Source organism: Primulina eburnea, chromosome 10 (genome assembly GCF_022965805.1).
Source record: "Primulina eburnea isolate SZY01 chromosome 10, ASM2296580v1, whole genome shotgun sequence".
Lineage (NCBI taxonomy): Eukaryota > Viridiplantae > Streptophyta > Magnoliopsida > Lamiales > Gesneriaceae > Primulina > Primulina eburnea.
In genome coordinates, this window is record NC_133110.1 from 29,233,788 (window position 1) to 29,377,966 (window position 144,179).

General features: G+C 39.1%; 1 protein-coding gene across 2 annotated transcripts; it reads right to left on the reverse strand.

The window, feature by feature from the left end:
* Positions 1–16,042: 16,042 nt before the first annotated feature.
* Positions 16,043–50,470, reverse strand: LOC140803886 (uncharacterized). Of its 2 annotated transcripts, none has more exons than XR_012111972.1 (5): positions 49,860–50,470; positions 49,377–49,770; positions 49,218–49,287; positions 16,311–16,417; positions 16,043–16,202 (listed from the first exon to the last, which is right to left on the reverse strand). XR_012111972.1 is itself a non-coding variant. In XM_073159732.1 (5 exons), exons 2-5 carry the CDS (start codon positions 49,688–49,690, stop codon positions 16,196–16,198), a joined length of 312 nt encoding a protein of 103 aa, XP_073015833.1. In that variant the 5' UTR covers positions 49,691–49,770; positions 49,860–50,470; the 3' UTR covers positions 16,043–16,195. The 2 variants fall into 2 exon arrangements, 1 of the variants encoding a protein (XP_073015833.1); XM_073159732.1 differs by having other exon boundaries at positions 49,563–49,770.
* Positions 50,471–144,179: the final 93,709 nt, after the last annotated feature.

The window sequence follows — 144,179 nt, forward strand, 5'->3', positions numbered from 1 at the left end:
GAGAAATCTTTGATAAATCTTCTGTAGTATCCGGCTAAGCCCATGAAACTGCGTATTTCTGGTACAGAAGTCGGTCTCGACCAACTGATCACCGCTTCCACTTTACTCGGATCAACAGAAATACCATCTCCAGATATGATATGCCCCAAGAATACAACTCGATTCAACCAAAACTCACACTTGGAAAATTTAGCATACAGTCGCTCGTTTCTCAACGTCTGTAAAACAATTCTGAGATGCTCTGCATGCTCATTTCTGTTCTTCGAATACACCAAAATATCATCGATGAAGACAATAACAAATTCATCCAAATATTTCTGAAACACTTGGTTCATCAAGCCCATAAATACCGCAGGAGCATTTGTTAAACCAAAAGGCATGACAATAAATTCATAATGTCCATACCTGGTTCGAAATGCTGTCTTTGGTATGTCTATATCTCGAACTCTGAGTTGATGATACCCAGATCGCAAATCAATCTTCGAGTAGACGGAGGATCCCTGCAACTGATCAAATAAATCATCAATCCTAGGCAAAGGATACTTATTTTTGATCGTTGCCTTATTCAGTTGCCGGTAGTCTATACACAATCGCATCGAACCATCTTTCTTCCGCACAAACAGCACCGGAGCGCCCCAAGGAGATACACTAGGTCTGATATATCCCTTGGCCAGAAGATCTTCTAACTGTGCTTTCAGTTCTTTTAGTTCGATGGGTGCCATCCTATACGGAGCTCTCGAAATAGGGACGGTACCTGGTGTAAGATCAATACTAAAGTCTACCTCACGAACCGGAGGTAAACCTGGGATCTCATCTGGAAAAATATCAGCAAATTCCCGCACTACTGGTATATCTGCCAACGCCGGGCTCGACTTCTGCATATCTACAGCATAAATAAAGAAACCATCTGCTCCTTTTTGCAATAATCTGTTCATAGTAAGAGCCGAAATCAAGGGAATCCGAGATCTGGAACCCTTCCCGTAGAATTTCCACTCGTCTGTCATCTCGGGTCTGAATCTGACAATCTTGTGGAAACAATCCACGGTGGCTCTGTACTTTGTTAACATGTCAATTCCAACAATACAATCAAAATCAGCCAGACCCAACACTATACACTCTAGGTCAATTTCATGCCCCTCAAACTGTAGAATGCAATGTCTAACCGTCGTTACCGATATTAAACCACTTCCTAACGGAGAAGTAATAGACACGACATCTAGTAACGACTCAACAGGCAGAGAATGCAATAATGCAAATCGTTCTGATATGAATGTATGCGATGGGATTTGTTCTCACCGGTTTTCCGGCTGTTGTTATGTCTGTATGTGTGCATAACAACAGGTGGGGCAGGATTTGGGTCACGACAGAGATGAGCGATGGACATAGCGTGGTGATCACGGGCCTAGCAGATGGACTAGTAGAGTTACTTTTATCTTGTACTGTATTTCACTACTAGTTACAGAGGATGGATTAAAACAAGAAATGTTGTATCCTATGTTTGTATATTATGTTTGCATGTTGTAAAATAAATAAAGAACTGATGTTGTTTAGTTACATTTGAGTTAATGTAAAAAGCAAAAATTTGACCCACTTTTATATTATTGATCCATTTAATCCCAAGATAAAGAATTAGAGCCCGGGTCCCAACCGCAAAGGAAACAGTTACCTGCATTATGCTTGTTTAGTTACATTTGATTTAATGTCAAAAGCGAAAAATTGACCCACATTTTAAAATAACGATCCATTTAATCCCAAGAAAAAGAATTAGAGCCCGGGTCCCCACAACAGCTGGAGTCCAACTACCATCCAACAAGTCCAACTGCATACAATGATAGAGTTGTGTTCAGTCAACTGGACGCTGATCTTAGTAGCCTACAAAGGGAAATAAGATTTTGGGAAGAAGATCAGGAACTAGTTATTCATGAAAAACCCTTCAAATCAAATACTAAAAAAGATTTATCCTTCTCTCCACAAAAAGAACCATCTCCACAACGTTCAACTGAAAAGCCAGTTCATGAAATACCTAAATCCTCTCAGACAGAACATCAGTTATACTCTGAAGAAGAACTATCCTTGGCAAACATCGATGAAATCATTCAAGATGTTGCCTTAGAAGCTCAGTATGACTCAGTTGCTCATTCAGCTGAACAACCACAGCAAGATATTAAGATATCGTCTGAAGCACCAACTGAATCACTCGTTGATGAAACATTTATATCTGCTCAAACAGAAGACCAAACTGAAGTACCAACCCAAAAATCAGAAAAAGAAATAACTGCAGCAGAAAAAGCTCAAACTGATGCACCTGTTCAGTCAGAAAGTTCTGCTGAACAAGTTGTTCAAACTGACGAACAAGCAAAACCAGCAGACCAAGCAACTGCTGAACATGAAGAAAGTCAGTTTCTCACTCACTCAAAAGAGCAAGAACAAAGTTCAGTTATTCCTCCACATGCAGCATCTATGCATAAACAACCCATCTCCATCATTCAGCCAGACAGACAATTATTTGATCAAAATCAACCATCATCATCTCAAATTAAAGAAACCATTCCAGCTCAGTCTATGGTTGGAACAATGGCAACCAATCAAGCATTAGTTCTTTTTGGACAATCATCGAAGCATTCAGAAACGCCCAGCCAGCAATCTACAATTCAATCCACAGAAATGGATATTGTTCTTGAAGAAATTCAGAACATACAGTACAGTATGCAGCAGATGCTAGCTGAAATCAAGAAAATTCAACTCGAACAGCTGTCGCATACTGTCAAATTGGATTCTTCGATTGAATTTGACTCAGCAAAACTAAACAATCTTCAAGCCAACATGGACTCTCTTAGCAGGACTGTACAAGAAATGAAGAATGGGCCAGTTAGCTCATTCTGTACAACTCAGAATGTAATCAGTCAGAGAGTTGAGCGACTGGAAACCTCTGTTTCTAATCGAATAGCATCACTTCAAACTTCCTTCACAACTGTCGCCTCACGCCTCTCAGCAGATGTAAAACTTCTATCCATTGACGTCCGAAAGCTGTCAGACAAAATGGAGGTATTTGACAAAAAGAGGGAAGGACAAAGCAGCTGAAGAAGATTTAATCAGAATATTTATATGATTGGATTTTATATTATCTACAAGGAATCCAGATATTATATTCTCAGATTTTATATTATCTACAAGGAATCCAGATATTATATTCTCAGATGTTATGTTATCTACAAGGAACACAGTTATTTTATAATTCAGTTGCGTAATCTACAAAGAGCTCAGTTATTTGATCTTAAATCACTTGGTTTTCTCAAACACCATAAAGGGGGAAATTGTTGGAAACTAGATTCTGGAGTTTGACAAAACATAAATCAATTGATTAACAAAATATGAATCAACTGATGCGCACAAGCAAATTCGGCAATTGAAGCAAGTTGATACAATGATATAAGGCAAACTGATCAACTGATCAGTTTCTCAACTGAAGACGTCTCGGGAAAGAACAAAGGAGACATAACAGATTACAAGAACTTCGCACTTCAATCATTACAGCATAGAACAATGTATTTCGGCTATTGCAATTAAGACGCCGTATCACAATCAATGAAGAGAACATTGCCCAAGGAATGATGAAGTGGCAATCAACGGATACTAGAATTCAAATACATATCAAAGTTACCGTTGAAAATGAAGTATAAATATAACTGAAGAACAACAGATAAAGTAGAGACGATAAGCTTGCTGTTACTCTGTCAAAATCTCAGCTCACTCTCATTTGAATTATTCGTAGCAATCAAGGCTACAATCTGAGCTTATTAGCACTATCTAAAAGCTGTTAGAATCAATTGTGATAATATCAGTTACATACTGAAAATATTGTGTAGAACTAAGAGTTTCAGTTTTGGCAGTTGTAAGTCCAAACTGAAGTGGGTCTGTACAAGTGTTGTACTTGATCAAAGTCTTTTAGTGAATATCATATCCTTGTGATAGAAGTGGTGACGTAGGAGTAATTAAATTCTCCGAACATCCAGAAACAACTCTTGCATATTTCTTTCAGTTTCGTATTCTATCTTTCAATCAGTTACTTTCCGCAACTATTCTAGTTTAACTGATTGTTATTGACCAACAAGATTCCGAGATTCAGTTTTTCACCAAACTGAACTCAAATATTGTTAAAGAACATTTTTAAGTGTGAGTGTTTATTCAACCCCCACCCCTTTCTAAACACTCTTATTACGAGAACCGATCCTATCAGAGCCAAAACATGCCTACAACACATAAGAGACTCCACACTCAGCCGCCTCTAGACTGAGCAAAGGATTCTTGACTTGATCCTTTATATCCGAGCATGTTGCATTTCGCATGCATCATATTGGTTTGTATCCTCGCACATTCTCGTACTAGGCGATAGTCGTTCAAGTCCTTGTTTTCATCTTGGGCACCTCATTCTACGTGACATGTCTTAGATTGGACGGTTTGGACGGCCAAGACAGTGGCTAGAGCAGTTGGGTTTTGGTGATGATCCATTGGAGATTTTATTTGGTTTATCATATTTCTCGTGAAGGATTATGATTTCGTTATGGTTATATTAACATTTAAGTCTGATATTATTGTTATGTTTTTTTTCGGGTTGTAAGATAATTAAATAATTTAGCTGTTTAATTGTTGTTATTAAGTTTATTTATGCATGCTTATTAGTCTGTTTAATACCAGCTCGGGTGAGGACGCTACACGTCTTTAGGGAATGGACCATGCTACCACTTGGTCTCACCTCTGTGTTTGGCAACAACGAAAGTAGGGAATATCTAAACTTTTAAAGAATGGACCAAATAGGTAAGTTCTGAAATGGAAGAATAGTAGTGTTCTAACGAAGCTTATTAGTTTAACATATAAATTACAAAAAGCTATTGATCTTAAAAAAAATTAAATCATACCAAAGAAGTATTACTATGAGATGGTAATGCTCCATCTTTGATTCAATCTCACCAGCTAGTGGTAACACCTGAAAAATCAGTCCACGTAAACCACATGTATGCAAATTATTTGAATTGCATATTTATTTTATTTTATTTAATTGATATTGTAATATCCCAACCTTTTATCCTTCTAATGTCAACAATGTTTTTCTATGGTTTGGTATTATGGATATATGGTTAATTTATTATTGATCATGGTTATTGTTATTGTTTATGAGTATAGTTGATGGAAAGGTTGATATTTCATGTTATAGCATCAATATGGTTATTGTATTGTATTTATGGTTATTTATTGTATGATTTTGGTATGGTTAAGTTGATGGTTGTGTATTTGAGGAGTTGTTATTGTTGTGAAGGTATAATTTTAGGAGTTGGATTGATGGTTTGGATGGTTTGAGCCAAATAGGTAATTGGGGTGCAGAAACGGTATGAAAATTTTGGTATTTGTTACGGTTTTTAGCATAATGAATGGGATATTGATCCAAATGGCATGAAGCCAATTGCATTAGAAAGATAAGATATAAGGCTATAACTTTCTTATTTTGAGTTTTGTTTAAATCATTAGGGAAGACGAGCCAAAAGTGGCCCGAAGTGTGTCGTGTTTTTCTTTGTTCCTGCACTGACACATGTTGGGAGAATGGGCATACACTTTTACTCACACCTCCAAATGACCTGAAATTTGGAGTGGTGCAAGAAAACACATAGGGCTACAACTTTCATGTTTACCACTTTGGCTAATTCGGAAGATAAAGTGCAGTTTTGGCCCCTGGCAGTGGGTACACGGACCCCTACACGGGGTCCAGGTCCGGCCATGCAAAATGAGTTATTTCCTGAGTGTACACGGACCTATACACGGAGGGGGGCACGGGGTCCGTGTCTATGGCATAGAAAACACGTTTTTGGAGGTATTGGAGGCTTATAAACATGGTTCTAGACTATTCTACTCATTTCTTCTTTTCTCCTTTCTCCTCCATCGTTTCTTATCTCTTTTCCTTCTAGTTTTCTCTCCTTCAATTTCCTACTTCTAGTGCCAAGCTCATAGTTGATTTCTTAGCTTCTTCCACTAAGATTTCAAGCTACAAGGTAAGATTTCTATTATTGGAGTTGGAAGGGTTAGAGATGTTGAGGTTTATATTAAAGGGTTAAGTTGAATTGATTGATTCTTTGGATTGATGGTAATGATTTATGATTCTTATTGTTATTCTTGTTGTAGGAATCATTCAAGATCACCTTAGCCATCTTTTGGTTGTTGGGTTGTAAGTAGAAGCTTTTCCTTCTAATGCTCACATGATATATATGTATATAAGCCATGTTTATTGATGTCTAGCTCCTTCCATTGTTAGATTATTGATGTATGTATTGTTATTTGTTCATTGAGCCAAGAATATCATTGAATTCATTGATAAGGAGCTAGTACTTTATTGTTGCTTACCAAGTGTTTGTTAAAATCTCCCAATGAAGTTTCCTATGATTAAAGCCAAGGAATGATAGTAATTCATGCATGTCATTGGCCAATCACATGATTATGAGTATCTCTCACAGTTTTGATATATTTATATATCAAAGAGATACTATCCACAGGTCACAGGTCATAGACTATCATTTCCTTTCCTTTAATTCATGTTATGAAATACCATCTATATTGCTTTGTAATCTATTGTTCATTAAAGATGGTATTATTCATTGTTCATTGCCATTGATTCATTGTTCATTGTCATTGATTCTTTGTTCATTGCCATTGCCATAGCCATGTTTCAAGCCAAGCCATGTATATGTATTTGTTATGTACAGCTGTGACACCCTGACCCGTTACAATTTAAAATACAGCGGAATTTAAAATTTTCTTGCAAATGGAAGGAGTTTCAAAATACATTTCCAAATATCATCAAAAGTATTAACATGATCAACTAAATGATACATCAAAATACAAAACATCATTTTAATGATCATGTACAAAACATTTCTTGCAAAACAAACTACTTCCTTCCAATCTTCGTATGCATATGACTCCCATCCACAGTCAACGTCCTGGTCCATCACTCTTATCTGCATCACATGAAAATAACTGAAATGAGTATAAAACTCAGCAAGTGGAACTCTTACATAACAATGAACATATCATAATCTGTAAAACATAGCTTTGAAATCATTAAATACCATCAACTCTGAAACATGAATATCATAGCAATAGCAATAACAATGAGATGGTATTTCTCTTTTCTCTGGTTGGATTGATATCAATAGTAACTCTGTCTGTGGTGCTCGTATCCCAATCGATATAAACCGATAACTCTGAGGGATATAAGCCTATGGTCGTTGATCAACTAATTGCATGCAATCTCTGACTATGTATCTATCAATCTAATAAAACATTTAAACTCTTTCTCTTTGGCATTTAAACAACACTTTAGAAACTATACTCTTTGTATTCCCTTTGAACAATTCAGACATCAAATGCCTCCAATATATATGACAATTGAATCAATACATACTATGGATCAAATGGAAGGGAATATCACAATAAAACCTTTGAAACACAATACATATATATACATGTGAGCACAAGGGATGAAATTCCACTTACAAACCACGATAACACCTTGAATCTAACTCTTGGTACACCACCTACAACAATAATCCATAAATAACACCAACATCAACTCAATATCCAAGAATCCAAGTCAAATAATCCATAAAACCAACAAATACATAAAACCCATAACATCTCTTCTCCAAAACCAAGAGATAACACAACCAAAAGCTTACCTTAGCTTCCTAGCACCAAGGAGAACTTCGATCTCTACTCGAAAATCGAACTAGATCCAAGAATCAAATGTAGGAAATGAAAGAAAATGGAGGAAACCCTTGTTCTAAGAGAGAAAAACGAGATTGAGAGGAAAGGGAAAGGTGAAAATGAAGTCAACTTATCCAAAAAGCTACTAAATATCTCGCCCATACCTCAATAATGCATGACCGCGGGTGCGCTCCAACAAGCACCGCGGGTGCGCTAAGCTCTCGGCAATCCACCAAAAATCCAAACTCAATGACCGCGGGTGCGGTCCTGCAATTACCGCGGGTGCGGTGAATCCACGGTAAAACCCACAAATTCCAACAATTACGACCGCGGGTTCGGTCCTTACACTGAGTGCGGGTGCGGTATGGCTTCGGCCAAGAAACACACCAAAGCAACTACAATCGATCCGAAATGCTGAAACGAATAACCAACAACAACTACACCTCAAGACAATAATAACCAACAATACTATGGTCCATAAACACAGCTCTAAACATCTAATCAAATAACCCAAATAAACATACAAAACTTAAACCGTACCGTACACCGGGCTCGGCTATTACAATCTCCCCTCCTTAAGGGAATTTCGTCCTCGAAATTGACGTCACTGCACGAACAACTCAGGATACTTCTCTCTCATCTCATCCTTTGGTTCCCACGTAGCCTCTTCGATCAAATGGTTCCTCCAAAGGACTGTAACGATGCCGATCTCTTTGTTTCTCAAAACTCTAACTTTGCGATCCAAAATCTGGACCGGAATCTCTTGGTAGGTCAAATTCGACGTCAAGTCCAATGGCTCGTGGCGAAGAACATGGGAAGGATTCGCAATATACTTCCTGAGCATCGATACATGAAAAACATTATGGACTCTGTAAAGATCTGGCGGTAGGGCTAATCTTTAGGCTCGATCACCAACTCTGTCCAAGATCTCAAAGGGACCAATAAACCTCTGACTCAACTTACCCTTCTTGCCAAACCGCATCACACCCTTGAGAGGTGCAATCTTCAAGAACACATGGTCGCCAACCTCAAACTGCAACGGTCTGCGACGAACATCCGCATAGCTCTTCTGTCTCGACTGCGCAGTCTTCATCCTCTCACGGATAACCGCAACAACATCGGCTGTCTGTTGGACCAACTCTGGTCCCAACATCTTCCTCTCACCAACCTCATCCCAATACAAGGGAGATCTACACTTCCTGCCATAAAGTGCCTCATACGGTGCCATCCCAATCGTCGCTTGGTAGCTATTGTTGTACGTGAACTCAACAAGGGGCAATTTAGAATCCCAGCTACCAGAATAATCAATAGTGCAAGCTCTGAGCATATCCTCAAGAATCTGAATGACTCTCTCTGACTGACCGTCGCTCTGAGGGTGATAAGCTGTACTGAATGCTAACCGTGAGCCCATAGCTCTGTGCAAACTCTTCCAAAACTCTGAGGTAAATCTAGGGTCACGATCAGACACAATCGACACAGGGACACCGTGAAGTCTAACTATCTCTGCTATGTAATCCTCGGCATACTGATTCATGGAATACGTCGTCTTGACTGGAAGAAAGTGCGCTGACTTGGTCAATCGATCAACGATAACCCAAATGGAATTAAAACCCTTCTGCGTCCTAGGAAGACCAGTCACGAAATCCATCGTAATATGCTCCCACTTCCACTGAGGAATCAGCAAAGATAGAAATGTCCCAGCAGGTCTCTGGTGCTCAATCTTCACCTGCTGACAAGTTAGGCACTGAGAAATGAACAAAGCAATATCTTTCTTCATACCTGGCCACCAATAAAGTCGACGAAGATCCTGATACATTTTGGTGCTGCCTGGATGTATCTAATATGGCGCGGTATGAGCCTCTGTCAAGACGTCTCGCCGAATAACATTGCCAACAGGAACGCAAATACGGCCTCTGAAAGTCACCAAACCCTCACCATTCATCGCAAACTCTGAGTTACCTCTCTCCTCTGCTCTAGCTCTCAACTCTGTCAACTGAACATCAACAGTCTGCTCTCTACGGATCCTGTCCGTCAATGTAGCCCGAATGACCAACGCTGAAAAGCGAGCAATGGTCTCCGGAACTACCAAATAAATCTCCTCTCTCTGCAAGTCCATCAACAAAGGTCTCTGAATCAAAGAACTCAAAGAAGAACTCGACTTACGGCTCAAAGCATCAGCCACAACATTCGCTTTCCCTGGGTGGTAACTGATAGTCACATCATAGTCTTTGACAAGCTCTAACCACCTCCTCTGCCGCATGTTGAGCTCTTTCTAGGAAAACAGATACTTCAAACTCTTGTGGTCTGTGAAGATCTCACACTTTTCGCCATACAAATAATGTCTCCAAATCTTCAAGGCAAAAACCACAGCTGCTAGCTTTAAATCATGCGTCGGATAATTCTACTCATAATCTTTCAACTGGCGAGAAGCATAGGCAATAACCTTACCTCGCTGCATCAGCACTGCACCAAGGCCTTTCTTCGACGCATCGGTATAGACAACAAAATCCTCAGAACCACTGGGCAACGAAAGAACAGGAGCTGTCATCAATCTATCCTTCAACTCTTGAAATGCACTCTGGCAATCAATGGACCACTCAAACTTCACAGTCTTCCTCGTCAAATTGGTCAATGGCAAGGCAATCTTGGAGAAATCTGAAATGAAACAACGATAATAACCCGCCAAACCAAGGAAACTGCGTACCTCTGAAACAGTAGTAGGAATAGGCCATTTCTGAACTGCCTCTATCTTCACTGGATCAACAGCAATACTATCCTTTGAAACCACATGGCCTAGAAAAGAAATTCGATCCAACCAAAATTCACACTTCTTCAACTTAGCATACAGCCTCTTCTCCCTCAACAAACGAAGAACAACTCTGAGATGCTCTGCATGAAGCTCTCTGGTCTTGGAACAGATCAAGATGTCGTCGATGAAGACAATGACAAAGCTATCCAAATAAGGCTTGAACACACGGTTCATCAGGTCCATGAAAAATGAAGGAGCATTGGTCAGACCAAAAGACATCACAAGAAACTCATAGTGACCATACCTGGTCCGGAACGCTGTCTTAGGGATATCGGACTCCCTAACCTTCAACTGATAGTAGCCAGACCGAAGATCAATATTCGAAAATACAGTGGCACCATGAAGTTGGTCAAACAAATCATCTATCCGTGGCAACGGATACTTGTTCTTGATCGTCACTTTGTTGAGCTCCCTATAGTCGATACACAGCCGCAAAGACCCATCTTTCTTCTTGACAAACAGAACCGGAGCTCCCCAAGTCGAAGAACTCGGACGAATAAAACCCTTGTCCAAAAGATCCTGCAACTGTGTCTTCAACTCCTTCATCTCGGTAGGGGCCATTCGGTACGGAGCCTTAGAAATAGGAACCGTACCTGGAGCTAGATGTAATGCCCAAGAAGTATAGAATTGATAAACCAAGATTATTAATCGTTATTAACGTGAGACTCGGAAGATATGAAAACGCATGACATGCAATGAGGGAAGAAAAGACATGAGAAAATAGGGTTTGCAAGACCGCACCCGCGCCCAGAACAGGAGTGCACCCGCGGTCATGCAATTGTGGATTTTTGCAAGAAAGGCCGAAGCATCACCGCACCCGCGGTGCAACCAAGACCGCACCCGCGGTGCATGGACAGAAAGTTGGCAAATTTTATTCGAGGCGACACCGCACCCGCGGTAAGAACAAGACCGCACTCGCGGTGGTGGTACCGCACCCGCGGTCTAAGATGTACCGCACCCGCGGTAGATGTCCAGTAGGTACGAGTTTTGCTACTGGAGTTGGAGCGCACCCGCGGTGCTAGCCAGAGCGCACCCGCGGTAATGATAACACCGCACCCGCGGTCTAAGCTTTTGGGAAAAGGAAGGATAGACATTGCATGAGCGCACCCGCGCTCCTTGCACTACCGCACCTGCGGTCATGCGTGTAACAAGAAGAATGAGGCCACGTTTTGCATGGCCTGCAAGCTATATATATAGATGGATTCGTGTCTTCCTCTCACTTTTCAAGCAAAAATCGACAGATGAGGGAGAAAGTTTATTTCTTGAGTTTAGAATTTGGTTTACGAAGAATCCGTGTCAGAACTCGAATCCGAAAGCGGTATTGAACTCCTTTCGACTAAAGCTATACAAGGACGTAAGTTTTGTTGCGTTTTCAGATGTTTTGAATTTATGATGTTTTCAGAACTGTATATGATTCAGATATGGTGTTTCTACTACCGTAGACATTGTATAATCGAAGACAGATTTAAGAATAAGTTGGTTATACAGTTGTTATGAATTTTAGAAGATATTGACTGAGAATTCACACTAAATGGTAGTATTATTAATTGAAGAATGAATAGATGATTATTCTTGTATGTTTGGATAGATTATTCAGTAGATATGTGAAGTCAGATCGAAGAAAGAATACAGTATGTCTGTGTGTTGTATTTCAGCATCCCTGAAGATGTATTTGTTAGGTATTCATATGCTGGAACAGATTGATCAGATTATGTACTGAGTTGAGTATTGATCAGAAAAGATTTTGTTTGGAGTTACACATTGATACAGTGTATTTGTATTGTCATTTCAAATCGGATATGGACAGACTGGACTTCGAGACTTCGTCTTCCTCAGACGGGGACGACAAAGGTATAATTCATGTGATATTCGGGAAGAAACAACTCAATTGAGATCACTACTTGAGTTGCCCAATAAATCACATACTATATTCTTGTTTATGTTTTATATGATTATGCTTTGTTTACTGATTGTATTCACGCATTTAAGATAGGACAGTTTGGAGATCAGCCAGACTGCTAGACGTTCGGTGATATCACAGCTTAGGAGAAGATCACCTCTCCTATTGTAGATGTGGATACAGATCAGACCGAAGTCTAGGAATAAGACGTACAATCACCCCGAGTGGTAGGGTAGGTGATAGATCGTCTTATTCACACCGGGATCCCTAGAGTTATAGATCGAGTCAAGTCTAGACATGATTTGATTAGGACTTCATGCTTATATGGATGTGGCTCCTAGATCATGGGACCCATCGTTATTGCTTTCAGTTGTGCTAGCATGTTTTTATGATTTAGATCGTTTATATGCATGTTTATCTGATTTGAGTTACATGCTTATTTGATTTATTTCATAGATTATGAAATATATTGGTTTATACAGGATCGCATGTTTTATGAATTAGTTTGTTTATATACATGCTTACCATGTTTTATACTGGGATTTATTCTCACCGGAGTTATCCGGCTGGTGTCTTGTTTGTATGTGTGCATGACATCAAGGGAGGCAGGATCGGGGTCACGAAGATGATGAGACAAGACGAGTTTAGCGTGGTGATTCCGGACTTACAGTAGATTGGATTTTACTACTAGAATTTTAGTAGTGAACCTTAGATTAGAATGTTGTACATTATTGTATTTTTAATACTGAATTGTATTTTATATACAGACATGTATAGTATTTAGATTTCATTACCTTCCGCAGTTATATAATTTAAAATGAAAAATTTTAGACCCTGTTTATCAGAACAGATAATTAAATCCCAACGATGATTAAGAACTTGATTAGCGTCCGGGTTCCCACAACAGGTGGTATCAGAGCGAGAGATCCTTTAGATTAAGATAGTCAGAACTGATAGATCCTTTAGACTGAGTTAGACTGAGATAGAAGAGAATGAGCGGGGTAGATTGAATTTTCTTCCTTGCATGTGATTGCTAGCATGAGATTTACGTCAATGTTGATTTGCATGATGTGTGCTAGCATGATTTATTGCTTTTCCTATTACATGTTGTCTGTATCTGAGTTGATTGCAGCATGTAATTGTTAAGCCTGAATCAGAACCGAGTCTGGATCAGAGGTATATGATCAGAGGAGGGCTGAGACAGATTGTATAGATTATGTACTAATCTGTTTGATTATCAGATATACCGCCTCGAAGAATTTCAGAAAAGGGCAGTACTTCTTCTGAACAGATGGATGCATTCGAAACCCAGCTAGAAGAAAAGATGAAAGAATTTCAGTTATTGCAGCCGCCGATTCTGAGAAAAGATTAAAGAATTTCAGTTATTGCAGCCGCCGATTCTGAGTGGTACCGAGACATCCGAAGATTGTCAGAATTGGTTTGATGATATAGAGATTTTGTTTGATTTACTTGATTGTACGGATGAACAGAGAGTTAAAATGGTACCTTATCAGTTACGAGAAGCCGCCAGGAATTGGTGGATTACCAGTAGAAGAATGTGGGAACAAAGAGGTACAGTGATTTCGTGGGAAATATTCAGAACTGAATTTTATCGACGATTTTTCTCAGTCTCGTACCGAGAGGACAAGAAAGCAGAGTTTGAGAATTTAAGCCAAGGTCAATTGAATATTGATGAATATATTGCCAAATTCTCTACTCTACTGCATTTTGCTCCTCAGATAGCTGGAAATGATGAAGCTATAGTGAATCAGTTCATCAGAGGGTTGAATTCGGAGGTAGTTGCATTTATGAATCTGCAGCGACCTTACCATTTTGCGGATATCTTGAGTAGAGCGAAGAGAGCTGAGGCAAGTCTGATTAGACAATTGACACGGCTGTGTGTGAAGCAACCCCAGACACAGCAATCCCCTCTTCGATATGAGCGTGGCAGTACGAGTGGGAAACAAGATTTGCTGAAAACTCGTAAGAAGCCATTCAAGAAGTTGGGAAGTGGTTCCTCCAGTTCAAGTGGTTCCAGCACAAGCCATACTGATGTCTATTGTAGGACTTGCGGAGGGAGACATTCTTCAGAGCAATGTCAAGGAGTGCTTGGTAGATGCAATATTTGTAAACAGCTGGGGCATTTTGCTAAAGTTTGTCCCCAGAGATGGTCTCGAAGATCTTAGGGAACATCGTTTATTTGAGAAACAGACCCAGAATCCACAACAGGTACTATTCTTTATAATTCGATTGCATATGTATTGATATATACTACTGCATTCCCTACGATTATCTTAGACTGAATTGCATTGATATATGATGTATCTGTGGGGTTTGTTTGTACTGTGGTATTGATTCTTATTTGTTGGGAAAGAAAGAGTGATATCAGAAATTTCTACAGTAAGATAAGAATAAGATTGAGTTAGATTATAATGTACTTGTGTCTTCTGACAGTTTTAAACCGTTGTTATTTAATAACAACAACGACAACAGTTTCACGACGTTTAAAGACCGTTGTCTTTTAGCACAATTGACAATAATTTTGCAACGGTTTTAACCCGCTGTCATAATATATCAACGACCACAGTTTTGCCAATTTTGGGACCGTTGTTTTTTTATAATAACGACAATAGTTTTGCAACGCCTAAAAACGTAGTGTTTTGTTGAATCTACAAAAATTAAAACCGTTGTCTTTAAATTTTCTTCACTAGAATTAAAAACTGTTGTCTTTAATAATTTTTTTCATTAGGTAAAAACCATTGTATTAATTATTTTTAATTTACAATATATATAATAATAATTAAACCAAAAGTAACAATCGAAAATAAAATATTTACCACGTTAAATATTTGGCTATGTTATGTTCAAAATCCATCATCCAAAATATGCCAACGATAAACAAAAATGTTACAAATTTGAATTTAGTACTGCAATTGACCTTGATACATGTTCGTCATCAACGTGGCAATGTGGCAGTAGAGTCGCATAATATCAAAATTTTCCTAACATAAAATAGGGATATACTGCAATCTTTTGTCATCATCGATCTCGATCTCCTCAAACCTCATCAATATTTCTGCATCAAATTCTTCTCATGCCATTTCATCCCTGGCATATAATCCACACATAGAAAGCTCATTAAAACCCCATGTAAGAGATGAGATTGCAAGCAAAGACATGCACTGGAAACACAGCTAACACAAATGGTGCATAGAGACGATAATACATTGTTTTCCCATAATAAATATATCTCATACAATGGAATTTGAAAGCTTAGTGAATTTTGACATTGTATACAATATATCGAATTAGTTAATGATATCAATTTTGTTGCCTAGCTTTGATAGTATCCAAACAATATTGACATTATTAAGAGTACACAAACAACATTTATATACGCAAAATAAAGTCATTACTAGTATATATTGAAGAAAATAGAAATTTCGACATGACCTCCCAATAAATAGGATATCCCAAAAATTTCCAAACAACACAAACAACATTTATATACTCGAAATACTTTGCATATCAAATATACAGTTCAAGACTTTGCATACATATTCGTCAACCTACCTGGAATTGTTACCAAATACACAGTTCAAGACTTTGCATACCTATTCATAACACAAAGCACTTCATCAATACTTTGCATAACTATTCGTAAATATAATCTTGTATGCATTCCGCCCACTTGGATTGCATTTCATCAATTTCTTCCTTAGAGTACTCGGTTTTCATGAACTGTGAACAAACACAATGATAATATTAGTAAAAAAACTTTTAATAAAGACATTTAAAAATGAGAAATACACAATTATTTGTGAATATTAAGAATATGTCGAATATTACAATTGAAGATATTGAGTTCTTCTCACTGGTAGCATTTTTTCAATCATTTCTCTCATAAATTTCATAACATAAAAACCACATTGTTTCGAATCTGGTTTTCGTGGACCCTATGTTAAAAAAAACTGTTAGTGATTGATACACAAATTGAAATAAACGTTAATTAATGACAAGTACACATGCATATCTTTTGTGACACCTCGACCCAATTTAATTAAAATACAATGGAATTTAAAATTTTCAATTGAAGGATGGAAGGATTACAATTTCATAACATAAAATCATTTACAAAATATTTGCAACCAAAATAAATACATGATCATTCAAATGATATAACAACAAAAATAACATATCATTCTTATGATCATGTCCCAAAATGTCGACAAAATAACATCTTCTTCCTTCCTTCCAACTCTATATGCATATGACCCCGGTCCACAATCACTGTCCTGGTCCGTCGCTCTTAGCTGCATCACATGAAATAACTGAAATGAGTATAAAACTCAGCAAGTGGAACTCTTACATAGCAATGAACATATCATACTCTGGAAATCATAGTTTTAAAAACATAAATACCATCAACTCTGAAATAAATATCATAGCCATAGCATAGCAATAGGACGATATTTCTCTTTACACTGGTTGGATTGATACCAATAGTAACTCTGTGTAATAGCCGAGCCCGGTGTACGGTACGGTTTAAGCTTTATTGTGTTAATTGGGTTATGTGATTAGATGATTATAGTTGTGTTTTGGGCTATAGTATTATTGGTTATTATTTATTTGAGGTGTTAGTTGGTGTTGATTGTTCGTTTCAGCGTTTCGAATCGATTTTTAGTTGTTTTGTTACTGTTCATTGCCGTGAGTAGAGTGCACCCGCGCTCTTAGATGAGTGCCCCCGCGGTGTACTATTCATGATTTTGGTTTTGGAGGGCCGTGGCATCACCGCACCCGCGGCAGTGCAAGGACCGCACCCGCGGTGAGACCGCACCCGCGGTATTTGTAGCACCGCACCCGCGGTGTTCGTGCATGGGATTTATTTTGGTTGCCGTGAGCTTAGCGCACCCGCGGTGCTTGTGTGACCGCACCCGCGGTGTAAGTATGGGCGAGATATTTAGCTACTTTTTGGGAGTTGTTGGCCATACCTTATCCATTTCTTTCCCTTCCATTCGAGATTTCCCTCCATTGGCAAGGGTTTTCATCCATTTCTTTAGCTTCCTACCTTTGATTCTTGGAGTTATTTGGATTTCCGACTTGAGATCATCGTTCTCCGTGGTATAAGGAAGCTTAGGTAAGTTTTTGGTGCGATTCTAATGAGGTTTCGAGTTAAGGGTTATTTTGGATTTGATGTTTTGATGGTTCTATGGATTATTTAGCATGGACTCTTGGATTTAGTCTTGATATTGGTGTTATTTATGGATTATTGTTGTAGGTGGTGTTCCAAGAGTATAGTTGGAGGTGTTCTATTGGTTTGTAAGTGGAATTTCATCCTTTTTGCTCACATGATATTATATGTATTGTGTTTTAAAGGTTTCAAAGTGTTATTCCCTTCCATTGATCCATTGTTATGTATTGATTTCATTGATTATTTATTGGAGGCATTGATGTCTCACTATTGTTAAAAAGGGAATACAAGAGATATTATGAGATTGCGAAACGACGGCCTTAAATGCTATTGAGAATTCAAATGTTTTATTGGATTGATTAATCATAGCCAGAGCATTGCATGCAATTAGATGATCATCGACCATAGGCTTTTATCCCCTCACAGTTATCGATTTATATCGATGGGATATTGGCAACCACAGACAGAGATACTATTGATATCAATCCAACCAGAGAAAAGAGAATACCATCGTATTGCTATCTATTGCCATTGCTATTGCTACAGTTATTGCTACGTTATTCATGTTTCAGAGTCGATGGTATTTATGATTTAAAAGCCATGTTTTACAGAGTATACTATGTATCATTGCTATGTAAGAGTTCCACTTGCTGAGATTTATTCTCATTTCAGTTATTTCATGTGATGCAGATAAGAGCGACGGACCGGGACGTTGACTGTGGATGGGGGTCATATGCATACGAAGATTGGAAGGATGATTATTTTGTACCATTTTGTAACATGATCACACTAATGATATTTTGTATTTTGTTATGTCATTGGAATGATCATGTTGTTATTTTGTAAACACTTTTATAAAATGTATTTTGAAACTCCTTCCATGTTTGAAAGAAAATTTTAAATTCCGCTGTATTTTAATTGTATCGGGTCAGGGTGTCACATTTAGTGGTATCAGAGCGGTGTTCTTCGGACCAATGCATATGACTTCGTCTACTTTCAACTGTCCGGGTATGTTTTCTTGCATCTATCCATTGTTATATATATTGATTGGTGTCTTGTGAGCAATTGTAGAGTATGCCTCCTAAGCGTAAGGCGGCAGAGGGTGAGGATAGTTCTTCCTCGAGAGTTGTCGACGAGTTCGGCAAGTTGCTTAAGGAGCAGGCTAAGGTGCATAGCGATCAGATTCAGCAGTTGCTCAGATTGCAAGGAGCAGGACAGGGTCGAGGCCAAGTGAGAGGTCAAGTTGCTCAGGCTGTTGGCACTGATGCCGTCTTTTCTTCTTTTAAGAGAATGGATCCACCGGAATTCGCAGGTAGCACCGATCCTCTAGTTGCTGTCGAGTGGGTCAAGGCGCTTGAAGCTATCTTCGATCATCTCCAGTATGAGGACAAAGACAGGATTAGCTGTGCAGTGTTCATGTTGGTTAAGGCTGCCCGCATTTGGTGGAATGCTACGAAAGTTGGAGTTGATGTTGCGACACTGAAGTGGTCAGAGTTCACTGACTTGTTCTACGACAAGTATTTCCCCGACGCACTTCGAGCGAGGAAGGTTACGGAGTTCTTGGAACTTAGACAGGGGAGCTTGGATGTTGGCCAGTATATTCTGAAGTTTGAGGAGGGTTGCCTATTTGCTCCGTATATTGCTTCGAACGACAAGGACAAGGGCGCTCATTTCATTCGAGGTCTTAGAGCAGAGATTCGTCGTGATATCAACATGTCCAAAGCTGTTACTTTCAAGGAGATTGTGTCCAAAGCATTGTTGGCCGAGCAAGACGAGAAGGACATCGCCAGGGAGAGGCAGGAGAGACACCAGGCCATTGCTCAGAGAGGCCAGGGTTCGAATCAGAGGGGCAGGGATCGTTTCAAGGGCAAGGGCAAGATGGAGCCGAGTTCTAGACCACCGCCAGTTTCATTTGATCCCGAGAAGCCACTGTGTCCAAAGTGTGGTAAGCATCATCGAGGAGAGTGCAGATTGGGCACTCATACTTGTTTTCGTTGTGGCGCGGCGGGTCACGTTGCTAGGAATTGCCCGAGGGGAGATAGCCAAGGGAAGGTGCAGGGTCGTATCTTTGCGATGACCAAGGAAGGTATTAATCGTGATTCTTCATTGATCTCTAGTACTATTTTGATTTCAGGCAGAGTAGCTACTACTTTGATTGATACTGGTGCTACTCATTCTTTTATGTCTGAATTATTTTTGAGATCTTTGGGTATAGTTCCTTCTGTTCTTCCCCTCCAGCTTAATGTTGTTTTACCTTCGGGGGATGTCTTGTGCCCGACATCAATTGTCTTTGCGTGCCCTGTTCGTATTGAGGAGCGAGTTGTATTCGCTGATTTGATTGTTATCCCTATGGTTGCCTTCGATGTTATTCTTGGCATGGATTGGCTTTCGACTTACCGTGCAGTTATCGATTGTGTTGCTAAGAAGGTGACTTTTGCAGATGATGGCCAGGGAGGAGCGCTCGCTAGCACAGGTACTTCGCTGGTCCTTCCTTTTATTTCTTGCTTTGAGGCTGAGAGATTGTTGTGTAGAGGTTGCGATGGGTTTCTTGCTTCTATTGTGGATGTTGATAGATTGATTAAGTTGAATGTAGATGATATTGATGTGGTGAGGGAGTTTGCTGATGTGTTTGAGGATGATGTTCCGGGTTTGCCGCCGGATAGAGATGTTGAGTTTGTGATTGATTTAGCTCCAGGTACGGTTCCTATTTCTAAGGCTCCGTACCGAATGGCCCCTACCGAGATGAAGGAGTTGAAGACTCAGTTGCAGGATCTTTTAGACAAGGGCTTTATTCGTCCGAGTTCTTCGCCTTGGGGAGCTCCGGTTCTATTTGTCAAGAAGAAGGATGGTTCTTTGCGACTGTGTATCGACTACAGGGAGCTTAACAAAGTAACTGTCAAGAACAAGTATCCGTTGCCTCGGATAGATGATTTGTTTGATCAGCTCCATGGTGCTACTATGTTCTCGAAGATTGATCTTCGGTCTGGCTACTATCAGTTGAAGGTTAGGGAGTCTGATATCCCTAAGACAGCTTTCCGGACCAGGTACGGTCACTATGAGTTTCTTGTCATGTCTTTTGGGTTGACCAATGCCCCTTCAGTCTTCATGGATCTGATGAACCGTGTGTTCAAGCCTTATCTGGATAGTTTCGTTATTGTTTTCATCGACGATATCCTGATCTATTCCAAATCCAGAGAGCTTCATGCAGAGCATCTCAGAGTGGTGCTTCAGTTGTTGCGAGAGAAGAGGTTGTTTGCCAAGTTGAAGAAGTGTGAGTTTTGGCTAGATCAGATTTCTTTTCTAGGCCATGTGGTTTCGAGAGATGGCATTGCTGTTGATCCGTTGAAGATAGAGGCGATTCGGAGTTGGCCTATTCCTACCACTGTTTCTGAGGTACGCAGTTTCCTCGGTTTGGCGGGTTACTATCGTCGTTTCATTTCAGGTTTCTCCAAGATTGCCCTGCCATTGTCCAATCTGACGAGGAAGACTGTGAAGTTCGAGTGGTCTATCGATTGCCAGAGTGCATTTTCAAGAGTTGAAGGACAGATTGACGACAGCTCCTGTTCTTTCTTTGCCCAGTGGTTCAGAGGATTTTGTGGTCTATACCGATGCGTTGAAGAGAGGCCTTGGTGCAGTGTTGATGCAGCGAGGTAAGGTTATTGCCTATGCGTCTCGCCAGTTGAAGGATTATGAGAAGAATTATCCGACGCACGATTTGGAGCTTGCAGCTGTGGTTTTCGCCCTTAAGATTTGGAGACATTATCTGTATGGCGAAAAGTGTGAGATCTTCACAGACCACAAGAGTTTGAAGTATCTGTTCTCGCAGAAAGAGCTCAATATGCGACAGAGGAGGTGGTTAGAGCTTGTCAAGGATTACGATGTGACGATCAGTTATCACCCAGGGAAGGCGAATGTTGTGGCTGATGCTTTGAGCCGCAAGTCGAGTGCTTCATTGAGTTCTTTGATTCAGAGACCATTGTTGATGGATTTGCAGAGAGAGGAGATTGATCTGGTGATTCCAGGGACCATTGCTCGCTTTTCAGCGTTGGTCATTCGATCTACATTGACGGACAGGATCCGTAGAGAGCAGTCGACTGATGTTCAGTTGGCAGAGTTGAGAGCTAGAGCCGAGGCTAGAGGGAATTCAGAGTTTAGTCTGAATGGTGATGATTTGGTAACTTTCAGAGGCCGCATTTGTGTTCCTTCTGGCGACGATATTCGTAGAGATGTCTTGACAGAGGCTCATACCTCACCTTATTCGATTCATCCAGGCAGTACGAAGATGTATCAGGATCTTCGACGACTCTACTGGTGGCCAGGTATGAAGAGAGATATTGCTTTGTTCATTTCTCAGTGCCTTACTTGTCAGCAGGTAAAGATTGAGCACCAGAGACCTGCTGGGACATTGCTTTCTTTGCCGATTCCTCAGTGGAAGTGGGAGCATATCACTATGGATTTCGTGACTGGTTTACCCAGGACGCAGAAGGGTTTCAATTCCATTTGGGTTATTGTTGATAGATTGACCAAGTCAGCGCACTTTCTCCCAGTCAAGACGACGTATTCGATGTCTCAGTATGCCGAGGATTACATTGCAGAGATTGTTAGACTTCATGGTGTGCCCGTGTCGATTGTGTCTGATCGTGACCCCAGATTTACCTCAGAGTTCTGGAAGAGTTTGCACAGAGCTATGGGTTCTCGATTAGCTTTCAGTACAGCTTATCATCCTCAGAGCGACGGTCAGTCAGAGAGAGTCATTCAGATTCTGGAGGATATGCTCAGAGCTTGTACTATTGACTATTCTGGTAGCTGGGATTCCAAGTTGCCTCTTGTGGAGTTCACGTACAACAATAGCTACCAGGCGACGATTGGCATGGCACCGTATGAGGCACTTTATGGCAGGAAGTGCAGATCCCCTTTGTTTTGGGATGAGGTTGGAGAGAGGAAGATGTTGGGTCCCGAGTTGGTCCAACAGACTGCCGATGTTGTTGCAGTTATCAGAGAGAGGATGAAGACTGCTCAGTCCAGACAGAAGAGCTATGCAGACGTTCGTCGTAGACCTTTGCAGTTCGAGGTTGGCGATCATGTTTTTCTGAAGATAGCACCTCTCAAGGGTGTGATGCGATTTGGCAAGAAGGGCAAGTTGAGCCCTAGATTCATTGGTCCATTCGAGATATTGGACAGAGTGGGTGACCGAGCCTACAGATTAGCCCTACCGCCCGATCTTGACAGAGTCCATAATGTGTTTCACGTATCGATGCTCAGGAAGTATATTGCAGATCCTTCCCATGTTCTTCGCCATGAGCCATTGGACTTGACGCCGAGTCTGACTTACCATGAGATTCCGATTCAGATTCTGGATCGCACAGTTAGAGTTCTGAGGAACAAAGAGATCGGCATCGTTAAAGTCCTTTGGAGGAACCATTTGATTGAGGAGGCTACGTGGGAACCAGAGACTGAGATGAGAGAGAGGTATCCTGAGTTGTTCGTGCCGTGACGTCAATTTCGAGGACGAAATTCCTCTAAGGAGGGGAGATTGTAATAGCCGAGCCCGGTGTACGGTACGGTTTAAGCTTTATTGTGTTAATTGGGTTATGTGATTAGATGATTATAGTTGTGTTTTGGGCTATAGTATTATTGGTTATTATTTATTTGAGGTGTTAGTTGGTGTTGATTGTTCGTTTCAGCGTTTCGAATCGATTTTTAGTTGTTTTGTTACTGTTCATTGCCGTGAGTAGAGTGCACCCGCGCTCTTAGATGAGTGCCCCCGCGGTGTACTATTCATGATTTTGGTTTTGGAGGGCCGTGGCATCACCGCACCCGCGGCAGTGCAAGGACCGCACCCGCGGTGAGACCGCACCCGCGGTATTTGTAGCACCGCACCCGCGGTGTTCGTGCATGGGATTTATTTTGGTTGCCGTGAGCTTAGCGCACCCGCGGTGCTTGTGTGACCGCACCCGCGGTGTAAGTATGGGCGAGATATTTAGCTACTTTTTGGGAGTTGTTGGCCATACCTTATCCATTTCTTTCCCTTCCATTCGAGATTTCCCTCCATTGGCAAGGGTTTTCATCCATTTCTTTAGCTTCCTACCTTTGATTCTTGGAGTTATTTGGATTTCCGACTTGAGATCATCGTTCTCCGTGGTATAAGGAAGCTTAGGTAAGTTTTTGGTGCGATTCTAATGAGGTTTCGAGTTAAGGGTTATTTTGGATTTGATGTTTTGATGGTTCTATGGATTATTTAGCATGGACTCTTGGATTTAGTCTTGATATTGGTGTTATTTATGGATTATTGTTGTAGGTGGTGTACCAAGAGTATAGTTGGAGGTGTTCTATTGGTTTGTAAGTGGAATTTCATCCTTTTTGCTCACATGATATTATATGTATTGTGTTTTAAAGGTTTCAAAGTGTTATTCCCTTCCATTGATCCATTGTTATGTATTGATTTCATTGATTATTTATTGGAGGCATTGATGTCTCACTATTGTTAAAAAGGGAATACAAGAGATATTATGAGATTGCGAAACGACGGCCTTAAATGCTATTGAGAATTCAAATGTTTTATTGGATTGATTAATCATAGCCAGAGCATTGCATGCAATTAGATGATCATCGACCATAGGCTTTTATCCCCTCACAGTTATCGATTTATATCGATGGGATATTGGCAACCACAGACAGAGATACTATTGATATCAATCCAACCAGAGAAAAGAGAATACCATCGTATTGCTATCTATTGCCATTGCTATTGCTACAGTTATTGCTACGTTATTCATGTTTCAGAGTCGATGGTATTTATGATTTAAAAGCCATGTTTTACAGAGTATACTATGTATCATTGCTATGTAAGAGTTCCACTTGCTGAGATTTATTCTCATTTCAGTTATTTCATGTGATGCAGATAAGAGCGACGGACCGGGACGTTGACTGTGGATGGGGGTCATATGCATACGAAGATTGGAAGGATGATTATTTTGTACCATTTTGTAACATGATCACACTAATGATATTTTGTATTTTGTTATGTCATTGGAATGATCATGTTGTTATTTTGTAAACACTTTTATAAAATGTATTTTGAAACTCCTTCCATGTTTGAAAGAAAATTTTAAATTCCGCTGTATTTTAATTGTATCGGGTCAGGGTGTCACACTCTGTCTGTGGTTGCTCGTATCCCATCGATATAAATCGGGATATAAGCCTATGGTCGTTGATCAACTAATTGCATGCAATCTCAGACTATGTATCTATCAATCCAATAAAACATTTGAAACTCTCTCTATGGCATTTAAACAAACACTTTGCAATCACTTACTCTTTTGTATTCCCTTTTCAATATTGAGACATCAATTGACTCAACAATATACCACAAAGGTATCAATACATAATAATGAATCAAATGAAGGGAATAACGCATTAAAACCTTCGAAACACAATACATATAATATCATGTGAGCACCAGAGATGAAATTCCACTTACAACCCACTAGAACACCTTGAATCTAACTCCTTGGTTGAAATCCTACAACAATAATCCATAAATAACACCATCATCAACTCAATAATCAAGAACCCATGCCAATTAATCCATAAATCAAACAAATACAACAAACCCATATCTTCTCTCCTCCAAAACCAAGAAATAACAACACCAAAAGCTTACCTTAGCTTCCTAGCACCAAGAAAAACTTCGATCTCAACTCAAATCACCAACTAGAAGCTTGAATCGAAGATAGGAAGTGAAAGAAAATGAAGAAACCCTAATCTCTAGAGAGAAAAGTCGAAATGAAAGAGGAAAGAATGAGTAAAGTGAAGTCAACTACCCACTTAAAATCTCGAACAGTAACCCGAAATGCGCGACCGCGGGTGCGTTACTCTTGTACCGCGGGTGCGGTAAGCTCACGGCAACTCCACAAAATTCTGGAAAACGACGACCGCGGGTGCGGTCCTGCAATCACCGCGGGTGCGGTGTCGCTACGGGAAAAACACCAAAATCCAAGAATTACGACCGCGGGTGCGGTCCTTACCATGAGCGCGGGTGCGGTCTGGTCACGGCCAAGACAAAATCTAAGGCAACTAAAATCGAACCAAAATACTGAAAAGACGCAACTACCATCAACTAACAATATCAACCACACCTCAAGACAATAATAACCAATAATACTATGGCCCATAATCACAACTCTTAACATCACAACTAAACTTAAACTTAATCAATAAATCCATAACATACGAAAACTTAAACCGTACCGTTCACCAGGCTCGGCTATTACAATCTCCCCTCCTTAGAGGAATTTCGCCCTCGAAATTGACGTCACTGCACGAACAACTCAGGATACTTATCTCTCATCTCATCCTCCGGTTCCCACGTAGCCTCTTTGATCAAATGATTCCTCCAAAGGACTTTAACGATGCCGATCTCTTTATTCCTCAATACTCTGACTTTGCGGTCCTGAATCTGAACCGGAATCTCTTGGTACGTCAAATTCGGCGTCAAGTCCAATGGCTCGTGGTGAAGAACATGGGAAGGATTCGCAATATACTTCCTGAGCATCGATACTAAAAAAAAAATTGTTAACTCTGTCAAGATCTGGCGGTAAGGCTAATCTGTAAGCTCGATCACCAACTCTATCCAAGATCTCAAAGGGGCCAATAAATCTCGGACTCAACTTGCTCTTCTTGCCAAACCATATCACACCCTTGAGAGGTGCTATCTTCAGAAACACGTGATCGCCAACCTCAAACTGTAAAGGCCTACGACGAACATCTGCATAGCTCTTCTGTCTCGACTGCGCTGTCTTCATCCTCTCTCGAATAACAGCAACAACATCAGCTGTCTGTTGGACCAACTCTGGTCCCAACATCTTCCTCTCACCAACCTCGTCCCAATACAAGGGAGATCTGCACTTCCTGCCATAAAGTGCTTCGTACGGTGCCATCCCAATCGTCGCTTGGTAACTATTATTGTATGTGAACTCAACAAGAGGCAATTTAGAATCCCAGCTACCAGAATAATCAATAGTGCAAGCTCTGAGCATATCCTCTAGAATCTGAATAACTCTCTATGATTGACCGTCGCTCTGAGGGTTATAAGCTGTACTGAAGGCTAACCGTGAACCCATAGCTCTGTGCAAACTCTTCCAAAATTCTGAGGTAAATCTAGGGTCACGATCAGACACAATCGACACAGGGACACCGTGAAGTCTAACAATCTCCGCTACGTAATCCTCGGCATACTGGTTCATAGAATACGTCGTCTTGACTGGGAGAAAATGCGCTGACTTGGTCAATCGATCGACAATAACCCAAATAGAGTTAAAACCTTTCTGCGTCCTAGGAAGACCAGTCACGAAATCCATCGTAATATGCTCCCACTTCCACTGAGGAATCGGCAAAGATAGCAATGTCCCAGCAGGTCTCTGGTGCTCGATCTTCACCTGCTGACAAGTTAAGCACTGAGAAATAAACAAGGCAATATCTTTCTTCATACCTGGCCACCAATAGAGTCTTCGAAGAACCTGATACATCTTGGTACTACCTGGGTGTATCGAATATGGCGCAGTATGAGCCTCTGTCAAGACGTCTCGCCGAATATCATCACCAGCGGGAACACAAATACGGCCTCTGAAAATCACCAAACCGTCTCCATTCAATCCAAACTCTGAGTTACCTCTCTCCTCTGCTATAGCTCTCAACTCTGTCAACTTAACATCAACAGTCTGCTCTCTACGGATCCTGTCCGTCAATGTAGCCCGAATGACCAACGCTGAAAAGCGAGCAATGGTTCCCGGAACTACCAAAAAAATCTCCTCTCGCTGCAAGTCCAACAACAACGACTTCTGAATCATCGAACTCAAGGAAGAACTCGACTTACGGCTCAAAGCGTCTTCTACAACATTCGCTTTCCCTGGGTGGTAACTGATAGTCACATCATAGTCTTTGACAAGCTCTAACCACCTCCTCTGCCGCATATTGAGCTCTTTCTGGGAAAACAGATACTTCAAACTCTTGTGGTCTGTGAAAATCTCACACTTTTCGCCATATAAGTAGTGTCTCCATATCTTCAAGGCGAAAACCACAGCTGCTAGCTCCAAATCGTGCTCCGGATAATTCTTCTCATAGTCTTTCAACTAGCGAGAAGCATAGGCTATGACCTTACCTCGCTGCATCAGAACTGCACCAAGACCCTTCTTCGACGCATCGGTAAACACAACAAAATCCTTTGAACCACTGGGCAATGAAAGAACAGGAGCTGTCGTCAACTTATCCTTCAAATCTTGGAATGAACTTTGGCAATCAATGGACCACTCGAACTTCACCGTCTTCCTCGTCAGATTGGTTAATGGCAGGGCAATCTTGGAGAAATCTGAAATGAAACGACGATAATAACCCGCCAAACCAAGAAAACTGCGTACCTCTGAAACAGTAGTAGGAATAGGCCACCTCTGAATCGCCTCGATCTTCACTGGATCAACAGCTATGCCATCCTTCGAAACAACATGGCCTAAGAAATAAATCTGATCCAACCAAAATTCACACTTCTTCAACTTGGCAAACAACCTCTTCTCTCTCAACAACTGAAGAACCAATCTAAGATGCTCTGCATGAAGCTCTCTGGTCTTGGAATAAATCAAGATGTCGTCAATGAAAACAATGATGAAGCTATCCAAATGGGGCTTGAACACACGGTTCATCAGGTCCATAAAGACTGAAGGAGCATTGGTCAGACCAAAAGACATCACAAGAAACTCATAATGACCGTACCTGGTCCGGAACGCTGTCTTAGGGATATCAGACTCCATAACCTTCAACTGATAGTAGCCAGACCGAAGATCAATCTTCGAAAATACAGTGGCACCCTAAAGTTGGTCAAATAGATCGTCAATCCATGGCAACGGATATTTGTTCTTGATAGTCACTTTGTTGAGCTCCCTATAGTCGATACACAGCCGTAAAGACCCATCTTTCTTCTTGAAAAACAAAACCGGAGCTCCCCAAGGCGAAGAACTCGGTCGAATAAAACCCTTGTCCAAAAGATCCTGAAACTGCATCTTCAACTCCTTCATCTCGATAGGGGCCATCCTGTACGGAGCCCTAGAAATAGGAACCGTACCTGGAGCTAGATCAATCACAAACTCAACATCCCTGTCCGGCGGCAAACCCGGCACATCATCCTCAAACACATCAGCAAACTCTCTCACCACATCAATATCATCAATATTCAACTTAATCATTCTATCCACATCCACAATAGAAGCCAGAAATACATCACAACCTCTACACATCAACTTCTCAGCCTCAAGACAAGATATAAAAGGAAGGACCGGCGAAGTACCTGCACTGGCGAGCATACCTTCCTTATTGCCATCATCTGCAAAAGTCACCGTCTTAGCAACGCAATCAATCACTTCACGATAAGTCGAAAGCCAATCCATGCCAAGAATAACATCAAAAGCAACCATAGGGATAACAATCAAATCAGCAAAAACAACTCGCTCCTCAATACGAACAGGGCACGCGTACACAATCGACGTCCGGCACAACACATCCCCCGAAGGCAAAACAACATTGAACTGGAGGGGAAGAACAGAAGGAACTATACCCATCGATCTCAAAAACAATTCAGACATAAAAGAATGAGTAGCACCTGTATCAATCAAATTCGTAGCTACTCTGCCTGAAATTAAAATAGCGCTAGAGATCACAGATGAATCATGGTTTATACCTTCCTTGGTCATCGTAAAAATGCGACCCTGCACCTTATCCTTGCTCGCTCCCCTTGGACAATCTTTAGCAATATGGCCAGCCGTGCCACAACGGTAACAAGTATGAGTGCCAAATCTGCACTCTCCTCGGTGATGTCTGCTGCACTTAGGACACAGCGGCTTCTCGGGATCAACTGGAACTGACGATGGTCTAGGACTCGATTCCACTTTGTCCTTCCCTTTGAAACGATCCTTGCCTCTCGGATTCGAGCCCTGGCCTCTCTGAACAATAACTTGATGCCTCTCCTGCCTCTCTCTGGCGATATCCTTCTCGTCTTGTTCAGCCAACAACGCCTTTGACACAATCTCTTTGAAAGTCACAGCCTTGGACATGTTGATATCTCTCCTGATCTCTGCACGAAGGCCTCGAATGAAATGAGCGCCTTTGTCCTTGTCGTTTGAAGCAATATACGGAGCAAATAGACAACCCTCCTCGAACTTGAGAATGTACTCATCAACGTTCATGCCTCCCTGTCGAAGCTCCAAGAACTCAGTCACCTTCCTAGCTCGAAGTGCGTCTGGGAAATACTTGTCATAGAAATTATCGGTGAACTCTGACCACTTCAAAGCCGGTAGATCAACACCAACCTTGGTCGCATTCCACCAGATACGTGCAGCCTTTACCAACAAGAATACTGCACAGCTGATCCTGTCTTTATCCTCATACTGGAGATGGTCGAAGATTGCTTCAAGCGCTTCGACCCACTCGACAGCCACTAACGGATCAGTGCTACCTGGGAATTCCGGTGGATCCATTCTCTTAAAAGCAGAAAAGACGGCATCAGTGCCAACTGCCTGAGCTACTTGGCCTCTCACTTGGCCTCTACCCTGTCCTATTCCTTGCAATCGAAGCAGCTGCTGAATCTGCTCGCTATGGACTTTGGCCTGCTCTTTAAGCAACTTTCCGAACTCGTCGACAACTCTCGAGGTAGAACTATCATCACCCTCTGACGCCTTACGCTTAGAAGGCATACTCTACAATGTGCTCACGAAAAGTAAATCAATAGATAACAATGGATAGATGCAAAGAAAACATACCCGGACAGTTGAAAGTAGACGAAGTCATATGCATTGGTCCGAAGAACAGTGCTCTGATACCACTAAATGTGACACCTCGACCCAATTTAATTAAAATACAGCGGAATTTAAAATTTTCAATTGAAGTATGGAAGGATTACAATTTAATAACATAAAATCATTTACAAAATATTTGCAACCAAAATAAATACATGATCATTCAAATGATATAACAACAAAAATAATATATCATTCTTATGATCATGTCCCAAAATGTCGACAAAATAACATCTTCTTCCTTCCTTCCAACTCTATATACATATGACCCCGGTCCACAATCACTGTCCTGGTCCGTCGCTCTTAGCTGCATCACATGAAATAACTGAAATGAGTATAAAACTCAGCAAGTGGAACTCTTACATAGCAATGAACATATCATACTCTGGAAATCATAGTTTTAAAAACATAAATACCATCAACTCTGAAATAAATATCATAGCAATAACATAACAATAGGATGGTATTTCTCTTTACTCTGGTTGGATTGTGTAATGCCCGAGAATTTAATTACCGTAATCTGAAATGAATTGAGTATGATTACCGTAATTGATAATTAATCTGGAATGATTATTGAAGTAATTGAGATAATTATAGACAGAACGGATAGGACTAGAACACATAAGAAAGGTGTAAATTATGTGTGCAAATTTATGTGTTGGCGCACATGCGCGATCAAGATTGGCGCACATGCGCGAGAATCACAGTAAGGTTGGCGCACATGCGCGAAGACCTGCGCGCATATGCGCGACACCTCCTGAAGCCTTGGCGCATATGCGCGAGATTAGTGGCGCATATGCGCGGAAGGTCCAGAAGGACTAGCGCATATGCGCGACTTAAATGGCGCATATGCGCGGGTTAGGCAGAATGATTGGCGCATATGCGCGACATAAATGGCGCATATGCGCGAGTTGGCAAAATGCTGGTGTGAGCTACCGGCGCATATGCTCGACATTGTTGGCGCATATGCGCGAAACGTGCTGAACATGCACGATGCCACTTGCTCTCTTGCATGTCGTGGATGTATATATATATATATATATATACACATGCAAACCTTCAGATTTTGGCAGAAGAAAATCGAAAAGGTTAGGGAAAGCTTTGTTCGGCCATTTCGAAATCGATTTATGAGCGAACCGTCTATCTGATTTTGAATCCGACTTTAGTGCTGTGTTCCTATCAACGCAGGCTACAATTGGACGTAAGTTTTGTTACGTTTAAACAAGATTTGAGTTTATGATACTGTCAGATTTGAATATGATTCAGATATGGTGTTTCTGCTACCGTAGACATTATAGGATTGAAGTCAGATTAAAGAACAGACCGTTTCTGTAATTGTTATGATTTTTGAAAGTTATTGACTGAGATTCTATATCAGAATTGTGTTAATATTCAGAGTATGAATTATGTGGGCACAAATTATGAGTTCAGTATTATATTTGTGATGTTCAGATTGATGGGGTATTCAGATTGTATTGTTATGTCGTCGAAACATCAATTGATTGACATTGATCAGATTATGTGTTGATTTGAGTATTGATCAGAACAGGTATTGACTTGAGTTGTTTATTGATATTACATCTGTTCGGTATTGTTATTACCAGATTGAGAATGGACCGAGATAGAGTCGGGAATTCTTCTTCTTCTTCTGAGCGAGGAGATAAAGGTATAAATTAATGTGGAGTTGGGATTGCACAACTCGAGTACGGTTTGGCTCGAGTTTTCCTAAATCACATACTTTATTTATTGCATTGACATTTGCAATGAATTGATTGATATACTTGTTCTCTTGAGATATAGATGACAGGTGTTAGACGAATAGTCTTATGACAGAAGTGCCTGATAGTGGTGGGATCACCACGGGCACATTGCACGATGTCATAAGATATTGTATTGACGGAAGTGCCATAGTCTGTTACTAGATAATTGGCTATCGATGTGGATAGGATTAGAGCTCCTTCTATTACTGGTGATCAGTATTGTATCGATGTGGATAGAATTATAACTTCTTCTATTACTGTTGATCGATGTTATATCGATGTGGATATAATCGGAGTTTCTTCTATTACTGTTGATCGATACTATACTGGTGTGGATAGAAACAGAGCTTCTCTATTACTGGTGATCGATACTATATCGACGTGGATAGAACTGGAGTCTTTTCTATTACTGTTGGTCGATATGAAATGCCAATGTCTGGAAACCGGGATCCCTAGGCTAGGATTGAGTCTACTCTAAAATGTAGAGTCACTGGATTGAGTGACAGTTATATCTTATTGTATTGATTAATACTGATTTATGTTCCTGAATATGGTGCATGTCTATTTATGTTCCTGATATTGGTACATGTTTAGAATATGATCTATTATTGATATTGATTTAGGTTCCGGATCAGGGTACATGTTTAGAATATGATTTATTCTTGTTATTGATTTATATCATGATTTTGATATATGAGATAATTGTCTGTTATATGCTTTTATATTGTTTATATGATTGCATGTATACATGATTTATACTGGGATATTTATATCTCACCGGAGTTATCCGGCTGTTGTCTTGTTTGTATGTGTGCATGACAACAGGTGGGATAGAAGCGGGGTCAGGACGAGAACGAGGCTGGACTAGATAGCGTGGAGATCCGGGCCTTGAAGCAATGTAGGATTCAGCACGGACTTGTAGTTGAACCTAGTTGGATTATTGTAGATCATACAATAGTTGTATGTGATATTTAATATGTAATTTGAATTTAATTACATTATGTTTCCGCTGTGTATTTTAAAAACAAAAAAAAAAAAATTTTAGACCCTGTTTATTATAATTGTTTCAATTATTCCTAAAGACGATTAAGGAATGAATTAGCGTCCGGGTCCCCACAACAGGTGGTATCAGAGCTGATAGTTCCTTTAGTGATAGATTCTTTTAGATATAGATCTTTTAGACTGAGATAGTCAGAACTGATAGATCTTTTAGACTGAGTTAGATTGAGATAGAAGAGAATGAGCGGGGTAGATGAATTTTCTTTCCTTGCATGTGTGTGCTAGCATGAGATTGATTCTAATGTTGATTGACATTGTGTGCTAGCATGAGACTATGTGTTACTGCTTTAAGATACATGGCTACTTGACTATTTGATTTAAATTGGTATTATGTATTCTTGAGTATGAATCAGACCGGATTCATGATCAGCAGTAAGATGATCATGATCAGAAAAAGATTGGCACAGATTTGCAGTATTGGGTTACTAATGTTTTTGGTAATCAGAGATACCTCCTAGAAGAATTCCAGAAAGGGGCAGTACTTCATATGATCAGACAGGTAGGTCAGAACCTAAGATAGATGTGGCAGAGATTCAGATGGAAACACAGTTTCAGAGGTTTCAGTCGTTTCAGCCGCCGGTTCTGAAGGGAAATGAGACGCCAGCAGATTGTGAGAAGTGGCTTGAAGAAATAGAAATGTTATTTGAATTCCTAAATTTCACTGATGAGTGTAGAATTAGGCTTATTGAGAATCAATTGCATGAGGCTGCCAGGAGATGGTGGTTACTCACCAAAGGAGCTTTAGAGAAGAGTTGTCCAGTGATTACGTGGAAGATTTTCAAGTTTGAGTTTTATCAAAGATTTTTCCCCGTGTCATATAGAGAGGACAGAAGTGCAGAATTTACAAACCTGAGACAAGGTCAGATGAGTATTGATGAATACTTGGCACAGTTCTTCACCTTGTTACGTTTTGCCCCTCTTATGGCTAGAAATGATTATGCTATTTCTAGTCAGTTCATTCAAGGATTGAATCCAGAAATACGTACGTTGGTGAATGTGAAGCAATCAAGTAATTTTGCGGATACCTTGAATAGAGCTAAAAGAGCAGAAACGGTTCTGATAGGACAACAGGGAGCATCGTATGTTCTTCCAGAACAGACTGCACAGCAACTGCCTTCCAGAGTAGAGATTGGCAGTCGTAGTGGTAAGGAAAAAGAACTTTTGAAAATTAAAAAAAAAACAGTTTAAGAAGTTAGGAAGTGATTCCTCTAGTTCTAGCAGTCCTGGTCCGAGCTATACCGGAGTGTATTGCAGGACTTGTGGAGGGAGACACTCCATAGAACAATGTCAGGGAGTGCTTGGGAAGTGCATTAATATCTGTAAGCAGACGGGACACTTTGCTAAAGCTTGTCCTCAGAAACAGTTTCGATGATCTTAAAGAGCAAAGTCATTGGTGGTAATGACAGAAGAACAGACCCAGAATTTACAACAGGTACTACTCTTTTATGATTATATTGCATATGTATTGATGTGTACTAATGCATTCTTCATGAGTATCTGTGATTGAGTAGCATGGTGATATGCTATGTTTGTGGGGTCTGTGTATACTGTAGTATTGATTCCTTGGTTGTTGAGGAATATGTTGATATCAGAGATTTCTGTGACATGTTATATACTACAGTGAAATGAACCCGAGATTGGGTTAGATTATGATGTACTTGTATTATATGATTTCGATTTCATTATTGACATGTAATGCTAAACAAGTACAGAAATATTGTGGAATGTGTTCCAGAAATGGTAAGATTAAGATCAGATCTAGTTGAGAAATGAGGATTCTAGATCCAGAATTCCTTAGATCATTGTACTGTTATGACTCGATTATCACAGAAAGGAACAGATGGTATCCTTATGTGTTTGGTAGATATACTGAAATCGAGTCTAACGGTGACAGATTTGCCCGTAATGTATTAGTTGACTGGTGTTTGCCTAGATAAGATTTCAGATGTGTTGGATATCAGAAAAGTAGATTTCAGAATTGAATCGATACCAGGTAAGGGTTATAGACTAGAATTCAGTACAGAATGATATTGAAGATTAATAGAAGGGTACAGATTGCTAACTCTTAGATTCAGGGATATTCTGATGATTTTATGCTTGTTATATCTACTTGCGTATTGGGATTGATCTAAATCAGTATTTGAGACATCTTATATTGTTCGGGAGCATATTCTATTTGCAGATGAGATATGGCAAATGATTTGGGCACTGTGAAGATTGATCAGTAGTCAGAATTATCAGTATTGCCAGAAATCGCTGTTTTATGAGTTTCTTAAACTCACTAGATCTGTATAGGTTGTTTGTATTTCGAATCTGATTGATATTACTGTGGTTTACATGTATGTTTGATACAACATATTGTAAACAGTTGAGAGTTGCAACAGTTCAGAAATGTGATCAGAATGCTCAGAATTGTATTTCGATAATCAGAACAGAGTTTCGATCAGAGCAACCGATAGGTGATTTGTGTTTGTATCAGATTGATTATCTTGTGATATCAGAATGTTTCAGAATTGTATAATATAATTTGATATCTATAGTCAGAGCCGAATGCCAGGTAGGTATTTCTTCTTTATTTTATGTTATTAACTGAATTGTTTATATAGAATAGTTCGAATCTGAAAGCACAGATAGTGTCAGAAATGCACAGTAGTGGGTTCAGTTTTCATTCAGATGTTTGTGAATGTATTATATTCGAACAGATAGTTGTGATATAAATAGAGTAGATCAGTTATGGCAGAAATTGTACAGAAAGGTTGGCAGAAATTGTACTGATAAGTCTGAATTGCTAACAGAAGAAGACAGAAAGATAGAAATCAGAAGATTTGTTACAGAATATGTATATTCTGAATAGAAATAGGAGTACATTTCTATGGTTTTCGTAATGACATTACAGCCATTTCCTTTAGATTTTGATATGATATGATTATGATTGACAGATTTCTCGATCTATATCTATCAGTTTGTACCAGATTACGTACAAACAGAACTAGATGACATAGATCGATGTCAAAGAAATAATCTGTGGGGACCCGGGCTCTAATTATTTTTCTTGGGATTAAATGGATTGTTATTAAAAACGTGGGTCAAATTTTTTTTTTGCTTTTTACAATAAATCAAATGTAACTAAACAAACATAATTCTTAGTTTAACTTACAATATAAACATGAAGTACAAGTCTTGTTCTTACAACTAGTGTTCAATGCCATCTATAAACAAACGGTAGTACAAGTCTAACAAAAGAACCACTAGTCCTCTGCTGCGCCCGAGATCACCACGCTATCACGATCATCTCTGTTTCGACCCAGATCCTGCCCCACCTGTTGTTATGCACACATACAGACATAACAACAGCCGGAAAACCGGTGAGAACAAATCCCAGTATAAACATGTAACATGCATATAAACAACCAAACATGAAACATGCTGATATGAATGTCATTCATATAAAATCATGCAATGCGAATCTAATCATGTCTAGACTCGACTCGACTAGAACTCTAGGGATCACGTTGTGAATAAGACGTCACTGGCTGTCACCTACCCTACCAATCGAGGTGCTGTACGTCTTATTCCTAGACTTCGGCCTGATCTGTATCCACGTCTACAAAGGGGCGGTGATCTTCCCCTAAGCTGAGATATCGCCGAACATCTAGAAGTCTGTCTGATCTCCAGACTGTCCTATCTTAATGCATGAATACACAATCTGTAAACAAGCATAATCATTCTAATGCAATGTCACATGATCTGTAAACAAGGCATAGCAAGATTTGTATACAAGTTCTATAAACAAATCTATAACAATCATAATCATATCTAAATATAGACAATAAAACAAGTATGTGATTTTGGTTGGGAAACTCAAATGTGATCTCATTTGAGTCGTAATTCCCCAAACAAAACATGTACTATACCTTTCGTCGTAGAATCGCTGTCACGGTCGTCAATACGAATCTGAAATGGAAATGTGGATACACACTCTATCAATTTCTAATCTAAATCAACACATAACCAAGTCACTACGTGATCTCTATACAATCTGACGGCATAACGACGTAATTCTCGATACCGGTCAATCCAAATCTTAACAGATATCAACATTATCTCATTCTAAACTCATGATTATTCTCATACACATAAGATAATACTCAGATCCTGTATAATCTTAGCTCTAGACATGCTGGAAAAGAGTAATAATCGCATCCAACATCCGTTATTCGATCCGGTTGCATTTCTACGATAACAATTCTCTCAAGAACACATATATATAAGCATATCAGCATTTCCCCAATATGTAATTCTCAAAACATGCTGGAATTGAACAATACTTACATCACTTTGTAGCTAATACGGAGGGAGTTCAAAACCGCAATCGGATTAAAGTTTGGATGTATGAATTTTACAAACTTGCAATTCTAAGTGAAGGAGAAAACTTTGGAGCCTTTGTCTCTGAAAGTATCAAGTCCTGCTGAAAAATGAAGAAAGAATCGTGACATGTATATATATATCTTGCATGCTTCGATACACATGGCACATCCTTTGCACTACACGTCTCGCGCATATGCGCGGAATTACTCGCGCATATGCGCCGAACCTACTGTCTCGGCAGATATATCACTCGCGCATATGCGCCACTAAACTCGCGCATATGCGTCAATGGTTCTGGACGCTCCGCGCATATGCGCCACTACTCTCGCGCATATGCGCCAAGGCTGCTGTACATGTCGCGCATATGCGCCACTCTTTCCGCGCATATGCGCCAATGCTACTGGAATTCTCATGCATATGCGCGCATTCCTTCGCGCATGTGCGCCATAGCTTCGACCTTACTTATTCTTTTGACTATCTTTCACATCTTCATTATACATTTCCCTTTCTTTTCGAGTCCAATGAAATACATCTACAATCATCTTAATTATCAACAAATTCCTCTGATTATGATAACTAAATCTTCGAGCCTTACATTTCTCCCCCTCTAAGAAATGATTTCGCCCTCGAAATCGTACATCATTCTATCAATGAAAGCATCAAAAGTAATAGGATAAAGTTAGATCAATACTTACATTATTGAAATAATTCGGGGTGTTTCTGTCGCATGTTGGCTTCTGTCTCCCATGTCGCTTCCTCAATGCCATGACGACTCCACTGAACTTTCACGAGTGGAATATTCTTCGTTCTGAGCTTCTTTTCTTTCCGATCAAGAATCTGTATCGGTTGTTCCACATAGCTCAAGGTCTGATCAAGCTCAGCTTCGTCAGGTTGAATGACATGAGAAATATCTGGCATATACTTACGCAACATCGATACATGAAAGACATCATGTATCCCAGATAGAGAAGGAGGAAGTGCAAGTCGATAAGCTCGATCGCCAATCTTCTCAAGAATCTCGTAAGGACCAATGTATCGAGGAGATAGTTTCCCGCGTTTGCCAAATCGAACAACGCCTCTGAATGGAGAAATCTTTAAGAATACTCTATCTCCCGCCTCAAATACTAACGGTCTACGTCTGATATTGGCATACTTTGCTTGTCGATCTTGTGCTGTCTTCATCCTCTTCTGAATGAGTTTCACCTTCTCTGTCATGTCACGAATCATATCTGGCCCAAGTTCTGGTACTTCTGAAATGTCATCCCAGTATAGCGGAGATCTGCACTTCTTGCCATACAAAGCTTCAAACGGTGCCATCTCGATACTCGTCTGATAGCTATTATTGTAAGAGAATTCGCAAAGAGGTAGGGAATCTTGCCAACCAATGCCAAAATCTAGCACGACGGCTCTCAACATATCCTCTAAAGTCTGGATAGTCCGCTCTGACTGTCCGTCTGTCTGAGGATGGTAAGCAGTACTCAGGTGTAATGTCGTACCTAAGGCCTGCTGTAGACTGTGCAAGAAGTGTGAAGTGAATCGTGGATCACGATCTGATACGATAGACTTCGGCACTCCATGCAATCTGACTACCTCACGAATATAAATCTCCGCCATCTGATCCTGTCTATACGTCATTCTGTATGGGATGAAACAAGCAGATTTGGTCAATCTGTCAATAATAACCCAAATCGCATCGCAGCCTCTGGATGATCGTGGTAACTTCGTCACAAAATCCATGGAAATGTGATCCCATTTCCATTCTGGAATGGCTAAACTTTGAAGTAATCCACCAGGCTTCTTCCTCTCGGCTTTCACCTGTTGGCAGTTCAAACACTTAGACACAAATTCGGCAATGTCCGACTTCATTTGCTTCCACCAGAACTGTGTCTTCAAGTCGTTGTACATCTTCCTGCCACCCGGATGAATGCTGAACCGACTACAATGTGCCTCTGTCAGAATCTGCTGTCTCAAATCTGCAACATCTGGCACAACTAGACGGTTATTCACGTACAACACATGATATCGTACCTGATATTCTGATACATGCCCTGATCTGACCATTTGGATTGTTCTTTGCACATTCTGATCGGTTCTTTGTGCTTCCTTGATCCTCATAATCAAATTGGGCTCAACTTGGATCGTAAAAAGTCATAGTGGCTTACTATCTGTATCAAACTCTAATCCAGATGTACAGCAATTTTCAACTAACTTGTTAACACCTATCGTCGATAAGGACAAAGAACATACCTTACGACTCAAGGCATCTGCTGCTGCATTTGACTTCCCTGGATAATATTTGATTTCACAGTCAAAATCTTTCAGAAGATCTAGCCATCTACGCTGCCTCATGTTCAGTTCTGATTGAGAAAATAGGTACTTTAGGCTCTTGTGATCGGAAAATATCTCAAATTTTTCGCCATAGAGATAATGACGCCAAATCTTTAATGCAAATACGATAGCCGCCAATTCCAGATCATGAATGGGGTATCGAACTTCATGTGGCTTCAATTGTCTCGAGGCATATGCGATCACATGGCCTCGCTGCATAAGAACACATCCCAAACCTCTATGAGAAGCATCACAATATACAACAAAATCACCCGTACCTGAAGGTATCGTCAGTACTGGATCACTGGTCAGCCTTTTCTTCAACTCGAGAAAGCTAGACTCGCACTCCTCTGACCAAACAAATGGTGCATTCTTTTTCGTCAATTGAGTTATTGGCTTTGCAATGCTGGAGAAATCCTTGATAAATCTTCTATAGTATCCGGCTAAGCCCATGCTCCTGCGGTATTTATGGGCTTGATGAACCAAGTGTTTCAGAGGTATTTAGATGATTTTGTGATCGTTTTCATAGATGATATTTTGGTGTATTCGAAGAACAGAAATGAGCATGCAGAGCATCTCAGAATTGTTTTGCAGACGTTGAGAAACGAGCGACTGTATGCTAAATTGTCAAAGTGTGAGTTTTGGTTGAACCGAGTTGTATTCTTGGGGCATATCATGTAAGGCTCGAAGATTTAGTTATCATAATCAGAGGAATTTGTTGATAATTAAGATGATTGCAGATGTATTTCATTGGACTCGAAAAGAAAGGGAAATGTATAATAAAGATGTGAAAGATAGTCAAAAGAATAAGTAAGGTCGAAGCTATGGCGCACATGCGCGAAGGAATGCGCGCATATGCATGAGAATTCCAGTAGCATTGGCGCATATGCGCGGAAAGAGTGGCGCATATGCGCGACATGTACAGCAGCCTTGGCGCATATGCGCGAGAGTAGTGGCGCATATGCGCGGAGCGTCCAGAACCATTGGCGCATATGCGCGAGTTTAGTGGCGCATATGCACGAGTGCTATATCTGCCGAGACAGTAGGTTCGGCGCATATGCGCGAGTAATGCCGCGCATATGCGCGAGACGTGTAGTGCAAAGGATGTGCCATGTGTATCGAAGCATGCAAGATATATATATACATGTCACGATTCTTTCTTCATTTTTCAGCAGGACTTGATACTTTCAGAGAGAAAGGCTCCAAAGTTTTCTCCTTCACTTAGAATTGCAAGTTTGTAAGATTCATACATCCAAACTTTAATCCGATTGCGGTTTTGAACTCCCCTCCGTATTAGCTACAAAGTGATGTAAGTATTGTTCAATTCCAGCATGTTTTGAGAATTACATATTGGGGAAATGCTGATATGCTTATATATATGTGTTCTTGAGAGAATTGTTATCGTAGAAATGCAACCGGATCGAATAACGGATGTTGGATGCGATTATTACTCTTTTCCAGCATGTCTAGAGCTAAGATTATACAGGATCTGAGTATTATCTTATGTGTATGAGAATAATCATGAGTTTAGAATGAGATAATGTTGATATCTGTTAAGATTTGGATTGACCGGTATCGAGAATTACGTCGTTATGCCGTCAGATTGTATAGAGATCACGTAGTGACTTGGTTATGTGTTGATTTAGATTAGAAATTGATAGAGTGTGTATCCACATTTCCATTTCAGATTCGTATTGACGACCGTGACAGCGATTCTACGACGAAAGGTATAGTACATGTTTTGTTTGGGGAATTACGACTCAAATGAGATCACATTTGAGTTTCCCAACCAAAATCACATACTTGTTTTATTGTCTATATTTAGATATGATTATGATTGTTATAGATTTGTTTATAGAACTTGTATACAAATCTTGCTATGCCTTGTTTACAGATCATGTGACATTGCATTAGAATGATTATGCTTGTTTACAGATTGTGTATTCATGCATTAAGATAGGACAGTCTGGAGATCAGGCAGACTTCTAGATGTTCGGCGATATCTCAGCTTAGGGGAAGATCACCGCCCCTTTGTAGACGTGGATACAGATCAGGCCGAAGTCTAGGAATAAGACGTACAGCACCTCGATTGGTAGGGTAGGTGACAGCCAGTGACGTCTTATTCACAACGGGATCCCTAGAGTTCTAGTCGAGTCGAGTCTAGACATGATTAGATTCGCATTGCAAGATTTTATATGAATGACATTCATATAAGCATGTTTCATGTTTGGTTGTTTATATGCATGTTACATGTTTATACTGGGATTTGTTCTCACCGGTTTTCCGGCTGTTGTTATGTCTGTATGTGTGCATAACAACAGGTGGGGCAGGATCTGGGTCGAAACAGAGATGATCGTGATAGCGTGGTGATCTCGGGCGCAGCAGAGGACTAGTGGTTCTTTTGTTAGACTTGTACTACCGTTTGTTTATAGATGGCATTGAACACTAGTTGTAAGAACAAGACTTGTACTTCATGTTTATATTGTAAGTTAAACTAAGAATTATGTTTGTTTAGTTACATTTGATTTATTGTAAAAAGCAAAAAAAAATTTGACCCACGTTTTTAATAACAATCCATTTAATCCCAAGAAAAGGAATTAGAGCCCGGGTCCCCACAACAGGTGGTATCAGAGCAGAGAGTTCCTTTAGACTGAGATAGGATAGAATGAGCGGGGTAGATCGAGTCTTCTTCCTTGCTTATGATGTGCTAGCATGATTATTGCTTTCCTATTACATGTTGTTTGTGTTTGATTTCTTTCAGCATGTGATAAACTGAATCAGAACTGATTCTAGATCAGAGGTAACTGACTAGAGGATGGCTGAGACAGTTGTATATATTGTATACTAATCTTTTGGATTATTAGATATGCCACCTAGAAGAGCAGCAGTACCTCTACGACCAGCAGCGCCAGAACAGGGGAGCACATCCGGAGATCCTATGGATGTTACAGCGACCCCTATGGAGACGTTGCTGAAGCGATTCCAATCCTTTCGACCTCCCACATTAAAAGGTACCGAGAATGCCATCGAGTGCGAAAGTTGGCTTGAGGACATTGAAATGCTATTCGACTCTTTGGAGTACAGTGACGAGAAGAGAATAAAGCTAATTGGCCATCAATTGCAAGATATAGCCAAGAATTGGTGGTTGAACATTAGGAGAGCTTTAGAACAGCGGGGTACCGATATTACTTGGAAAGTATTCAAGACGGAGTTCTATCAGCGTTTCTTTCCCATATCCTATCGCAAGGATAAAGGTGCAGAATTTGCCAATCTAAGGCAAGGGCAATTAAACATTGAGGAGTACGTCGCCAAATTTTCCTCTTTGCTTCGTTTTGCACCCCATGTTTCAGGAAATGATGAGGCCATGGCAGATCAGTTTATAAATGGCCTGAATCCAGATATCTTTACGTTGGTCAATACTGGGAGACCCGATAATTTCTCGGATGCATTGAATCGTGCCCAAGGAGCTGAAGCAGGATTGCTTAGGCAACGGAGTGCTCCGTATGTTGCACCGAGTCCGAGACCGCCACCACCTCCATCCCAACCTCCTCCTCCAAGATTTGATAGTGGCGGTAGTAGCAGTGGCAAAAAGGAACAGCTGAAGGCGAAGGGGAAACAGTTTAAGCGACCTGGGAGCAGTTCGTCCAGCTCCAGCGGATCAAGACAGACTGGGTTTGATCAAAGTTCAAGGACTTCAGGTGTTTACTGTAATTCTTGTGGAGGTAGGCATGCGACTGAACAGTGCCAAGGAGTTACAGGCCGATGCAACATTTGTAGGCAACCGGGGCATTTTGCCAAAGTCTGCCCACAGAGGAGTGTACAGCCAGCCCAAAGTGGACGAGCACCCGGGCCAGTACCTCAGTTTGAGCGGCAGGCATCATCGGTTCACTCTTTTCAACCTCCACCAGCACCGACTCAACCCAGAGGTTGTGGTAGTCAGACAGTGACTCAACCCCCGAGGCAACAGGCTCAAGTGTTTGCATTGACAGAAGAGCAAGCACAAGATGCACCAGATGATGTTATAGCAGGTAACTGCTCTCTTTATGGTTATCCTGCTTATATCTTGATAGATACAGGTGCATCGCATACATTCATTTCAGAGCGATTTGCATTGTTGCATTCTTTCCTGTTGAGTCTTTGCTAGATGTTGTGTCTATTAATTCTCCGTTGGGAAGTGGATTGATATCTGTAACTACGGTTAGACATTGCATTCTGCAGTTTGAGGGGCATGAAATTGACCTAGAGTGTATAGTGTTGGGTCTGGCTGATTTTGATTGTATAGTCGGTATTGACATGCTAACAAAGTACAGAGCTACCGTGGATTGTTTCCACAAGATTGTCAGATTCAGACCCGAGATGACAGACGAGTGGAAATTCTACGGGAAGGGTTCCAGATCTCGGATTCCCTTGATTTCGGCTCTAACTATGAACAGATTTTTGCAAATAGGAGCAGATGGTTTCTTTATTTATGCTGTAGATATGCAGAAGTCGAGCCCGACATTGGCAGATATACCAGTAGTGTGGGAATTTCCAGATATTTTTCCAGATGAAATCCCAGGATTACCTCCGGTTCGTGAGGTAGACTTCAGTATTGATCTTACACCAGGTACCGTCCCTATTTCGAGAGCTCCGTATAGGATGGCACCCATCGAACTAAAAGAATTAAAAGCACAATTAGAAGATCTTCTGGCCAAGGGATATATCAGACCTAGTGTATCTCCTTGGGGCGCTCCGGTGCTGTTCGTGCGAAAGAAAGATGGTTCGATGCGATTGTGTATAGACTACCGGCAGCTGAACAAGGCAACGATCAAGAATAAATATCCTTTGCCTAGGATCGATGACCTATTTGATCAGTTGCAAGGATCCTCTGTGTATTCTAAGATTGATTTGCGATCTGGATATCATCAGCTCCGAGTTCGAGATATAGACATACCGAAGACAGCATTTAGAACCAGGTATGGACATTACGAATTTATTGTCATGCCTTTCGGTTTGATTAGATGGATTAGAATATTGAATTAGATGATATCAGATTGTGATTTTGATGGAGTTGTACTTGTGATAGACTATATCATAAGCTCTCTTGTGCAAATTTATTACAGATTGGCAGATAATCAGAAAGATTGACAGATAGTCAGGGTGTAGTTACCAGATATTGACAGATATTTGTAGAGCTTTAGTACTGGATGTTAGTACTAGTTTATATAGATTATTGTCATTGTGTGACTTACTGTATGACAATAGTTATTGAGATAGTTCAGAATGGACAGATTTAAGAAACCAATGTCGGATGATGACGATTGGTATTGGAAGATGAAGATTGATTATGTCCTAGATTGGGATAAACCGATGGGATAACAACTACAGGTGGGATTGTATGGTTATAGACTGCAGATTGGCATATACGGATGTTGTATAGCCAGTAATGCGGGATTGATTCGGCTAGAACGAGTTGAAAAAGGATTATGATATTATAATTCTTGAATTTTGAGTTCAGATTAGAATCAGAGATTGACCAAAGAAAGACACCACAGAATGATATTGGTGAGATGAGTTTGGATGTTAAACTCTGTTATACATTTTTTTCTGATAAATTTGGATTGATTGCTTGTGAGTTCGAGGACGAACTCAGATCTAAGAGGGGGAGAAATGTAATGCCCGAGAATTTAATTACCGTAATCTGAAATGAATTGAGTATGATTACCATAATTGATAATTAATCTGGAATGATTATTGAAGTAATTGAGATAATTATAGACGGAACGGATCGGACTAGAACACATAAGAAAGGTGTAAATTATGTGTGCAAATTTATGTGTTGGCGCACATGCGCGATCAAGATTGGGGCACATGCGCGAGAATCACAGTAAGGTTGGCGCACATGCGCGAAGACATGCGCGCATATGCGCGACACCTCCTGAAGCCTTGGGCATATGCACGAGATTAGTGGCGCATATGCGCGGAAGGTCCAGAAGGTTTGGCGCATATGCGCGACTTAAATGGCGCATATGCGCGGGTTAGGCAGAATGATTGGCGCATATGCGCGACATAAATGGCGCATATGCGCGAGTTGGCAAAATGCTGGTGTGAGCTACCGGCGCATATGCGCGACATTGTTGGCGCATATGCGCGAAACGTGCTGAACATGCACGATGCCACTTGCTCTCTTGCATGTCGTGGATGTATATATATATATATATATATACACATGCAAACCTTCAGATTTTGGCAGAAGAAAATCGAAAAGGTTAGGGAAAGCTTTGTTCGGCCATTTCGAAATCGATTTATGAGCGAACCGTCTATCTGATTTTGAATCCGACTTTAGTGCTGTGTTCCTATCAACGCAGACTACAATTGGACGTAAGTTTTGTTACGTTTAAACAAGATTTGAGTTTATGATATTGTCAGATTTGAATATCATTCAGATATGGTGTTTCTGCTACCGTAGACATTATAGGATTGAAGTCAGATTAAAGAACAGACCGTTTCTGTAATTGTTATGATTTTTGAAAGTTATTGACTGAGATTCTATATCAGAATTGTGTTAATATTCAGAGTATGAATTATGTGGGCACAGATTATGAGTTCAGTATTATATTTGTGATGTTCAGATTAACGGGGTATTCAGATTGTATTGTTATGTCGTCGAAACATCAATTGATTGACATTGATCAGATTATGTGTTGATTTGAGTATTGATCAGAACAGGTATTGACTTGAGTTGTTTATTGATATTACATCTGTTCGGTATTGTTATTACCAGATTGAGAATGGACCGAGATAGAGTCGGGAATTCTTCTTCTTCTTTTGAGCGAGGAGATAAAGGTATAAATTAATGTGGAGTTAGGATTGCACAACTCGAGTACGGTTTGGCTCGAGTTTCCCTAAATCACATACTTTATTTATTGCATTGACATTTGCAATGAATTGATTGATATACTTGTTCTCTTGAGATATAGATGACAGGTGTTAGACGAATAGTCTTATGACAGAAGTGCCTGATAGTGGTGGGATCACCACGGGCACATTGCACGATGTCATAAGATATTGTATTGGCGGAAGTGCCATAGTCTGTTACTAGATAATTGGCTATCGATGTGGATAGGATTAGAGCTCCTTCTATTACTAATGATCAGTATTGTATCGATGTGGATAGAATTATAACTTCTTCTATTACTGTTGATTGATGTTATATCGATGTGGATAGAATCGGAGTTTCTTCTATTACTGTTGATCGATACTATACTGGTGTGGATAGAAACAGAGCTTCTCTATTACTGGTGATCGATACTATATCGACGTGGATAGAACTGGAGTCTTTTCTATTACTGTTGGTCGATATGAAATGCCAATGTCTGGAAACCGGGATCCATAGGCTAGGATTGAGTCTAGTCTAAAATGTAGAGTCACTGGATTGAGTGACAGTTATATCTTATTGTATTGATTAATACTGATTTATGTTCCTGAATATGGTGCATGTCTATTTATGTTCCTGATATTGGTACATGTTTAGAATAGGATCTATTATTGATATTGATTTAGGTTCCGGATCAGGGTACATGTTTAGAATATGATTTATTCTTGTTATTGATTTATATCATGATTTTGATATATGAGATAATTGTCTGTTATATGCTTTTATATTGTTTATATGATTGAATGTATACATGATTTATACTGGGATATTTATATCTCACCGGAGTTATCCGGCTGTTGTCTTGTTTGTATGTGTGCATGACAACAGGTGGGATAGAAGCGGGGTCAGGACGAGAACGAGGCTGGACTAGATAGCGTGGAGATCCGGGCCTTGAAGCAATGTAGGATTCAGCACGGACTTGTAGTTGAACCTAGTTGGATTATTGTAGATCATACAATAGTTGTATGTGATATTTAATATGTAATTTGAATTTAATTACATTATGTTTCCGCTGTGTATTTTAAAAACAAAAAAAAAAAAATTTAGACCCTGTTTATTATAATTGTTTCAATTATTCCTAAAGACGATTAAGGAATGAATTAGCGTCCGGGTCCCCACAGATTGATACCAATAGTAACTCTGTCTGTGGTTGCTCGTATACCCTCGATATAAATCGACAACTCTGAGGGATATAAGCCTATGGTCGTTGATCAACTAATTGCATGCAATCTCTACCTATGTATCTATCAATCCAGTAAAACATTTGAAACTCTCTCTATGGCATTTAAACAAACACTTTGCAATCACTTACTCTTTTGTATTCCCTTTTCAATATTGAGACATCAATTGCCTCCACAATATACCACAAAGGTATCAATACATAATAATGAATCAAATGAAGGGAATAACGCATTAAAACCTTTCAAACACAATACATATAATATCATGTGAGCACAAGAGATGAAATTCCACTTACAACCCACTAGAACACCTTGAATCTAACTCCTTGGTTGAAATCCTACAACAATAATCCATAAATAACACCATCATCAACTCAATAATCAAGAACCCATGCCAATTAATCCATAAATCCAACAAATACAACAAACCCATATCTTCTCTCCTCGAAAACCAAGAAATAACAACACCAAAAGCTTACCTTAGCTTCCTAGCACCAAGAAGAACTTCGATCTCAACTCAAATCACCAACTAGAAGCTTGAATCAAAGATAGGAAGTGAAAGAAAATGAAGAAACCCTAATCTCTAGAGAGAAAAGTCGAAATGAAAGAGGAAAGAATGAGTAAAGTGAAGTCAACTACCCACTTAAAATCTCGAACAGTAACCCGAAATGGGCGACCGCGGGTGCGTTACTCTTGTACCGCGGGTGCGGTAAGCTCACAGCAACTCCACAAAATTCTGGAAAACGACGACCGCGGGTGCGGTCCTGCAATCACCGCGGGTGCGGTGTCCTCTATACCGCGGGTGCGGTGTCGCTACGGGAAAAACACCAAAATCCAAGAATTACGACCGCGGGTGCGGTCCTTACCATGAGTGCGGGTGCGGTCTGGTCACGGCCAAGACAAAATCTAAGGCAACTAAAATCGAACCAAAACACTGAAACGACGCAACTACCATCAACTAACAATATCAACCACACCTCAAGACAATAATAACCAACAATACTATGGCCCATAATCACAACTCTTAACATCACAACTAAACTTAAACTTAATCAATAAATCCATAACATACGAAAACTTAAACCGTACCGTTCACCAGGCTCGGCTATTACACCTTTACTACTTCCCATATAGCTTGTTTTTTCCCTTTCCTTTCCTTGTTTGAATTAAACAATCTTACACTCCTGCATACATCAGTAACAGTCAATATATGAGTGTTTTATTCACTAAATTAAAGTTGACATAAAAACAAAATATTAACTTACATATCCACCACATATTTTTAGTCATCGTAACGGTTTCGATGACTAAGTGAATCAAACAAATAAACCATCTCCTTGTAAGAATCGATGACTGTGAAAATCCAATGGTAACTACGCACAGAACAAATAAATAGTGCATACAATTCTATAAAATGTCGAGAAAATAAATTAAATTTGATATTGTAATTTTGACTCACCCAACATTATGTGGTACTAAAACTAGTTGATTTCTTGATGCACCACTCAGTCTTTCGGCCAAAACACTTGCTCTTTCATTCAAGTGTTCGATTTTACCGTTTTTGTCAAGTTTGGTCACATATGGCATGTATGGGATCGTGTGTGGATTCACAAATCTAAAGTTGTCGGTCTTGTTATCCTTTTTTTTTCATCTTTTTATACAGATGCCTACAATTTCCAACAGAATAATGTGAATTTGCTAGATTAATTAAGTTTATACAGCTTAAGTGGTCAACAAACAAAAGAAGAAGACTTACCACATGTACACAAATATACAATTGGCAGATATTGGATCCAAACTATATAAAGGAATGATGTCTTCAACGTGCAGAAGTAGTTCGTAATCCTTGTCAAATAATTCATGATAAAAAAGAATTGATAGATTTTGTTCATCGATTAGAGCATGTTTACAATAACAATACAATAGATGTAAAGATCTTGGCACACTTGAAGACAAACCAATTTTATTTTTGTGGTCGACATTTTTCTTCCTTTGAAGCTTCTAAACATTGCGAATGTACACATGTTAGCTGCAATATTGTATTCTTTATGATACTTTAAATTTAAATATAAATTGACATTTATCTCATCTTGCATTACTACCAAGTGTATTGGCCAAGCTACATGTGTTCCTATAGCATCACCAACAATATCACATTCATTTGGAATTGGAAATGGCAAATGTGCTAATTTCTCCACAACATTATCAATGGATACATGCATGCAACTCATGGGTGATGGAACACCATGAAATAATTTATCATCCGCAATGACAAGGACAATTGTACCGTAGGCAACAATATTTGTCCTAGATTGCAATGCCAATGCAACCGGCTTACCCTATAAGACAAATAATCATGTTATAAATTGATACAAATCATAGTCATGGACAATAATCAGCTACCTGCAAAAATTCAACATTGCTCAAAGCTCTCACGTCATCATCATGCGAAGTTGCATAGTTCGAGACACCTTTTTGATTTTATCGTCACTCATGGGATGCAACTTTACTGAGCAACTACCTTTTCTTCAATGTCAAAGTTGCTTGCACCCTTTTTGAACATTTCTTCAAGTCTCTATATGCGTGCATCTTGATCTGATATGCGTGCATTTTGTTCTGCGATGCGTGCATCTTGTTCTGAGATTAATATCTTCGCCTCCATCAACTCCTTTGTTTGATTAAGGATTATATGGTCATCACCAAGAGGACTCTTCCATACTCTACCAATATTAAAGTAGATTTTTGTAGTGATATGACCTCCAACACCTCTCACACGACCAGAATGTTCATGTGAATCTAGTGCTTTCGTAAGGATATCATTTTTTCCCTCTTCAAAATGCAACGTACCCTCGATTTTTTGTTGCACATAACCATCCTGTCATGACAGAAGAACAATATCAAAATTACTAAAAACAGTTATAATGAATAAAAATTACTCATTTTCATGTATTGGTTGCTTACAATCTTTTCTATTGCCAATTTCAATTCATCACCTTCATATTCACCCTTCTTATTGATTTCTTCCACATAATTGCTCGATTTATATCATCATCGTCACATAACTCAACTGCCTACAAATAATATGTATGATATCAACAAATTTAAAAATCACATAGCATGGATTTAGTAAACTTTCCGAATTAACTCACTTTCTCATACTTACTATTTAGTCGGCAAAACGTTCATATCCTTTGCGAGACATACGATGGGGGTATATGTTTTTCTTTCTTCTCTTCTTTTGTTCATCACGTAGTTTCTAGTTAATTGAAAACTGACCACATATATCAAATTTCAATATAAATAATATGTTATGGTCTATTTATTTGAAAATAACAAATTAAGAATCTTACCATGAAGCCATCAGACAAGCGACTGATTACAAATGAACTCCAATCATCTCGTGTAATACCAAACCCATTAGGTGGTTCATTCAAATCCTCAGTGTTATCCCGCTTGCTAAGGATGAACTTTTGAGTGAGAAAAGCTGTAAATTGTCGCCACTTGTTATTTCCATAGTTCAGACATCCCTTCTTCTAGCTTTGATCAATGTTGTACGTCAGCTGTAGAAGTCATATTAACCCATAACAATAAACATAACATAACCATATGAAAACTAATTAAAATAGTCGAAACATTATAACTTACGTTAACCGATTCCCATATTAAATCTTTGACATAATTTGGAACCATTTTCCAAGTCTAATAACGTATATTTACCTTTTCTCGAACAAGAACTCCAATATAACTTTGCATATCACCTGCAAATTCTCCTATTGGTTGTCCCAATTTATTGAACCTTACATCCTTTCTGATTCCATTAACCCTTTGCCTAACAAGCCTATCCAAACGTGTACAACCTCTAGATGACCTTGTTGTTTCCGTCTCTGTAGATTCCAAAACTGTTTTGCCCCCACAACTATTGTCATTGGCAGAATATGCAATATTCTGTTTAGGCTTCTCATTCTTTGACATCCTGCAAGCATTTACAATTTTTTAGTACCCAGTTCTTTATTTTTCTTTCTACATGAAAATATAATATGCAGAACAGTAAGGGAATATAACCTATTATGCTAGTTCAAGTCATTTAGGATTGCATCTAATTATTGTCAACCCAATACCCATTACATTCTTCACGAATGCATGGCGGTTTATTTTAATCTATTCCATCAACATTCATTGATATAAATCCTCGTGTAAAACATTGATAGTGGGTTACCACATTTTCTGATTCATCACCATTCATGTAGTGAATATACTCTCTGGTGGGACTTTCAAGTACAACATTGAAAGAGGAACGATTTTAGGTGTTCTAAAGCGCAATGAAAGTTCAAAAATTCGATTTTACAAGCAAGAAAACCGAACACCTCATGTACTAGGATGTGTAGGAAATAAAAAACACAAAATATGACATTCATAGTGTGTTTAGAAAATTACCTATCAATCACAAGGATTGATGTTTTGGCTCCAACTAAGTTGTAAACAACTTAGCTCTTGATGGTAGACAATCTACATGCTTCAGCTTTCTTTTGGACTCCATTCTTCAAAATTAGGCCCACTACTAACAAGGTAGATCCACTCTAATTTTGCACTAGAAAAATTAGAGCATTTTTCTTTGAGAAGTGTGTGCTTTTTGAACAATTGAAGAAGCAAAAATGGTGGAGAATAAGCATAAACTTTCGGCCATGGTGAGTGTAGGAGAGAAGGGGGAGACTTTTCTAGGTTGTGGAAAAAGTTGAGTCAAAAGGTTGCATGTGCATGCCATACCATTAACTCAAAAGTTGTCTCCAACCCTTCACCTTCCAAGCATGCATTTTACTTGGGCTTGTAACAATTATAAGTTCCATGGACTTTTATTTAAATATCTCAAACATATTTGAAACCACTTAACATTTACTTGATTTAACTCAAGTCCAATAATTTAATAATTATTTCTAATTGAGCTCTACAAGGCCCAATGTTATTTAATTAATCCAACACTTGAATTAATTTAATTATTTGGACTCTACTAGGTACACTAGTGTTTAATTAATTCAACACTTGAATTAATTTAATTTAGTCCATAATAATGTATATGAAAATCACAATTTTCAAATACATTACTCGTTTGGCCAACTTTTAATTTAGGAACACTTCCTCAAATTAAAAGTTACATTCTCCTTATAAAAGTCATACTTCTATTTTTATTTACGCTTTTAAACTCTTTTATAAGCCGTTCAACACATTGAACTATTTTACTTCTCAACGGGATCTAAAAAGTTAGCACTTGTGTGACCCTCAATGGTTCATTGATACAACTAGCCGTGGGTTCACATCTCCATGTGATTCGGACTAAACATGTCCATATACGAGCATACCCCAATTGCTCCATTCTTAATTATCAAATCCTTGATAACAAGAACGTCAAAACTCAAGTTTGATAGTACCTAACCAATCATGTTAAACTCCTAGCAGAATCGCTTACATGATTCACTAGGTATAAAATGATAGTGCCTGCAAGAGCCATTCAATTATGGTTAGCGTACAGTACGGCCCTTCATCTCATATATCGCGACCGATTCGACAACCATTGGTATATCGAGAGTTGTAAATGAATCGATACTATGTGTCATGTCGTAGTTGCATCGATGGTGTAATCTAAGAAGCCCCTTTCTTAATTACCACCATACTCTGATAAGAGATTTCAAACTACATACAAATGAGATCACATAGGATATCCATACCCCGAAAGTAAGTGGTAAATCCCCGACTACAATGTATCGACTCTTATATGTTTCGAGAAAACACCCAACCTTGCCACCTGATGACTCCATGAGAGTCGGTAAACAAGTCAAAGTGTAATGCTAGCACATAGAGTCTCAATGTTGTTCCGGGTCATAAGGACAATGATGTACAACTATAAACTAGGACGTTTCCACTCGATAAGTGAGAACCACTTGGAAAGTCCTTTATGGAGGGTTGTTCAGTGCACTCTACCAGGAGCACCTATCTGCATACTCGGACATCACAATGTCCCCTACCAATGAAACATGGTACTCACATCGCAGATACTAGTCTCGAACTCGAGCGGCCTATATCTTTCTTAGTGGCAGCTGAATCGACTAGGAACTGTTTAGAATCTACAGTATTCCAAATATGAGTTTCATGATACTAATCATATGAGCATCTTATATTGTTTCTACTATTTGTATATTCAAGGGCTTTATCTATGCAACTAGCATGGGTATACAGATAAAGATGTGCCAAAATAATAATTTCAAATATTATTAAAATAAAGATCGTTTATACATAGAGTTTCATTGTGAACACTCGGTCAACATTTCGCTCGACGTGCACCTACTCTAACAATCTCCCACTTGCACTAGAGCCAACTACCCATATGCTTCAAACCCATCGATTCGCGATGCTTCTCGAATAATGGTCCAGGTAAATGCTTAGTTAGTGGATCAGCAACATTATCCACGGAGCCGACTTTTTCAATCGAGACATCTCCTCTTTCCGCAATCTCTCGGAGAATGTGGTACTTTCTTAATATATGTTTGGACTTCTGATGAGATCTTGGCTCATTTGCTTGAGCTATAGCTCCCGTATTGTCACAAAACACCGGGATAGGAGCAACATCTTTAGGAATGACGCCCAACTCTTGGATGAAATTCCTTATCCAAATAGCCTCCTTTGCTGCATCTGATGCAGCAATATATTCGGCCTCTGTGCTGGAATCCGTAGTACTGTCTTGCTTGGAACCCTTCCAAGAGACAGCAGCACGATTGAGCATGAATACAAACCCAGAGGTTGACTTCAAGTCATCGATATCGCTTTGGAAGCTAGAGTCGGTATAGCCTTCCAATTTCAGTTCTCCACTCCCATAGATCAAGAATAACTTATTGGTCCTTCTCAAATAATTGAGGATATCTTTCACAGCTTTCCAATGTGGAAGACCAGGGTTCGATTGATATCTACTCACTACACTTAGTGAGAAAGCCACGTCAGGACGTGTAGATAACATTCCATACATGATGCTACCAATGACATATGCATAAGGAATGCTTGTCATCGCCGGTATCTGTGCATCAGTCTTGGGAGACATAGACTTGGATAGGGACACGTCATGACACATTGGTAGATGTTCTTGAAAGGGGATCGGTTACGGTGACCGGAAGCGCAACAGAAGTTTAAAATTTAAAATTTTTAAGCAAAAATTTCGGCCACCATCAAGGTGTGTAGCAAATACAAAGAAAAACACATAATGTCTTACATAGGGTGTTTTAGAAATTTTTACCTATCAACCTCTTGAGGTTGATGATGGCTCCAACTTTGTTGTTGAACAACAAAGCTCTTGTATGGCAAGAAAGATCTAAAAGCTTCCTCCTTACTCCAAAATTAGGCCCACCACCAACTAGGTAAATCCCCTCTTAATTTGCAATAGAAAATTAAGAGGATTTTTCAAAGAGAAGTGTAGTGTTTCCTCAACAAATTGAAGAACAAAGATTGAGAGAAAAATGGGAGAGAATGTGTGTGTGTATTTCGGCCATCATGTGTTGGAAGGGAAAGAGAATGAATTAATTTTCTTGTCTTGGTGTTGCAAAAAGCAAAAGCCAAAAGGTTGCATGCCATGCAATTTTTTATTCAAAAGTATTCTCCAACCTTTCACCTACCAAGCATGCTTTGCATGTGGGCTTGTAACAACTTACAAGGGCCCATGGACTTTTATTTTAATTGTCTCAAACACATTTGAGCCCAATTAATCCTTACTTGATTTTACTCAAGTCCACTAGTTAAATAATTATTTCCAATTGTGCTCTACAAGGCCCAATGTAATTTAATTAATTCAACACTTGAATTAATTTAATTATTTGGACTCTACTAGGTCCACTAGTGTTTAATTAATTCAACACTTGAATTAATTTAATTTAGTCCATAATAATGTCTATGAAAATCACAATTTTCAAATACATTATTCTCTTGGCCAAATTTTAATTTAGGAACACTTCTATAAATCAAAATTTACATTTCTCTCATAGTAGTCATACTTCTATTATTCCTTTACGCTTATAAACTCATTTATAAGCCGTTCAACACATTGAACTATTTTCTCCTTAATAGAAGTCATACTTCTAATTTTCTTTACGCTTATAAACCCCTATATAAGCCGTTCAACACATTGAACTATTTTACTTCTCAACGGGATCTAGAAAGCTAGCACTTGTGTGGCCCTCAATGGTTCATTGATACAACTAGCCGTGGGTTCACATCTCCATGTGATTCGGACTAAACATGTCCTTATTCGAGCATACCCCAATTGCTCCATTCTTACTTATTAACCCCTTGATAACAAGAACGTCAGAACTCAAGTCTGATAGTACCCAACCAATCATGTTAAACGCCTAGCAGCATCGCTTACATGATTCCCTAGGTATCAAATGATAGTGCCTGCAAGAACCATTCAATTATGGTTAGCGTACAGTATGGTCTCTTCAACTCATATATCCCGATCGATTCGACAATCATTGGTTTATCGAGAGTTGTCAATGAATCGATACTATGTGTCATATCGTAGTTGCATCAATGGTGTAATCTATGAAACCCCTTTCATAATTACAACCATACTCTGGCCAGAGATTTCAACATACATACACATGATAACACATAGGATATCCATACCCAAAGGTAAGCGGTGAATCCCCGACTACAATGCATCGACTCCTATGTGTTTCGACAGAACACCCAACCTTGCCACCTGATGACCCCATGAGAGTCGGTAAATAAGTCAAAGTGTAATTCTAGCACATAGAGTCTCAATGTTGTCCCGGGTAATAAGGACTAATGGTGTACAACCATAAACCAGGACTTTTCCACTCGATAAGTGAGAACCACTTGGAAAGTCCTTTTATGGAGGGTTGTTCAGTGCACTCTACCAGGAGCACCTATCTGCATGCTCGGACATCACAATGTCCCCTACCAATGAAACATGGTACTCACATCGCAGATATTAGTCTCGAACTCGAGCGGCCTATATCCTTCTTAGTGGCGGCTGAATCGACTAGGAACCGTTTAGAATATACAGTATTCCAAATATGAGTTTCATGATACTCATCATATGAGCATCTCATATTCTTTCTACTATTTGTATATTCAAGGGCTTTATCTATGCAACTAGCATGGGTATACAGATAAAGATGTGCCAAAGTAATAATTTCAATTATTATTAAAATAAAGATTGCTTATACATAGAGTTTCATTGTGAACACTCGGCCAACACTTGGCTCGACGTGCACCTACTCTAACAATCTCCCACTTGCACTAGAGCCAACTACCTATATACTTCAAACCCATTGATTCGCGATGCTTGTCGAATAATGGTCCAGGTAAAGGCTTAGCTAGTGGATCAACAACATAATCTGCGGAGCCGACTTTGTCAATAGACACTTCTCTTCTTTCCACAATCTCTCCGAGGATGTGGTACTTTCTCAATACGTGTTTAGACTTCTAATGAGACCTAGGCTCCTTTGCTTGAGCTATAGCTCCCGTGTTGTCACACAACACCGGGACAGGAGCAACTCCATTAGGAATGACGCCCAACTCTTGGACGAAATTCCTTATCCAAACAGCCTCCCTTGCTGCATCCGATGCAGCAATGTATTCGGCCTCTGTGCTGGAATCCACAGTATTGTCTTGCTTGGAACTCTTCCAAGAGACAGCAGCACCATTGAGCAAGAATACAAACCCAGAGGTTGACTTCGAGTCATCGATATCGCTTTGGAAGCTAGAGTCGGTATAGCCTTCCAATTTCAGTTCTCCACCCCATAGACCAAGAACAACTTATTGGTCCTTCTCAACTACTTGAGAATGTCTTTCACAGCTATCCAGTGTGGAAGACCAGGGTTCGATTGATATCTTTTCACTACACATAGTGCAAACGCCACGTCAGGACGTGTAGATATCATCCCATACATGATGTTACCAATTGCCGAAGCATACGGAATGCGTGTCATCGCCACTATCTCTGCATCAGTCTTGGGAGACAGACTTGGATAGGGACACGCCATGACACATTGGTAGATGGACTCATCCATCGAGAACCGCTTCACGATGGTATCAATGTATGTGGACTGGGTGAGACCAAGCCATCTTTTCGATCTATCTCAATAGATCTGTATTCCTAATACAAAAGATGCTTCACCCAAGTCCTGCATCGAGAACTTACTCGCCAACCATATCTTAGTTGATTGCAACATTCCTACATCATTCCCAATGATTAGAATGTCATCAACATAAAACACCTGGAATGTCACAACACTCCCACTGACCTTCTTATATACACAGGGTTCCTCAGGATTCTTTTGTAAAATCAAACTCTTTGATTGTACTATCGAATCTGAGGTTCCAACTCCCAGATGCCTGCTTTAGACCATAAATAGATCTCTGAAGTTTGCATAACATATGCTCACTTCCGATAGATGTAAACCTTTCAGGTTGAGACATGTAAATCACTTTCTTAAAACCCCATTAAGAAAGACTGTCTTGACATCCATCTGCCATATCTCATAGTCATACCATGCAGCTATGCCTGGCAATATCCTTATAGACTTGAACATTGCAACCGGTCAAAAGGTTTCCTCAAATTCAACTCCTTGTATTTGAGTATATCCTTTTGCCACCAATCGCGCCTTGAAGGTCAATACCTTCCCTTCCGCCCCAAGTTTCCTCTTGTAAATCCATTTACACCCTATGGGAACAATTCCCTCAGGTGGATCCACGAGATTCCACACTTGGTTCGAATTCATGGAATTCAACTCAGATTCCATTGCTTCAAGCCACTTGGATGAATCGGCATCAGATAACGCTTCCTTGAAGGTCCTTGGATCACATCCATGGTTAGGCTCATCATGGCCTTCTTCAAGAAGCTGACCATACCTCATAGGTGGTCTCGAGACTCTCTCGGATCTTCTAGGAGCTTGTATCTCCTCTCTTGGCTCTTCGGGTGTGGGTTCTATAATTGTGGGTGTCTCTCGAACCTCTTCGAGTTCTATCATCTCCCTTTTTCTATCCAATAGAAAATCCTTTTCCAAAAAGGTTGCATTCCTAGAAACAAACACCTTTGTTTCTTGAGGATGATAGAAATAATATCCAACCGAATTCCTTGGATATCCCACAAAGTAACATAAAATGGATCAACTATCCAATTTATCTCCCACTACCTGCTTCATAAGCAGGGCACTCCCATATTCTAAGATAAGAATACTTAGGAGGCTTACCCATCCATATCTCATATGGTGTATGCCTTTGAATAGACATTTACTAGAATATTTTTTAATTTTAAGTTATAGAGATCGTTTTCAAGTTCTCAAGTACCAATTAAACATTCATTCTTGTAAATGTTGCAAACACCTTTGCTAAATAAACAAGAATATCCATCTTTATCACAATAGAAATGGAAACAATGTTTTACACCAAACAGGTACAAACAAAACATCTCTTAAAAAAACTTAAAACTATTGTTCAACAATAAGTAAACATTTCTTAAGGTCTTGGCAGCAACTCTTGCTCCATAGCCCATCCCCAAGAAGGTCTCACCTTCTCTAATCTTCCTACTTCTTTCCCTCACCTGTAACACATTACAGATATGTGAGCCATTACCGGTATCCAATACCCAAGAAGTAGAGTTAAATGAAATGTTTACTTCAATTTAGAACATACCGTTTCCAGAACTCTTCTGGGCTAGATATTCCTTGCAATTACGCCTCCAATGTCCAGGCTTCTTGCAGTGATGACAAACATCACCAGTCCTGTCAGCCTTAACTGGTCTGGCTGCCTCAACGGGATTCGGAGATTGCCTCAACAAGGGCACGTTCTTCTTGGGACGTTGGAAAGAACGCTTCTTTCCATTCCCATGTGGATCAATCTTCGTACCAGATGAAGAACCCACATAAAGAACCGACTTTTCTTTCTTGATAGTGGACTCAAAGGTAACAAGCATGTTTACCAACTCCTCAAGGGTCGGTTCTATCTTGTTCATGTTGAAGTTCACCACAAAAGGATTAAATGAGCTAGGCAGCGATAAGAGCAACACGTCGGTGGTCAACTCCGAAGGCAAGATCAAATCCATGCCAACGAGCTTGTCCACGAGCCCGATCATCTTTAGGCCATGCTCATGGACCGAGGCCCCATCTCCCATGCGCAAAGTGATCAGCTCCTTGACGGTAGCATGCCTTAGAGGTCGTGTTTGCTCACCAAAGAGCTCTTTGAGATGAAAATGAATGTCAGCAGCACTCTTTGCACCCTCAAAACGCCTCTGCAGCTCATCATTCATAGAAGTCAGCATATAACACCTGGCTTTCATGTCATGGTCACACCATTCCTTGTAAGCCTGCAATTCCTCAGGAGTGCAGTCAGTCGGATCCTCAACAGGGGGCGACTCAGTCAGTGTATATGCTACCCTCTCCGAATTCAAGACGATTTTTAAGTTTCTTAGCCAAGTGAGGTAATTAGGTCCAGTTAATATATGTTTGTCGAGTATTACTGATATCGGATTGCGCATCGAAGACATTGTCAATTTGTACTGAAAAGTAAAAACAAATAAATGTTGATGACTATTTTAAATATTTAGTAAGATATGAAGTTTGGACTTTTACTTCATAAATATTTGCTCCCACTGTTTTGACATCTTTCACTACCCTCTAGTGAAAACGGGAAACTCTTTCCTCAGTAGGTACGTAAGGTCCAATTAGCGAATTATGATCCCGAATAATATCAGCCAATCACGATTCCTAAAAGGTAGTTTCCTATTGCATCACAATGCAACCCTCTACGTAAACTTTTGTCTCACGTTTGATTAGGACCCAATAATATGACGTCGTTCATCTTTACGTGTCAAGCCTTACCCATCGATGTTGAACCTTAATGGACGGTCGCCATGAGTTCCCCAAATAATATGAGCCGAAATCATGGGAGTTCCACGTAGTTCACATCACTATGTCAATGGATGTCACAACTTTCCGGCACTCAAAGCTCCCCAATAATATGAGCCGAGCCCCGAGTACGGGTAGCGTTCATCATGCACCCATTGTCGATGGAAGACATGGAAATTATAAACAAATTTATAATTCCCCTTTTCGGGCTTGATATTAATTTTGAATATTATTCAAAATGAGGGTTTTTAATTTTGAAAGGTCTCATCATTAATTTTATTTTAAAAGCTCGTCATGTTTGATCGTATGTTTGCCGGATTCATGCAACTTTGTTATTATCATAATAATAACGCACATACTCATTATTTATAACATATCATACATATATTATAAACAGTAAACGAACAAAGATGATCAATCGCCCCAATACTAATGGCCCGTGTGAGCTAAACACGGGCCTAGGTCCAATCCTAGGGTAAATGCACGGGATGCAAATGCAACTATTACATTAGCTTCCAATATTTACATGTCTTCGATCTTCATAATCATCATGGCCACCATCTTCCAATCTTGATCATCCACTATACTAATATTTACAAATAAATATCCATGGCAAATAGGGATACATCTCATGGGGTGGGAACGGGCCATAAACCAAGCCCACTTTAAATTTGATAATTATTACAATCATTCAACACAAAATATCCTAGCATACACCTAGCAAATTGGGCTTGGGCTTTTGATCATCCTTCATGCATAATATCCCATATCATACACCATCAATTAATTATCACAATAATTAATTGATCCAATATTATATATCTTGATCCAATCACTAACCACCACGATTATAAACTAAATTAACAAAGTATACAAACACCTTTGTCTACTTTCAAATTAATTTATTTATAACCGAATTTCTTGTAAATCACCATTTACTATAAATAATTAAAGTCCGACTTAAATTATTTATTTCATGAGAAAATATTTGCAACTTTTGTAATTTTAAACTTAAGGGCCCAAAAACTCATTTTTCACCAAAAATATTTTGGCCCATTTAAAATTCACAAACATGTTAGCCATCTAATGGCCCAACAACTCAAGGCCCATGACACTTTGATATTCCAAAACACTTTTGGAAACCCTAGTCGTCATCGCCGTCGCCGGATTCTGGCCAACTTTCCGGCCAACATGCCAAAAATTATTTTTTTTTTATAACAAATGGGGGTTTCGGGCAGCCCAAGCTGCCCGAAATGGGCAGCAACTTGCTGCCCAAAAACCGCCCCAAACCCGGCCTTGAATCGTTGCAAAACTTTGTTCTCATGCGGTTAGAAATCAATCTCAACATAATATCTTGTAGTTGCTACACAAAATCGTAACCTTAGCTCTGATACCACTTGAAAGGAGATCGGTTACGGTGACTGAAAGCGCAACGGAAGTTTAAAATTTAAAATTTTTCAGCAAAAACTTCGGCCACCATCAAGGTGTGTAGCAAATACAAAGAAAAACACATAATGTCATACATAGAATGTTTTAGAAATTTTTACCTATCAACCTCTTGAGGTTGATGATGGCTCCAACTTTGTTGTTGAACAACAAAGCTCTTGTATGGCAAGAAAGATCTACAAGCTTCCTCCTTACTCCAAAATTAGGCCCACCACCAACTAGGTAAATCCCCTCTTAATTTGCACTAGAAAATTAAGAGGATTTTTCAAAGAGAAGTGTAGTGTTTCCTCAACAAATTGAAGAACAAAGATTGAGAGAAAAATGGGAGAGAATGTGTGTGTATATTTCGGCCATCATGTGTTGGAAGGGAAGGAGAATGAATTAATTTTCTTGTCTTGGTGTTGCAAAAAGCAAAAGCCAAAAGGTTGCATGCCTTGCAATTTTTTATTCAAAAGTATTCTCCAACCTTTCACCTCCCAAGCATGTTTTGCATGTGGGCTTGTAACAACTTACAAGGGCCCATGGACTTTTATTTTAATTGTCTCAAACACATTAGAGCCCAATTAATCCTTACTTGATTTAATCAAGTCCACTAGTTAAATAATTATTTCCAATTGGGCTCTACAAGGCCCAATGTAATTTAATTAATTCAACACTTGAATTAATTTAATTATTTGGACTCTACTAGGTCCACTAGTGTTTAATTAATTCAACACTTGAATTAATTTAATTTAGTCCATAATAATGTCTATGAAAATCACAATTTTCAAATACATTATTCTCTTGGCCAAATTTTAATTTTGGAACACTTCCATAAATCAAAATTTACATTTCTCTCATAGAAGTCATACTTCTATTTTTCCTTTACGCTTATAAACTCATTTATAAGCCGTTCAACACATTGAACCATTTCCTCCTTTATAGAAGTCATACTTCTAATTTTCTTTACGCTTATAAACCCCTTTATAAGCCGTTCAACACATTGAACTATTTTACTTCTCAACGTGATCTAGAAAGCTAGCACTTGTGTGGCCCTCAATGGTTCATTGATACAACTAGACGTGGGTTCACATCTCCATGTGATTCGGACTAAACATGTCCTTATTCGAGCATACCCATCATATGAGCATCTCATATTCTTTCTACTATTTGTATATTCAAGGGCTTTATCTATGCAACTAGCATGGGTATACAGATAAAGATGTGCCAAAGTAATAATTTCAATTATTATTAAAATAAAGATTGCTTATACATAGAGTTTCATTGTGAACACTTGGCCAACACTTGGCTCGACGTGCACCTACTCTAACAGTTCTCTCTTGGACTCATCCATCGAGAACTGCTTCACGATGGTATCAATGTATGTGGACTGGGTGAGACCAAGCAATCTTCTTGATCTATCTCTATAGATCTGTATTCCCAATACAAAAGATGCTTCACCCAAGTCCTGCATCGAGAACTTACTCGCTAACCATATCTTAGTTGATTGCAACATTCCTACATCATTCCCAATTAGTAGAATGTCATCAACATACAGCACCAGGAATGTCACATCACTCCCACTGACCTTCTTATACACACATGGTCCTCAGGATTCTTAATAAAACCAAACTCTTTGATTGTACTTTCGAATCTAAGGTTCCAACTCCTAGATGCCTGCTTTAGACCATAAATAGATCTTTGAAGTTTGCATACCATATGCTCACTTCCGATAGATGTAAACCCTTCAGGTTGAGACATGTAAATCTCTTCCTTAATATCCCCATTAAGAAAGGTTGTCTTGACATCCATCTGCCATATCTCATAGTCATACCATACAGGTATGGCTAGAAAAATCCTTATGGACTTGAACATTGCAACGGGAGAAAATGTTTCCTCAAAGTAAACTCCTTGTCTATGAGTATATACTTTTGCCACCAATCGCGCCTTGAAGGTCAATACCTTACCATCCACCCCGAGTTTCCTCTTGTAAATCCATTTACACCCTATGGGAACAATTCCCTCAAGTGGATCCACGAGATTCCACACTTTGTTCGAATGCATGGAATTCATCTCAGATTCTATTGCTTCAAGCCACTTGGATGAATAGGCATCAGATAATGCTTTCTTGAAGGTCCTTGGATCACATCCATGGTTAGGCTCATCATGGTCCTCTTCAAGAAGAAGACCATACCTCATAGGTGGTCTCCAGACTCTCTCGAATCTTCTAGGAGCTTGTATCTCCTCTCTTGGCTCTTCGGGTGTGGGTTCTATAATTGTGGGTGTTTCTCGAACCTCTTCTAGTTCTATCATCTCCCCTTTTCTATCCAATAGAAATTCCTTTTCCGAAAAGATTGCATTCCTAGAAACAAACACCTTTGTTCTTTGGGATGATAGAAATAATATCCAACAAAATTCCTTGGATATCCCACAAAGTAACATAAAATGTATCGACTATCCAATTTATCTCCCACTACCTGCTTCACATAAGCAGGGCACCCCCATATTCTAAGATAAGAATATGTGGGTGGCTTACCCATCCATATCTCATATGGTGTCTTGTCAACTGCCTTTGAATGGACATTGTTCAACAACAGTGCCGCTGTCTCAAGCGCATATCCCGAAAAGGATGGCGGCAACTCCGTGAACCCCATCATAGACCGAACCATGTTCATCAAAGTCCGGTTACGACTCTCCGAAACACCATTCAACTACGGTGTAGCGGGCAGAGTCCACTGCGAGAGAATCTCATTCTCCCTAAGATACTCTTGGAACTCGGCACTCAAGTACTCACCACCTCGATCCGATCGAAGTGTCTTGATGTTTCGTCCCAACTATTTCTCTACTTTACTTCTGAATTCTTTGAACCTTTCAAAGGCTTCAGACTTGTATTCTATCAAATACACATACCCATACCTCGAAAAGTCATCGGTAAAGGTGATGAAGTAGGCATGTCCATGCTTAGTGGTGATGCTAAGCAGACCGCACACATCGGTATGGATCAAATCCAATAACCCTTTGGCTCGTTCCACATGGCCCTTAAAGGGAATTTTGGTCATCTTTCCTTTCAGACAGGATTCACAACTCGTGACATATCAAACATGCCTACTCCCACTAGCTTGTTCATCCTTCTTAGGGAAATATGTCCTAATCGAGCATGCCACAATTGTGCCGAATTTAGAGTATCTTGTTTTTGCTTGTTTGTTGTTGTTATAGCTTGGACATTGTTTAGTGGAATATCTTTCAATTTTAAGTTATAGAGATCGTTTTTCAAGTTTTCCAGTACCAATTAAACATTCATTCTTGTAAATGTTGCAAACACCTTTGCTAAAAAAATAAGAATATCCATCTTTATCTAGCATAGAAATGAAAACAATGTTTTTCACCAAATCAGGTACAAACAAAACATCTCTTAAAATTAACTTAAAATCATTGTTCAAAGGTAAGTAAACATCTACTATGGCTTTGGCAGCAACTATTGCTCCATTGCACATCCTCAAGAAGGTCTCACATTCCCTAAGCCTTCTACTTCTTCCCATCACCTGTAACTCATTACAGAGATGTGAGTCACAACCGTTATCAAATACCCAAGAAGTAGAGTTAATTGACTGTTTACTTCAATTTAGAACATACCGTTTCCAGAACTCTTCTGGGCAAGATATTCCCTGCAATTATGCCTCCAATCTCCAGGCTTCTTGCAGTGATGACATACATCAGTAGTCTTGCCAGCCTTCACTGGTATGGCTGCCACAACGGGACTCAGAGATTGCCTTTTCAAGGGCATGTTCTTCTTGGGACGCTGAAAAGAACGCTTCTTTCCCTTCCCAGGTGGACCAGTTTTCGTACCAGATGAACAACCCACATAAAGAACTGACTTCTCATCTTTCATAGAAGCCTGCATATAACACTTGGCTTTCAAGTCATGGTCACACCATTCCTTGTAAGTCTGCAATTCCTCAGGAGTGCAGTAAGTCGGAGCCTCAACAGGTACGACTTAGTTAAGGGTATACGCTACCCTTTCCGAATTCAAGACGATTTTCAGATTTCTTAGCCAATTGAGGTAATTAGGTCTGGTTAATAGGTGTTTGTCTAGTATTACAGATAGCAAATTGCGAATTGAAGACATTGTCAAAAAATATTGAAAAGTAAAACAGATAAATGTTAATGACTATTTTAAAATATTTAGTAAGATATGAAGTATGGACTTTTACTTCATAAATTTTTACTCCCACTGTTTTGACATCTTTCACTACCCTCTAGTGAAAACGGGAAACTCCTTTCCTCAGTAGGTATGCAAGGTCCAATTAGCGAATTATGATCCCGAATAATATCAGCCAATCACAATTTCTAAAAGGTAGTTTCCAATTGCATCACCATGCAACCTTCTACGTAAACTTTTGTCTCACGTTTGATTAGGACCCAAGAATATGACGTCGTTCATCTTTACGTGTCAAGCCTTACCCATCAATTTTGAACCTTAATGGACGGTCGCCATGAGTTCCCTCAATAATATGAGCCGAAATCATGGGAGTTCCACGTAGTTCACATCACCATGTCAATGGATGTCACAGCTTTCCAGCTCCCAGGACTCCCCCAATAATATGAGCCGAGCCCCGAGCACGGGTAGCGTTCATCATGCACCCATTGTCGATGGAAGATGTAACGCCCTAGATTCGATGACTGTCCTCACTGTATCAAGACGAATCTTTCCAGCGTGCTTATGTCCCCACTCACACGCACCCTGTGAAACTTCCCAGGAGGTCACCCATCCCAAAATTGCCCCAAGTCAAGCACGCTTAACTTTAGAGTTCTTATGTGATCAGCTACCGAAAAGAAGATGCACCTTCGTGATATGAGTAGTACCAATCAAATCTTTTAAGTCCTCTTCAACTGTACAGTCCATTACATTGAACAGTCTCGGAATCCCTCTCCTTCCGGTGTAAGAACGGTTCATTCATGTTCCCTCCACCTAGAAGCCTGCCAGGAGCCGCTCATTGTCCGTGCCACCTCATTGCACCGGCGATCACCCCCCACTCTCTTCGGCCCCGGGCCTCACATGCCCACCAGCTTCCGCTTGGTTCGTCCCCGAACCACACCGTACTCGGAGAGGTTGGCTCTGATACCACTGTAACGCCCCAGATTCGATTACTGTCCTCACTGTATCAAGACGAGTCTTTCCAGCGTGCTTATGTCCTCACTCACACGCACCCTGAGAAACTTCCCAGGAGGTCACCCATCCCAAAATTGTCCCAAGTCAAGCACGCTTAACTTTAGAGTTCTTGTGACACCTCTGACCCGTAACAATAAAAATACGCAGCGGAAATAAATTTTTCTTTAAAATATGGAAGGAGTTTCAAAATACATTTCTTTAAACATCTTTACAAAAATAACAATACATGATCATTTAAAATGACATAACAAAATACAAAACATCATTCCTATGATCATGCCAAAATCTTCCTTCCAACGATGTATGCATATGACCCCCAGTCCACAGTCAACGTCCCGGGCCACCACTCTGATCTGCATCACATGAAATAACTGAAATGAGAATAAATCTCAGCAAGTGGAACTCTTACATAACAATGATACATAGTATACTCTGTAATACATGACTTTGAAATCATAAATACCATCAACTCTGAAACATGAATACTGTAGCAATAACTGTAGCAATAACATAGCAATAGATAGCAATACGATGGTATTTCTCTTTACTCTGGTTGGATTGATATCAATAGTAACTCTGCTCTGGGGTGCTCATATCCCAAATCGATATAAACCGATAACTCTGAGGGATATAAGCCTATGGTCGTTGATCAACTAATTGCATGCAATTCTCTGGCTATATATTTATCAATCCAATAGAAACATTTAAACTCTCTCTGGCTTTAACAATCACTTTGAAACTCTATCTTTTCTCTTGTATTCCCTTTTGAACAATAATGAGACATAAAAGCCTCCAATATGCATAGCAATGGAATTAATACATAACAATGAATCAATTAAAGGGAATAACACATTAAAACCTTTGAAACACAATACATATAACATCATGTGAGCAAAGGGATGAAATTCCACTTACAAACCAATAGAACACCTCCAACTAAATTCTTGGTACACCACCTACAACAATAATCCATAAATAACACCAACATCAACTCAATATCCAAGATTACAAGCTAATTAATCCATAAATCCAACAAGAACAACAACCCAAGTCAACTCTTACCCAAAACCTTAAAAGAATCGCACCAAAAGCTTACCTTAGCTTCCTTATACCACGGAGAACCTCGATCTCAAGTCGAAAATCGAACTAGATCCAAGAATCAAAGGTAGGAAATGGATGAAATGGAAGAAAACCCTTGCTCCTTAGAGAGAAAAACGAAATTGAAGGGGAAAGAAGAAGAGAAATGAAGTCAAATCATCCAAAAAGTTACTTTAAATCTCGACCATACCTCCAAAAAGCAAGACCGCGGGTGCGGCATGCCTTCGACCAAACCAACATTTCCTGGACCACTAAGACCGCGGGTGCGCTCTGTTAAGGACCGCGGGTGCGCTCCTGCATCGGTCCTGCCACCGCGTACTCTGCGCACAGGTACTTCAAAGATCGCCTCAAAAACGCCTCTTCCCGTCCGAATTAGAAAAAGTGGTAAACTACAAAGTTGTAGCCCTATGTCTTATCCTGACTTCCTCCAAATTTCAGATCATTTGGAGGTCTGAGTAAAACGTTATGCTAAATCTCCCAACATGTGTCACTGGAGGAACGTCGAAACACACAACACACTTCGGGACACTTTTGGCTTACCTTCCACAATGATTTGAACAAAACTCAAAATAAGGAAGTTATAGCCTTATGTCTTATCTAACCACTCCAATTGGCCTCACCTCATTTGGATCAATATACCATTTATCATGAATTTAATCGTAACGCCGCTACAATAACACTGCACATCATCTATAACCAACCATACTATAAATCATAACTCGAAACTCTTAACATCCAAACTATACTTAAACTTACCCAAATAGCCAATAATCATACAAAATCTTAAACCATACCGTACACCGGGCTCGGCTATTACAATCAGTGCCAACAACCTGAGCAACCTGCCCTCTACCTTGATCTCTGCCCTGACCTGATCCTTGCAATCGGAGCAACTGCTGGATCTGCTCACTATGAGACTCTGTATTGATTACTGGCAACTTAACAAGGCTACGGTAAAGAACAAATACCCTTTGCCTCGTATAGATAATTTATTTGATCAGTTGCAGGGTTCTTCTGTCTATTCTAAGATCGATTTGAGATCGGGTTATCATCAGTTGAGAGTCAGAGATTCTGATATCTCGAAGACAACGTTCAGAACCAGGTATGGACATTATGAGTTTATTGTCATGCCGTTTGGTTTAACAAATGCTCCAGATGTGTTTATGGGTTTGATGAACCGTGTGTTTCAGAAATATCTCGATGATTTCGTGATTATTTTCATGATGATATTTTGATTTATTCGAAGAATATGATTGATCATACCGAGCATTTGCGAATTGTACTGAGAATTCTGAGGACTGAGAAACTGTATACAAAATTTTCAAAATGTGAATTCTGGTTGAGAAATGTTGTATTTCTAGGTCATATCATATCCGGAGATGGTATATCAGTTGATCCCAGTAAGGTTGGAGCCGTGATCAGTTGACCGAGACCGACATCTGTACCAGAGATTCGCAGTTTTATGGGTTTGGCAGGATATTACCGTCGATTTATTAAAGATTTCTCGATCATTGCTAAACCTATCACGTAGTTGACTCAGAAGAATGCACCATTTGTTTGGTCAGAGGAGTGTGAGACCAGTTTTATTGAGTTGAAGAAGAGATTGACCAGTGCTCGATCCTGACTATCCCATCAGGTACTGGTGACTTTGTTGTTTATTGCGATGTGTCTCATAGAGAATTGGGTTGTGTGTTGATGCAGCGGGAACATGTCATTGCCTATGCTTCGAGACAGTTGAAGCGACACGAGACTCGCTACCCAATTCATGATCTTGAATTGGCAGCCACTGTATTTGCATTAAAGATATGACGACATTACCTATACGGTGAGAAGTTTGAGATCTATTCTGATCATAAAAGTCTGAAATATCTATTTTCACAGTAAGAGCTGAATATAAGACAAAGAAGATGGCTTGATTTGCTAAAAGACTTTGATTGTGAAATCAAATACTATCCGGGGAAGTCTAATGCAGCAGCTGATGCACTGAGTTGTAAGGTATGTTCTTTGTACTTATCGACTATTGGTGTTTCAAATTTGGTAGAAGATTGTTGTTTTTCTGGATTGGTATTTGAGACAGATTGTAGACCGTTGAGATTATATGCTGTTCAAGTCGAACCAGAGCTGATGTTGAGAATTAAAGCAGCTCAGAAAGTTGATCAGAATGTGCAGAACTTGATATCGATGGTCAGAGCAGGGCATCGATCAGAGTATCAAGTTTGTGACAGTGTTCTATATGTGAATAATCGTCTTGTGCCGAATGTTTCAGATTTGAAACGATAGATATTGTCAGAAGCACATAGCAGTCGATTTAGTATTCATCCTGGTGGCAGAAAGATGTAAAATGATTTGAAAAAACAGTTCTGGTGGAAACAGATGAAAGCTGATATTGCAGAGTTTGTATCCAGATGTCTGAATTGCCAACAGGTGAAATCAGAAAGAAAGAAACCAGGAGGACTGTTACAGAGCTTGTCGATTCCTGAATGGAAATGGGATCACATTTCCATTGATTTTGTTACAAAGCTACCACGTTCCTCCCGAGGTTGTGATGCGATTTGGGTCGTGATTGTGAGAACCCGAATTTCAAGCATTTCAGCAGCTATGCAAAACTCCAGCAGAAGTTAATATTTCCAGCAGCTAGTAATATTCAGTAGCAAAAAAAAATTTCCAGCAGAAGCTAACAATTCCAGCATCAGCTAATATTTCAGAAGTTGATATTTTCAGCAGATAGAATCCAGCAGCAGAAGAACGAGATTCCAGTAGACAGTAACTAATCCAACTCATGACTTGTAATTGAAGCATTTAAAATAGAATCAAGGCTGTTAAATGCAGATTATGACCATTAATAGGGAGTCTAACAGTCAGATTTTTGCCTATAAATAACACCCTCAAGTCTCTGAATTGGTGTTACACAAATCTTTAGATTATTACTTAAATTTTCGAGCTAAGAGAGTGCCTTGTTCGAGCTGTAAAATCCAGTAGCGAGAACAAACAGATTTCCAGTAGATTTCAACCGAAACTCGAGCAAATAACGGTAAGTGGCTTATATATAAATATCTTGAAATCAATTCGATAATTCTATTTTAAAGCACAGTTTCTGTATGTTTAATTCTGATATATGATTTTGAAGCACTGAAAATCCCTAGTAAACTAATGATAGGAATATATATTCTGAACATTTCTGAATTCTGATTCGGATTCTGGCATCACCCCTTAGAGGAGAGAACATATAGGGGATTGATATCAGTTTAGCCACGAAATTCACTAACGTGCTTAGTGCTTAATAATTTTGATTTCTGTTCTGAAACCTGTGATTTCTGAATTCTGATTTCTGTTCCGAAAATAAGAGTTTTCTGTATACTATTGTACTACTGTTTCTGTTGAAAACGATTTCGAAAACTGGGAGTTATTCCCACCCCTGCTTACTGAGTAACAATCATATCACTCACCCACCAAACCTATCTCAGATAAGAACGAGGAAGAAATACTAGAAGAAGAAGAGCAACTCCAGTTCTGGGGCTCGTGAAGAAGACTATTGTTCTCAGTTTATGTTTATGTTAATTCCGCTACATTTGTTAAGACACTGTTATGTCTGGTTTTAAATTTCCGCTGTAAAACGTTAATATTCAAGTTGTAATAGAAAATTGATTTTTATTCCGTATTTATGAATAAAAAGATTGGTTTCTAAATTTTGTACTTCTGATGCTTGTTGTTTTCGAATGTAAATTGGAGAGCAATGCTGATGTCAACCAACCCCCGTCCTGGGGCGTGACAGTGATTGAAAGATTGACCAAATCCGCATGCTTTATTCCGTACAGGATGATGTACAGACATGACCAGATGGCCGAGATTTATGTCAGAGAAGTGGTCAGATTGCACGGAGTGCCGAAGTTGATTGTATCAGACAGTGATCCTTGGTTTACTTCGCACTTTTGGCAGAGTGTACAGCAGGCTGTAGGTACGAAGTTACATCTGAGTACCGCATATCATCCACAAACCGGCAGATAGTCAGAGTGGACTATCCAGACACCGGAGGATATGCTAAGAGCTGTAGTACTTGATTTTAGCACTAATTGGCAGGATTCATTGCCACTTTGTGAGATTTCGTACAACAACAGCTATCAGACGAGTATTGAGATGGCTCTTTTTGAGGCGTTGTACGGTAAGAAATACAGATCCCCTCTTTATTGGGATGATATTTCTGAGGTTCCTGAGACTGGACCTGATATGATCAGAGATATGACAGAAAAAGTGAAGCTGATTCAGAAAAGAATGAGGGCAGCTCAAGACAGACAGGCCAAATATTCCAATATTCGTCGTAGACCATTGGTATTTGAGGCAAGAGACAGAGTATTCTTGAAGATTTCTCCTTTCAGAGGCGTTTTCAGATTTGGCAAGAAAAGGAAGTTGTCTCTGAGATACATTGGCCCGTACGAGATTCTCGAGAAGATAGGTGATTGTGCCTATCGACTCGTCCTACCGCCTTCTTTATCTAGGATACATGATGTCTTTCATGTATCATTATTGAGGAATTATATTTCCGATTCTTCACATATTATTCAGCCAGACGAGGCAGAACTTGACGAGACACTGAGTTACTTTGAAAAGCCGATCCAGATTCTCGATCGTAAAGAAAAGAAACTCAGAACGAATACTATTCCACTTGTGAAAGTTCAATGGAGTCATCATGGCATTGAAGAAGCTACGTGGGAGACTGAGTCAGATATGAGACAAAGATTCCCAGAGTTATTTCACTGATATGAGTTTTCTGTTTAGCTTCTGTTATACCTTCTTATTGATATGATTTGATTGCCTGTGATTTCGTATCTTAGGGAGGGAGAAATGTAATGGCCGAGATTTATTTGCTGTTAAATTGCGGTTATTGGTTTATGATTTGATATGATTATGAAGGGCCATCCGAGACATGATTTTGTATAGCATGAGAAGAATTGATGTGCGAGGACAGTACCACTCGCGCACATGCGTGACATGATGCGCGCACATGCATGATATGGGCAGAGGACCTCGCGCATATGCGCGAAGGGTGGGCGAGCATATGCGCGAGCTGTGCGGGAAGCCAAGTGCAAGTTCATAGGACCTCGCGCATATGCGCGGCGGCGATGGGGCGCGCATATGCGCGAGCTACCGAGAAGAAAACTGCCGAGACCAGTAGTTCTCGCGCATATGCGCCGAGGAGGGTCGCACATATGTGCGAGACGTGTTGGGAAAAGATTAAGCCTTTTTCATATTTTAGATTGTGATTGTGCAAGATCCGCCCATCAGATTTTGGATCCGAGTGCAGTACCATGTTTCTATCGACGAGAGCTTCAACTGGACCTAAGTTTTACTACGTTTTGGTATGTTTTGAAATTATGCTATTGCCAGAATCGGATATGATTCATATTGTTATTCTTGACATAGTAGACATCGTATAATCGAAACCGAATTGAAGAACAGTTATCGTTTGAAATTGTTATTGTTTTCAGAATAGATTTGATTGAGATTCGATAGCAGATTTGTACTGTGATTGATTATGAGTTATTGGAATTTGTATATACTGATTTTGTATTACCGGTATTTCAAGATTATACTGTTATGCCGTCAGAATTTGATAAGACTGAGATGTCTTGATTTGAATGGTATATTGATATAGTACATTCGGTATTGTCATTGCCAGATTGATATTGACAGGCTTTGAATTCTAGACTTCGACAGAGTCAGATTGATAGAACGAAAGGTATAAATCAATGTTAACCGGGAGATCAACTTGAGTCAGATTGGACTCGAGTTTCCCAAAAACCACAAAATTTACTTTATTGTGTTGATGTTTACAATTGAATGAGATTGATATTCTTAGTCTGTTGATTTATAGCAAAGCATGTATTGAGTCATGGCGGAGATGCCTAGTCTTTGGCGGATATGCCAAGTTAGTGGCGGATATGCCAAGACACCGGATGTTTGGTTTATATCGATGTTGCGTAGGAGCATATCAGCTTCTATTCCCGAGATTCAGTATATGATGCCAATGTCAAGAAACCGGGGTCCCTAGATTAGAGATGAGTCGAGTCTGAGATGACGAGTCACGAGTTGATTACAGTTTTATATCGATTCTTGTTTTCAGATTTGATACATGTTATTGATGATTGTTTATGCTTTCATATATGTTTTTATATGATTGAATCATACATTGTTTATACTGAAATTATATTTTCACCGGAGTTATCCGGCTGTTGTCTTGTTTGTATATGTGCATGACAACAGGTGTGACAGGATCAAGGTCAGGAAGAGGATGAGAGAGGATCAAGATTAGCGTGGAGATCCGGACTTAGAAGTGAATCTGTTTCATCACCTGACATGTAGTGAATGAACAATAGTTTATTATGAATCACATTTGTACAAGACTTGTACCTTAGATCTAGATGTTGATCTTGTAAATGAACTAAAATTGATTTCATTTGTTGCGCACTCATGTAATTTTAAAAAAAAAATTTATGTCCCACATTTCTTAATCGTTACATTGGATTTTAATAATGATTAAGAAAATGAATTAGGTTTGGGACATCACAGTGTGAGTGTATACGATCGATTTCTTAATCGTTACATTGGATTTTAATAATGATTAAGAAAATGAATTAGGTTTGGGTCATCACAGTGTGAGTGTATACGATCGATGATGGGTCGAGCAGGTCGAGTTTCTTGGAGTGGGTCGAGTGTGTTAAGGTGTGGTTCTCTCGGGATAAGGTGGTCGAGTTTGGGTCATGGTGTGGGTCGAGTGTTGCATTTTTTGTGGGTCCAAAGATGGGTCGAGTGTTGGGTGATTTTTTGCTTCGAGTAGCATATAACTTTTGAATAAATAATGTTGGGTTTAATATAATATTTGATTGATTATCTAATAATATGTGTCATTTATTTTAACAGGTTATGCCAACTGTTATTCTTTAAATACAATGGGGAATGGGAAATTAAGGAAGATAATATATTTAAATGGCATTCATGGTCTAGTGGTAATATTGCAGCAATTCCTTTGGATTCTAAAATTTGTTCTATGGAATATATAGAAGATATAAAAAATTATGAATCAAGTTGGGACAGAAAAAATTGAGATTAAGTTATCTTCTTGATATAAAACATTGCAATATTCGTTCACTTTATATTGAGGATGATAATGATTTGAAAGCATACTTATATTTTAAATGTACAAAAGAAGGACTTGTAATTCATGTCGAATTTGAACTCAATATTGTTTCTCTTGATATTGTTGAAACTGATTGTATCATGTCCTTGGATTTAAATGTGACTGATTTGAATGATGATTGTGACGATAATGAATACATCGATGATGAAACAAATCTATATGATCATTATTTTGATAGAACTTTTGTCTCAAATGACTATTGTACCAACAATGATGTATTGAAAGATATAAATAATTTGTATTTAACTCACAATATCGAAGAGAATAATATGGGAAGCATAAGAAATGATGTGGATGGCATATATGCAGTGCATGTGGATGATAATGATGTCATGCAACAAACTTATGTCAAGCACATCAATATAGTCCATGATACTGAGTTTCATGTTAAGACTAGCAATGATACATATTCATAGGGGTGTTCAAACTTCGGATAAAACCGAAAATCCAAATCGAAAAAACCGAACACCGAACCAAACCGAAGCCGATTTTTGTAATTCGGATATAACTATTAAAATCGAAGTTTATTTGGTTCGGTTTCGGATTATATATGTCAAAACCGAAAAATCCGAACTTTCATTAAATTAATATTTTTTTATATTTTTATTTATATTATATATTTTGATATGTTATCTAGTGAATAAAAAACTATTTTGAATAATTTTTAGTTGATTGTTGTTTGTTTAATTAATTTAGATCTTATATTTAAATATTTTACTAAGAAAACATGTAGAAAGTTAACATATTATATTTTACAATATATTTATCTTATTAATTTAAATAATTATACCAAAACCAAATTAACTGACCGAAATAACCGAACAATTTTTGTAGAAAACCTAACCGAACCGAACCGAAGAAAAATGGTTCGGATATCGGATTCTAAATTTCTAAAACCGAAAACCGAAATAAAAAACGAAAATCGAACCGAGCCGACCGATGAACACCCCTACATATTCATTCACCAATGGTTTTAACCTATTTATTGGTCAAAGATTTTCAAGAAAGATTGAAGTGAAGAAAGAATTATCCAAAATTGTTTTTAACTCCTCTTTTGAGTTTGAGAGTATCAAATCTTCCTCAAATGTCTATTCTGTTCGTGCTGTGACTAAAGGCTGAAAATGGAGAATTTGGAATTCAAAACATGAGGACTCAATAGATTTGGTGATTCACACATATGGCAACACACACAATTGTGACTTGACAGGAATGCATAAAAAAACATCGACAAGCAAGATCATCTGTAAAGTCTAGGAATTTCGAACTACGTAACATGACTGCATGTAATCTAGGGTTTTTACTAAAATATGTGCTTAATGACTTTAATGCTTTAAGTGCATGTTTATTTCATGATTATGTGCGTTAGTTCATGGGTTGCTTATAGTTTCATGCATTAGGGTTTTAAATGGTATTTCGTAATCGAACGAGAAACATAGATCGGGGATAATCGGGAAAAATGTTTTTATAATTATTTAATATATGATATAATTAAATTTTATTTTTTAAAATGGTCGTTGGTTGGGTATTTTTACTCGCCGGGTCATATTTTTAACCGGTACGCAAATTTCAGCGATCGAATGTTTTTTGAGGGTTCGGGAAATATTTTCAAAAACGAAATATTTTTCGGCAGTGTTATTGGGCTTGACGTGTTTATTTTATTGCAAAATGGGCCTAAAACCTTTTTAAACTCCTTTATTAATTATTATTGACCCATTAGTGTATCATTTTATTAACCTAAACACCCCCTAATCTAACCCTAACCCTACTCCATACTCGGCCACCCCCTTCCTCACATCAACAGCAGTCTCTCTTCAAAAATACAACAGTCATCTCGAAATTCTTCAAGGTCTTCAAGAAAAATCCTTCCCCGTCTCTCCGGTGCTCGTCCTACATGTAGACCTTCAAGTTTTCGAGCGTTTAAACGCAAAATCATGCCATAAATCCTTCTTTTCTCATCATTCACGCTAATATACGCTGATACGTGTGTTTTTGCATTAAAATCGTTTAAATTCTTTGGTCGCATCGGATATCATGAAATATACATGTTCTTGCTTGCAAATCACGGTTTTTCATGGATTTTATGTAAGGGTCTGCCACGACTGCATGTTTAAAGCCTGAAAAATTCGGGACTCATGATGTCAAGGGGCTGGAGTCGCTAGGTTGTCGAGGGTTGGTGTAGGCCGAACACTAGTTTCCTTGGTGGTTGGTTCGGGTATGACTGGATCGAAAGTTTTTAGCGAGCCGGTAGTGCAGGTGCTGTTCCAAGCCTCCAACCAGACCCTGATGGGTTTGAGGCATGGCCTAGAAGGGATCCAACCCTGCTGGTCTTGGTCTTGGGCCGGTCGTGTGAGTGGTGTTGAAGGAAGTCTCGGTTAGGGCTCGTTCAGTGGGCTCACGGGTGGTTTCGCTTCACAAAGTGCATGTGGAGTGCATATGGCTAGGGTCATGTCAGTCCAGGAGGGTCCAGAGGTGGTCTAGGAAGGGTTGGCTCGGGGCTGGTCCTTGTTGCTTTGGGCTAGAGTCGAGAAATCGAGGCTAGGGTAAAACTAGGGTTCCATGGTAGGTGTGCGAAACAATTCCAGCAACTTTCAGGCGTTGTTCGTACATCCTAAGGGTCTGGAACAAGAGGTTTAGGGGCTGGTCATGTGTCGTGGTTTAAGTCGGGAGAATTTAGTTTAGTTTCGGGTTAAAATCGCTCGGTCCACGTTTTAAAACGAATCGTATAAGTTATAAAACTTGCTCGAGTTTACGTCTAATAAATGATTATGAAAATGTTTGGAGGTTTTTTTAGAAGTCTGGTTGGCTTTGGGTCAAAATTTTGAGGTCCAGGGGTAAAATGGTCAATTAGGGTCTCCAAGGGCAAAATGGACATTTTGCACTCGGGTCGAGTTAGCAGTCCTGGCAGCGTCTCGATCACGAAATTATACGTTTTTAATGTCTATGTTCTCACGAACATGACTTTTTATGTAAATATGATAAATACGTTGCATGCTTGATTTTAAGGAAATATACGTATATGCATGATTTTTATAAGTGATGAATATTTTGTCATGTTTTGGAGGATGAGAGTTGGTTGTGACTAATATGAATACGAATACGATGACATGTAAGGCCAAGGCTCAGTGAATGTATAATATTGTCGCTGATGTCCCCACCACCGGGTGCCACGGTTTTATACGTAGATGGATCCATCGAATATAGCTGATACGAAAGTCACAACTAATGAACTAAATTCAATTAAAGAAATGAATACGTATATGATGATATGATGAGAAATTTTTTGACATGTTATGCCTTGTTTTGATATGTTTAAGTTCACTTTTTTAAGTTCATGAAACGTATGTTGATTACAATACTTTTCATTGTTGCATATTATGTATATGTACTTGTTATGACGTTTATGATGTGTTCAATATTTAGACTCATAAGTGTTAATGATGCAGGTGAGCATATTGGTGAGGAGATATGAGGCACCGAACACTGAGTAGGCGGGGCTGGATGTGCGCACGATAACCTGAGGACCATATTTTCCGCACCTTACGTTTTATGAGTTAGGAGTGATATTGGATATTTTCTTACTCTTTCATTTTTATATGTTGATGGTTGTCAGGATTTACGCATGTTTTACTTTTGAATACTTTTATTTTAAAATGTGTAAATTTCAGTTATCGCATGCATGCATATAAAATGTATATTTCAAAATTTAGCTTTAAAAAAAAAAATTCTAGTAGTTTAAGTAGTAGACGTTTCAGTTGATATCAGAGCCGACCTCTCTTAGTACGGTGTGATTTGGAGACGAACCAAGTGGAAGCTGGTGGGCATGTGAGTCCCGAGGCCGAAGAGGGCGGGGGTGATCACCGGTGCCATGAGGTTGCACGGAAAATGAGCGGCTATTGGCAAGCTTCTAGGCGAAGGGAATATGAATGAACCCATCTTACACCGGAAGGAGAGGGATTCCAAAAATTGTTCAGGCATGAGATTGTGCAGTTGAGGAGGACTTAAAAGATTTGATAGGTACTACTCATATCAAGAAGCACGGTGCGTCTTCTTTTCGGTAGCTCATCACATAAGAAGTCCAAAGTTAAGCGTGCTTGACTTGGGGAAACTCTGAGATGAGTGACCCCCTGGGAAGTTTTCTAGGGTGCGTGTGAGTGACGACATAAGAACGCTGGAAAGACTCGTCTTGGTACAGTAGGAACAATCGTCGAATCTGGGGTGTTTACAGTTTGTATCAGAGCAAGGATCCTGTTTAGGGTTGTGCCATCGCCAGCTTCTGTAGCTCAGTCTTCAAGCCTCATGTCTATAAGTTTAAATGTTTAAATGCTATCACCTTCATGTTTACATGATACATGTTTTTCAGCAATTTACAGTATACGTTTAGATGCTTACATGATTTATGGATTAAACATTTTTAAAAAACTAGATTAATTTGCATGATGGACTATGTTTAGAATTTAGACTATATTCAAATACTATGCTTCCCAGACGCACCCCCAGCACCAATAGGTAGAATGATACTACTGGAGGTGATAGAGGCCTTCCACCACCACTAGGAGACGGAGTTACCCGAGTCATTGAGGGTATTGCCAGGCTGATGGAGCAGGCACAGAAGGCTCAATGGATGAGTAATACTATCGCCGATGTCCCCACCACCGGGTACCACAGATATACATAGATGGATCAATCGAATAGATCTGATACGAAAGTCACAACAAACGAACTGAATTCAATTAAAGAAAATGAACACGCATATGATGATATGATGGGGCGTGTTTTGACAAGTTATTCCTTGTTTTGATATGTTTAAGTTCACGTTTTTAAGTTCATGAAACGTATGTTGATTACAGTACTTTTCACAGTTGAATGTTATGTATATGTACTTGTTATAACATTTATGGTGTGTTAAGTTTTTAGACTCACTAGGTGTGAATGATGCAGATAAGCATATTGATGAGAAGACTGGAGGAGCCAAAGACTGAGTAAGCGGAGTTGAATGTGCGCACGATAACCCGAGGACCATACTTTCCACACATTACGTTTTATGAGTTATGTAGTATCCCGATGCCTAATTTGAGTTAATTATTGGATTAAATATTATTTCGGTGGGATCGGAAGGACCGAACAGGGTTCGGATCGTCCGATCAGGCTTCGGATCGTCCGAAGACAGGTGGCTGGACACGTGGAAGACATGCAAGGTTCGGATCGTCCGATCAGGGTTCGGATCGTCCGAAGACAGGTGGCTGGACACGTGGAAGACATGCAGGATTCGGATCGTCCGATCAGGGTTCGGATCGTCCGAAGTGTGCCGGATCGGATCGTCCGAAGTGGATCGGATCTACCGATCGTTGTCTATAAATAGAGGCGCGAGGCTTCATTTGTTACTCGCCAATTCCGAGTGTTCCAGAGCGTTTTATTCGTTTCTGATGGGTTTCTAGTCTTTTCCCGAGGTTTAGGCACTAGCGGGGAGCTACTGGTTTTGTAGCGGAGTTGTGCTCTAGTTGGGAGCTAGCGGCATCAGTGGGCTGACTACGGACGCAGGCTTGATTCTAGGGCTGATTGCTAGGATCTACTGGTTTGAGGTACGAAAGTACTATCCGAGATAGCAGGATTGAGTATACTTTGCTATGTGTTGCATGTTTATATGTTGCATTATTATCTGTCATATGATGCATGGTTTATTATGCGGCATTTGCATAATCATGTTGAGCCTGATTATCTTTGAGATAGCCTGTTGAGAGGGTGCTCAGCCCTCGTTTGTTGTGGATCGTTGGACCCCGTTGGCCGACGGTGGTCAGGTCACCGGTATATCCACAGGTTTATTTTGGTATGGGAGCCACCTCCTGGTGCGACGGCGCAGAGTGCTACATACCTTGACGTCATTTACCTGAGCAGTATTTCGTTATACCCAGATCCTGGTATCCAGTACATTTTGCATACATGCATGTCATAGTCTTGTATACTCATGCTTTCGGTGCTGAGCGTTTTATGCTCACGTCCTCGGTTTATCTCTGTTTTGGACACCCTATTCGATGAAGCAGGTCTCAGGTTGGACGGTCCAGGAGGGAGTGGACAGGGAGCTGGCAGAGGTTTACTTGTAGTTATTGGTATTCGTTCTTGGTATTTAGTTCGATCTGGTTGTTTAAGTATTTTGTACTTACAGATTCGATTGGGTTGTATTACTGTTTTTCCGCTGTTTTACCTGATTAAGTTTTAAATGTTAATTTTGCATGCTTAAGTTCTGATTAGTAGGTGATTCTGGAATGGGTCACTACATTTATGGTATCAGAGCATGCATTAAGATTTTGGGATTAGAACTGTTCTTTTGGGTTTAATCTCTGGTAACTTTTGTAGCTAAGAGATGTCTGGTTTTGACGACGATGCTAGTAGTCATGGCAGCATTGGACGCTGGGGAGACCGCGACGATCGGGAGCGTCGTCGAGAGCATCGAGAACGTCGTCAACACCGTCGTGATGAGCCTCGGAGTTTTAGTATGCATCGGTTCTTGCAGATGGGGCCGAAACCTCTTTCGGGCGGTGAGACTCCGGATGTTGCGGAGAACTGGCTTGAGAGGATGGAGAGCTGCTTCAAGACTTTTCAGTGCTCGGCGGAACAGCAAATTGATACCCTTGATTTCTTGCTGGAGGGTGGTGCGCGCAAGTGGTGGAGGTCTACCTCTGCACCGATAGTTCAGCGGCAGGGTCGAGTTCTTTGGGCCGATTTCCGAGCCGCTTTCATGCTGCTTTACTTTCCGCCAGCCCTTCTGCAGACCAAGGCGATTGAGTTGATCAATCTGAAGCAGGGAAGTTTGTCTGTTGATGAGTATCAGCAGAAGTTCTTTGAGTTGCTTCCGTATGTTCCACATGTCAGTGACAATGCTAGGGCCAAGTATAACCATTTTCTCCAGGGCCTCAATCAGGAGATTTTTGATCGGGTTGTTGTCTGCGATGATCCGACATCGTATGAGGGCCTTGTGAACCGTTGTCGCCAGGCTGAGGGCAGTTTGCTGAGAGGTCGAGCCATGCAGTCTGCTCGTCCTACTAGTTCTTTGGGTCCCCGCGCCCAAGCATTCAAGAAGGCTGGATCTACTTCTTCTTCCTCTGGATCTGGAGGAGTTCACCATTTTGGGAAGAAGAAGGGCCTGTGTCAGCATTGCGGGAAGGATCATCCGACGGAGCGTTGTCGCAAAGTTGCGGGTGCTTGTTACAAATGCGGTGAGATGGGCCATATGAAGAGAGACTGTCCACAGACGGGCGGAGGATCAGGATCTGGTTCTCAGGCTTCAGTTCATCAGAGGCCACAGCAGGGACAGTCTACTCAGGGTTCTAACCTCCGACCGCGTACTCAAGGGCAGGTCTTTGCTCTTAACCAGGATCAAGCTGCTGAGGAGAACGACAGAGTTATCGCAGGTGTTTTTTTATTATGTGGATTACCTGCTTACGTTCTCATTGATACTGGTGCATCACATTCATTCATATCTGCGAGATTTGCTAAGCGTCATGCATTACCTTTCACTTCTTTGGACGTTGTGGTATCTGTTTCCACACCGATGGGTCATTCGGTGCTAGCTAAACGTCTAGTTTTGGGTTGTCCTCTAGAGTTTGAGGGTAATGTTTTAACTGCTAATTTGATGATTCTTGCGATGGAGGATTTTGATTGCATTCTGTGAATAGATGTGCTGACTGTGTTTAGAGCTACTGTGGACTGTTATCAGAAGTTTGTGCAGTTTCGTCCAGTTGAGGGCGACAGTTGGTTTTTCTATGGAGAGGGAGCGCGACCCCCGATGCCTGTGGTTTCTGCTCTGAAAGCCTGTCGTGCTTTAGAGTCGGGCGGGGAAGGCTACCTTATCTATGCTATTGATTCGTCCGCAGATAGTGTCGGTATCAGCGACATTCCAGTGGTTTGCGATTTTCCGGATGTTTTTCCCGAGGAGATTCCTGGTTTTCCTCCCGTTCGGGAAGTGGATTTCGGCATTGATTTAGTGCCAGGCACGGCACCAATCTCTAGAGCTCCTTATCGTTTAGCTCCATCAGAGATGCAAGAATTGAAACAGCAGTTGCAGGATCTTCTTGACAAGGGGTATATTCGACCCAGTGTGTCCCCGTGGGGAGCACCAGTTCTTTTTGTCAAAAAGAAGGATGGTTCTATGCGGCTCTGCATAGATTATCGGCAGTTGAATCGTGCTACGATAAAGAATAAGTATCCGTTGCCACGGATTGATGATTTATTTGATCAACTGCAAGGTACCTCTGTGTATTCCAAGATTGATTTAAGGTCTGGTTATCATCAGCTTCGGGTTCATCAGGGAGATATATCGATGACTGCATTCAGGACCCGGTATGGGCATTATGAGTTTCTGGTTATGCCTTTTGGGGTGACGAATGCACCAGCAGTTTTTATGAATCTGATGAATCGGGTTTTTCGGGAATTCTTGGATAAGTTTGTTGTGGTGTTTATAGATGATATCTTAATCTATTCGCATGATCAGCAAGAACACTTACAACACTTAAGGATTATTTTACAGACACTTCGCGAGAATCAGCTTTATGCGAAGTTGAGTAAATGTGAGTTTTGGATTGACAGGGTTGTATTCCTTGGTCATGTCATTTCTAGCAATGGAGTTTCAGTTGACCCGAGCAAGGTGGAAGCGGTATTGAACTGGTCGCGTCCGACGATAGTAGCCGAGATCCGCAGTTTTCTGGGATTGGCTGGGTATTATCGCCGTTTCATTGTCAACTTCTCTCAGGTTGCTAAGCCACTCACTCAGCTCACTCGGAAAGATGTTTCATTTGAGTGGACATCAGAGTGCGAAGAGAGTTTCTTGGAACTTCGCAGACGTTTGACATCTGCGCCTATTTTGACTTTACCGTCTGGATCTGGTGGTTTCAGTGTTTACACCGATGCCTCTTTACAGGGACTAGGGTGTGTTCTGATGCAGAATGAGCATGTGATTGCTTATGCGTCGAGACAGTTGAAGCCTCATGAGGAAAACTATCCTGTTCATGATCTGGAATTAGCAGCGATCGTTTTTGCTTTGAAAATCTGGCGCCATTATCTGTATGGTGAGTGATTTGAGATTTTCACTGATCATAAGAGTTTGAAGTATCTGTTCACTCAGGCTGAGTTGAACATGCGTCAGCGTCGTTGGATGGATCTACTCAAGGATTATGATTGTGAGATCAAGTATCATCCAGGATCTGCGAATCTCACGGCCGATGCTCTTAGTCGCAAGGTGAGATTGTCTGCTCTTCAGACTTGTGCTGCATCTGAGATTATTCAGGATTTCTGTTCGATGGGATTCAATTGTAAACATCGGAAGGGAACGGAGAGTATCCGTGTAGCTACTATTTTGTCTGAGCCAGTTTTGTATTCTCGGATTAGAGATGCTCAGATGTCTGATTCTAAGATTCAGAGATTAGCTCGGTTGGCTGATGGAGATAATACTTCTGGATTCCACTATCAGTCCAAGGGTCTTTTGTGCTTATCTGGTCGTGTTGTTGTACCGGAAGATGACACTTTGAGGGAGGAGATTTTATCCCAGGCTCATCGTAGCAAGTTGAGTGTTCATCCGGGGAGCAACAAGATGTATAAGGATTTGAGGACTCGATTTTGGTGGAAAGGTATGAAACGTAATGTTTATCAGTATGTCTCCAAGTGCCTAGTCTGTCAGCAGGTGAAGGCTGAGTATCGACGACCTGGAGGTTTGTTGCAGAATCTTCCTATTCTGGAGTGGAAGTGGGAGCATATCACGATGGACTTCGTGACTCACTTGCCTATGTCTGTGGGGAATAGAGATGCTATCTGGGTGGTAGTGGATCGGCTTACTAAGTCTGCCCATTTTCTTCCGTATAACAGAGATTTCACTTTCAATCGGATGGCACGGTTGTACATTCAAGAGATTGTACGGTTTCATGGTGTGCCCGTGAGTATCGTTAGTGACAGAGATCCTCGATTTACATCTAGATTTTGGGGCAGATTTCAGCAAGCCTTGGGCACTACCTTGAGTTTGAGTACTGCATATCACCCAGAGACTGACGGTCAGTCAGAGAGGACTATTCGTACTCTTGAGGATATGTTGAGATCTTGTGTGATGGATTTCGGGCCAGCTTGGCAGGATCATCTGCCACTGATAGAGTTTGCATACAACAACAGTTTTCATAGGAGTATTGGTATGTCTCCGTTTGAAGCATTGTATGGTCGACGTTGTCGTACTCCTCTGTTCTGGGAGGAAGTCGGAGAACGACAGGTCGAGGGTCCAGAATTGATTCAGCAGGCCATGGACAAAGTTCTTGTGATCAAACAGCGGATTAAGACTGCTCAGGATCGACAAGCGAGTTATGCGAACACCAAGCGCAGACCTCTTCATTTTGATGCAGGCGAGAAAGTGTTTCTCAAGGTATTACCTTTTCGGAGGATTCTGAGATTTGGACTCAAGGGTAAGCTATCTCCGAGATTCATTGGTCCTTTTGAGATCTTAGAATGTGTGGGAGATTTGGCCTACAGATTAGCTTTGCCACCGTATCTGTCTAGTGTTCACAATGTGTTTCATGTGTCTTTGTTGAGACGATACGTAGCGGATGAGTCTCATGTTTTGCATCCGACAGAAGTTCAGCTGAATCCGGATTTGTCTTTTGTGGAAAGACCGGTTTCGATCTTAGACCGGAAGGATAAGGTACTGCGGAATAAGACTATTCCTCTTGTCTTAGTGCAGCGGCAGCGCCGAGGTACTGAAGAAGCTACTTGGGAACTAGAGAGTCGCATGCGGTCAGAGCATCCAGAGTTGTTCTAGTTGTAGTATTTTCAGTTATGATTGTAATTTCAGTTGTACTTTCAGTTGTAATTCATTCTTAAGTTGAATGTATTGTTGTTCAGAATTGTCATTTTTCAGACTCGATTTCGCGGACGAAATCCTTTTTAGGGGGGGATAATGTAGTATCCCGATGCCTAATTTGAGTTAATTATTGGATTAAATATTATTTCGGTGGGATCGGAAGGACCGAACAGGGTTCGGATCGTCCGATCAGGGTTCGGATCGTACGAAGACAGGTGGCTGGACACGTGGAAGACATGCAAGGTTCGGATCGTCCGATCAGGGTTCGGATCGTCCGAAGACAGGTGGCTGGACACGTGGAAGACATGCAGGATTCGGATCGTCCGATCAGGGTTCGGATCGTCCGAAGTGTGCCGGATCGGATCATCCGAAGTGGATCGGATCTACCGATCGTTGTCTATAAATAGAGGCGCGAGGCTTCATTTGTTACTCGCCAATTCCGAGTGTTCCAGAGCGTTTTAGTCGTTTCTGATGGGTTTCTAGTCTTTTCCCGAGGTTTAGGCACTAGCGGGGAGCTACTGGTTTTGTAGTGACCCGTTCCAGAATCACCTACTAATCAGAACTTAAGCATGCAAAATTAACATTTAAAACTGAATCAGGTAAACAGCGGAAAAATAGTAATACAACCCAATCGAATCTGCAAGTACAAAATACTTAAACAACCAGATCGAACTAAATACCAAGAACAAATACCAACAACTACAGGTCAACCTCTGCCAGCTCCCTGTCCACTCCCTCCTGGACCGTCCAACCTGAGACCTGCCCCATCGAATAGGGTGTCCAAAACAGAGATAAACCGAGGACGTGAGCATAAAACGCTCAGCACCGAAAGCATGAGTATACAAGACTATGACATGCATGTATGCAAAATGTACTGGATACCAGGATCTGGGTATATCGAAATACTGCTCAGGTAAATGACGTCAAGGTATGTAGCACTCTGCGCCGTCGCACCAGGAGGTGGCTCCCATACCAAAATAAACCTGTGGATATACCGGTGACCTGACCACCGTCGGCCAACGGGGTCCAACCATCCACAACAAACGAGGGCTGAGCACCCTCTCAACAGGCTATCTCAAAGATAATCAGGCTCAACATGATTATGCAAATGCCGCATAATAAACCATGCATCATATGACAGATAATAATGCAACATATAAACATGCAACACATAGTAAAGCATACTCAATCCTGCTATCTCGGATAGTACTTTCGTACCTCAAACCAGTAGATCCTAGCAATCAGCCCTAGAATCAAGCCTGCGTCCGTAGTCAGCCCACTGATGCCGCTAGCCCCCAACTAGAGCACAGCTCCGCTACAAAACCAGTAGCTCCCCGCTAGTGCCCGAACCTCGGGAATAGACTAGAAACCCATCAGAAACGACTAAAACGCTCTGGAACTCTCAGAATTGGCGAGTGAAAAGTGAAGCCTCGCGCTTCTATTTATAGACAACGATCGGAAGATCCGATCCACTTCGGAAGATCCGATCCGGTGCACTTCGGAAGATCCGATCCACTTCGGAAGATCCGAACTCTGCATGTCTTCCACGTGTCCAGCCACCTGTCTTCGGACGATCCGAACCCTGATCGGACGATCCGAACTCTGACATGACATGACTCGTCTGACTCCGAACAGAACGGTCCATCCGAACCCACTTCGGACGATCCGAACCAACTTCGGACGATCCGAACCCGGTTCGGTCCTTCCGATCCCACCGAAATACAATTAATCCAATAATTAACTCAAATTAGGCATCGGGATACTACATTCTCCCCCTCTAAAAAGGATTTCGTCCGCGAAATCGGGTCTGAAGAATGACAATTCTGAACAACAATACATTCAACTTAAGAATGAATTACAACTGAAGTACGACTGAAATTATAATCATAACTGAAAATACTACAACTAGAACAATTCTGGATGCTCTGACCGCATGCGACTCTCTAGTTCCCAAGTAGCTTCTTCAGTACCTCGGCGCTGCCACTGCACTAAGACAAGAGGAATAGTCTTATTCCGCAGTACCTTATCCTTCCGGTCTAAGATCGAAACCGGTCTTTCCACAAAAGACAAATCCGGATTCAGCTGAACTTCTGTCGGATGCAAAACATGAGACTCATCCGCTACGTATCGTCTCAACAAGGACACATGAAACACATTGTGAACACTAGACAGATACGGTGGCAAAGCTAATCTGTAGGCCAAATCTCCCACACATTCTAAGATCTCAAAAGGACCAATGAATCTCGGAGATAGCTTACCCTTGAGTCCAAATCTCAGAATCCTCCGAAAAGGTGATACCTTGAGAAACACTTTCTCGCCTGCATCAAAATGAAGAGGTCTGCGCTTGGTGTTCGCATAACTCGCTTGTCAATCCTGAGCAGTCTTAATCCGCTGTTTGATCACAAGAACTTTGTCCATGGCCTGCTGAATCAATTCTGGACCCTCGACCTGTCGTTCTCTGACTTCCTCCCAGAACAGAGGAGTACGACAACGTCGACCATACAATGCTTCAAACGGAGACATACCAATACTCCTATGAAAACTGTTGTTGTATGCAAACTCTATCAGTGGCAGATGATCCTGCCAAGCTGGCCCGAAATCCATCACACAAGATCTCAACATATCCTCAAGAGTACGAATAGTCCTCTCTGACTGACCGTCAGTCTCTGGGTGATATGCAGTACTCAAACTCAAGGTAGTGCCCAAAGCTTGCTGAAAGCTGCCCCAAAATCTAGATGTAAAACGAGGATATCTGTCACTAACGATACTCACGGGCACACCATGAAACCGTACAATCTCCTGAATGTACAACCGTGCCATCCGATCGAAAGTGAAATCTCTGTTATACGGAAGAAAATGGGCAGACTTAGTAAGCCGATCCACTACCACCCAGATAGCATCTCTATTCCCCGCAGACATAGGCAAGTGAGTCACGAAGTCCATCGTGATATGCTCCCACTTCCACTCCGGAATAGGAAGATTCTGCAACAAACCTCCAGGTCGTCGATACTCAGCCTTCACCTGCTGACAGACAAGGCACTTGGAGACATACTGATAAACATTACGTTTCATACCTTTCCACCAAAATCGAGTCCTCAAATCCTTATACATCTTGTTGCTCCCCGGATGAACACTCAACTTGCTACGATGAGCCTGGGACAAAATCTCTTCCCTCAAAGTGTCATCTTCCGGTACAACAACACGACCAGATAAGCACAAAAGACCCTCGGACTGATAGTGGAATCCAGAAGTATTATCTCTATCAGCCAACCGAGCTAATTTCTGAACCTTAGAATCAGACATCTGAGCATCTCTAATCCGAGAATACAAAACTGGCTCGGACAAAATAGAAGCTACACGGATACTCTCTGCTCCTTTCCGATGCTTACAATTGAATCCCATCGAACAGAAATCCTGAATAATCTCAGATACAGCACAAGTCTGAAGAGCAGACAATCTCACCTTCCGACTAAGAGCATCGGCCGTGAGATTCGCAGATCCTGGATGATACTTGATCTCACAATCATAATCCTTGAGTAGATCCATCCAACGACGCTGACGCATGTTCAACTCAGCCTGAGTGAATAGATACTTCAAACTCTTATGATCAGTGAAGATCTCAAATCGCTCACCATACAGATAATGGCGCCAGATTTTCAAAGCAAAAACGATCGCTGCTAATTCCAGATCATGAACAGGATAGTTTTCCTCATGAGGCTTTAACTGTCTCGACGCATAAGCAATCACATGCTCATTCTGCATCAGAACACACCCTAGTCCCTGTAAAGAGGCATCGGTGTAGACACTGAAACCACCAGATCCAGACGGTAAAGCCAAAACAGGCGCAGATGTCAAACGTCTGCGAAGTTCCAAGAAACTCTCTTCGCACTCTGATGTCCATTCAAATGAAACATCTTTCCGAGTGAGCTGAGTGAGTGGCTTAGCAATCTGAGAGAAGTTGACAATGAAACGGCGATAATACCCAGCCAATCCCAGAAAACTGCGGATCTCGGCTACTGTCGTCGGACGCGACCAGTTCAATACCGCTTCCACCTTGCTCGGGTCAACTGAAACTCCCTCGCTAGAAATGACATGACCAAGGAATACAACCCTGTCAATCCAAAACTCACATTTACTCAACTTCGCATAAAGCTGATTCTCGCGAAGTGTCTGTAAAATAATCCTTAAGTGTTGTGCGTGTTCTTGCTGATCATGCGAATAGATTAAGATATCATCTATAAACACCACAACAAACTTATCCAAGAATTCCCGAAAAACCCGATTCATCAGATCCATAAAAACTGCTGGTGCATTCGTCACCCCAAAAGGCATAACCAGAAACTCATAATGCCCATACCTGGTCCTGAATGCAGTCTTCGATATATCTCCCTGATGAACTCGAAGCTGATGATAACCAGACCTTAGATCAATCTTGGAATACACAGAGGTACCTTGCAGTTGATCAAATAAATCATCAATCCGTGGCAACGGATACTTATTCTTTATCGTAGCACGATTCAACTGCCGATAATCTATGCAGAGCCGCATAGAACCATCCTTCTTTTTGACAAAAAGAACTGGTGCTCCCCACGGGGACACACTGGGTCGAATATACCCCTTGTCAAGAAGATCCTGCAACTGCTGTTTCAATTCTTGCATCTCCGATGGAGCTAAACGATAAGGAGCTCTAGAGATTGGTGCTGTGCCTGGCACTAAATCAATGCCGAAATCCACTTCCCGAACGGGAGGAAAACCAGGAATCTCCTCGGGAAAAACATCCGAAAACTCGCGAACCACTGGAATGTCACTGATACCGACACTATCTGCGGACGAATCAATAGCATAGATAAGGTAGCCTTCCCCGCCCGACTCTAAAGCACGACAGGCTTTCAGAGCAGAAACCACAGGCATCGGGGGTCGCGCTCCCTCTCCATAGAAAAACCAACTGTCGCCCTCAATTGGACGAAACTGCACAAACTTCTGATAACAGTCCACAGTAGCTCTAAACACAGTCAGCACATCTATTCCCAGAATGCAATCAAAATCCTCCATCGCAAGAATCATCAAATTAGCAGTTAAAACATTACCCTCAAACTCTAGAGGACAACCCAAAACTAGACGTTTAGCTAGTACCGAATGACCCATCGGCGTGGAAACAGATACCACAACGTCCAAAGAAGTGAAAGGTAACTTATGACGCTTAGCAAACCTCGCAGATATGAATGAATGCGATGCACCAGTATCAATGAGAACGTAAGCAGGTAATCCACATAATAAAAACACACCTGCGATAACTCTCTCGTTCTCCTCAGCCGCCTGATCCTGGTTAAGAGCAAAGACCTGCCCTTGAGTACGCGGTCGGAGGTTAGAACCCTGAGTAGACTGTCCCTGCTGTGGCCTCTGATGAACTGAAGCCTGAGAACCAGATCCTGATCCTCCGCCCGTCTGTGGACAATCTCTCTTCATGTGGCCCATCTCACCGCACTTGTAACAAGCACCCGCAACCTTGCGACAACGCTCCGTCGGATGATCCTTCCCGCAGTGCTGACACGGGCCCCTCTTCTTCCCAAAATGGTGAATTCCTCCAGATCCAGAGGAAGAAGAAGTAGATCCAGCCTTCTTAAATGCTTGGGCGCGGGGACCCAAAGAACTAGTAGGACGAGCAGACTGCATGGCTCGACCTCTCAGCAAACTGCCCTCAGCTTGGCGACAACGATTCACAAGACCCTCATACGATGTCGGATCATCGCAGACAACAACCCGATCATAAATCTCCTGATTGAGGCCCTGGAGAAAATGGTTATACTTGGCCATAGCATTGTCACTGACATGCGGAACATATGGAAGCAACTCAAAGAACTTCTGCTGATACTCATCAACAGACAAACTTCCCTGCTTCAGATTGATCAGCTCAATCGCCTTGGTCTGCAGAAGAGCTGGCGGAAAGTAAAGCAACATGAAAGCGGCTCGGAAATCGGCCCAAAGAACTCGACCCTGTTGCTGAACTATCGGTGCAGAGGTAGACCTCCACCACTTGCGCGCACCACCCTCCAGCAAGAAATCAAGGGTATCAATCTGCTGCTCCGCCGAGCACTGAAAAGTCTTGAAGCAGCTCTCCATCCTCTCAAGCCAGTTCTCCGCAACATCCGAAGTCTCACCGCCCGAAAGAGGTTTCGGCCCCATCTGCAAGAACCGATGCATACTAAAACTCCGAGGCTCATCACGACGGTGTTGACGACGTTCTCGATGCTCTCGACGACGCTCCCGATCGTCGCGGTCTCCCCAGCGTCCAACGCTGCCATGACTACTAGCATCGTCGTCAAAACCAGACATTCTAGCTACAAAAGTTACCAGAGATTAAACCCAAAAGAACAATTCTAAATCCCAAAATCTTAATGCACGCTCTGATACCATAAATGTAGTGACCCGTTCCAGAATCACCTACTAATCAGAACTTAAGCATGCAAAATTAACATTTAAAACTGAATCAGGTAAACAGCGGAAAAACAGTAATACAACCCAATCGAATCTGCAAGTACAAAATACTTAAACAACCAGATCGAACTAAATACCAAGAACAAATACCAACAACTACAGGTCAACCTCTGCCAGCTCCCTGTCCACTCCCTCCTGGACCGTCCAACCTGAGACCTGCCCCATCGAATAGGGTGTCCAAAACAGAGATAAACCGAGGACGTGAGCATAAAACGCTCAGCACCGAAAGCATGAGTATACAAGACTATGACATGCATGTATGCAAAATGTACTGGATACCAGGATCTGGGTATATCGAAATACTGCTCAGGTAAATGACGTCAAGGTATGTAGCACTCTGCGCCGTCGCACCAGGAGGTGGCTCCCATACCAAAATAAACCTGTGGATATACCGGTGACCTGACCACCGTCGGCCAACGGGGTCCAACCATCCACAACAAACGAGGGCTGAACACCCTCTCAACAGGCTATCTCAAAGATAATCAGGCTCAACATGATTATGCAAATGCCGCATAATAAACCATGCATCATATGACAGATAATAATGCAACATATAAACATGCAACACATAGTAAAGCATACTCAATCCTGCTATCTCGGATAGTACTTTCGTACCTCAAACCAGTAGATCCTAGCAATCAGCCCTAGAATCAAGCCTGCGTCCGTAGTCAGCCCACTGATGCCGCTAGCCCCCAACTAGAGCACAGCTCCGCTACAAAACCAGTAGCTCCCCGCTAGTGCCCGAACCTCGGGAATAGACTAGAAACCCATCAGAAACGACTAAAACGCTCTGGAACTCTCAGAATTGGCGAGTGAAAATTGAAGCCTCGCGCTTCTATTTATAGACAACGATCGGAAGATCCGATCCACTTCGGAAGATCCGATCCGGTGCACTTCGGAAGATCCGATCCACTTCGGAAGATCCGAACTCTGCATGTCTTCCACGTGTCCAGCCACCTGTCTTCGGACGATCCGAACCCTGATCGGACGATCCGAACTCTGACATGACATGACTCGTCTGACTCCGAACAGAACGGTCCATCCGAACCCACTTCGGACGATCCGAACCAACTTCGGACGATCCGAACCCGGTTCGGTCCTTCCGATCCCACCGAAATACAATTAATCCAATAATTAACTCAAATTAGGCATCGGGATACTACATTCTCCCCCTCTAAAAAGGATTTCGTCCGCGAAATCGGGTCTGAAGAATGACAATTCTGAACAACAATACATTCAACTTAAGAATGAATTACAACTGAAGTACGACTGAAATTATAATCATAACTGAAAATACTACAACTAGAACAATTCTGGATGCTCTGACCGCATGCGACTCTCTAGTTCCCAAGTAGCTTCTTCAGTACCTCGGCGCTGCCACTGCACTAAGACAAGAGGAATAGTCTTATTCCGCAGTACCTTATCCTTCCGGTCTAAGATCGAAACCGGTCTTTCCACAAAAGACAAATCCGGATTCAGCTGAACTTCTGTCGGATGCAAAACATGAGACTCATCCGCTACGTATCGTCTCAACAAGGACACATGAAACACATTGTGAACACTAGACAGATACGGTGGCAAAGCTAATCTGTAGGCCAAATCTCCCACACATTCTAAGATCTCAAAAGGACCAATGAATCTCGGAGATAGCTTACCCTTGAGTCCAAATCTCAGAATCCTCCGAAAAGGTGATACCTTGAGAAACACTTTCTCGCCTGCATCAAAATGAAGAGGTCTGCGCTTGGTGTTCGCATAACTCGCTTGTCAATCCTGAGCAGTCTTAATCCGCTGTTTGATCACAAGAACTTTGTCCATGGCCTGCTGAATCAATTCTGGACCCTCGACCTGTCGTTCTCTGACTTCCTCCCAGAACAGAGGAGTACGACAACGTCGACCATACAATGCTTCAAACGGAGACATACCAATACTCCTATGAAAACTGTTGTTGTATGCAAACTCTATCAGTGGCAGATGATCCTGCCAAGCTGGCCCGAAATCCATCACACAAGATCTCAACATATCCTCAAGAGTACGAATAGTCCTCTCTGACTGACCGTCAGTCTCTGGGTGATATGCAGTACTCAAACTCAAGGTAGTGCCCAAAGCTTGCTGAAAGCTGCCCCAAAATCTAGATGTAAAACGAGGATATCTGTCACTAACGATACTCACGGGCACACCATGAAACCGTACAATCTCCTGAATGTACAACCGTGCCATCCGATCGAAAGTGAAATCTCTGTTATACGGAAGAAAATGGGCAGACTTAGTAAGCCGATCCACTACCACCCAGATAGCATCTCTATTCCCCGCAGACATAGGCAAGTGAGTCACGAAGTCCATCGTGATATGCTCCCACTTCCACTCCGGAATAGGAAGATTCTGCAACAAACCTCCAGGTCGTCGATACTCAGCCTTCACCTGCTGACAGACAAGGCACTTGGAGACATACTGATAAACATTACGTTTCATACCTTTCCACCAAAATCGAGTCCTCAAATCCTTATACATCTTGTTGCTCCCCGGATGAACACTCAACTTGCTACGATGAGCCTGGGACAAAATCTCTTCCCTCAAAGTGTCATCTTCCGGTACAACAACACGACCAGATAAGCACAAAAGACCCTCGGACTGATAGTGGAATCCAGAAGTATTATCTCTATCAGCCAACCGAGCTAATTTCTGAACCTTAGAATCAGACATCTGAGCATCTCTAATCCGAGAATACAAAACTGGCTCGGACAAAATAGAAGCTACACGGATACTCTCTGCTCCTTTCCGATGCTTACAATTGAATCCCATCGAACAGAAATCCTGAATAATCTCAGATACAGCACAAGTCTGAAGAGCAGACAATCTCACCTTCCGACTAAGAGCATCGGCCGTGAGATTCGCAGATCCTGGATGATACTTGATCTCACAATCATAATCCTTGAGTAGATCCATCCAACGACGCTGACGCATGTTCAACTCAGCCTGAGTGAACAGATACTTCAAACTCTTATGATCAGTGAAGATCTCAAATCGCTCACCATACAGATAATGGCGCCAGATTTTCAAAGCAAAAACGATCGCTGCTAATTCCAGATCATGAACAGGATAGTTTTCCTCATGAGGCTTTAACTGTCTCGACGCATAAGCAATCACATGCTCATTCTGCATCAGAACACACCCTAGTCCCTGTAAAGAGGCATCGGTGTAGACACTGAAACCACCAGATCCAGACGGTAAAGCCAAAACAGGCGCAGATGTCAAACGTCTGCGAAGTTCCAAGAAACTCTCTTCGCACTCTGATGTCCATTCAAATGAAACATCTTTCCGAGTGAGCTGAGTGAGTGGCTTAGCAATCTGAGAGAAGTTGACAATGAAACGGCGATAATACCCAGCCAATCCCAGAAAACTGCGGATCTCGGCTACTGTCGTCGGACGCGACCAGTTCAATACCGCTTCCACCTTGCTCGGGTCAACTGAAACTCCCTCGCTAGAAATGACATGACCAAGGAATACAACCCTGTCAATCCAAAACTCACATTTACTCAACTTCGCATAAAGCTGATTCTCGCGAAGTGTCTGTAAAATAATCCTTAAGTGTTGTGCGTGTTCTTGCTGATCATGCGAATAGATTAAGATATCATCTATAAACACCACAACAAACTTATCCAAGAATTCCCGAAAAACCCGATTCATCAGATCCATAAAAACTGCTGGTGCATTCGTCACCCCAAAAGGCATAACCAGAAACTCATAATGCCCATACCTGGTCCTGAATGCAGTCTTCGATATATCTCCCTGATGAACTCGAAGCTGATGATAACCAGACCTTAGATCAATCTTGGAATACACAGAGGTACCTTGCAGTTGATCAAATAAATCATCAATCCGTGGCAACGGATACTTATTCTTTATCGTAGCACGATTCAACTGCCGATAATCTATGCAGAGCCGCATAGAACCATCCTTCTTTTTGACAAAAAGAACTGGTGCTCCCCACGGGGACACACTGGGTCGAATATACCCCTTGTCAAGAAGATCCTGCAACTGCTGTTTCAATTCTTGCATCTCCGATGGAGCTAAACGATAAGGAGCTCTAGAGATTGGTGCTGTGCCTGGCACTAAATCAATGCCGAAATCCACTTCCCGAACGGGAGGAAAACCAGGAATCTCCTCGGGAAAAACATCCGAAAACTCGCGAACCACTGGAATGTCACTGATACCGACACTATCTGCGGACGAATCAATAGCATAGATAAGGTAGCCTTCCCCGCCCGACTCTAAAGCACGACAGGCTTTCAGAGCAGAAACCACAGGCATCGGGGGTCGCGCTCCCTCTCCATAGAAAAACCAACTGTCGCCCTCAATTGGACGAAACTGCACAAACTTCTGATAACAGTCCACAGTAGCTCTAAACACAGTCAGCACATCTATTCCCAGAATGCAATCAAAATCCTCCATCGCAAGAATCATCAAATTAGCAGTTAAAACATTACCCTCAAACTCTAGAGGACAACCCAAAACTAGACGTTTAGCTAGTACCGAATGACCCATCGGCGTGGAAACAGATACCACAACGTCCAAAGAAGTGAAAGGTAACTTATGACGCTTAGCAAACCTCGCAGATATGAATGAATGCGATGCACCAGTATCAATGAGAACGTAAGCAGGTAATCCACATAATAAAAACACACCTGCGATAACTCTCTCGTTCTCCTCAGCCGCCTGATCCTGGTTAAGAGCAAAGACCTGCCCTTGAGTACGCGGTCGGAGGTTAGAACCCTGAGTAGACTGTCCCTGCTGTGGCCTCTGATGAACTGAAGCCTGAGAACCAGATCCTGATCCTCCGCCCGTCTGTGGACAATCTCTCTTCATGTGGCCCATCTCACCGCACTTGTAACAAGCACCCGCAACCTTGCGACAACGCTCCGTCGGATGATCCTTCCCGCAGTGCTGACACGGGCCCCTCTTCTTCCCAAAATGGTGAATTCCTCCAGATCCAGAGGAAGAAGAAGTAGATCCAGCCTTCTTAAATTCTTGGGCGCGGGGACCCAAAGAACTAGTAGGACGAGCAGACTGCATGGCTCGACCTCTCAGCAAACTGCCCTCAGCTTGGCGACAACGATTCACAAGACCCTCATACGATGTCGGATCATCGCAGACAACAACCCGATCATAAATCTCCTGATTGAGGCCCTGGAGAAAATGGTTATACTTGGCCATAGCATTGTCACTGACATGCGGAACATATGGAAGCAACTCAAAGAACTTCTGCTGATACTCATCAACAGACAAACTTCCCTGCTTCAGATTGATCAGCTCAATCGCCTTGGTCTGCAGAAGAGCTGGCGGAAAGTAAAGCAACATGAAAGCGGCTCGGAAATCGGCCCAAAGAACTCGACCCTGTTGCTGAACTATCGGTGCAGAGGTAGACCTCCACCACTTGCGCGCACCACCCTCCAGCAAGAAATCAAGGGTATCAATCTGCTGCTCCGCCGAGCACTGAAAAGTCTTGAAGCAGCTCTCCATCCTCTCAAGCCAGTTCTCCGCAACATCCGAAGTCTCACCGCCCGAAAGAGGTTTCGGCCCCATCTGCAAGAACCGATGCATACTAAAACTCCGAGGCTCATCACGACGGTGTTGACGACGTTCTCGATGCTCTCGACGACGCTCCCGATCGTCGCGGTCTCCCCAGCGTCCAACGCTGCCATGACTACTAGCATCGTCGTCAAAACCAGACATTCTAGCTACAAAAGTTACCAGAGATTAAACCCAAAAGAACAATTCTAAATCCCAAAATCTTAATGCACGCTCTGATACCATAAATGTAGTGACCCGTTCCAGAATCACCTACTAATCAGAACTTAAGCATGCAAAATTAACATTTAAAACTGAATCAGGTAAACAGCGGAAAAACAGTAATACAACCCAATCGAATCTGCAAGTACAAAATACTTAAACAACCAGATCGAACTAAATACCAAGAACAAATACCAACAACTACAGGTCAACCTCTGCCAGCTCCCTGTCCACTCCCTCCTGGACCGTCCAACCTGAGACCTGCCCCATCGAATAGGGTGTCCAAAACAGAGATAAACCGAGGACGTGAGCATAAAACGCTCAGCACCGAAAGCATGAGTATACAAGACTATGACATGCATGTATGCAAAATGTACTGGATACCAGGATCTGGGTATATCGAAATACTGCTCAGGTAAATGACGTCAAGGTATGTAGCACTCTGCGCCGTCGCACCAGGAGGTGGCTCCCATACCAAAATAAACCTGTGGATATACCGGTGACCTGACCACCGTCGGCCAACGGGGTCCAACCATCCACAACAAACGAGGGCTGAGCACCCTCTCAACAGGCTATCTCAAAGATAATCAGGCTCAACATGATTATGCAAATGCCGCATAATAAACCATGCATCATATGACAGATAATAATGCAACATATAAACATGCAACACATAGTAAAGCATACTCAATCCTGCTATCTCGGATAGTACTTTCGTACCTCAAACCAGTAGATCCTAGCAATCAGCCCTAGAATCAAGCCTGCGTCCGTAGTCAGCCCACTGATGCCGCTAGCCCCCAACTAGAGCACAGCTCCGCTACAAAACCAGTAGCTCCCCGCTAGTGCCCGAACCTCGGGAATAGACTAGAAACCCATCAGAAACGACTAAAACGCTCTGGAACTCTCAGAATTGGCGAGTGAAAATTGAAGCCTCGCGCTTCTATTTATAGACAACGATCGGAAGATCCGATCCACTTCGGAAGATCCGATCCGGTGCACTTCGGAAGATCCGATCCACTTCGGAAGATCCGAACTCTGCATGTCTTCCACGTGTCCAGCCACCTGTCTTCGGACGATCCGAACCCTGATCGGACGATCCGAACTCTGACATGACATGACTCGTCTGACTCCGAACAGAACGGTCCATCCGAACCCACTTCGGACGATCCGAACCAACTTCGGACGATCCGAACCCGGTTCGGTCCTTCCAATCCCACCGAAATACAATTAATCCAATAATTAACTCAAATTAGGCATCGGGATACTACAGGTTTTGTAGCGGAGTTGTGCTCTAGTTGGGAGCTAGCGGCATCAGTGGGCTGACTACGGATGCAGGCTTGATTCTAGGGCTGATTGCTAGGATCTACTGGTTTGAGGTACGAAAGTACTATCCGAGATAGCAGGATTGAGTATACTTTGCTATGTGTTGCATGTTTATATGTTGCATTATTATCTGTCATATGATGCATGGTTTATTATGCGGCATTTGCATAATCATGTTGAGCCTGATTATCTTTGAGATAGCCTGTTGAGAGGGTGCTCAGCCCTCGTTTGTTGTGGATGCTTGGACCCCGTTGGCCGACGGTGGTCAGGTCACCGGTATATCCACAGGTTTATTTTGGTATGGGAGCCACCTCCTGGTGCGACGGCGCAGAGTGCTACATACCTTGACGTCATTTACCTGAGCAGTATTCGTTATACCCAGATCCTGGTATCCAGTACATTTTGCATACATGCATGTCATAGTCTTGTATACTCATGCTTTCGGTGCTGAGCGTTTTATGCTCACGTCCTCGGTTTATCTCTGTTTTGGACACCCTATTCGATGGGGCAGGTCTCAGGTTGGACGGTCCAGGAGGGAGTGGACAGGGAGCTGGCAGAGGTTGACTTGTAGTTATTGGTATTCGTTCTTGGTATTTAGTTCGATCTGGTTGTTTAAGTATTTTGTACTTACTGATTCGATTGGGTTGTATTACTGTTTTTCCGCTGTTTTACCTGATTAAGTTTTAAATGTTAATTTTGCATGCTTAAGTTCTGATTAGTAGGTGATTCTGGAACGGGTCACTACAAGTTAGGAGTGATATTGGATATTTTTTTACTCTTTCATTTTTATATGTTGATGGTTGTCAGGATTTTCATATGTTTCACTTTTGAATACTTTTATTTTAAAATGTGTAAATTTCAGCTGTTATCGCACTTTGGTATATTTCAAGATTTAGCTTTGAAAAAAAAATTCTAGTAGTTTAAGTAGTAGACGTTTCAGTTCGTATAAGAGCCGACTTCTCCTATTATGGTGTGATTCGGAGACGGACCAAGCAGAAGCTGGTGGGCATATGAGGCCCGGGGCCATAGAAGGCGGGGGTGATCGCTGGTACCATGAGCTTGCACGGATAATGAGCGACTCCTGGCAGACTTCTAGGCAAAGGGAACATGAATGAACCGATCTTACACCGGAAAACAGGGATTCCAAAAACTGTTCAGGTATGAGACTGTGTAGTTGAGGAGGGCTTAAAATATTTGATAGTAACTACTCATATCAAGAAGTTGCATATTCTTTTCGGTAGCTCATCATATAAGAACTCCAAAGTAAAGCGTGATTGACTTGGGAAAATTCTGGGATGAGTGACCCCTTGGGAAGTTTCCTAGGGTTCGTGTGAGTGAAAACATAAGCACGGTGGAAAGACTCGTCTTAGTACAGTGGGGACAGTTGTTGAATCTGGGATGTTTACATCATCTGTCATTTGTGATATGTTGGTAGAGAACTTTCGAGGGAAAAAAATAGCTCAACCAAAATCTATTATGATAATGATGTGGAATAAAGGGTTTGACATTACCTTTTTATAAAGCCTTGAAAGGCAAATAACTTGCCCATGATATTTTTAGAGGTGATCCAAAGAAAAAAAAAATTGACCTCCTGTCTTCATATTTGAAAATGGTCAAGAGAATGAATCCAGGTAGTATAATAGATTTAATAGTAGATGAGTATAATAGATTCAAGTATTTGTTTTTAGCATATGGTACATGTGCAAAATGATATAGATGCATGAGAAAAAATGTATATATTGATGGTATATGGTTGAAAAGAAAGTACGATGGTACTTTGCCTGTGGTTTCAACAAAAGATGAAGATTTTCATCAATATCCTTTGACTTGGGCCGTTGTTGATGTAGAATTCATTGCTTTATGGAGTTGGTTTTTGACGAAACTCTTTGAAATAGTGGTTGATGAGGAAAAGTTGATGATTATCTCAGACAAACAAATAATTTATATTTATGTTAAATATGTTAATATGAGATAATTAAAAAATAATATTTTTTAATCAAAAACTACTAAGTGAGTTGAACATAAAAATTGATATGTTATAATATATAATTGATATGTTATGATGAATATGTAAAATATAATTGGAATTATCTCACAATTGTGTATATATGATTTAAATAGTTATATATATAAATAATTTATAATTTATTAAAAGATATTCATAAAAATGATAATGTTATAACTTATAACATATCATTAGCCTGATTTATGCTCATTATAACATATCATGTACATGTTAAATGGGTCGAGTCTGGGTCGAGCCTAAACAGATTTTGGGTAGGGTAATTTATCTTTAGGTCGAGTACGTTTACTCGACTCATTCGACCACTCGACCCAAACGTCCACTCGACCATTCGGCCCACTTGTTTCATTGGTCGAAATATGGACTCGGCCAACAAAACTCTACTCAAAACTTGTTAAATGGATCACACAAACTCGACTCAAAATCAATATAAATTCCAACATATTTAATACAATGACCACAATTTATCCCAAATACAACAACAACAACAACAACAACAACAACAAAAATGCCTAAATTCATCAATCTTCACATCATTCAATTGACATACATTTTCTCTTTACATTATATATGCTACGGCCGCTAGATTGTAAACTCCACATTCACCAATGCAATAAAAAAAACATACAATTCAAATAAAATTGACATTGTATTACATCAAAACATATTGAAATTTTTGTTAATAAGAAAAAATCAACCAGGTGTTACCTATTCAAGAAACCCCTTTCTCTCGTAAGACGAGTTCAGCCCAGATTTCCTTGTATTTTCCGTACACGAATTAATATCAGTGCATACTCGGGCCCACAATCTATTAGAAAACTTTCTTACTCTCTTCTCAAAAGATAGACACATCATATCATTCATAATAAGTTCATGCAGTGTCTCATCTGTCATAAATTCTTCGTCAACAGTGACCAATTTTAACCTAAAGCCAAAAGCCTTTTGAAAAGCATGTGTCAAATGCGCCTCTATCTCAAGCGGCCGCCTATGTTCAGGTATCACAGTAGAGTATGCACCTATATTTGGATCCACCTATTCCATTCTCATAAGTGGCTGTTCAGGTACAGTTGAGTATGCGCCTATATTTGGATCTACCTCATTCGTTCTCCTAAATGGTGCCTCTACATGTGTTCTCCTTGATTTCTCGCCATAATCTGAGAGAATAATACATACAATCTTGTCATTTGTTAAGCTAATGAGATAGCTAAAAATAAAATAAAAATTGATATCTTACCAACATTGGCAGTCACAGAAGAAAATATCTCAAACATATGTTTCAATCTCAATATACCTGTCTGCATATGTTTCAGTTCATCCATGATATTCGAAAATCCACCGGCTTGGTCCTTTTGTATCGTCGTATGCCTATCCTCAAAACTTGTCATATGGAATTCATACATATCTGCAACAGATCTATAATCCATGTGCATAGATATATACCCCATGTCTGTCAATCGAGGAGACAACTGATTCCTATGTGAAGGACTAATATCTGTTGATGACCGACTATCTCGAGATGACATGGAATATGTATGTGTTAATGGCTGGGAAAATCGTCGATCCTCAGTCTGTATACCGACTGCACCCACTGGGTCGACCAATGGATCTTGAATGCACACTACTTTGATATCCTGGCTAATCAACTCGGTAATGCGATTGACTACTACATTAAGATTAGAATCAACAAAATCGCCAGTCATATAGTGTACAAACAACAGATCCTCCGTGGTGGGAATAAATATCTTCAAAATATCATATATTAATTATTAACGTTGGATATATAATGAAAATTAGTTAACAAAAAATATATACAAAAGTAAATAAAGTGAATTTTTCGTATTTACTTCGGTATATACATTTTTAAATGCTTTATTCACATCATCAATCACTACAAAAAAAAAAAATAAAGACAACGGTGAATGTGGGGACCCGGACGCTGATCTTTCTTTTTAATCATCTTTGGGATATAATTATCAATTAAGATAAAAAAGGGTCTAAAATTTTTTTTTTCTTTTTAAAATAAAGTGCGGAAGGTAATGGCATCTACATAATATACATATCTGTATAAAACTACATTTCAGTATAAATGTACAATAATGTACAACAGTCTTTCCAACTAATCTAAGGTTCAACTACTAAAATTTAAGTAATAAAACCAAATGTATCCAAGTCCGGAATCACCACGCTAAACTCGTCTTCTCTCATCATCTTCTCGACCCCGATCTTGCCCCACCTGTTGTCATGCACACATACAAAACAAGACAACAGCCGGATACTCTGGTGAAAATAAATCCCAGTATAAAACATGGTAAGCATGTATAGAAATAATCTAAATCATAAAACATGCTATCATGATCATATTCAAAAGTAATAGATTTCATAATCTATGAAATCAAATCAAAATAAGCATGCAACTCAATTCAGATAAACATGCAATTTAAATCAAATCATATCAACATGCTATAATGACTGAAAGCAATAAATATGGGTTTCATAGTCTATGAAACCACATCTATAAACGCATGCAGTTCTAGTTAAATCATGTCTAGACTCGACTCAACTATAACTCTAGGGATCCCGTTGTGAATAAGACGATCTATCACCTACTCTCCAATCGGGGTGACGGTACGTCTTATTCCTAGACTTCAGTCTGATCTGTATCCACATCAACAATAGGAGAGTGAATCTTCCCCTAAGCTGTGATATCACCGAATGTCTAGAAGTTTGACTGTTTCTGTCAGACTCTCCTATTTTAAATGCAATGCATATAAATCTATAAACAAAGCAGTAGCATGTCAGCATATAAACAAGAATATTCATATCAGAATATAACAATAATCTAGTATGTGATTTTATTGGGAAACTCAAATGAGATCTGATTTGAGTTATGTCTTCCCAGATATCACATGAATTATACCTTTGTCGTCCCGGTCTGACGAAGACGATGACCTGTATCCAACTCTGTCCATATCAAATCTGAAATGACAATATCGAATACACTGTATCAGTGAATAACTCAATACACAACATGTTCTGATCAATACTCAAATCAGTATACAATCTGATCAATATCTGAACAAGATACAATCTAAGTCATGTCATCGATATCACAATATAGTCTGAATAATTTCTGAGTCTGATCAATCTCAATCAATACTGAATCTGATCAATATAACTCAACTGATGTTTCGACGGCCTAATAATACAATCTGAATAACCCCGTCAGTCTGAACATCACATATATAATACTGAAACTCATAATCTGTGTCAATACTATTCATACTCTGAATACTAACACAATTCTGATATCAAAATATCAATCAATATCTTTCACAATTCATAACAATTGCATAACTAGTCTATTCTGAAATCTGACTTCGATTATACAATATATACGGTAGCAGAAACACCATATCTGAATCATATTAAATTCTGACAACATCATAATGTCAAAACATTTGCAAAACATAATGACACTTATGTCCTTGTGTAGCTCGAGTCGAGAGGAATACGATGCTGCATTCAGATTTGAATTCTGATACACGGATTCTTCGTAACTTAAATTATAAGCTCAAGAATATCAAGTTCCTCCCCAATCTCTCGATTTCTTTCTGAAGAATGAAGGAGATTTCGTTTGACACCTATATATATACTACATGCATAATTGAAAACGTGGCATAGTTCTTGCACGGCACGTCGCACCACGGGTGCGCTCCTTGCTGCACCGCGGGTGCGCTCTTGTATGTTTATCATTACATTTCTCGGAAGTATCGACCGCGGGTGCGCTCTGTTCTGTACCGCGGGTGCGGTATCAGCACCGCGGGTGCGCTCTGGCTAGCACCGCGGGTGCGGTGATGTTACGGAATTTCTTGCCAACTTACTGTCCATGCACCGCGGGTGCACTCCTGTTCTGGGCGCAGGTGCGGTCTTCTCTCCAATAAAAACTCTTATTTTCTCATGTCTTTTATATCTCCATTGCATGTCATACATTCTCATATCTTCCGAGTCTCACGTTAATGAAGATTGATAATCTTGGTTGATCAATTCTATAATTCTTGGGCCTTACATTTCTCCCCCTCTTAGATCTGAGTTCGTCCTCGAACTCATAACAATCAATTCAGAGATATGAGAAGAAATGCATAATAGAGTTAAATCAAAACTCAAATATCTGATTCCGGTCTGGAATAAGAATTCACTAAGTATAACGTCATAATACTTCTCCCGTCCTTCTGACAGAATCAATCTCGCATTACTGGCTATACAACGTCCGTATAAATCAATCTACAGCTCATCATATATCAGTACTATCTGCTGTTATCAAATCAGTTTATCCCGATCAAGGACATATACCATCTACAGCTTCAAGTACCAATCGTCATCATCCGACGTTGGTTTCTTAAGTCTGTCCATTCTGAACTATCTTCATCTCCCTTCTAATTTTCTTCAAAAGAAATCTGTAGTATTCACCGTATATTGTCTTGTCTATAACTATCTCATTACCCATCTGATAAGCTGATAGTTATTATCACGCAGTGATAATAAGTCATATCAATTAGTGCTAACATCCAGCACTCTATAACTCTACCAAAATCTTCCACTATCTGGATAAAATATTCTGACAGTCTGTCAATCTGTGAAGAATCTAAAAGAAAGCTCATGATATATTTTGTCACGAATACAAACTCAATCAAACTCATAATCTGGCATAATCTACGGTGGCATTCTGATTACTCTGACCACTTCTCTGACATCATTCTGTGTCATTTGGTCATGTTTGTACATCATCTTGTACAAACTAATAATATATAGATTGAACAATCTGTCAATCACAATCATATTATATGACAATCTGTAGAAAAATGGCAGTAATCTCATTACAAAAGCCATAGCAATGTACTCCCACTTCTATTTAGAACTATACAATTCTGTAATATATCTTCTGATTCCTATCTTTCTGTCTTTTCTGTTAGAGATTTAAACATATCAGTACAATTTCTGCCAACATTTCAACACAATTCTGTTATAACTGATCTTATCTGTCTATATCACAACTATCTATTCGAATATCATACATTTTCAGTCACAAACACGAAAACTGAAGTCACTACAGCGCATTTCTGACATTATCTGTAATTTCCAATTCGAACTCATACCAACAAATCAGTTAATAACATAATTTAAAGAAGAAATACCTACCTGGTATTCGGCTCTGTCTGGCGATATCAATTCTGTTATACAATTCTGAAACATTCTGATATCACAAACTAATCAATCTCATACAAAACACAAAATCCCATATCTGTTACTCGACTCTGATTACTGAAATCTAGTTCTGAACATTCTGATCAAATTTCTGAATTACTGTACCTCTCGAATTCAGCTCTAATTCGGTTGAAACTATATATACTCCCTCTAATTCACACTAATCTGTAGCATATACGAATTCAAAACACAGTAATAACAAATCAGATACAAAATATCAGTAACCTATACAGACCTAGTGAGTTCAATGAACTCATAAAACAATGATTTCTGATAAACATCTTCATATCATTCTGATCCCCTGCTATATCTCATCTGCAAATAAAATATGCTCCCCAAAACAATATAAGATGTCTCAAATACTAATCTAGAACACTAATAATATTCAGCAGATATAAAGCAACAGTTGAATAAAATAATCTGTCAAATCAGAAAAAATACATTTCTGACAATTCTGACATTTCTGAAATTTCTGATCTTTCTGATATCAGTATCTTATCAGTCACTGATTACAATCTCAACTGTAATAAAATCAATCTGTATACTATCTTCAGATATCGCATACTCTGAATACAATCTGTTTCAAGCAAGATTCTTATCTGAACAATTTCTGTATACAATCATCACAGTTCTCAGAATATTCAATACAATCTTCAAATATTTGATTCAATAAATCAAATGCTGCAATTATATCAAAATCTCATAGATACAATGAGCATAATATCATCAGAACATCTCTGGAGATACAGACACATACTAAAGAGAAACACTAAATCAGATGTAACTCCTGGTCGATATTCTTCTACTGACCTTCCAATTCATTCTGTATCATTCTGTACATTCTCAATATCATTCTGTACTGAATTCTAAAATAACACCCAATAACTGATCTGAATTTAATTCTGAAATCTATCTGTTCGATATAAAGCAAGTCTAAAATCTTATCTAGGCAAGCATCAGCCAATTCATATATTATTGGCAAATCTGCCAATGCTAGGCTCGATTTCAGTATATCTACTGAATACATAAGGATACCATCTGTACCTTTCTGTAAAAATCGAGTCATAGACAATCTAAATATCACAGGAATTCTAAATCTAGAATACTTACTGTGAAATCTTTAGTCATCAACCATATCTGGTCTGAATCTTGTACTCTCTTAAAACAAGAATCTATAATAGTTCTGTACTTGTTCAGCATATTAACATCAATAATGCGGTCGAATCAGAATACACAAGTACATTATAATCTAACTCAATCCTTATTCTCATCTTACTGTAGTATATCATATTCTACAAAAATTTCAGATATCACTCTTTCTTTCCCAACAAATAAGAATCAATACCACAGTATAAACAAACCCCACAGATACATCATATATTAATACAATTCAGTCTAAGATAATCGTAGGGAATGCATTAGTATATATCAATACATATGCAATCTAATCATAAAGAATAGTACCTGTTGTGGATTCTGGGGCTGTTTCTCAATTAAACGTTGTTCCCTAAGATCTTCGGGACCATCTTTGGGGACAAACTTTAGCAAAATGCCCCAGCTGTTTACAGATATTGCATCTACCAAGCACTCCTTGGCATTGTTCTGAAGAATATCTCCCTCCGCAAGTCCTACAATAGACATCAGTATAGCTTGGGCTGGAACCACTTGAACTAGAGGAACCACTCCCCAACTTCTTGAATGGCTTCTTACGAGTTTTCAGCAGATCTTGCTTCCCACTCGTACTGCCGCGCTCATATCGAGTAGGGGATTTCTGTGTCTGGGGTTTCTTCGCACACAGCCGTGTCAATTGTCTAATCAGACTTGCCTCAGCTCTCTTCGCTCTACTCAAGATATCCGCAAAATGGTAAGGTCGCTGCAGATTCATAAATGCAACTACCTCCGAATTCAACCCTCTGATGAACTGATTCACTACAGCTTCATCATTTCCAGCTAAATGAGGAGCAAAACGCATTAGAGTAGAGAATCTAGCAATATATTCATCAATATTCAACTGCCCTTGACTCAAATTTTCAAATTCTGTTCTTTTGTCCTCTCGGTATGAAACTGAGAAAAATCTTTGATAGAATTCAGTATTGAAGACTTCCCAAGTGATCACAGTACCACGTTGTGCTAATACTCCTTTGATTGTAATCTACCAATTTCTGGCAGCCTCTCGTCGCTGATGAAATACCAATTTAACTCTCTGTTCATCTGTACAATCCAATAGGTCAAATAGTATTTCTATGTCATCAACCCAGTTCTGACAATCTTCAAATGTCTCGGTGCCACTCAGAATCGGCGGCTGTAATAAATGAAGTTCTGCCAACTTTACTTCCATCCGAGTTTCGGATGCATCTACCTGTTCAGCTGAAGTACTGCCCTTTTCTGGAATTCTCCGAGGCGGTATATCTGAATATCAAACCGGTTAGTACACAGTCTATACAATCTGTCTCAGCCCTCCTCTGATCATATACATCTGATTCAGACTCGGTTCTGATTCAGGACTAACAATTATATGCTGCAATCAACTCAGATCACAAACAACATGTAATAGGGAAAGCAATAAATCATGCTAGCACACACAATGTAATTCAACATTGAAATAATTCTCATGCTAGCAATCACATGCAAGGAAAGAAAATTCAATCTACCCCGCTCATTTTCTTCTATCTCAATCTAAAAGATCTATCAACTCAGACTATCTCAATCTAAAGGATCTATCGCTCTGATACCACCTGTTGTGGGGACCCGGACGCTGATCTTTCTTTTTAATCATCTTTGGAATTTAATTATCAATTAAGATAAAACAGGGTCTAAATTTTTTTTTTCTTTTTAAAATAAAGTGCGGAAGGTAATGGCATCTACATAATATACATATCTGTATAAAACTACATTTCAGTATCAATGTACAATAATGTACAACAGTCTTTCCAACTAATCTAAGGTTCAACTACTAAAGTTCAAGTAATAAAACCAAATCTATCCAAGTCCGGAATCACCACGCTAAACTCGTCTTCTCTCATCATCTTCTCGACCCCGATCTTGCCCCACCTGTTGTCATGCACACATACAAAACAAGACAACAGTCGGATACTCCGGTGAGAATAAATCCCAGTATAAAACATGGTAAGCATGTATAGAAATAATCTAAATCATAAAACATGCTATCATGATCATATTCAAAAGTAATAGATTTCATAATCTATGAAATCAAATCAAAATAAGCATGCAACTCAATTCAGATAAACATGCAATTTAAATCAAATCATATAAACATGCTATCATGACTGAAAGCAATAAATATGGGTTTTATAGTCTATGAAACCACATCTATAAACGCATGCAGTTCTAGTCAAATCATGTCTAGACTCGACTCAACTATAACTCTAGGGATCCCGTTGTGAATAAGACGATCTATCACCTACTCTCCAATCGGGGTGACGGTACGTCTTATTCCTAGACTTCAGTCTGATCTGTATCCACATCTACAATAGGAGAGTGAATCTTCCCCTAAGCTGTGATATCACCGAACTTCTAGAAGTTTGACTGTTTCTGTCAGACTCTCCTATCTTAAATGCAATGCATATAAATCTATAAACAAAGCAGTAGCATGTCAGCATATAAACAAGAATATTCATATCAGAATATAACAATAATCTAGTATGTGATTTTATTGGGAAACTCAAATGAGATCTGATTTGAGTTATGTCTTCCCAGATATCACATGAATTATACCTTTGTCGTCCCGGTCTGACGAAGACGATGACCTGTATCCAACTCTGTCCATATCAAATCTGAAATGACAATATCGAATACACTGTATCAGTGAATAACTCAATACACAACATGTTCTGATCAATACTCAAATCAGTATACAATCTGATCAATATCTGAACAAGATACAATCTAAGTCATGTCATCGATATCACAATATAGTCTGAATAATTTCTGAGTCTGATCAATCACAATCAATACTGAATCTGATCAATATAACTCAACTGATGTTTCGACGGCCTAATAATACAATCTGAATAACCCCGTCAGTCTGAACATCACATATATAATACTGAAACTCATAATCTGTGTCAATACAATTCATACTCTGAATACTAACTCAATTCTGATATCAAAATATCAATCAATACCTTTCACAATTCATAACAATTGCATAACCAGTCTATTCTGAAATCTGACTTCGATTATACAATATATACGGTAGCAAAAACACCATATCTGAATCATATTAAATTCTGACAACATCATAATGTCAAAACACTACAAAAAGTAATGAAACTTACGTCCTTGTGTAGCTCGAGTCGAGAGGAATACGATGCTGCGTTCAGATTTGAATTCTGATACACGGATTCTTCGTAACTTAAATTCTAAGCTCAAGAATATCAAGTTCCTCCGCAATCTCTCGATTTCTTTCTGAAGAATGAAGGAGATTTCGTTTGACACCTATATATATACTACATGCATAATTGAAAACGTGGCATAGTTCTTGCACGGCACGTCGCACCGCGGGTGCGGTCCTTGCTGCACCGCGGGTGCGCTCTTGTATGTTTATCATTACATTTCTCGGAAGTATCGACCGCGGGTGCGCTCTGTTCTGTACGGCGGGTGCGGTATCAGCACCGCGGGTGCGCTTTGGCTAGCACCGCGGGTGCGGTTATGCTACGGAATTTCTTGCCAACTTACTGTCCATGCACCGCAGGTGCGGTCATGTCTGACACCGCGGATGCGGTGATGCTTCGGCCTCACCTTCAAAATTCCATTTTTAATGACCGCGGGTGCACTCCTGTTCTGGGCGCAGATGCGGTCTTGTCTCCAATAAAAACTCTTATTTTCTCATGTCTTTTCTATCTCCATTGCATGTCATACATTCTCATATCTTCCGAGTCTCACGTTAATGAAGATTGATAATCTTGGTTGATCAATTCTATAATTCTTGGGCCTTACAGTGAAAAACCGTTGTTGTATGTCTTGAAAAATCGTTGCTAAAGCCCCTGTGGTTAAAGGGTACGCTCAAAGACAACGGTGAAAAACCGTTGTCGTAGACATCAAATACAACGGTGGAAAACCGTTGTGGTATGTATTGAAAAATCGTTGTTAAAGCCCCTGTGGTTAAAGGATAAGCTCAAAGACAATGGAGAAAAAGTTGTCGAAGACGCTCAAAGACAACGGTGAAAAACCGTTGTCGTATGTCTTAAAAACCGTTGTTAAAGCCCCTGTGGTTAAAAGGTGTGCTCAAAGACATCGGTGGAAAACCGTTGTAGTAGACGTCAACGACAACGGTGAAAAACCGTTGTAAAATGATATTTGCGACGGACTTCATAACAAAACCCGTTGCAATTAGCGACGGTTTTGTAACCGTGGATAAACTTAGCGACAGTTATCAATAACCGTCGCGAACGGTAGCGACTGTTTATCATTAACTGTCGCTAAATATAGCGACGTGATAAACATAAAAATTGTACATTAATTAAATGTTTTATAATATAAATATATAGTTTTTGTTTTATTAAATTTTTAAATATTATATGTTTTATAATAAATTGTATAAAATATAAGTTGTTGTGTAATTATAAGTTTTTACTATTTTTACAGGTTCGATAAAACAAGAATAACCTTGGCGTTGCAAATGGGATTAAGATGATTCTTGGACCTGTAGAAAGTTGATGTTAATATCTACAATATTGGTGGCAAGCATGAGATAAAAATCCTCTCACAATTGGGATCAAATTAAGCAACAATTAAAGTTACCGTAGGAGTGGCAGTTTTACCATGCTCTAGTATTTTGACCATATCTCTCAAACTACTTGGTCAAATATTCTGAAAAAAATACCACAACTAGACAACTCAATTATCCACATGTTTCATTTTATGTGAAGAAGAAAATTCGGAGAAGATGCTTGTCAAAAGTGATGTGCAATATAATATTAATTTCTTGGAACACCAATGAAGACTTATGTGTAAAAAATAATATTTTATTTGTGGTTGTCTCCCCAAATTTGGCTATAAATAGGGGTGCATTGTAATGTATTGAGATATCCCTCATTCTATGAACAAATCTTTGAGTTCATAATATTTCTCTCTATATTTTTCTTTTATTTCTTCATTTAAATATAATTAGCATGTTAATTTCATATTCAAAGTTTTACACTTTGAATAATGAATAGCTAACTTCCTAAAGTTGAGATGATAAGGTGAAGCTCTTGGCATGATAATAAGGTTATTATAAGGTAAGAATCTATGTTTTATATTATTTAATCATTATTTATTGTTTATGTTATATTTATTTCTTTAAGCATTTTTATACCCTACTTATAAGTGGGAGTTTTGATTTATTGTTGCTATATGTTACACTAAATTCTTGGAACCATTTAAATGTTAGTTTGGTATTACCAACCATTTAAAATGGATGCCTTGAGTTATTATATATAAATATATTATAATATTAAATTCTTGGAACCATTTAAATGTTAGTTTGGTTTTACCAACCATTTAACTTGGATTCCTTGATTTATTATATATGAATATATTATAGTATTAATTTATTGGTACCATTTAAATGTTTGTTTGGTTTTACCAACCATTTAAAGTGGGAACCTTGATTTAGTGTTTACAAATATATATAGCACAATAAATACTTGACCACATTTATAAGTTTTGGTATATATTATGTACTTATAAGATTATAATTTATAACATAATATAAATATGATTATTTAATATATTGGAACCATTTTATTAAGTGGATTTCAATATTGTTCGTTAATGTTAACTTTATTAAAATACCAAGAGTGGATCCTTTAATCTCAACTACTTAAATTTAAATTTGAACAATTAAAATTTACCCATTAAAGATTCAATTAAAATTAAAAAGAAACAAAAACAAAAACAAAAAGACATTGTAGTGGACTTGTAATTACCTTAGCTTCCCTGTGGATACGATATTCGGACTCACCGAATTATACTACTTGTGGACAACCTGCTCTTGGGAGTGCAACAATCAAAGTCGCAACAAGTTTTTGGCGCCGTTGCCGGGGAAGTATAATTTAATTTCAAGTCTATTTAATATTGTTTAAAGTTTATTTTTCTTTTTATTGCTTTTGTGTGTTTTTTTTTTTTTTCTTTTTGTTTTGCATTTGCATGAGCATTTGGTCACGTACACTTAGTGGTCGACTCATTCGAAATAACCCTTTATTTTTACAAAACATGGCGGAAGAACCCATCCAAGAAAATGAAGATGAAATTCAATCTCAACATGATCATGATAGACGAAGAACACTTAGAGATCACATGAATCCTACACGTACTAGTGCACCTTCATGTCTAGTTTTTCCCCCTGATGCATCTCATTTCAATTTTAAGCCTGGTATTATCCAACTTTTACCCAACTTTCATGGCTTAGATTCTGAAAATCCATACATGCATTTACGAGAGTTTGAAGAAGTGTGCAACACATATAATGATCTAAATTGTAGCATGAACACCATTCGCCTTAAGCTTTTTCCTTTTTCTTTAAAAGATAAAGCTAAAACTTGGCTACAAAATCTTAGATCGGGATCCATTCGAACTTGGGATGAATTGCAACAACAATTTTTGAAAAAGTTTTTTCCATCTCATAGAACAAATTCTTTCAAAAGGCAAATCATCACTTTCACTCAAAAACAAGGAGAAACTTTTTATCAGTGTTGGGATAGATACAAAGAATTGCTTAATCTTTGTCCACATCATGGTTTTGAAATTTGGAGAGTTGTTTCTCAATTTTATGAAGGCTTAACACCTAAAGATAGGCAAATGGTTGAATTTATGTGTAATGGAACATTTGAAGATAAAGATCCGAACGAGGCAATTGAGTATCTCGATTCATTAGCTGAAAATGCTCAAAATTGGGACACTATAGGTACAATCGAACCATCAAACAAGATTCAATCTCCTACATCTGGTGGAGGTATGTACACTCTCAAAGATGAACATGATCTTCAAGCTAGATTTACCTCTTTGGCAAGAAAAGTTGAGGCACTTGAATTGAAAAAGAATGGTCAATTAAAATCTGTTCAAGAAATTGTGTGTCACATCTGTGATACAAGTGATCATTTTACAAAAGATTGTCCCACTTTGCCCTCTTTTAAAGAATGTCTCCATGAGCAAGCCAATGTTTTGAACAATTTCAAAAGGCCAAATTTTGAACCATTTTCTCAAAATTACAATCCAGGTTGGCGAAATCATCCAAATTTTAGTTGGAGGAATGATAATGCTGCACAATTTCCGCAACCACATGACAAAGGAGATGAAAGTGAAGATGAAAATCTTATTGAAACTCTTGTGGAAGAAAACATTCAAGAAGGGAGTACTCGTGATCAATTAGATATTTGTTCAATTGAAACTGTTAAAGAAAATATTGAAATTGATCTTGACGATTTTTTCAGGTATTACTCGTTACCAGGATCAGAGAAAGAATTTGATGAAAAATATGAGAACAAAGACGAACCACCAGTATTGGAGTTAAAACCCTTGCCAGAAGAATTGAAGTATGCATTTCTTGGAGAAGATGAAACATATCCGGTGGTAATTTCTTCCAAACTCTCAAGTAATCAAGAAGGTAAATTAGTTGATATGCTTAAAAGACATAAAAATGCAATTGGTTGGACACTAAAAGATCTTAAGGGCATTAATCCACTAATTTGCACACACAAAATTCACTTAGAAGAAAATGCAAAAACATCTCAACAACCACAAAGGAGATTAAATCCACACATGAAAGATGTTGTGAAAACTGAAGTTCTCAAACTACTTGATGTTGGAATTATCTACCCTATTTCTGATAGTAAGTGGGTAAGCCCAACACAAGTAGTTCCAAAAAAATCTGGCATCACAGTGATAAAAAATGAAAAAGGTGAATTGTTAACAAGTCGAGTCCCATCTAGTTGGCGGATGTGTATTGATTATAGAAAATTAAATGACGCCACTAGAAAAGATCATTTTCCATTACCATTTTTGGATCAAATTTTAGAAAGAGTAGCAGGTCATCCCTACTACTGTTTTCTTGACGGATATTCAGGCTATTATCAAATTCCCATTGCACTCGAAGATCAAGAAAAAACTACATTCACATGTCCTTTTGGAACATTTGCATTCAGAAGGATGCCATTTGGTTTATGCAATGCCCCAGCAACATTTCAAAGATGTATGCTAAGCATTTTCTGCGACATGGTTGAAAATTGTTTGGAAATTTTTATGGATGATTTAACTGTTTTTGGGAATACATTTGATAATTGTCTTGAAAATTTGGAAAAAGTTTTAAAAAGATGCGAGGAAAAAGGTCTTATTTTAAATTGGGAAAAATGTCATTACATGATTACTTCTGGAATTGTTTTGGGACATGTCGTGTCATCTCATGGAATTGAAGTCGATAAAGCAAAAGTTGATGTCATTGCCAATTTACCCCCTCCAAAAACCATTAAAGAAATTCGCTCATTTTTGGGACATGCTGGATTTTATAGGAGGTTTATAAAGGACTTTAGTTTAATCTCTAAACCCATTTGTAACCTCTTAACAAAAGACAGTGCATTTGAGTGGACTCAAGAATGTCAAAATGCTTTTGATAAAATCATTCGACATTTAACATCAGCTCCTATCATGCAACCTCCTGATTGGTCTTTACCATTTGAAATCATGTGCGATGCGAGTGATTATGCAGTCGGTGCAGTATTGGGTCAAAGAAGAAACGGTAAGCCTTATGTGATATATTATGCAAGTAGAACTTTAAACAATGCTCAAATGAATTACTCCACAACTGAAAAAGAGCTACTTGCTGTAATATTTGCATTAGATAAATTTCGTTCTTATTTGATTGGATCAACAACTATCGTGTTTACTGATCATTCTGCTATTAGATATTTGTTGACCAAACAGGATGCAAAGCCACGACTGATACGATGGATTTTGTTGCTCCAAGAATTTGACATTGTAATCAAAGATAAAAAAGGAACCGAGAATGTCGTAGCCGATCATTTATCGAGACTAGTAACAGGATCATCTTTTGAAATGACACCAATTAACGATAATTTTCCTGATGAACATCTATTTTCAGTTACTACTACACCTTGGTTTGCTAACATAGTAAATTTTCTTGTGACAGGAAAAATGCCACCGCAATGGAGTTCCCAAGATAAAAGAAAATTTTTGAATGAGGTAAAAAACTTTTATTGGGATGATCCGTATCTGTTCAAGTATTGTCCGGATCAAATTTTTCGACGTTGCATACCCGACAATGAGGTAAGTAGTGTCATTAAATTTTGTCATTCAGAAGCATGCGGGGGACATTTTTCTTCAAAGAAAACAGCTGCAAAAATCTTGCAGTGTGGATTTTATTGGCCCACTTTGTTTAAAGACACCCACGAAATCTGCAAGATCTGTGAAAATTGTCAAAAATTGGGTGCGATTTCAAAAAGAAACATGATGCCTTTGAATCCTATCATTGAAATTGAAATATTTGATTGTTGGGGAATAGATTTTATGGGACCTTTTCCACCGTCGTTTGGATACTTGTATATTTTAGTTGCAGTTGATTATGTTTCCAAATGGATAGAGGCAATTCCATGTCGAACAAATGATCATAAAATCGTCATCAAATTTTTGAAAGAAAATATTTTTAGTAGATTCGGAATTCCTCGAGCTATGATAAGTGATGGGGGAACTCACTTTGTTAATAAACCATTTGCTTCATTAATGAAAAAATATGGTATTACTCACAAAGTAACAACTCCTTATCATCCTCAAACAAATGGACAAGTTGAATTAGCTAATAGGGAGATAAAGCAAATTTTGGAAAAAACTGTTAACTCAAATAGAAAAGACTGGTCTCTGCGACTTAATGATGCACTGTGGGCATATCGAACAGCTTTTAAAACATCATTGAATATGTCTCCCTATAGGTTGGTTTATGGAAAACATTGTCATTTGCCTGTGGAATTGGAACATAAAGCTTATTGGGCGATAAAAACTTTAAATTCAAGCATGGATGATGCCAACAAATTGCGTAAATTGCAACTTAATGAACTTGATGAACTCAGAAATGATGCGTATGAGAATTCAAGGATTTATAAAGCAAAAATCAAATCATTTCATGATAAAACAATTCTTAGAAAATCTTTTGAGATTGGTAAAAAAGTTTTGCTTTATAATTCTCGACTTCACATATTCCCAGGAAAATTACAATCAAGATGGACAGGCCCATATGTTATAAAGCATGTGTATCCTTATGGAGCTGTGGATATTGAAAATCCTAAAAATGGTGATGTTTTTAAAGTGAATGGACAAAGGCTTAAACCATTTTTGGAAAATGAAATCTTTCAAGAAGAGTTTATTTCCCTTTCTGATCCTTGATTTTTTTTTTTTTGTGTTGCATTTGATTATTGTTTGTTTTTATTTCAGGTTTTCTTAATCTTTTTATTTTCCCGGTTAAATGGCGGATAACGGTACTCCGTGACTCTCATAGTCGGTTAAATCAGTTTCCCACAATTGCTGATACAAAAATTTAAAAAAAAAAAATCATTTCTTTTCTTTTCAAAATGGATGAAATTCTCTCAAAAATTTGTAAATATTTTCCCTCTGTTTCTGAAAATGTTCTAAGAAAAATTTATGCAGGAAGGTGTGAAAGATTGAGATTACTAATGCAAAAAGGAATTCCAGAAGATATTCGTCTTGTAATAGAAGCTAAGGTCCGATTAGGAGGAGAAGTTCCACAATCATTGCTTATTCGGTATTTGCCTGGATTAGGAAAAAGCACTTATGCGAAAAAACGAAGGGCCAAAAGTTTAGGGGTTTGTCATAAGTGTGCAAGATGGACTTGTGACAAACGATGCAGATCTTTGGGATGTGTTTCCAATAACAGAGAAGATAAAATTGATTTCATTAAGAATGGGCTGAGTAAGGAGTCTTTAGATAACATCTTATTGACTCTTGAGACGCATTCTAGTGGACATGTGCATATTGAACTTCTCCGTTTATGGAAACAATTTCAAGATGAGCGTCATAGTCTTGGGAATCTGACTAAAAAAGACCCTGTTTGCCAATTTATAAGAAAATTGGATGGGAAGCATATCCTCGACTCATAGAAGGCGTTGAAGCCGTTTCTGGACGTAAAACCAGAGGAAAATTGTGAGCCACAATCACACTACTGTTTATAAGCATGTGTGTCATTATTTTTTTACTATTTATTCTGTTTACAGCTGTGACCCATAGTTTTGTCATGATAACATATTACCCCTATAAAATCTCTCATCTTTCTTTCTACTTTCGCAGAAAAAAAAAAAAAGGAAAGTAAAAACATGACTGGATCCTCTGCACAAACATTGAAAAATATTTGTGTATTTTGTGGGTCGAGTCCTGGAAAAAATGTAGTGTTTGTAGAAGCAGCGAATAATTTTGGAAAGATATTGGCTGAGAGAAAAATTCACTTGGTATATGGGGGAGGTAATATTGGGTTAATGGGATCTGTTTCAACATCTGCTCATCTTGGAGGTAGTCAGGTATTGGGTATTATTCCTATAGCTTTAGCTGAAGGAAATATTACAGGTGTTACGATTGGGGAGGAATTAAAAGTTTCTTCTATGTATGAAAGAATCACTCAAATGATTGAAAATTCTGATGCTTTTATCGCACTACCAGGTGGTTTTGGTACATTAGAAGAAATTTTTCACACTGTTTCTTGGGCACAACTTAATATCCATAATAAACCCGTGGGCTTGTTGAATATCAATAATTATTATGACAGTTTGTTGACATTTCTTGATAAAGCTGTGGAACAGAATTTCATTTCAGAAAATTCACGACGGATGCTCATCTGTGCTTCGACTGCCGATCAATTAATTGATGATTTGGAAGCTTTTGTTCATAAGCCTGATCCGATGATAACAAAGATCAATTGGTCGCAATCAAGCAGTAAGAAAAGGAAGTTGGATCATTGATTCAAAAGTCGTGGATTGGTTTGCGTTTGTTTCAGTTTGTTATCTTCAATAAAGTTCCAGGTGATATCTCTTTCATTATGTACTCTTTATTAATAGCTATTTTGACATTAGGGACAATGTCATATTCTGATTGGGGGGAGAACACATATAAAAAAAAAAAAAAAAACAAATTTAAAAAAAAATTAAATATTATTTTAAAATAAAACCATGTTTATTGTTTGTACCTTAGTAATTTTTTGCAAAAATGTCATACATTACATATTTGAAAGATTTAAATTAGAACATGCATTAATCTATTTAAGAATGTTTAAATTTTATTTGAAAAAAGGTCATTTTTAATATTCTGATCAATATAAAAATATGATTTATGAAATCTTTTTGAGTGATTAACCATTGTGATAAAATTAGGTAGTAAAGTATATGGCCCAAGATATACCTTATAAGAGTGCCTAAAATTTTTGAACTCACACATATTTTGTGAGTGAGTGGAGAGGACTGAGAAAACAGCTTTCGAGCCTTTATTGATCATGAGAGAGACTATCTATTGTTTAGATCTTGAGTTCTTATTTTGAAAAAAAAAATATATATTTCCTGAAAAAAAAAAAGAAAAAAAAAAGAAAAATACAAAAAGAAAGATGTTGAAGATCTATGTAATTTTTAAGTTATATGCTGCGACCCATTTTTCTCTCATAAGAATAAAAAAATAAAAAAAAAATAAAAAAAGAAAGAGAGAAATACATTGTACAAATTAAATAAATATGTGGTCAAAAAGCATAAACTTAGTCTGATTCCATGATGTAAAAAAAAAAAAAAATCAGGAAAAAAAAAATATAATAAGAGCAACTGGATTTTAAATCAATTGATTTTCTATCTTTTGATTAGTTTGGCTCGTTTGTCTGTCTGCATTCTGTAAACCATTTTTCTGAGCATTTATCTGTATTCCAACTCCATGAGAGAAATCGTTGCCATAAATTGAAACATTTATTAACCTGTGAGGATATGGAGTTGAGACTCTTACTAGGAATTTCTGAAGGCCGTGTACATTTAACTACCTAAAATAAGCTTTGAATTAATCATCTCAAATTATTTCATAAATTATAATTATGATGATCTTGATATAACTTTGACAGTTTTCAAATTTTATTTAAACACTTAGATAGTTCTGATTACATTTCTATTTAAATTAATCAATATGTTTTGTATTGCTATTAACGCTTAAATTGCTAGGGACTAGCAATAAGCTGGTTGGGAGGTGTGATAAACATAAAAATTGTACATTAATTAAATGTTTTATAATATAAATATATAGTTTTTGTTTTATTAAATTTTTAAATATTATATGTTTTATAATAAATTGTATAAAATATAAGTTGTTGTGTAATTATAAGTTTTTACTATTTTTACAGGTTCGATAAAACAAGAATAACCTTGGCGTTGCAAATGGGATTAAGATGATTCTTGGACCTGTAGAAAGTTGATGTTAATATCTACAATATTGGTGGCAAGCATGAGATAAAAATCCTCTCACAATTGGGATCAAATTAAGCAACAATTAAAGTTACCGTAGGAGTGGCAGTTTTACCATGCTCTAGTATTTTGACCATATCTCTCAAACTACTTGGTCAAATATTCTGAAAAAAATACCACAACTAGACAACTCAATTATCCACATGTTTCATTTTATGTGAAGAAGAAAATTCGGAGAAGATGCTTGTCAAAAGTGATGTGCAATATAATATTAATTTCTTGGAACACCAATGAAGACTTATGTGTAAAAAATAATATTTTATTTGTGGTTGTCTCCCCAAATTTGGCTATAAATAGGGGTGCATTGTAATGTATTGAGATATCCCTCATTCTATGAACAAATCTTTGAGTTCATAATATTTCTCTCTATATTTTTCTTTTATTTCTTCATTTAAATATAATTAGCATGTTAATTTCATATTCAAAGTTTTACACTTTGAATAATGAATAGCTAACTTCCTAAAGTTGAGATGATAAGGTGAAGCTCTTGGCATGATAATAAGGTTATTATAAGGTAAGAATCTATGTTTTATATTATTTAATCATTATTTATTGTTTATGTTATATTTATTTCTTTAAGCATTTTTATACCCTACTTATAAGTGGGAGTTTTGATTTATTGTTGCTATATGTTACACTAAATTCTTGGAACCATTTAAATGTTAGTTTGGTATTACCAACCATTTAAAATGGATGCCTTGAGTTATTATATATAAATATATTATAATATTAAATTCTTGGAACCATTTAAATGTTAGTTTGGTTTTACCAACCATTTAACTTGGATTCCTTGATTTATTATATATGAATATATTATAGTATTAATTTATTGGTACCATTTAAATGTTTGTTTGGTTTTACCAACCATTTAAAGTGGGAACCTTGATTTAGTGTTTACAAATATATATAGCACAATAAATACTTGACCACATTTATAAGTTTTGGTATATATTATGTACTTATAAGATTATAATTTATAACATAATATAAATATGATTATTTAATATATTGGAACCATTTTATTAAGTGGATTTCAATATTGTTCGTTAATGTTAACTTTATTAAAATACCAAGAGTGGATCCTTTAATCTCAACTACTTAAATTTAAATTTGAACAATTAAAATTTACCCATTAAAGATTCAATTAAAATTAAAAAGAAACAAAAACAAAAACAAAAAGACATTGTAGTGGACTTGTAATTACCTTAGCTTCCCTGTGGATACGATATTCGGACTCACCGAATTATACTACTTGTGGACAACCTGCTCTTGGGAGTGCAACAATCAAAGTCGCAACACGACGGTATTCATGTAAAATACCGTCGCTACTTAGCGACAGTTAATACATGAATTCCGTCGCTAATATTATCGTTAAAATAAAAAAAAATTAATAATTTAATAAATCTGTTTTGTTTATTGGTACAATCGTGTAAGAGATAAAAAAATATAAGTGTCGTGAAGTGATAAAATCGTGTAAGAGATAAAAAATTTAATTGTTTTGAAGTGATAAAATCGTGTAAAAGATAAAAATTTTAAGTGTTGTGAAGTGGTAAAATCGTGTAAGAGATAAAATTTTTAGCCTTGTGAAGTTGTAAAATCGTGAAAGTAATAAAAATGGAGCGAATTTGCATGTGTTTATAGAGAGGCTCGAAGAAAATGGAGGGGAAACTGGGTGGGATCAAATTTTTGAAATTGGCGATGGTATTTCTTTAACGGTCGCTAATATTCGCGACGGTAATATATACTGCGTCGCTAATATTTGCGACGGTTATATATAAAGTGTCGCTAATTTTAAATTAACGACGGGTGCAATTGCTTATTTTAGCGACGGTTTTTATTTAACTGTCGCAAATATGAATGTAGCGACGTTTATCTTTTACCGTCGCTAATATTAGCGACGGTTTTACGTAAACCGTCGCTAAATACCGTTGTGTTCTATTATTAACCCACGCCAATCGACAACGGTTTTTCTAAAACCGTTGTCGATTGTCCAAAAAACACGCTAATAGACAACGGTTTATGAAACTGTTGTCATAAACGTTCAAAGACAATGGTTCTGTAACCGTTGTTATTGACCCTAAAAACCGTTGTCTTTGACCCCCAAAAGACAACGGTTTTTCTAAAACCGTTGTCGATTGTCCAAAAAACACGCTAATAGACAACGGTTTATGAAACCGTTGTCATAAACGTTCAAAGACAACGGTTCTGTAACCGTTGTCATTGACCCTAAAAACCGTTGTCTTTGACCCCCAAAAGACAACGGTTTTTCTAAAATCGTTGTCGATTGTCGAAAAAAACACGCTAATAGACAACGGTTCATGAAACCGTTGTCATAAACATTCAAATACAACGGTTTTACAGAACCGTTGTCATTGTATCTAAAAACCGTTGTCTTTGATCCCAAAAAGACAACGGTTGTATAAAACCGTTGTCGTTTGCTTAAAAAATTATCTACGACAATGGTTTTAGCTAAAACCGTTGTTAAAAAGTTTTTTAACAACAGTTTTAGCTAAAACCGTTGTCGTATGTGTGTTGTTGATTCTGAAAATTCTTGTAGTGAATGGAACGAGAATGATTCTTACTCTATTTCTTAGTCAACCAATGACACATCCGAGGTATTGGTACATTGAGATCTTCTCTACATCTAGCAAACACTTCAACAATGAATCAAAGCATGCTAATATGTATAGCTTGCAATCTAGCAAAAATTTGTTGAGATGCTATAATTTGTAAATCTTTTAAAAGAGTATCTTTTGTTGATTTTCAATCAACTCGTAAGTGAAATTTTTTATTTAAAAGATCAATTTCAAATTTAGTGATACATTTAACAATAGAAATAATTTCTTTTTTAATTGTGGAATAATTCGTTTGAGTATTATTCCATATTCTTGATGTTTATATAACAAGAATCTTTTTAGATTCATTATTCATTTTTTGTTTTAAGATTCCTCCATATACAATTTCAGAGGTGTCTGTTTCAACTATTTTAAATGCTTTAGGATTAGCAATAGCTAAACAAGGAAGTTCTTTTACTCTTTTTTTTTTTTTGTATTGCTAAAGTATGACTATTAGTCCATGGTTGATGATTTTTCTTCAATATTTGAAATAATAATTTACAGTCTTGAGCGAGATCTTCATAAAAATCTCCTATATAATTAAGACTACCAAGAAATCTTTGTAATTGATTTAAATAAGTGATTTTATTAGGAAATTTATCAGTAAAAACAATTGCTCTTTCTATAGGAATCATTATTCCATTTTTAATAAAATGACCTAAGAATTTATCTTAGTTTGGAAAAGTTTTACTTTTTTTATGATTGACTGCTAAACATGATCTTTTAATGGCTTGAATAAATATATTAAGATGTTTAAAATTCCGATCAATATTATCAGAGTAAATAAGAACATTATCTATATAAATTATGATATAATCTATAAATGAGTTATAAATTTCATTCATAATATTTTGAAATTCCATTGGAGCATTTTTAATCCAAATGGTATAATATTCCATTCATAATGTCTAAATGAAACGATAAAAGTTGTTTTATATTTATACTTCTTTTAGAAGAATTTGATAAAATCCTGATTTTAAATCAAAGAAAGAAAATATTTTTCCTTTAAATAATCAATTTAATAAATCTCTTTTATTTGATAATGGATGCTTTATCTATTTTAGTGCTTTATTAAGCGGTTTATAATTAATAACAAATATATGAGCCCCACTTTCTATTTCAATTGCATTTTCTACATAAAATGCTGGGCAACTCCAAGGATTATTACTTGGTCTAATTATTTTTTTTTAAAAATATTATCTGTTTTTTCTTTACAATATTTTAAAAGTCTAGGTTCCATTCCAATTGGCCTTGCTTCGGTAAGAGTCTTATCATCAATAAATCATCTGTATGAGGAATCCTTACTTGATGTTTTTTTCTATTCCAAAAAGTATTAGGAACTTCTGCACATATCTCTTTAGATATGTTTTTTGAAATAATTTTTATTTTTTCTTCAATTTTTTCATAATTAATCTTTTCTTAAATATTTTTAAAAATAATTTCATCTTTTAGTGAAGTAAAAAAAAATTCTTTGTTAACTACTATTTTTTGTAAAATATTAATAGATTTTGATATTGATATTGTGGTGAATGGAAAAAACAAATCATTTCCTTTAAACCATTATTTCTTATTTTGATTTTTAATTTTATCTAAACTTTTCTGAATAATATTGTCATTACTAATAACCATAATATTATAACCATATCACAAAAGGTAGGTGAATTAGAAGTTTTATTTTTAACCAAATAACTTCTTTGAAATCTAGAATTACTAGATTCAGGTAAATTGTGGGGACCCGGACGCTAACTCATTTCTTAATTATCATTGGGATTAAATAGATCAATTAAATAATATAGGTCGAATTTTTTTTAAAAAAAGTTTGTACACCCAAGCAATAAGTGTACAAAATACTACAAAAAGTAACGTTCAATTTTATTCAATTCACAAGATCAAGTTTAATATATACAACATGATCCAAAGTACAAAACTTGTTCAAAATAAAGTCATAACAAACTAATGTTCATCAACTACATATCATGTGTTGAAAACCAGTTCTACATCTAAGCCCGGATCACCACTCTAATCTCGATCTTTCGTCCTCTTCTCGACCCTGATCCTGTCCCACCTGTTGTCATGCACACATACAAACACAACAACAGCCGGATAACTCCGGTGAGAAATATAATTTCCAGTATAAACAACGTATACATGCATTTCATACAAAAGCATAAAACATTTATCGAAAAACATGTATCATAATCTGAGAAACATAAATCAATACAAAACTGTAAATCAAACTGTTTAACTCTTAATCTTTGACTCGATTCTTATCTAGGGATCCCGGTTTGAATAAGAACGCAACAAGTCTCCCACCTACTCTTCCTTTCTAGATGGTAGTACGTTCTTATTCCTGAACTTCGGTACACTATATCGAATATCTACAACAGGAGTCGATCTACTCCTAAGCACATCGATATAAACCAAACGTCCAGTGACCTAGCACCTCTGCCAATGACTCTTTCACAATGTCTATATTCTATTCTATGTCTTTCTATAAATCAATAGAACAAGCATACACATTCAAGGAATTCAATTGTATCAAAACAATAACAATTAAGTATGTGGTTATTGGGAAACTCCAGTTACATCTTACTCGAGTTATCAATCCCAGTTTAACATTGATTTATACCTTTCTTTTTGTCGGGGTTCGACTTTGGTTCGTTCTTCTATCGATTCTGAAGTTGAATTCTCGACTTCAAATCTTCCATACCAATCTGGAATGACATTCGAGAAGTACAATATCACATACCACTCAAAGCAAGATTTGATTGATCAATACTCAATCGAATTATGTTTCGACGGCATAACGGCACAATCTTGACATCTCCGGCAACTCAAACATCAATAGATACCAATTACAACTCATAATCAATCAACAAACACAATTCCAATACCAAATCTGTATAACCCCAATCAAATATAATCTGGAAAATGATAAAAATTACATACGATGTCCGTTCTTCGATTCGATTTCGATTATACGATTACCATAATCTCAAGAACACCAAATATCAATCATATCATGATTTCTTCCAGCATCCAATTTCAAAACATACAGGAAAGTAATAAAACTTGCATCTTTTTGAAGCCTTCGACAAGAGAAGCACAGAACTAAACTCGGATAAAAATCGAATGGTCAGATCTTGCAAAATCTCAATTCTCATATATGGAGAAAATTTGAGAATTTCTTGCCATGGATCTTTTTCTCGATTCTTGCTGTTCAAATCTGAAAGAAATGAAATTGATTACATGTTCAAATGCATGGGAAGACATGTGGCTTAGGTGGCATTCAGTACGTCTCGTGTATATACGCGTCCAATACCGGCGCATATGCGCGAGACCTACTGTCTCTGCTCATAACATTTCATATGCTCGCGCATATGCGTGCCCTATCCTCGTGCATAGGCGCAATACTTTCTAACTTGGCATATTTCAAATACACCAGCTCGCGCATATGCACGCCCCATCATCGCGCATATGCGCGAGACTTTCTGTCTCGGAATATTTCAAATACACCAGCTCGCGCATATGCGCGCCCCTTCTCGCGCATATGCGCGAGGTCTTCTGCCTCGACATTGGCTACTCGCGCATATGAGCGCCTCATCACCGCGCATATGCGCGAGACCTTCTGGTCTTCACACAAATTCCATGTATTCTTCATGTCTCCCTCGGGCTTTTCCTTCCATAATCACGTCAATTCGTCAATTTATTAATCTCGGTTTATAATGATCAAATCAGGCCTTACAATTCTCCCCCTCTAAGACACGATTTCGTCCCCGAAATCACAGGCAATTAAATCACATAAAATAAGAATGTATATCAGAAGCTAAATAGAGAACTCACATAATTGGAGAACAACTCTGGAAATTTCTGTCTCATATCTGATTCAGTTTCCCGAATATCTTCTTCAATGCTATGATGACTCCACTGAACTTTCACAAGCAGAATAGTCTTTGTTCTGAGTCGCTTTTCTTTACGATCGAGAATCGGAAGTGGCTTTTCAAAATAACTCAGAGTTTCATCAAGTTCGGCCTCATCTGGCCAAAGAACATGAGAAGCATCAGGAAGATATTTCCGTAGCATAGACACATGAAAGACGTCATGTATTCTAGAGAGAGACGGAGGAATAGCAAGTCGATAGGCATGATCACCTATCATTTCAAGAATCTCATACAAACCGATATAACGTGGAGATAACTTCCCTATCTTTCCAAATCTAACAACGCCTCTGAAAGAAGAAATCTTCAGAATACTCTATCTCCTTCTTCAAATACAAACGGTAGTCGTCGAATATTTGCATATTTAGCCTGTCTATCTTGAGCTGTCTTCATTCTCTGCTGAATCAGCTTTACTTTTTCGGTCATATCTCGAATCATATCAGGCCCAATCTCAGGTACCTCGGAGATATCATCCCCATAGAGAGTAGATTTGCACTTCTAGCCATACAACGCTTCAAACGGAGCCATCTCTATACTCGTCTGATAGCTGTTGTTGTATGAAAATTCACAAAGTGGTAATGAATCTTGCCAATTAGTGCCAAAATCTAGCACTACAGCTCTAAGAATATCCTCTAATGTCTGGATAGTCTGTTCTGACTGTCCATCAATCTGAGGATGATATGTTGTACTCAGATGTAACTTCGTACCTAGAGCTTGTTGCAAACTGTGCCAAAAGTCCGAAGTAAACTGAGGATCACGATCTGATACAATAGACTTTGGCAGTCCATGTAATTTGACCACTTCTCTGACATAAATCTCTGACATCTGATCATGTCGATAGTTCATTTGGTAAGGAATAAAACATGCTGATTTGGTCAATCTGTCAATAACGACCCAAATCGTATCACAACCTCGGGAGGATCGTAGTAGCTTCGTAACAAAATCCATGGAAATATGATCCCATTTCCATTCTGGAATAGATAATCTATGCAGTAGACCTCCTGGTTTCTTCCTTTCTGCTTTCACCTGTTGGCAATTCAAACATTTAGAAACAAAATCTGTTATATTAGATTTCATCTGTTTCCACCAAAATTGTTTCTTCAAATTATTGTACATCTTTCTGCCACCAGGATGAATACTAAATCGACTACCGTGTGATTATGCCAGAAATTGTTATTTCAAGTCTGAAACATTTGGCACAACAAGACGGTTATTCACATATAGTACATTATCACGAACCTGATACTCTGATTGATGCCCTGATTTGACCATCATAATCGAGTTCTGAATATTCTGATCAACTTTACGTGTCTCTTTAATTCTGAAAATCAATTCTGGTTCAGCTTGAATAGTACACTGTCTCAGACATTTACAATCTGTTTCAAATACTAATCCAGAAAGACAACAATCTTCAATAAAATTCGAAACACCAATCATCGATAAGGATAAAGAACATACCTTTCGACTCAGTGCATCAGCTGCTGCATTAGATTTCCCTGGATAATATTTGATTTCACAATCAAAATCTTTCAATAAATCGAGCCATCTTCGTTTTCGCATATTCAGTTCTTACTGTGAAAATAAATATTTCAAACTCTTGTGATCATAATAAATCTCAAACTTCTCACCATATAGATAATGTCGCCAAATCTTCAATGCAAATACAATAGCATCCAATTGAAGATTATGAATCGGATAGCGAGTCTCATGTGGTTTTAATTGTCTCGAGGCATAAGCAATAACATGTCCTCGCTACATCAGAACACAACCTAATCCCCTATGAGAAACATCACAATAGACAACAAAATCACCAGTACCTGACAGAATAGTCAACATTGGAGCACTGGTTAATCTCTTTTTCAACTCCAGAAAACTGGATTCACACTCCTCTGACCACACAAAAGGTGTATTCTTCTGGGTTAGCTGAGTAATCGGCTTGGCAATATTGGAAAAATCTTTGATGAATCGTCGATAAAAACCTACTAAATCCATAAAATTGCGTATCTCTCGCACTGATGTCGGTCTAGGTCAATTGATCACGACTTCAACTTTAATAGGATCAACAAAAATAACATTTCCAGATATAATGTGTCCCAAAAATACAACTTGTTTCAACCAAAACTCACATTTCGATAGCTTTGCATACAGTTTCTCGGCTTTCAAAGTTTTCAATACAATTCTCAGATGCTCAGCATGATCAATCATATTCTTTGAATAAATCAGAATATCGTCAATAAAAATAATCACAAAGTCATCAAGATATTTATGAAATATACGGTTCATCAAACCCATAAATACAGCTAGAACATTCGTTAAACCAAATGTCATGACTATAAACTTATAGTGGCCATACTTGGTTCTGAAAGCTGTCTTCGATATATCAGAATCTCTGACTCTCAACTTGTGGGGACCCGGACGCTAATCATGTTCTTAATCATTATTGGGACAATTTAATCAATTAAAGTAAACAGGGTCTAATTTTTTTTAAAAATACAGTATTAAATTCTGAACGTAATGAAATAAATTCTAATTATACATGTCAGTATTAAAAGTACAAGTCTTGTACTATATACAATCATTCAAACTAAGGTTTAACAACTACATATCAAGTGTTCCAAACCCTATCTCAAATCAAAGTCCGTAGTCTCCACTCTAATCACGATCTCTCTTCATCTCCTTGACCCCGAACCTATCCCACCTATTGTCCTGCACACATACAAACACGACAACAGCCGAATAACTTCGGTGAGAAATACATCCTAGTATAAAATCAAAAGAACATGCAATCATATAAACAATGTAAAAGCATGTATGAAATATCAATAACATGTAACCAAATCTGGAACATAATCAATATAAAAACATTAATCAGACTCGTGACTCTACGTCTCAGACTAGACTCAATCCTAGTCTAGGGATCCCGATTTCCAGATGTTGGCATTCCTATATCGAACATCAGTGATAGAAGAAATTTCAATTCTATCCACTTCGATATAACCAAACATCCGGTGTCTTGACCTATCCGTCACAGACTGTGGCACTATCGCCAATTTACTATCTTGTGACAATGTACAATGTGCCAGTGATGATTCCATCACTATCGGCACTTATGTCACAAGATCACTCTTCTAATACTCATATAATACATGCTTCTATAAATCAATAGAATAAGTATATCAATTCAAATCAATGTAAATAATAACAATAAGTATGTGATTTAGGAGAAACTCCTGGTACCACATTGACTTATACCTTTCTTTTATTGCAGTTCTGATGCCGTTCCTGTCTGGAATTCAAAGTCTGTCAACACTCAATCTAGAAATGACAATATCAATAATATCATAGCAATATACTGCTCAAATCAATACAAATCTGATCAATCTAGATTTAGCTCAAAATCAATTGCATAACAGCATAATCCCGATATCCCGGTCAATACAATCTCAATAGATATTAATTACAATCCATAACCAATATCCAATACAATCTGTAGTCAATCAACAATCCAAATCTGTCCAATATCAATTGCTATACTCTGAAAAATCATAACAATTCCATAATCAATCTGTTTCTCAATCTGACTTCGATTCTACGATGTTTAATATATCAAGAACATCATATATGAACCATATTCGATTCCCACAATACCATAATTTCAAGACATATCAAAACATAACAAAACTTACGTCCAGTTGTAGCCTGTATCGATAGGAATTCAGTACTACAGTCAGATTCAAAATCTAACGGGCGGATTTCTCGCAACTTGAATTTTTGTATCAAAATCAAAGCTTTGCCCTAACCTTCATCTTGCATGTGATAGCAACGTGTCACGTTCTTCTTCAATTTTGATTGGCGCTCGGGCGGTCATGAATTTCAGCCCGGGCGCTTGCTCGGCCTCGGGCGGTTAAAACTTACCGCCCGGGCGCGGGGTGTTCTGCCCTCACGATTAATCATTGGCGCTCGGGCGGTCATAAACTACCGCCCGGGCGCCACATCTTCTGTCCGAAGCATGTTTTGTTGAACATTGGCGCTCGGGTGGTCACTTTCTACTGCTCGGGCGCCAATAGTTATGTTCAAAACTTTTACAATTCATATGCTTTGCCCAATCTGGTCTCGAAATGGCCCGGTTATAATCACATCAGTTCATAATCAATAATCTCAGATTAATAGAATCAAAATCTTGGGCATTACACAACTGATGATATCCAGATCTTAGATTGATCTTGGAATAAATAGAAGAACCTTGAAACTGATCAATAAATTATCGATACGCGGCAAATGGTATTTATTCTTTATCATAGCCTTGTTCAATTGCTAATAGTCAATGCAGAGTCTCATTGAACCATCTTTCTTTCTGACAAACAATACTGGAGCACTCGGTCTGATGTAACCCTTGGCTAATAAATCTTTTAGCTGATCTTTCAATTCTTTCAGTTCAACTGGAGCCATTCTGTATGGAGTTTTAGAAATAGGTACTATACCTGGTACTAGTTCAATGCTGAAGTCTATTTCTCGAACTGGAGGCAAACCTAGAATCTCATCTGGAAGGACATCAGCAAACTCACATACCACTTGCAAATCTGCCAATGAAGGGCTCGACTTCAGTACATCTACTGAATACACAAGGAATCCCTCTGCTCCTTTCTGTAATAATCGTGTCATAGACAAAGCAGATATCAAAGGAATTCGAGCTCTGGAATCCTTACCGTAAAATTTCCATTCATCAGCCATATAAGGACTGAATCTTACAATTTTCTGGAAACAATCTACGGTAGCTCTGTACTTGGTCAGCATATCAATACCGATAATACTGTCAAAATCAGACAACCCGAATACAATACAATCTAACTCGATCTCATTACCATCATACTACAACATAAAATGTTTAACAGAATTCAATGATATAAGACCTCTCCCCAAAGGTGAAGAGACAACTACTACAGCAGATAAAGACTCAACAGGCAAAGCATGCATCAATGCAAATCGCTCAGAGATAAAAGTATGGGATGTACCCGTATCAATAAATACATAAGCAGGATAACCACAAAGAGAACAGTTACCTGCAAGTACATCATTAGGTGCTTCCTGGGCCTGTTTAGTCAACGCAAACACTCTGGCCTGCTGTCTCGGAGGCTGGCTAATAGTCTGGCTTCCTCCTGGCCTCGGCTGTGACTGCGCAGTGCTGGCTGGAATCAGGCTGAGCCACTGATCCAGATGATTCTGCTCCTTGGGATCCAGATGATTCTGCTCCTTGGGATCGTTGAGAACCTCGCTGTGGACAGACTCTGGCAAAATGTCCCGGCTGTCGACAGATATTGCAACTACCAAACACTCCTTGGCATTGCTCTGTTGGATGTCTCCCTTCACAAGTTCTGGAATAAACCCCTGTATAATTTTGGCCCGAACGTCTGTCGTGAACCACTAGAGCTAGATGAGCTGCTTCCAGACTTCTTAAACTGTTTTCCTCGAACTTTCATATTATCCTTCTTTCCACTGATGCTACTGCCACTATCATATCTGGAAAGTGGTTGATAGAACTGGGTTGAAGATTGTTGTTCTTTCTGTGGTGGGGTAACATACGAAGCTCGTTTCTGTGAGTCAGGCCCGCTTCTGCTCCTTTTGCTCTGTTCAAGGCACCAGCAAAATTATTTGGTCGCCCCGTATTCACTAGTGCAAAAATAGCAGGATTTAGGCCATTGATGAATTGATCAGCCACGGCTTGATCATTATCAACAATATGAGGAGCAAAACGTAGAAAGGTAGAGAATTTGACCACATATTCTTCAATATTCAAATTACCCTGCTCCAGGTTGGCAAACTCTGCATGAAACTTCTGCTATTTGTTTTCTTAAAACGTGATAGAATTTTTTTTTTAAACCTCACATAGCATTCGCCGAACCATTAAATATTTTTGACATCATTTTAAAATAAATCAACCAACTTACATTTGAAAATCAAAGGAAATAGCATAAAAGCATCCAACATTTTTCTAAACCTAAAAATAACATTTGAAAAGTATGGCCCATACTATAACCTCTCAAAAACCACTCATAAATAAATAAAAGTCATAAAAATATCTTTAGCATCGCTTAAAAATCATAAATCGTAACTGTTGGAAACGAAAGTTCCGGCGTTTGACAAAAGATTGACCAACTGATTCTAGCAACTGAATTGGACCAACTGATCGACGTAACTGAACACGTCATCAGTCAACTGATCGCTTCAACTATAGTATATTTCTTCGTCAACTGATCTTTACTAGCTGATCTCTCAGCTGTACACGTCATCAGTTGACAGCGACAACCGACATATAGTACAGCCATCTGCAACTGGTAGTGGCTCGCCGCATTTCAGAAATGAACAGTGTACTACTGTCTGGATATATCGACGTGGCAATCAACGGTTAGAATATTCAAATATCTTTAATGTTACCATTGAAAGGGAAGCCTATAAATAGTTGAAGACAGCAGCTGAAGCACCATCGCATTCTTAGTTATCTTACTTGCTGTTACGCTGCAAAAATATCCGCTCACACTCAGAAATCAAGCTCACGCTTATCAGTTTTATCAGTAGTATTATAGACTACGTTCTTGAGCTTTCATAGCACTCTGTAATCGATTGATAGAATTTCTAAATTGTGCTAAAATTTATTATCGCAACTGATCAAGTACACTGGACCAAACATCAGTTTTGGAGATAATTCTAAAGGTAAAAATGTGGGTAAGGGTAAGCTTATCCGTGGTAACTTCACCATTAATGATGTTTTATTAGTTGAGAATCTCAAGTATAATCTGATCATTATCAGTCAGTAATGCGATAATGGATTCTCAGTTCAGTTTGACAAACATTCTTGTTCAGTCAAAAACTCAACTGAAGAGATCATCCTAACTGGCAAAAGGTGTGGAAACACTTACAAAGTCAGCTGGAATGATCAACCTTATGCACCAGTATATTTTATTGCCTCAAAATCTTCTAAAAACTGGTTGTGGCATAAGAGATTGAACCACCTAAATTTCAAATCTATTGCATATTTGAGTAACCACGATCTTGTTACTGGATTGCCCAAAATGGATTTTATCAAAGACAAAATTTGCTCAGCATGTCAGTTTGGTAAACAAATCAAATCCTCTTTTAAGAACAAGGGTCGTAAATCTTCCCGATGCTTAGAACTGTTACATATGGATCTATTTGGTCCTATACCAGTCATGAGCTTAGGGGGAATGAAATACACTTTGGTGGTTGTCGATGATTTTTCAAGATTCACTTGGGTTATATTTCTCAAGTCCAAAGACCAAACTGCTGCTCAACTGATTAAGCTTTTCAAAAGATTATTAAATGAAAAATCAGTTGGAATTGATAGAATCAGATCCGATCGAGGAACTGAATTTATCAATCAAATTATTTAGAGAATGCCGGAATCAAGCATGAGCTCTCAGCAGCCAGAACTCCTCAGCAAAATGGTGTAGCTGAAAGGAGAAATCGGACCCTCAAAGAGGCTGCTAGAACAATACTTGCTGATTCTTCTATCTCTCAAAGGTTTTGGGCAGAGGCAGTGAACACTGCGTGTTACACTCAAAACAGATCAATGAATAATAAGAATCATATGAAAACACCTTATGAGATCTGACATGGAATAAAAAGTGTGGTTTCCTACTTCAAAATATTCGGCTGCAGATGTTTTATACTTGTCAATGGTAAAACCCATTTAAAAGCTTTTGACGCTAAATCTGCAGAAGAAATATTTCTTGGTTATTCTTCAATGAGTAAAGCCTATAGAGTCTTCAACAAAAATACTTTGAATGTTGAGGAATCTATTCATATTGTGTTTGATGAGTCTACACTAACTTCTAAGCCAACTGATACAGTTGAGCCAGCTGATAGATTTACAGATATAAGCTTGGATGCTGATGATGAAGAAGATATCCATCTTAATCAAAACAACCTCCAATCACCTGAACCTGACATATTGGATCAATCAGCTGAATTGGAAGCAAATCTTGACAATCAGTTAGTGGAGCATACAAATGAGAATCAATTGCCAACTGAATTAGCTCCAACTGAAACTGAAGACATTCAGTTACCTACTGAGGAAATTGCTAATACAGAAGAAACAAATGCTGAACTTAGATGGAAGAAATCACATCATCCAGAATTGGTGATAGGTAATCCATCTGATCCGGTAAGAACAAGAAATCAAATGCTTAACTTATTTATTCATTTAGCTTTTGTATCTCAACTGGAGCCAAAGAAAACTGATGAAGATCTTGCTGATCCGAACTGGATAAATGCAATGCAAGAAGAGATAAATCAGTTTACCCATAACAATGTCTGGAACTTAGTTCCAAGACCACTCTCAAAAACTGTGATAGGTACAAAGCGGGTGTACAGGAACAAGCTAAACGAAGATGGTTCAGTTGTGCGCAACAAAACAAGGCTAGTAGCACAAGGATATAGGCAGGAAGAAGGAATTGATTACGATGAGACATATGCACCAGTTGCAAGAATGGAGGCAATCAGAATATTCCTTGCCTATGCTTCATTCAAAAACTTCAAAGTCTATCCAATGGACGTAAAGAGTGAATTTCTGAACGGCCAGTTGCAGGAAGAAGTCTACGTTGAAAAACCTCCAGGTTTTGTCAATCATCACCTTCCTGATCATGTCTATCATTTGAACAAAGCTTTATACGGTCTTAAACAAGCTCCAAGAGCTTGGTACGAAACCTTTTCAAAATTTCTAACTGATCATGACTTTTCTGTTGGATCAGTTGATAAGACATTGTTCAAATTCTCCAAGAATGATCATATTCTACTTGTTCAAATTTATGTTGATGATATTATTTTTGGGTCAACTAACCCCAAATTATGCGAGAAGTTTCCAAGTTAATGCAGGAGAAATTCGAGATGAGTATGATGGGTGAACTGACATTCTTCCTTGGTCTGCAAGTGAAACAACTGAATTCAGGAACTTTTATCAGTCAAACCAAATACACTAAGGAATTGCTGAAGAAATTTGGTATGGAATCATGTTCAGCTGCAAGCACCCCTATGAGCTCATCAGCTAAATTAGACACTGATCAAGGGGGGATATCAGTTTAGACGACGCTTTACAGAGGTTTAATAGGTTCATTATTATACCTAACTGCTAGTCGTCCTGATATTGTGTTTGCTGTATGTATGTGTGCAAGATTTCAAGCTAATCCTAAGCAATCACATTTCTCTGCTACCAAACGTATCTTGAAATATCTTAAAGGCACGCAAAATGTTGGATTATGGTACTCTAAAGACTCATCTCTCAATTTAGTTGGCTATTCAGATGCAGACTATGCAGGATGCAAGCTTGATCGAAAAAGTACAAGTGGATCATGTCAGTTTCTAGGAGACAGACTGATTTCTTGGTTCAGTAAGAAGCAAACATCCATAGCAACTTCCACAACTGAAGCAGAATATCTTGCTGCTGGAAGCTGCTGTGCCTAACTGCTCTGGATTCAGCAACAACTGAAAGATTATGGTGTTGATGCAAAGGAATCGCCAATATTCTGTGACAACACAAGTACAATTGTTATTACGTATAATCCAGTTCTTCACTCCAGGACTAAGAACATATATGTCAGACATCACTTAATCAGAGATCATGCTTTAAAGAAGAACATCAGATTGGAATACGTATCAACTGAACAGCAAGCGGCTGACATCTTCACGAAACCACTGGCTGAGACTAAGTTTTCTCATTTTCGCAATATACTTGGATTAATTGATTTGTCCTAATTAATTGTTATTGCTCGTAATTCATATGTCAGCTGTATTGTTTTCTTACTGATTATTTAAAGTGAGTTGTTTATCCAAATGATTTTAACTGATGTCAGTAAGCGTTTCATTAGTTCATGTGTTTGTATCTCATACAGATCATTGCGTGCAGAAACAAAGAAAAACGACGATTAATCAAAATAAACATTTTATTTATCCATAAATGTTGGAGAGGACTACATTTTCATAAGTCTCTTCTACACTAGCTATCCACATCCTCATCCAAACAGCTAGAGCTGAGGAAGAGGTCTTGCAGAAGCTGTGCGAAGAGGCGATGCTATTAAGATTCTCAAGCTCCTTGCGAAGCATCAGCTGATAGAGATGGCCCTCCTTGAAGGCATCCACCTCTGCAGAAATGTTTAAGTGCTTCGCACTTCTCTCAGCTGGGCCATCCGCCTGAAGGTGGTAACCCTCCCAGAGTTGTACAGGAGCTCCAGCCCCTGTAACTCTTCCCACTAGAGAAGACTGGCATAGAAGACCTCGTCCTCTATAGCACCTTTTTGGGCTTCAAGAGAAAGTGGAGAGACGTTTGAACTACTTGCTCCTTCCATTTCTTTTTGAATATTGTCTGGTGATACTTGTGACTAACTCCTCAACTCTTATTTATAGGCCAAGTCGAGGAAGATGAAAGGACACTTCCTTAAGTGACGATTACTCTACCAAGCCTCAGGATTTTCTTAATTAATCTGGCTTATTTTATTTTTATTGTCATTTTCTTTAATGCATCTATTTAGGGGGAATGGTGGTTTAAGAGGTTAACTGAGAAGACAGTTGTTAGTGAATTCTCAACTGAAAGGACTCAGTTTTACTAACTGATCGTTCAGTTGAATATTCCACTAATCTTCTCATATAAGTTAACTAATTAAACCTATTATATTCCAAATCAAATGACGTGACTGTCTGCTAACTCATGATGAATTTCAGTTTATAACGTGGACACATTTTTAACCGCTCAAAATTGTACACACGCTTATAGCACACGTACACACTTTGCTTTTTCAAAATTTCTACGGACTGACACGTGTCCAGAATTTGAATAGTCACGTATATATGTACCATTACCCGCTTCATTTCAGTTTCACCTTACAATTATCCACAAATTTTTGAGAGCAAGAACTATTTTATTCTTCAATTTCGTTTCAGGAACTCACTCACTTATCAATGGCAACCCAAATTCCCGCTTTTATGCTAAATGCTATGGCTATCAACTTTGGATCCATCTTATCCTTCGGCGATGCTGAAGTCAAGAAGGTATTTCAGAAACTTGAAACTGCTGGACTGAGAACATTTTTGGGACAATCCTCACAGGACATCTATCCCAAAGAACTTCAGGATTTCTACTCCACCGGCATGGTTGATTCTGAGGGTAACATTAATTCTACTTTCAATGGTCAGTTGCTGACCATCTATGAAGACTCTCTTGGAGAATTATTTTCTTTACCCTCTGATGGTTTGGCACAACTTTCGGATGTTAAAGCATCTGATATTGAAGAGATGCAAACCCTTCTCTCTGCTGATGGACGGAAGATTAAGGTTTCCGATCCTAAGAAGGAACTGAGGCATGAAGTTCAGTTGCTTGCTGATGTAGTTGCTAAAGGGCTTTTGGCAAAAGTTGGATCATTTGCTGCCCTCACCTTGGAGAAGTTTCAAGCCATTTCTGTTATTATGGCTGATCGCAAACTCAACTGGAAGCACCTTATCTTTAACACTCTGAAGAATATGTTTCTGTCTTCAAAACAGTCCAAGGGTTTTGCTATACAAATCAGTTATCTGTTGAAAGTGAAAGGATTAGTGGCTGATGATTCTGAAAGATCCTCGAAATTTAAGGTGTTCAATGCAAAGAACAAGATGCCACTCAAAACCAAAATGGACATAACTCCTGCTCATTTAGTGCAAATCAAACAGGAGATTGGGACTCAGTTAGCAGCTCCTAAATCAGTTAAGAAGGACAAAACGTTGGCTCAACTGAAGGTCGCCAAAATAAAATTAGTGTTGAGTGCATCTGAGTCAGAGAAGACTCCATCCCCTCAGATTGCGAAGAAACCAAGAACCCAAAGGGTTAAAACAACTTCGGAGGTATCCATTCCTAATGATGCAATGATTTCTACAACTGATCAGCAGCCTATAGAAGCAGTTCCTCTGCAGATCATTCCACAAGAAGCTTCAATTGGTACCAAAAAGGAATCAGTTAGGACCAAAGCTCCTCTGATTCAGATCTCTCGTCCTACTGGTGTGGCACCTGCTAGACCTAAAGGCATAAAATTTGTAGAGCAGGTGGAATCTACTCGAACGGGATTGGAAATTCCTCACATCATGAGTACTGATAAAGGGAAAGGGAAGTTGATTGAAGAGCCCAGACCCTCCAACCCAATTCAGACTCATATTGACCTTGTATGGGCAAAGGTTAACAGTTTTGCTGCTTCAAAAATTAAGTCCTATGATGCTTGGACAGCCTATTGCACTGAAGTTTTTGCCAAGCAATTGAAGAAGAAGTCCGAGCTGAGCAAATTCATCAAACTGGAGGCCTTTGTCCTCAGGACAGTCAAAGCTGCCTCAATTGCTCAAGCTATGGAGAGGAAGAGTTATCTATTTGATCAGATGAGAGCGAAGAAGTTAGCTCAAATTGTTGCCAAGCTGAAGACCAACTACTCACCTACAAGCCCTACTGCCTACGCTGATCAAGCTGTAATTACTCAGCTAGACGCTGATCTTATAGGGCTACTATCTCGAATCAAGTTTTGGGAATTGGATCAAGAATTAGTTCTCCATCAAGGAGATTCAGATGATGACGACGAGGAAATATTTGAAGAAGCATCCTCTGACAAAACAGAACCATCATCAGCTTTAGTCATTGTTCCAACTGAAGAGCCAGTTCATGATAAGCCTCTTTCACCTCCTGGTGAACAACAACTGTATACTGAAGCTGAGCTCTCTTTCGTACACATTGATGAAGTTATTCAGGCCGTTGTGGAAGAATCCCAGATTAGTGCACCCGTTTCTGACAAAGTTGATCACTATGATGATCAAATCAATCCAGAGGTCACTTTTCCTTCAGAAGAACCTGTTCAGCCAGATCCATCTACTGATCAGGTTATCCCAACTGATGTGCCAGTTGATTCAATCGATCATCCTTTAGAGGCACCAGTTTCAGTTTTGTCATAATCTGCTGAACCAAATCCTCCTTCACCACCTCGGGATCAAGGAGAAATCACTGCTGCTGATACTTCAGTTCGAGATGCTGCTGAAACAATCTCAACTGATCAAGCCTTGATCATTTCTGAACTTACTACAAGTGAACCAAGCACTTCTCGACAGTCTCATCCTCCATCTTCATCAGATTTTGATCTTATTTTTGAAGAAGTTCAGAATATGCAGGACATTATGAATCAAATGATTACTGCCATCTCCAAGATTCAAAATACGCAATTATCGCATACTCTGAAGTTGGACGATAATCAGCAATCTTTACAAAAACTGAAGGATATACAATCTGTTGTTACCGTCCTTTCATTTGCAGTTAAAGATATTCAGAAAAATAGAGGAATTTTTTCAAGTCTGACTGCCACTCAAGACTCTATTAACAAACGGGTCGACAGTGTGGAGTCACTTGTATCAAGAAAAATCGAACTGCTACAAGTCACTATGTCTACTGCTATCGATAACATTTCATCCTCTGTCAAGCTCCTTTCTACTGACGTTCGGAAGCTATCTCTCAAGATGGAGCTGTTTGACAAAAAGGGGGAAGAGATCAAGGAGATCTTAGAACAGCAGAAGAAACAATAAGAGCAGTATCTATTGTATTTATTTGAAGAAATATGAATTCAGTTGATTCAGTTAATCGACATCTTATTTTATCTACTTTGAATTCAATCAAGTATCTTTCACTATAGTTTTGTCAAACACCATAAAGGGGGAAATTGTTGGAAACGAAATTCCGGCGTTTGACAAAAGATTTACCAACTGAATCCAGCAACTGAATTTGACTAACTGATCGACGTAACTGAACACGTCATCAGTCAACTGATCGCTACAACTGAAGTCTATTCCATCGTCAACTGATCTTTACCAGCTGATCTCCTAGCTGTACACGTCATCAGTTGAAAGCGACAACCGACAAATAGTACAGCTATCTGCAACTAGTAGTGGCTCGCCGCATTTCAGAATGAACAGTGTACGATTGTCAGAATATATCGACGTGGCAATCAACAGTTAGAATATTCAAATATCTTTAATGTTACCGTTGAGAGGGAAGCCTATAAATAGTCGAAGACAGCAGCTGAAGAATATCTGACTCTCAGTTATCTTATCTTACTTGCTGTTACGCTGCAAAAATATCCACTTACATTCAGAAATCAAAGCTCACGCTTATCAGTTATATCAGTAGTATTCTAGACTACGCTCTTGAGCTTATATAGCACTTTGTAATCGATTGATAGATTTTCTAAGTTGTGCTAAGATCAGTTACGATCTGTAAAAGTGTTGTATACTAAGAGTTTCAGTATTGGCAAAGTGATAAGTCCAAACTGAAGTGGGTCAGTACACCTTTTTGTATTTGATCAAAGTCTTTAGTGAATATCTTATCTTCGTGATAGAAGGGGTGACGTAGGAGTTATTCAAGTATCCGAATATCCAGAAACAAATTGCGGTGGTATTACTTTTAGTTATCATTTTCAGTTAGATACTCTATCTTTCAGTCAGTTAGTTTTCCGCAACTGTTTATTCAGTTTAACTGATTGTTATTGACCGACGTGATATTTAGATTCAGTTTGTAACACAACTGAAATCAGTTTGTCGAAGAATAATTTTAATTGAGCAGTGTTTATTCAACCCCCCCTTCTAAACACTCTTCACCTGATTCACCGATCCTTTCAAAACGTCTACTAGTTTTTAAAGTGCGCGGAAATATATATATATATATATATATATATATATATATATATATATATATACATATATTTATAAACCTCACATTTTCGAAATAATATTTAAAAATGATTGTAATTATTTGACAGTAAAAACAATGCAATTTAAATTAGCCAAACTCATCCCAAAATCACGCGTAAACATAAATGAGTAAAAATCATAAAATAATCAACATATGAAAATATTAATCTCCTCTCAATCTCATAAATCGTAATGCGGAAAACATGTGGTCCTCGGGTCGTGTCGCCCACCAGGTCTGCTGACTCAGAGTACATCACCTCCAGTCTCCTCATCATGAAGCTCACCTGCATCACACACGCCTAATGAGTCTAAAGACTCAACACACCTGTACCAGGAATAACAAGTACATATACATAGCATACAACAGTGAAAAATATCATACTCAACATATCTTTCATGAACTTAAAAGCATAATGTAAACGTGTATTGTAAAATCATATCGTGTCAAAGCATGTCATCTCATGTCATCATATACATATACATGTCTTGTAAAATTCTATCGTCTCAAAGCATGTCATCTCATGTCATCATATATGTATACATTTTCTTTTTAGTTGAATTCAATTCATTAGTTGTGACTTTCGTAACAGCTCTATCGATGGATCCATCTACGTATAACCACGGTACCGGGCGGCGAGAGACATCAGCGACAACATTACCCGTCCACTGAGCCCGGGCCTCAGCTCATCATATCTCATATCATATTATACGCATACATCATCAGTCACAACCAATTCCCATCTTTCAAAAACATCATCATATT

Coding starts and splice junctions, on each gene's coding strand:
- LOC140803886 (XM_073159732.1), bottom strand. CDS start 49,690: ATGCCATATGTGACCAAACTTGACAAAAACGGTAAAATCGAACACTTG. Junction 49,288..49,562: donor TTAGTACCACATAATGTTGG/GTGAGTCAAAAT, acceptor TGATGTATGCAG/GAGTGTAAGATTGTTTAATT. Junction 16,418..49,217: donor CTATATGGGAAGTAGTAAAG/GTGTAATAGCCG, acceptor TTTTTAACATAG/GGTCCACGAAAACCAGATTC.